This window comes from Triturus cristatus, chromosome 5_1 (genome assembly GCF_964204655.1).
Source record: "Triturus cristatus chromosome 5_1, aTriCri1.1, whole genome shotgun sequence".
Classification (NCBI taxonomy): Eukaryota; Metazoa; Chordata; class Amphibia; order Caudata; family Salamandridae; genus Triturus; species Triturus cristatus.
Window position 1 is genome coordinate 715,896,521 of NC_140587.1, and position 144,179 is coordinate 716,040,699.

Sequence of the window (144,179 nt, forward strand, 5' to 3'; positions counted from 1 at the left end):
TCGTGTAAAATTTGGCTCACATTGTGTTCTTTTTATTAATTGTATTTATTTTATGATTCACAATATTAATTTACTTTCCAAACATGGATATCCCATCTGCCGTATTAGATATAATGTACTTGTAATACGGCGGAGGGAATACCCATCATGTTTGTGACAGAGTAACCTGCCCACTGACCTCTAAACCAGGCCCATAGTCTGATATGCTAATTCCATGGTTGAGTGAGTGGTTGGGCCAGTGTATGTCACTGGGTGTGGATATGTGTGTGTGTGTGTGTGTGTCTGTGTGTGTGAAAAGATTGCTGGACCAGCAGAGGGTTATACAGGCTCAAAAGTCAGACACACTCAGCCAGAGATAATAGGGTGGATGGCTTCTAAAACTGAGAGAGGGCTATTACTTTGGAGATATAGGTGCCGATTCCGATCCTGTAAAACCCGGGTACGAATGGTCGTACGGAGCATTTTCATCGTACGACTAGTACCCGGGAATTCCACCTTACAAACCAGCAAGTACGATTCGTACAGAAATACCATTTCCGTACGAATCGTAAAGAACACTGTACGACTAAAAAATACATACAAATCTGATCCTGAACAGCGCGTACGCGACGTCCGCACGGAGTCAGGCAGCGTTTTACGGACCAGCAAGTACAATTCGTACCTACAGCATTCCGCACGGTTATATTTTTACGGGAGCCAAAAAGTGCCAGAAAAGCTAAGTACGCTGCGATGCACGATGAAAAGGGGGCCCGGTACGCGACGTACACGCCATCACCCACATCGTACATGTCATCATGTACGGTGCGTACCCCAACATTGCATATGTACGGTGCGTACATACGCGCTGTTGGGGTACGCACCGTACATAGGCCAACAGTGCGTATGTACGGTGCGCATGTCCACACCGTACCCCCACACCCCCCGTATGTCCGCACAGTACCCCCCACCCCCGTATGTACGGACCGTACCCCCCACCCCCTCCGTATGTACGGACTGTACCCCCCACCCCCCATATGTACCGACCGTACCCCCGACCCCCGTATGTACCGACCGTACCCCAGGCGTACCCCAATCCTCGCGTACATATGGTCCGTACATACGCGAGGATTGGGGTACGCCTGGGGTACGGTCCGTACATACAGGGGGTGGAGGGTACGGTCCGTACATACGGGGGTGGGGGGTATGGTGCGGACGTACGCGGGAGGGGGGAGGCTGGGGGGGCCGTACGACTCGTACCCCGGGCACAAGTGTACTCGGGGTAGGGGTCGTACAAAGTTCGCTCCGTACGGGGCCTTTTCCATGCGCTTGTGTTTTCGGACGCCCGGTACGGATCGTACTTGCGCGCTCGGACTTCAGTTTTACGATTTGTATGTAAAACTGTCCGGGGACGTCTCGTAGACTTTTCCCGAAGCGATTCGTATGTATTTTTCACCTACGAATCGTACTTTGCCGTTTGTACGGGACTTGTACGATTCGTACGTAAAAAAATACGGGTACGAGTCGTACGGTAATTTTTTTTAATGGATCGGAATCGGCACCTAAGTGGCTGATTTTGATGTCGGATGGACCTGAGTCCATTAGACATCAATTGGGTACTGGGACCGACCAACTTACTATCGGTAGTCCCAAGCCAGCAATTAACAGTCCTATTCTTTACAATGGGAGCATGCATTCCGACCGGAATGCATGCTCTCATTGTAATGAGAAGAGGTGCAGTTCATCCCTGCACCCCGAGGCAGGCACCTAAAGGTGTCTGCCACGGTATGCAGGCATCAACAGTTTGGTACCATATGTGGCCCCTCGTGCCACCATCTGGAGGCCTTGCACACATGGGGGCCCTGCTGGGGGCCCCCAAAGTCGACTTCCAACAGTATTTCTGTGTCTGAAACGGCAGCACAGAAAGGCTGTCGGAACCCAACATTGTAATCCCTCGGGCAGAAAGAGCCATCCTTGGGATTACAGGAGGCTTTTTGAATGGCAGAAGGGCTCTCTGAGCCCATCGGAAGCCATTCAGAAATCTAGTTTGGATTCATTTCCGAGCTACTCCATCCAAATGAGTCATCAGAAATTAATCCAAACTACTGATTCCGATGCCGTAGGAACGGCTCGAACGGAGGGTCGGAGCCGTTTCCTACGGCATTGTAACAGGCCCCAGAGTTGGGAAAGTGTGTTTGTAAAAGATGCACGTTTGTGAAGGAAGGATGCATTGTATCTTTTTCTCTCAATGGTGTGGATGTGTTTCCTGTGTTTGAGTAAGTGTGGCCTATATGAGTGTGCATATTCCTGAGTGAGGGGGATAGATGAGCATATGCAGTGGTATAAGGCAGCATAACAAGAAGGGGAATTTGAGCCTGAAATAGTCTATGTGTGAGACTGTATGTGCGTGTGTGTCTCTGCCTCTGTGTGCATGTGTGTTTGGGGTGTTTGTGTGTGTCTGTGTGTGTATATGAAGTAATCCTTCATCCACAGGCCACTAGGAACAGCAAGTGGCACACCAGAATAATTTGGCTACAATGAAGCATTTATTTTCATGTTAACATCTTGTGTTTCAGTGGACAACTGCTGATTGGTCACAACATAGGTGATGTGCAAAATTCAGCAATAAATAACAAAGTGAAGGTGTTTTCTGGGAGGCTTGGCAGTAGTCTGGGGGACCACTAGCAACTCGCAGAAAACCTTTGAAAAAAGGTTTTAGGCTTTAACATAAAATAATTTATTGAAAATTAATCACAGACTTGGTGGTCTGATGACCCTTGCAGGCCACCATTTCTGTGATCATGCCAATCAGATTGAGTCACAATTTGAGACCTACCTAATGAATATTAATTAGGCAGACTGAATTGCAACTCAATCCAATTTAACATTTTGTAAACCTGCCTATTAGTGCACAAGTCGTTTGCAAAATTTCACACTGTTCTTAAAAATACTGGTTATGACTAATTGTTTTGATCAGTGCAATGACACATCTGACTCCTGCTGCAAATGTATGGTATTAAAGCTGTCCATGTTTTCTTTAGTAGCTTGGTCACTAGAAGGTTGGGGGAAAGTTTGGAGAAGTTTCAAAGGACATTGGAGACATATAGGGGCATAACTACAAGGCAGCGATAGAAAATTATCACCGCTTTTGCAGCCGTTTTCGGCCGTACAGCGGCGATAATTTTATCGCCTAATCAGCAAGATCAAGCTATCGCGTGAAACCTTGCATTAGCGCACAAATTCTAAACGCCCAGCTTTGCATCTCTAATGAGATGCAAAGTGGGCGTTCCTGACCTGACTGGAGAAATGTCGCTAAGCGACATTTCTCCTATCATCAAGCCCCACGCTATGAAGCATAGCGGCAAGAAAAGTAGCGTAACCCCTGTTATCGCTACTTTCCTTACGCCTGCTTCAGGACTGACTAAGCCATGATATCCTATGGAAGGTGGATATCATGGCTAAGTATGTGAGGCCCTATCATCAATCTAACACCAAACTTCGTGAGATTATCACTGGGTTTTCAGCGATAATCTCACGTTTGGCAGTTAGCGCTAGGATTTTTATCGCTTTTGAGATAAGCGTTGCTAATAGCAAGCTATCTGAGCGATAAAAATCCACGCTAGCCGGCGATACTTAACCTAGCGCTAAGTGCTCTTAGCGATAATTATCACCGGTTGTTGCTGATATGCCCCATAGAGAGTTATCTTTTTTTGGCAGTGTGAGATCACTATAACACAGAACTAATAAGGGACAGCTGTATTTGTTCTCTGCCTCTACTTTGCCCCTTTTTAGGTCAAGCATTCGAGACCTCTTGTATATACTTTAGTATATAATTATATACTTTAGTATATACTTATATGTGTATGTACTTTGTGGTCTCTGGAGATCAGTCCTAGGACTTGTCTGCTTCCGCTTAGGGACTTTTTTTCTGTTCAACCGCCTCTATTTAACTCTCTTGATAGAAAACAACCAGCGCAGGTCAGTAAAATACCAGAATCACTATAGCATTCTCTAGATTCCATTCCATAGAAATTGTCTTCCACAAGCACCCATAGACAATAATATTTTTTTCAAATCTTGTATTTTCAGTGATATGACCACCGAAGGCCCTAATTTTATATTAAAAACAGAGCTTTGGACTATACCATTTCCATATGAAAGGCAATATTTCTCTCCATTTGTTCCCACACCTGGCATGTCATGCAGTTTGGTGCTTACTTTCCCTCCATGTTAAAGACCAGTAGATGTTTCAGCACCCATGCTAATGTGCTGTATAGCTAAATACATATAAAGTCCTAAAGGCGAGACCGATTGCATTGCAAATGCTTGTTACAATAGCAATGAGAACGGTGAGGTTGAGGCCCACATGGTGAGATTTTCCATTGGCTAGTCAGGTTTTCTGGTTGTTTGCAGATCCATTGAGGGTAACCACTGCCTCTGAATCTCGAATGCTTTCAGGCTGTGAGGGAGCGTATGCGTCTGAGGAAAAGAGAGGGCTGTGATTGGAAGGAAAAGGAACAAGGAGGAGTAAGGGCTTAATTGTGATTTAGTCAAAAGAGAGAGATTTTCGGATAGGGGCATGTTTCTGCTGGTAGATGTTTTCACGCCTAGCAGGTCAGACTCAAGCCAGTCTATCATAATCTAGTAGATGCTTCATCCAGTGCCTGGGTAGGAGCACGCAAGTTTATCGAATGCTAGAGGTTGCTGCCCTCACAGTATGCTGTCAACATGCTATTTGCTATGCAGCTAAACAGGGTTTGTGGCAACCAGCTAAACATGGCTTGTGGTAACCAGTGAGACAAATTGGCCTTAATGACAGTCTGCAATGATACTTTCTCTGTGCATGTTGTAGGAAGGTAGGATCCTTCTGCATGGTTACCCCCACTTTTTGTCTGGTGCTAAGCTTTTACTGACTAGTCTGACTGGGATCCTGCTAATCAGGACCCCAGTCTATTTGCTTTCTCCCTTAAATATGTATGTTCAGTACTTAGGTACATCCCAGATTGGATACTGGGGTACCCTTATCAGTCCCTAGGATATAGTACTAAGGTACGCAGGGCAGAGGTACCCTAGAGGTCCCCCATGGGCTGAAGCATGCATTATGCCACCCATGGGAGACCATTCAAAATGGAGCTACAGGCCTGCCATTGCAGCTTGTGTACTCTGGTGCTAGCATCACTTACTAAAGATATAGGTTTCCTATATCTAGGGTCACTGCACTTAAAACCTATAAGTCACCCCATAGCAGGCCTTTGCAATCCTGAAGGCAGGGTGCTTGGTTCTAAGTGTGAGGGTGTCCCCACATGAGCAAGATACCCCTACAGCCTATGGAGTCCATTCTCCCGGGTTTTAAATTGAAGCAGACATATACTATATAGAGGGGCACCGCGTAATTATGCGATGACCATCACGAAAACGGCTGCAACAAATCCTAACATGTTTGGTATCAAACATGTTGGAATCATACCCTCACACCGTAAGTGGGGTGGGAGGTATGATTCCAAGCACTGGAAGAGCCCTCTGGTAGGCTCTTAGTGCTCCCGGTACCAGTCTTCTGGAACCGGCCAGCTCAAAATGATTGCTGACGACCAGAGACACAATTCTGTTCTCCTGCTGCTGAGCCAAGCTCCAGCAGGGGAAGGCAGAAAATAGGTATCCTGTCACAGGGAGGTATGGCCACCTCTCAGACAGGATTTAGTGTATTGGGGCCGGGTGGGTGCACTTTCCAGTGCCACTCATTCTGCATGAGGGGCACATTTGGTGTCCCCATGCATAGTCCAGTTCAAACCAGCTCTAGGAGCCGTTGGCTCCCGCTCAGGCATGATACTGGACAAAGGACATGGGAGTAAACTCCCCAAGTCCAGACCCTCCCCTGGGAGGGTCCCCTGCATCGTCCCAACCCTTTCTTAAGGGTACTGATGGCTTACCTGTGGGTGGGTCCCTAGATTCGTCGTGGGACAAGATTTAGATTAGACACCACTTCTTCTTCTACCAGGAGAGACCTCTTTTCAGGGTTACAAGTGTGCACACTTTCAGGACTTGGCACCTTCTACATTGGCACGCAGGCAAAAGCTGCGTCTGATTACCACTAAACTACGAGAAGATAATGTGCGCTACGGCTGGACTTTCCCCTTTGGACTAGCTTTTGAACATAAGAACAAATCTCACCACATCTCGGATTTGACAGAGGGCCTGCGCATTCTGGGTCTCCCGATCCCTGAGGAAGAAATTAACTCAGGCTCCTCGAAAGAAACAGGAGCGACACAGAGAGATGCCTGGTCCTGGCACATCGTCTCGAAAGGCAAGACAAACCCAAAATGAGGACACTAAGGAAGTGACTGATTCGTACATACCTAGGCTCACGGTTAGTCTTTGAGGGAGCACTACACCGGGATGCTAGATATCTGGGCCACAGTACAGCCAAAAGGGCGGGTGCCCACTCTTGGGTAACAACTTGATGCACCAGCCTATTATTGTGATTCATCCTTTCCAAGGGTCCTTTATATGCATAGTAGACAGCAGTCTGGGGGTCCAGGCCTTGTCCATACCGCCCAGAATCATTCTACTCTTCTTTCAGAAGAGCCACGTTGGGAGCCCATTGGATCTTCAGCGCAAAGGTTCGGGGGTGCTGGAGAGCACAGTCGGCTTATGTATATGCAGGGGCATGCAGTCATTTCTTTTGGAACCTCTCAGGTCCGAGGGAACTCGGAGGGGGAGGCTCAAAAGAATGGACATAGATCAGGGTGGGGGATCAGAGGAGACGGGGAGAGGGGTTATTTTTCTCAATGGTTTCCAGAGCTTCATGGAATGTTAAAGGCCTAAACCTGCCACTCAAGTAGCAAAAATTGTGGAAATATTTTAACGATCACCAGTTTAAGGTAGTGGCATTGCAGGAAACGCACCTCAAAAAGACCGAAGAGATGCAGCTCCGCCACAAAAGCTATCCCTTAATCTACAAATTGTCTGCCACTACCAAACAAAAAGGAGTTGCTCTCCTCTTCCGTAGCTCGGCGAAGTTCCAACCCGAAGCCGTAAAGGCTGACCAGGACGGGAGAGTGATTATGGTAAAGAAGATATTAAGGGACAGTCCCTGCACTTTTATCTCTATCTATGCACCCAACTCTGGACAAGCGATATTCATGACCTTCATGTTGGACCTGATTAGCGAGTTAGCAGAAGGCCCCGTGGTTCTTCTAGGAGATTTTAACCTGACCTGGCACACTGAACTAGACAGTTCCCACTCCCACAGGGCGGCTATCAACAACTTCACTAAAGGGATTAAACAGAAAATACACGCTTTAGGCCTACGCGATGCATGGCGAATGCTACATCCTACCACCAAAGATTACAGTCAAGCACTGCTGGGTCCTTTAAAGGTGGCTCGGATACTCCCCAATTTCGGTCTCGGATCATAGCCTAGTGACCATTAACCTAGCATGGGGTAACACAAAGCATGGTACGCTTAGATGGTACTTTCCCACCTCGATCACACGGGACAAAGTCTTCCGAGATGAACTGAGGGCTTCCATCGCTGAATACTTTGAACTAAATCACCCAAAGGCCACCTCCCCTCAGAATAACTGGAACGCAGTTAAAGCAGTCCTACGCGGTGAATGCCTCCAACGTAATGCTGCTTTGAACAAACAGAGGACGAAGGAAAGAGTAGCTCTTGAGGGGAAACTAGAGAAAGTGGAGAAAGCTCATAAGGCAGTGCCAACCCGTGTACTGCAGCAACAGTTTAGCACGCTAAAAAGTAAACTTCAATCTATTTACAATAATAGAGCCGAATATACCCAATTGAAATTACGGCAGATATCATATGCCCAAGGTAACAAAGTGGGGTCCCATCTAGCGAGGCAGTTGTGGGAAAAAAGGGAAAGTGAATACATAGGGGGTATCCAGGATGGGGAGGGTCACATTACTCATTCCGATGAAACCAAAGCCAGTATCTTTAGTAGATTTTATGGGGACCTTTACTCAGGAACACCTCTAGATATAGCCTTGCAACAACATTATTTAGACTCGATGGTGCTCCCATGCATCCCTTCAGCGGAAAATGACCAATTGAATGGGCCAATCACTACCGAGGAAGTCAGACAGGCTATCGCAAAATTTAAACTTCACAAAGCCGCAGGGGCAGATGGCCTGATGGCGCAGTTTTATAAGATTTACGAGTCGGAGCTTATCCCCCCACCTCACCGGGCTGTTCAATGCGATAGCTGAGGAGTCCAATGTATCGCCGTCGATGGCTGAGGCGGTGATCACCATTATCCCTAAACCAGGGAAAAACCCCCAGAGTTGTGCTTCTTAAAAGCCCATTGCATTACTAAATCTAGATGCAAAAATCTACTCTGCAATTTTGTCCGCTAGGATAGACGACCTAATGCCCACACTAATCCACCCTGATCAATCGGGCTTTATAAAGGGAAGGCAAATGCATGATAACATTAGAAGAACTATACACCTGATTGAAAAAGTCTCTAAATTTAAACTCCTGGCAATCCTGGTGGGTCTAGATGCGCTGAAAAAGCCTTCTACAGGGTGGGTTGGCAGTTTCTCTTCCTTACCATGCAGAAATTCAGCTTTGGGGATAAATGTATTAATATGGTCAAAGCTAACTATAAACACCCTTACTCCCCAGTACAGGTCAATGGATACCCATTACTCCCCTTTGCCCTTAGCAGAGGCACGCGACAGGGATGCCCGCTCTCCCCTCTCTAATTTGCTCTTAGTATCGAACCTCTGGCTGTTCAATTTCGAACCGACGCAGAGATTAAGGGAATACGCTTTGGGGGTACAGAGCACAAGGCGTAATTCTTTGCGAATGATATCCTGTTTACGCTCACGGAGCCAAGCTCCTCGCCTCAGGTTGTACGGGTAGAATTGGGAAAATTCAAAGTGGTGGCGGTTTTTCAAGTTAATCTATCGAAATCCTCCATACTAAATCTCACTCTCCCCGAGGGCGAAGCAACGAGACTACGAGGCCAGACCTCTCTACAGTGGGCTAAACGTTCCCTTTTATATTTGGACATCCAACTCACCCCCAGAACTGAAGACCTGTACAAGGCCAATTACCCCTCATTGGTGTCGCAACTTCAACAAGATCTTAAGAGATGGAAGCCCTTGTACATCTCCTGGCTTGGATGGATAAACGCCGTCAAAATGACAGTATTACCAAAATTACTTTACCTATTTCAGGTGCTCCCAGTTAACCTAGACCGTGGTCTCATGTCTAGACAATGCTCTTTCATCACTAAATTTATCTGGCAAGGTGGAAGAGCACACCTTCCCTTTCATGTGCTATGGCGCTCAAAGAAAGAAGGGGGGGTGGCTCTACCAGATTTCGCACTCTATTACCAAGCAGCACAGTTACGGGTGGTTGTAGAATGGTCCATGAGGGAGTCTGATAAACATTGGCTCCACATGGATAGGGCGATAGTGGGCAGAACAATCTGGGATGTAATTTTGAAACAGAAGAAAGACAGACCAGCAAATGCATATCTCAGCACCCCAGCATGAACCACGCTTAAAGTTTCGGACAACATCACAAAAAAAAGAGGGATGGACTTCTTTCCCTTCCCCTTATACACCAATTCATTTTAACCCTGAGTTTCCTCCAGCGCTGCAAGAAGGGCCCTTTGACCGATGGAGAGAAAGGGGCTGCCTGATGATATCAGACATGTTTCGCAATTTTGACGTTCTCACGTTTGTGAGCTGACAATGGGAGATCCAGGTCCCACAAAGTCAACACTACCATTACCTCCAAATCAAACACTGGGTATCCCTGCCACAAATAAGAGATGCCACCACTAGAGAACACAAACCGATAGAGAGGCTGGTACGGAGGGTGCGCTCCATGAAAGGAGTAATCTCCTCACTATACGCCATGCTATTAGAAACAATACACGCCCCACGGGCGTGATACACGCCTTTCTGGGAACAAGTGATAGGAAGAGATATTACTGAAGAGGAGTGGAAACACATACGGGGAGACCTAGCCAGGCGCAACCTCTCAGTGGCCTTGAAGGAGGCCCACTACAAGATACTCCTTGACTGGTATCTCTACCCCACCAAACTCAAAAAGATCTTTCCAGACACCTCAGATCTCTGTTGGCGAGGCTGTGGCCTGCAGGGGGACTTTCGTCATATATGGTGGGACTTTACCGGTATCCGCACTTTTTCGGGAGGAAATCCTTTCACACATCAAAGACATGCTGGGTTACCCCATTCCGACAACTATAGAGGGAACTCTTCTGAGCATCAAGGATACTGATCTTGAACACCAGACAAAAGCAGACAAGGCAATAATGTGGGTATGCTTTAGAGGCAGCAAAACTCACAATAGCAGCAGCCTGGAAGAAGAAAGACACGCCAGCTATCGTTGTGGCACTCCTGACTATGGAGAATTCTCACCATGGAAAGGTTGGCCGATATTTTTAGAGACGAGTACAAGAATTTAGAGTATAAATGGGGCCCATTGGAATCCTTTCTGTCCAGTGGCCTGCCATCGGCGGTATGCCCACCTTCAGTACGAGCCATGTACTTATTTCAGTTCTAATTAGGTTTGGAGGGAGTCGACATGCAGCTCCAGTTGGAACAGTGGGGTCCCATTGAGAAACAGTCAATGAGCTAACACTGCCTTAGCTCTAAGACACATCTGAGAGCTCGACAAGTGATTTCAGAGATACCACCACCACCAGGGAAGGGGAGGAGGGAGGGCTAGGGGGGGTTGTTTACTGTTAGAGTTTAGGGGGTTGCCCCTATTGTTTGATGGAATAAAACAGGCATTCTTTGTAGCATGGGGGGGTGACGGGACTTCACAACATGTGAAACTGGACTCATACTAGCGGCTTGTATATGTATGAGGTCCTGCGCACTCTACCGTATAATCTGTGGTACTTGATTGAAATGCTGAATAAAAAGATCTTTGACAAAAAAATAAAGAACGGAAATGATTTTGTAACTGCTGACAACTGCTACGCCGATTAGATTAGTCTAATATTGCGGTTTGAAGTCTTGCAGTTTCAATGGAGATTTTTCAAATGGATCTGAAATGACACGTCTATGAGCCTTTTTCTGGCCATTGCTGAACATGGGAAGAGGTGTAGTGATTGCATAAACCGGCACCAGAAGGAGAAGTGGGTCAAAGAAGCGTGTACTAATAATGAAGATGAAGGCTGGTTTTCTGTAAATGGGTGTCAAGGTTTGCCTGACTCCATGTTGCCACCAATAGCACACTATTTTTATGGTGCTATACACATAGGCTGAGACACAATGGTTGGTCTCTTTTGTCCATTTTGGTTTAACCCTACGTTTTGTGTAGTTGCAGCAGAGTTATGTCACGGATGTGCCACGTGTCAGCAGATAAATGAGGAAGGTGACCCCTAGTCCAAATGAGTTACAAAGGATTGCAGCTGGTCCCTTTAATTGCTTGCAGTTTACCTTTGTCGATATGCCCACATGTAATGGGCTCCTTCACATATTGGTTGTGTTTCTTCTCTTTTCCTGATGGGTGGAGGCATACCTCCCAGAAGAAACAACAGCCTTAATGTGGCAAAACTGTTGCTAAAGGAGTTCATCCCTCACTTTAGGGTTCCAGTTTCTCTTGAATCAGATTCTGTCAGTCACTTCAATATGAGGTGATGAAACGCTTGTGTGCAGCTCTACAGGTTGATCACAGTTGCTATTGCGGTTATAGACCGAGGCTTTGGGTGTTGTGGAGCAAAACAGAACACTGAAATCCTGTCTTGCTAAAGTGTGTGCATCCACATCTCTAAAGTGGCCTGTTGCCCTTGTATTGGTGTTGATGAGTCTGAGAAGCATTTCAAATCGAAGGACAGATCTGCCCCCCCATGAAATTCTCGTGGGCAGAGCCAGTAGACTTCCTGGTGTGCCTGCGACTGCACTTGTAGATATTACAGATTGCATTGTTCTTGACTCCTGCAAAGACCTGGCTGATGAGGTGGTTCGGTCTTTCACCAGAATAAATTGACTAATCCCCTTTCAAGTCAAGAGCGGTGCCATGATCACAGTCCTGGCAACAGGGTGATGGATGAAAAAGGACACATGAAGAAGATGTGCCTGGATCCTAGATGGGTTGTCTCCTATCAGGTCCTTTTGTTCATGAACACTTCTGTTAAATGTGAAGGCCTTCCAAACTAGATAGTGAGACAAGCTAGAGAAGAAGTGGTGACAGCTACTACTGAAATGGAAAGACCAAACCCAGTACAATCAGAGACCTCAAAGGGAGATGAAAAAGAGTGCGCACAAATGTCTCACAGTCAACAAGAGAAAGGTGCAGGGCCTGCGTTGAACAGGCCACAGGTAGCCACAGTGTCTCAAACTGAAGAAGCTGTTAATGAATACTCTGAGCTGGAAGAAGAGACAAGCAGTGTGACCAGAAAGTGGCCAAGAATGGAAAGGTGGCCAAGGAGTGCTGAGAGAGACAGAGAGTTTATTTGTCATCAACGAGGAGACAGAACCTTGTAAACAAAGTGATAATGACATTGAACAGCTGTAGTGAGAAGTTCAAGAAGAACTTGGGTGCCTGAATGGACATATCTTGCTGAAAGTGATGCTGACTTGAGATTACATGAGACTGATAGCAAACAGACTGTTTTTGAGAAACGTCCATAATCCAAGCTGCCACATTTTGACTTTGGCTGAATTTTGATTTCGACTGAAATAAAGTCAACTGACACTTCTGAATAACTGAACTTTGAATTGACTTTGTGGTGACCTTTATGGCCAAGGCTTCAGTAGAGGAGTAGGGAGTTCAATTTTAGGAGAAATTTGATGTAGGAATAGGGATTGACTTTGAAGCAGCTGAACTTTATATTCAAGTCAACAGTTTACAGACCGTTGCACATATAAGAAGACAGTTGCAGACTGCTTGTTTATGTTATTTTTGAGACTTGCATTTTTCCCTTTTGATTGAAGAGAAATCATGTTGATTCTTTCACAAAAAGAGGGTAGAACAATAGTGGTCATAAAATCAATAATTTCTATTTAATTATATGCCTGTCAATAAGTTTGAATTTCCTTACAGAGCCAGTTACTCTTGAAACTAAATCTACCACTGCCCCCCATAGATCAGCAGCCTACTTTTGATTCAAGTCTTTGTGTAAAGATATGTTTTGAGGAAACTTAATACCAGACCCTAGTTTAAATAACGTTGAAGGGCAGCAAAGGTTTAGTTTAGAGCTTCTTCATGGAAAAGGGTATGAGGGTAATATTTCAAATAATGTTTTCTTCAGGTTGTGGCATGGTTATTCACAACTAACAGATACTAATGGATATTATATGGGTACTAATTTACCAACATCTGTTTCTCTTGGTTTGATCTACCTCCATATTCCCCTAACATACCCACTAACTTGAAGTATTATCACTAGTTTGCTTTATGAACGAGGTAGTTTAGGTTATCAGTTTTGAAATTTTGACAAATCCATACATGGGGCACCTTTGTTTATATGGTGGAATCTGTATCCTGCAGTCAGCGCTATAAAGGAAATGGTATAATGTTTGTGTGGTGATACATCGCTGTCTTATAACAAGGGGAATCTTACTTGTAAGATAAACAGGAATTAAAATAATTATGTAGACAAATTGGCAGCAAGATGGGAACAGATTGCAAAGGATTCAGTGAATAGTATGGTTACTAGCTGGGAAATAGAAAATAGGAATTTAAAAATGCAGGAATACATCCTAGATTGACCTTGGATATGGGAAAGGAATGGACATTATGTTTTGTAAGATCATAATGATTGGTGAGGAATCCACTAGAAGTAGAATGGAGTAAGTGTGTACAAGGAATAGAGGTTAAAATGCATATTTTGGCTGGGAGACACCCTGCAATCCCTGGAGTACATTATATATGTGAGACCAATGCCTATTTCCGGTTGCCTTCTAATTTGGTGGGTAGTTGTCACATGTGGCTATTTTTTCCAAAAGTATATCATATAAGTGATTTAGAAGACAAGAGTAAATCCACTCCTGGGAGATCTGTTCACAGTGCACCACAATTAGTGGGAGATATTTTTGTTGTTTTAATTCCTTCTGTAGATGTGATTTTGAATGATGTGAAAATCAGAAAGTTGTCCACTTTAGTTGGCAGGCTGTCAGCTGATACGGCTGGCACATCAGATGCTATTAATTCATAATTAAAAACAATGAGAGACACTGTTTTTGAAAACATGCTTGCTTTGATATTTGCTCGCAAAAGAGGGTGGAATTGGTAAACTACTTCACATTCAAACAATGAAGCATGTATGTGCCTGACAAGATCGAGGACATCAACAAGTATGTAAAAAATATAAGTCGATCTAAAGGCCTGAAGGAATTGGAAGAGGCAGCTGCTTGAGAAGCAATTGGGAAAGGATTTTCTGCTATTGGTCGTTGGCTTAGTGGAGTGAGTAGTAGGCTTTTAGGTGCTATATATAGGTGTATATTGATAGCAGGAAAGTGGAGTTTTATGTGGTGTGGGGGCTAGTCCTCAACATGTAATACTATTACAATAAACCAAAGATGGTCCTTGGATTCACACTAATAAATCCTTAGCTCAGTCCTGGTAGAGTGGCAATCAGGCTTTACTAGAGGAACATGTGTTAAGCACTTCAGAGTACCAACATAAACAATAAGTAATTGACATGACTCAAGAGAAATCAGACACCGATTTATAAAAATAGAGTGTCTTTTTATTTTAATTTAGACACCAAAATGAACGGAATAGCATACATATAACTAGAGGCATAGATTGTAGAACTAATAGGAAATCATTGCAAAAGAATACAGGGAAAGTTTAACATTGCGGTCAATGAGAAAAACCACTAGTGACAATCAGTCACTTGTAGTTCGAGTTGCGTGGTACCCTGGCAGGGTACAGGTGATGAGGGTCCCAGGACCAAGCCACGAAAGTTTGTTCAATTTTACTTGGGCGTGGAGCCCAGATGCAGATTTGTCCTGGCTGTCCATGGTGCTGAATGGTCACGAGAGAGTTGCTTTTACCACTGAAACAATGCTACCGGGAAAAAGATGCAAAAAGACCTCAACTAAGTGGTTGCTGATGTCAGTCAAAGGTCCTATGGAATTCCTTCTTAATTCAGCGTTGAGTAAAGCCTTGGCAGTGGTAAGTAGTGCGAAAAGTAACTTCAGCATCCGGTGTTTTCTGTGGAAACGCAGTACCTGCCTGTAACTTTGTGGAAGGCAGGACTACATATCTCACAATGCACTAGCCCATCTGGATTTGGACGATTGCACAGAGGGCCTGTTGGGCAGCGGATTTACAAATATGAAGTGGTGTTTTACCTGCAGTTTGCAGGGGACTAGTGCCACTAGTCCAGGGGAATGTGAGGGTGCTCCAGGCTTTGACAGAGGTCCCTCTGTCAAGGACGAGGCTAAATCATGCAGTTCCAAGTATGTTGCCACAGAGACAAAGTATCCTTATCTTACTTTGGGCAACGTTCTGTTGTTGCTAACACAGGTCTCTTCTGGGTTCTTTCATGATGCATGTTGGTCATATCTGAAGTTCTGGTGTCAGGGGGGTCCCTCAAATCCTAGAGTTAGGTAAGTTAGGGGTGTGGGAGCTAGTAGCCAATCGGCAGTTAATCCCTGCAGTTAATCCACCCCTGAGGTGGCGTGGGTCACTTTTATTACCCATAACTTTCTATTCTGCCACTCCTAAAGATTGCAGAAATCTAAGTTTAGTGTACAGACCTGGCTACTCACCCTGGAGGTGTGGCTAGCTTTCTAGGGGTGTACACTTCCTTGACTAACTAATTTCCTTAGTGTCTCCTGGTGCAAATGTGCCTGGGTCAGGGTGAGGGCTGCTTTCTCCACTGGGAGTCAGCCCTGATGCATATCAGAGGTGGTGCAGCCTTTGAAGCTCATCGCCTTGATATGCCACTTCACTAACTTGCTTGGGAAGAGGGAGGTGTGACTTCCTTCCTGTCCAAGCCTTTCTTCCTGACTCCTGGGAGTGGGGGCACTGCCTGAGAGAAGGTCAGAATCCTGTCCTGGTGACAGCAGGTGCAGGAAACGCGTGTGTTTTTGGGGAGGGTGGGATATCTTGTCACTTGTCATCTCCACATTAGGCCCTTAATCCTCAGCACCTAACACCCTTAAGCATATGCATGTTGTTTGCTGCAGAGGAAACTTCTTTTTAACCCATAAACTCTGGTCACAAGTGACTCCCTGAAGTTTTTGTTGGGGTACAGATGGGTTCATATATGCTGTTGACCGTTGGTGGCTAAATGCGGCCATGAGAAAAGCATTTAATGAGACCTTAGGTTTCCCAGGTCAATGCTTGAATAGCTTATCCAGTCCAGGTTTTTCTTTGCGTTATGTAATTTGTAACCGTAATTTTATAATGGAACCGACAGGATTACAAATTTAAGCTTGCAAAACAAAAAAATGGACTAAACAAGCATCTGATGTAAGAAAATGGTGAAAATTAGAGCTCTGCTAGCAGAAGTCAGATATGTAGAACACAGCAAGTGAAAAGATAGGGTCTTATTTAGAGTGTGGCGGATGGGATACTCTGTCAAACATGACAGATATCCCGTCTGCCATATAATAAGTGCCATAGGCTATATTGCACTGTAATATGGAAGAGGGAAAATCCACCACATTTATGCTGGAGTATCCCACCTGCCAAACTCTGAATAAGACCCATAGGGCCTGATTACGAGTTTATGTGTTATTTATTGCACATGATAAATAACAATAACACAGGAAACTTTTTTTATTGTGTGCGATAACACCTAGTTTGTGGGGAATTACTTGCAGATTTTTGTGTTTAATGTGCCAAAATCCAGATGGTAATGTAAACATCGTACAATTTCCCCAGTTAAATGGCAGGTTTGACCTACCAAAATGTAATGACTGCTGAGGTATTTAACGCATCAGATAGTTATTGGATGTGTTAAATCCTGCCATACTCATAATTCCGGATTTACACACGGTTCGAAATTAAATGACCCACTCTTAATCAGGCCCTTAGTCTCTTAGGCCCGTATTTATCACAGTGCTGTGTCCCCCTTGCGCTCTGTAAGGGGGCGCAAGGGTGATGCAACACTAAAGTCAGTTTTATCAAGCTATGCAAGACCACCTTGTGTGGCCCTGCATGGCTTGATAAATCTGGAGTAACGCAAGGCAGCGCAAATTGCTGCCTTGCGTTACTCTGCCCCAAGGAGGCGTTCCACGGGTGGAGCGTGGGTGTGTTCCCATGCATCAACCCATTGATTATTGGGCATTCCAAGATTTACCATTAGTGGTGGACATAAGAATGCGTCAAAAGGCTACGTTTCCCCAGGGAAGCTATAACGAGGAGAAATAACTTAATTTCTCCTTATTTTACCTCATTCGATGTGTGGTGCATTCTACAGCACACACAGAAAGAGGAAAATGCCTCTGAGGATTGTTTTTGTGCAGGATGGCCTTCCTGCACAAAAACAATCCTGCCTTCAATGCAGGCACCCTTGCACAATGATGCAAGGTTGCCTGCGTTGCTGCAAGGCAGCACATTGTGCACCAGCGCAAGAAAAGGATATGGATGCGCTGTATAATGTTAAATACAGTGTATTGCTGCCCTTTCCCTTTCAAGGTGGCTTGCAGCGTTGTACTGCGTGAAAGTATGATAAATCTTGGACTTAGTGACATGGAATGGACAACACACTCGTACATCACATTGGTAGTAGTTCTTTTGCCAAACGTTGTCTAGGCTACTAGACAGAAGTTATGGTTAGCTTGTCAAACATCTCATGGGGGAACTCAAATAATCTTACCTGCAGACAGATCTTCCTTTTTCCGAGTTCCTATATAAAGAAATGTACTAAATAAAAGTGCTGCTTCACACCTGAATACTGTTATTTTCATTCTACTTTTTTTTAAAGTTCTATACAGTGTAACCCCAGCCCAAGAGCATTCTAGAGCTTTACATGAGCACCAGGTACATTATACAAAGCCTGACTCATTTTTTAGGCTTAGGGAGATTAAGGGGCATATTTATCATTGTGTTGTGTTACTCTTGCACCACATAAAGGGGCGCACGGGCAACACAACAACTGAGTCAGATTTTACAAGTCACGCAAGGCCACCTTGCATGGCCCTGCATGGCTTGATTAATCTAGAGTAACGCAACAAAGCACGAATCACGGTATTGCATTACTCTGCCCCAGGGATGCGTTCCATGGGTGGAGTGTTGGTGTTCCCACGCAACCTCCCATGCATTTATGGCGCATTCCCAGATTTACTATTACTGCAAACCAGGGAATGCATCAAAATGTTATGCCTCACCAGGTGAGGTGTAGCGAGGAGAAATATCTCTATTTTTTCCTCTTTCAATATAACACATAGAAAAAAGAAAATGCCTCTGAGGATTAATTTTGTGTGAGGAAGGTGTCCCTTCCTGTACAAAAACAATCCCGCCTGCAACACAGGCGCTCTTGCACAACTGTGCAAAGGTGCCTGCATTGGTGCTAGGCAGCATATTGTGTGCCAGAGCAAGGAAAGGACAGGAATGGCTGAATAATGTTAAACACGGCGCATTCCTGCCCTTTCAAACAGCATGGCTTGCTGCGTTCCGCTGAGAAAAGCTTGATAAATGTGCCCCCAAGTGATTTGCCCAAGATTACAGGATTACAGGATGTTGAACTATCGCATGACACTAGGACCTGGGCCTCATTTTGAAGTCGGCAGCTATTATAGCCACATCGTTTAATTTGTTACTTGTTCTAAGCGCCAGATTACATACAGTTTCGACAAGTTTCCTCCCACTATATTGCAAAACCTCTGCATGAAATAGCATTTACTCTGCTTTATGACAATCAAACTAACTCAGGGCCATATTATCAAGCCAGGCCATAAAATTATCGCCGCTTTAGCGGCAGAAAACTGCCGCTAAAGCGGCGATAATGGGCTTGATAATATGCTCTATGGAATTCCAATTGAAGCCCATGTTAGATGTGAAGAACATCTAACATGGGCTTCAATAGGAATTTTATCGCCTGCCTTGATAATATGCCCCATGGGATTTCGGAACAGGGTTCTACTCACCATAAAGCGTGTCGACTCCCCGGCAGGGGTAATAATGTGTAATACAACCACAATATACTATAGTACAATTTGCTATTCAGACTTTAGTGCTATTCCTGCACGTACATTAGCCTCTGTTTACTTTGTAAGTTTAATGCGTCTGCCTGTCTAGGTGTGTAAGGTTACATGTATTTCACATCAGATGTGATTTTATTTAGGAAGCATGCAATCCAACGTAGACGGCGTACTTTAGTTCCAATTCTTTGTGAACAGTGCCATCTAGGGGCAGTTTGTTAGAAGTCGTCATAGATTCTAAGCTTGTTTTTCAAAATTGTTGTTACATCGTTCAAGTTTAACGTTGACCCCTTAATGTTCATAAAAGAAAACACCAAGACCCACAAAACGTAACGCAAATGCTTATAGTTCATATCATTATGCAACAATTCACTGTTCAGGCTGATGCTCGGTTTTAAAGATGAAAATCGTGCCTTTATTCCAAATGCACTGTTGACATTACAACGCAATCAATGTATACATGAAAATAATAGATGGATGTTACCTTTTTTGATCTTAACATATGCATTGTGATTGGTTATGTTTCAAAGAAGGCCTCGATCCTTCGATCTGTCATATCGATAAGATTAATGGAAAAATGTTTGAAAATATTCGACAGATGGGAACTGGCTTGCTCTTTTCTCCAACTAAAGTGGGTAGGACACTCATGGGGTATATTCACAAGAACGTGAGATAACTACCGCAAGAGTAGCGTAACGCAACTTTCAATATCGCCGCCCATTGCGGGAAAATAACCCCGTGACAACGTGGGATTCACAACAAGACGATAGTTACAACAATGCGATAGTCTGCCAAAACCACGGACAATGTCTGTGATAAAACCACCTCGATGGATATAAAAACACAAACCACAACACCAAAAAACCAGCGATGGGCCAAAGTCCGATGAGGAAATCAGTGATAAACAGCGCCAGACCTGCAACACACACCTGGCAGATGGGAAAAATCTCCATAAAAGCAGAAAAAACACCCACAGACAAACTGACCTATACCCAAGCACCATGGAGGCAGCCGGAGCAGGCGCAGAGGACGAGCGCAACCCCACAAGCACCCCGAATGACCAGCCTGGGACCACGGGGACAGGGAAGGGCAAGGACAAGAAGACAAGGAAGACGAAGTTCAGTCCGCAGACGAACAGGATCATAGTCACGGAGGTGATGGAACACCATCAACAACTCTTCGTCACCTCCAACGGAGACGGCTGAGCAGCTGCAGGTGGGCTTCTGCATCATGGCTGCCAAACTGGATGCCATCCTTGTGTGTCTATGTCCACCCCATGGTCTCCAACGAGCCCTGACTGACATCGCTGGAGTCATGACGCGGAGAGTAGAACAGTTGTCCGCTCAGAGTCGCTCCAGTGATACCAGCCATGAGCTGGCACACATACAGAGGCTCATGGAGGACATGGTGCGGATGGAGGCGGAAAGGATGGCAGCCACCGCTGCACATCATCGAAATGTAACTGGGATCTATCATGCCCTACAGAACTCCACCATGATATTGCCGCCACAAGGCATGGCGTGGATAAATCCTGCTGCCCCCACACCATCCACATCCCCGCCCCCTGGTGTGTCAGTGCCTCCCAGTGCAGCAGCCAGATCCACTCAGGCCCCTGATGTGTCAGTGGCACACAGTGCAGCAGCCGGATCCACTCAGGCCCCTGATGTGTCAGTGGCACACAGTGCTGCAGGCGTATCCACTCAGGCCCCTGATGTGTCAGTGGCACACAATGCGGCAGCCGGTTCTGCAACACCCACAGGTGGGGAAGGGCACACACCCGGGGACGAGGACGTGGATGGGACTGTGGTCAGAAGGACCAGGCACTAGAATTCAATACCGCCACCTGGCCTGTGTCTGCTTGGTCCCGCACATGGCCTCATGACCTTCCACTGACCCACGATACACTCCGCTGCACTCACCTTGGACAGCAACATGGACTGCCTCTTCCGGATTGGTGACCAATGACACGGCGACCAGGCTGCAGGCTGCAGACTGTACCCTTCCCTTCAGCAGAACTAGTCATCCCCGGATGGACTATGGCTGGTCCTCCACGGGCCCATATTGTGTAGTGTGCTGGGCATTGCCCTGAACCGCTCCGCCTGCATAACTCCACTGGTTGTGCAATAAACATCCATTGACACACTGCTGTTTCATGTCCATCATCAGTCATGTATGCATGTGTGGATGAATGTAGGAACTCAATGATGTTCATCCTGTGGGATGCCAGTCAGTGGGTGCTACATTGCATTTTGTGTACCGGGTCCCGTGGACACAACAGAGACACACACATCACTCACTTCCTTGTCTGGACATGGACTGAACCACGCCCAGAGCCCACGTGTCATTGTGGCAAGCCCTGCGCTAGTCCAGCGTACGGCAGGCCAGACCACTCCGTTTACACTCCGAGGGGGGGGCCCCTATTGCTCCCCGTCGCAGGCGAACTTGCTTGTGGTGTGCAGGTCACTGGTCTAGTTGTCAGCATGTCACAGCCACTCCATGAGGGCAGGTTTGCATGCACACCACACCCATCTGGCACAGGCGTTACAGGCCATGTGACTCCGCCAACATAAGGGGCCGAAGTCGTCACATTCTCCTCTGCCCGTGGTGACTGCATGACGGATGTCACGGTTCCCAATCATGAGTTTTGTTGCGCACAGGGTTAGTGGCAACCCAGGCCTGCGTACGGCATGGGCCGACCACCACGTGGCGCTGACTGGGGTTGCACAGGGTTAGTGGCAACCCAGGCCTGCGTACGGCACGGGCTGACCACCACGTGGCGCTGACTGGGGTTGCACACGGTTAGTGGCAACCCAGGCCTGTGTACGGCACGGGCCTACCACCACGTGGCGCTGACTGGGGTTGCACAGGGTTAGTCTCACCCGGCGCATTGCGGCAGGCACAGGCACCCCGTCACAGGACAGTGACTTTGGGTGCACTGAGTCAGTGGCACCTTAAGCTGCTGAGCGGGTGGGCACCCAGCAATGATGCCCCGTCCCGGCAGTCTGGGCAACTCAGGTTTCATGTGCCCTGCTGGACCGCAGTATAGGCCAGAGCCAGCTGGCAGTTCGGGCCTATCGCCACATGGCCTCGTTTTGGGTCACAGACTTAGTGGCACCCATTGGGCTGATAGGGTGTGCAAAAGACACACAATTGATGTACGTAATGCTGAACAAATCAAAACTGAGCGGGTGTGCAGCCTGAGATGTTGCCAGGTGCACTGGTATGTCCTCAGCCATGGAGTATTCCAGACCCAGCAAAACACGTGAGACCTGGTGGCCTGCGGAGCGTGGCTGCATGGTGTGGAGGGTGCTATGTCCCCAGGCCCCGGGCTTGTGGCTTGCAATGGCACGTGGTGGGACATCCAGTCGACACGCCGGTGGCGGAAGGTGAGCAGTGAGGCCTAGGTATGCATGGGCGGGCATGCTCCGTGGGCGGCGGGTGCCTTTGTGATGCGTCTGCCTGGGTGTGCATGGGCGGGCAGGTGCTGTTGTCTTGTGCGAGTGTGTGTACTGTCCCAGTCATTTATCTGGACTCTGTTTCAGATGATGGCTCTGACTCAGATGTGTGACCTAATGGACTGCACTACATGCCGGCAAGTGGTTGGAAACACACAGGTGGTAGCAGGTGAGCAGTGTGGCCTGGGTGCGCAAGGGCGTCTCCCTCTCTTCTTCTCTCTCTCTCTCTCCCCGCTCTTCTTTTCTCTCTCTCTCTCCCCCTCTCTTCTTCTCTCTCTCTCTCTCTCTCTCCCCCTCTCTTCTTCTCTCTCTCTCTCTCTCTCTCTCCCTCCCTCTCTTCTTCTACTCCCTCTCTCTCCCTCTCTTCCTCTCTCTCTCTCCTTGACTCTCTCTCTGTCCTTTGATGTGCGCAGGACACACCTTCTCATCATGTTTTTTGTCTTGCAGGCTGTGACCTACGGACTGTCCCGCGGGGAGCCGCCATGTGTCTTCATTTAATTTCGGTGTTCATTTTAATAAAGTTTTATTTGTTGCTTCAAAAGTGAATGTGTGATGCTCATTTCTGTGATGACACATGCATTTCAACTGTTGTGATTGTGCGACGTCATGCAATATATTTTGTACATGTTTTTGTGAAGCTGATGTGGCATGTCTTTGTGGGGGGTGCCAGGGAGGGGTGGTTCAGGGGGATGTGTGGGTGGGTGTGTGGCTCTCTTGTGTGTCCAGGCCGCAGGATGTGTGGCTCCATGGCATCCGTTGCCCTTCCGATGTGGCCCTGGGCTGGTCTCCCTTTTGTGGTGCTAGCTGCCATCCAACTTAACACGAGGTCAGAGCAGGTGAAGATGTCCTGCTGCTAACGTGCCTTATCGCCGGTTTTATGTTCTTATCGCCGATCTGTCTGGTCGTTGAGAATGGTGAGGAGTGGTGTGGTCGCAGCTTTTGGCACGGGAACGCCCACTCTGCATCTCATTAGCGATAGTTGCGGGGATCCTCTGTGGGGATGTTTTTTGCGGCTGCTATCGCGGGTCAACTGGTGCTGTGGGCTGTTAACACCAGCTTGTGACTGGGGAGGTAAATTCATCATGACTTTGGCTGCGATAAAGTGCCGTTAATTTGGCGATAGCTCCTTGTGAATATGCCCCTCAGATACTTGTGATGCTGCTGTAGCCCCACTTTAACTTATGAACAAATAAAATTGCCCTTTGCAATGTTCTTGTCATGTGACATTTACTTGGGGGAGGACTGAGAAGTAGACTAGGTTGACTGGGAAGAAAGAAAGGCACCAAAACATCCACAGGGAATGCATTCCAAGGTATGAAGGTTGGGAAAAATGTGGATTTAGGACAAATCCATATATTATAGTGTACCTGGGATTCGTTTATAAGACAAGAGGCGGAATTTCAGAACCTCAAAAGCCACTTAAAGGGTGATCCAGGTAACAGCGTATTTCGAGGAGCATTCTGAATGTATTGATTCCATATTTTTGGAGGCCTTTCAGGTTTGCATTCGTATACACCCAGGGGCGCAACTAGAGCCAAAATTTGGGGGGGGGGGGCTAAGAAAAATTTTCGGGGCGGGGGGAGGTTCACTCTTCCAGCAATAGAGCAATAGAGTGGAAATGCAGGGGCTCTGGAAGAGGTGAAAACACAACAAAGCCTCATTAACAAGCGAATGGTGTTTTAAAGACCTATGAAGTACTCGGGTGTGGCCGTGTGTGCCTGGGAAGCTATCTCAGCTCGGGCTGCCACACACAACGGGGGGGGCTGAAGCCCTTTCAGCTCATTGGGCGTTGCGCGCCTGTATACACCAATCTTACACCACCTTTGTAGTTACAATTCATGCAGTCTCAAGAACTCCAACTAAACCAATGGAGCTTCTGTATGGTCATTTTAACCAATAGTACCCGCTAGAAATCTTAATCCGACATAGGCCCGTCTTCCTTGTCCCGTTGGCATGCTCAATCTCATCGACAGACATTTTGCTGATCTTTAAATTGACTTATCCTGTCCCTTTTCCTTGATCTGCTCCAGCGTGACCTCTATTAAAGTTATATATATTAAAGCTATCCCACAAGACCGATTGGAGAATTGACACCACTCCCGGCAGATTGATTCAGGAATGGGCAGATGAAGGCTCACTCAGTTGAATTGAAGACCCACTATAGTTTCCTGGATCCACTTCGAATTGAATTTCTTAACATTAAGATTCAGATGTACTAAGGCAAGTTAATGCTCTGTATTGTGTGAAAGGGGAGCGAGCTGATCTGTGCCATATTTACATAGATATGGCTCTGTTCAGCTCTTTCCCTGAGCTGACGCACTTGTGGCTTCCTAGTGCCATGGTGCATCAGTGCCAGGGTTTTGGGCAGGATTGTTTTTGTGTAGAAAGGGATACCTTTCCCCCACCCAAAATGCATGCCTTTTTCCCTAATGTGTGTAGGATTGTAGTCAGAACTGTGTATTAAATTGTTTTTTTATTAGTTTGTATTTTAATAGCTATGCACTGGTGTTTAGTTCACATGTTACTGGGATTTATTTTAAGTTATTTAAAGTATATTGAATTTCATTTTATTATTTTCTTTTGTGTTTTATTTATTTTGGAGTTATTCTACTTTTTATGTGTTATATTATTAGAAAAATTACATTTCGTTACATATTTTTTTTTAAATGCCACAATGGTTTAATGCATTTAAAATATGTTATTACATTTGTAATGTATTAATAATTATACATATTTATATTATGCTCTATTATATATTATACATTAATAAATGTACATTTAGTTTCAAAATTATTTCTATTTGTGTAAATACATTTTTGTAATTAATATTATACATGTTTATATTAATTTATAAAGTTATTTTAAAGTTAGATGTATTTTTAAGGATATGTTTAAAGTTAATAAATATATAGCATGTTTCTATGTTTTTTGTTCTATATTTATTCTTAAATATATTACATTTAAAAAAACTATAATTAATTTATTTTTGTTTACAATAATGTTAATTACAAATAAATGCATGTAGTTACCACTATAAAGGGGTGACTGTGCTGAAATGTTATGTGGCAACTGACCCTCTGGGTCCTCCTTCTACGCTGGGGACTGCATTTCCCTACTCCCACAGCTCCATCAGGCTCACCTGCAGTGTGTTAAGCTGAGGGGGTCAGGCCTCCTCTACTGCCTGAAAAGGCCTGTGCATTCTTGCTGCGTGGGTGACTGTGCTGAAAAGTTCTGTGGCACCTGACCCTGTCGGACCTCCTTCTATGCAGGGGACTTCATATCCCTCCTCCCACACCACCAGGAAGTTTACCTGCAGTGTGTTGACCTTAAGGGGTGGGGCCTCATGCACCGGCTGAAAAGGCCAGTGCATTTTCATTGAATGGGTGACTGTGCTGAAAAGTTCTCGGCACCCGACCCTGTGAGACCTCCTTCCACTTTGGGGACTTCATTTCCCTCCTCCCACAGCACCAGGAGGCTCACTTGCAGTGTCTTGAGTTGAGGGGACAGGGTCTCCTCCATTGGCTGAAAAGCACCTGTGCAAACCCGCTGCACGGGACGGGCGCAGGCAAAGCCCGAGATAAGGGCAGGCCCGTCCTTCGCTGGTCAGCACCAAGAAGAGGCAGGGTGGGGCCTCCCCACTTGGTTTTGGTTTTCTCTTCAGGCCTGTTGCCAGAACATCAGGGGTCAGACGCCTGACCTCCTAAGGTACATGTTGAAATGTGGTCTGGCTGGTAGGGCTGAATTTTTCCCTGCTAAATGGGGGATGTGAGAACTGGGGGTCTCTAGTTGGCTGAGGTAGGTACCTTAGTCCAAATAGAGACCCTTACTTTTAAGCAGGGAAAGGAAGGACATCTTCTCAGATAGCCCCTGCTCACCCCCTCGGTAGCTTGGCACAAGCAGCCAGGCTTATTTCCAAGGCAAATGTGTAAAGTATTTGCAATCACGCCCTCAGTAACCCAGTGATGACACCACAAATAAATGGACTCCACATGAGTTTCATAAAAAACAATTATATGTTTATAAAAAAAAGATATATGATCAGACCACACAATAAAAATCCAACATATGCGTATTTGTAATATTTCACCTGGACGGTTATTAGGCCAGCAAGTCCTTGTAGGTTCTTGCAGTATTAATGATAAATTCTAGATGATCCAATGCAGTCTTAATGCAATGCTATGCAGTTCCTAATGCAAGAATAAGGCACTTCGTAATGTAAAAACAATGCAGTTCGTTATGCAACAATCAGGCAGTTTGTAATGCCAAAATAATGCAATTCGTAATGCAACAATCGGGCAGTTCGTTATGCAAAAATAATGCAATGCATAATGCAACAATCAGGCAACTCATAATGCAAAAATAATGCAATGCGTAATGCAACAATCAGGCTGCTAGTAATGCAAAAATGATGCAATGTGTAATGCAACAATCAGGCAGTTCGGAATACAGAAATAATGCAATGCGTAATGCAATAATCAGGCAGTTCGTAATGCAGAAATAATGCACTGTGTAATGTAGCAATCAGGCAGTTTGTAATGCAAAAATAATGCACTGCGTAATGCAACTATCAGGCAGTTCGCAATGCCAACAATAATGTACTCCGGCACCAATCACGGCATTTCTCTTGGGGCCCGCACCCCGCCCCACGTGGCGACACACGCACGCTCGCTGAGCGTTACCTGGGGGGTGCGACCTCGCCCTCCTCTCTTCAAGACTTGGGCCTCCGATGCGACTTCGTTGATTTTGGGCAGTGGAACTCGGGCCTCCCCCGACATGGTTGGTTCAAGGTCCTTCCTTGGCAACTGCAGGCTCGGGCTGGCGGCATAGCTCCTCTGGGGATGCCGGTCTGAGCCGATGGCAATGACGAAGGTCTCAGGCTGCAATGGGGCACACTCACACAGCGTCGCTGAGACTCACTTGAGCTCCGGGGGTGCACAGTCACAGGGCAATCCTCACGAAGGTCTCAGGCTGCACGAAGCACACACACACAGCGTTGCTGAGACTCACTTGAGCTCCGGGTGTGCACGGTCACAGGGCAATCCTCACAAAGGTCTCAGGCTGCAAAAAGCACACGCACACATTGTCTCTGTGACTCACGTGGATTCCGGGTGCACACGATCACAGGACAATCCTCATGAAGGACTCAGGCTGCACGAAGCACACGCACACAGCCTCGCTGAGAGTCACTTGGTTTCCGGGTGCACACGATCACAGGACAAGCCTCACGAAGATCTCAGGCTGCAAAAAGCACACGCACACAGCGTCGCTGAGACTCACTTGGATTCCGGGTGCACACGATCACAGGACAATCCTCACAAAGGTCTCAGGCTGCACAAACCACATACACACAGCGTCGCTGAGACTCACTTGTACTCCAGGTGCCCACAATCACAGGGCAATTCTTACGAGGGTCTCAGTCTGCAAAAAGCACACGCACACAGCGTCACTGAGACACACCTGTAAACTTTTGTGTTCCTGAGTTTCCACAAGAGGGAGCCAGCTCTCCTCGGGCCCTTGGGGATAAGTTACTTCAGGACAAAGCACACAGCAAAGTCCTTTCAAGCAGGGGGACACAGCACACAGCAAAGTCCCTTTAGCCTCTCCTTGGTTATATCAGCAAACTGCAGGCCAACCCCAGAATACACAGCAAGGGTCAGTCCTTTCATTCAGTCTCTTCAGCTGTTTCTTCCTTGGCAGAGGATCGTCTTGACCACAAAGTAGTTTCAATCCTTTACAGTCTTGAACAGTTCCATTCCAATGTTTAGGGGTTTCAGCTCTCATAGTTATACCCCTAAATGTCTTTGAAGCCTTTGTGTTCAGGGGGGCACTGACCCCTTTCCAAACCAGTTATGGGTGTCTCCCTGCCAGTGACACCTTCTTCCTTTGAAAGTGGGGGTCTGGGTCCTTAATCACTCAGCAGGAGATGGAGCCATTGTTTTATGGCAGCAGGCCAGGCCTCTTCATTTCCAGGGGCTACTCCTCCCCCCTACACTCCAGATGCAAGTCAGGCTGTTGCTGTCTCACCTGCTCCCCTGGATCAAGACATCCCCAGAGTCTATCACATTCAAATCCAGACAGTCAATCCACAACCAGGCAGAGACACACGGAAATGTTAGAATACAAAAACCCAGCCACTTCTAAAAGAATGGTTTCTAAACACACAATGCAAAAACCACCTTCACAAAAAGATGTGTTATTAAATTGTGAGTTCAGGCACAGTAAACTTCACCTCTCCATCTTAAGCCTATGGGAAGATAGGCTGGAAACATATTACACAGCCTCTCCCATTCTGTCCAATTGGCAAGATGGCCTTTCAACAGTGAAAAACTAATTGGAGTGTATTTCACTGTCAGGACATGGTACACACCACAGTACATGTCGTACCTTCAACATACACTGCATGCTGACCATGGGGGTACCTTGGGCCTTCCATAGGGGTGTCTGATGTGCATAAAAAGGGAAGGGTAAGGCCTGGCAAGTGGGTGCACTTGTCAGGACAACATGGCAGTTTAACAAACTGCTTACAGGCCCTGCAGTGTCAGGCCTGTGTTCTCTCTTTAGGGCTACTTGTGTGGGTGGCACAATTAGTGCTGCAGGCCCACTAGAAGCATTTGCATTACTAGCCCTGGCACACATAGTGCACTTTACTAGGCACTTTACTAGTAAGGCAAACATACCAATCATGGACAACCATTTATCATTACACTTTATACAGGGAGCACGTGCACTTTGACACTGATCAGCAGTGGCAAAGTGCCCAAAGCATCTAAGTTGGCAACACCATGGCAGAAAAAAAGGTCTAGGGGGAAGGCAAAACATTTAGGGAACTTTAGCCAAAAAGGGCCAAGTCCAACAGGGGATAACCTGAGGGCCCTATTGGACTGGCTCCCGGTAGGTGGCACGGGGGGCAGTGACTATATAACTACCTTCACTCCACTCAGGTCAGTTTTGTAGGTACAAGCACCAAAGTTCTGCTAAAATTGTGACTGTTCAGGGTGGACTAGTTTGTATACAAGAACGAGTGGGGGAGTGTAGTGTAGTTCCTATATCCCTGATAGGCTCTGCGCATTGGAATAATATACACTATAGTTTTGACATAGGACTGAGGTCAGTATGTCTCTATTGAGTACATTAAACTTAACTACTTGTGTGTGCCAGCTAACTCAGAGGTCACTAGAAACTTCTCGACTATACAAGAAGGGATTAGTTTCTGACAACTGCATAAACATGACAACTTTGTTTCCCTTAAAGTTGGAACAATCTCAGAACCATGGAAACAATAGATTACAGTTTCACTCTGTCAATCGTGCATGTTTTGTTTCTTTTTTTTTCTTTTTTTTTTTGTCCTCATTTGCCTTACCCTCAGTATGGGAGATTTCAACCACCTTACATGGCCCAAAAGTGTAGAATGTTATAGTGGTGGTGTACATGACCCATTACCGGAGGGACTTTCAACGACTCCATCTAGGTATGTTACAACCTGCAGGACCATTAATGGACCTAGACAAAAACCCGGTCCAAGGAGTGTTCAAGGCATAATCATAGGATACGGGGAAAAAAAGAAAAAAAAAACCCGGGCATCAACGCCAATTGATCAGAAAATTCCAAAAAGCCAAATTGTGTTTGCTACATGTTCTATTAAGATCCGCTTTAAATGTTTCATATAGAGACGAGAGCTACCCAGAGTGTGATGGGGCAGTTTTCTCTGTCCAATGTATACAAATTTGCCTTCTGGCTAATAAGATTGCATAGAAAAGGAAGGACCTTGCTCTGCCAATGATGTTATCTTCCAACCCAAAGATGACAAGTGGTAGGGTTATTGACAAGGATACATTTAAGATAGAATTTAAAGTGTTCTTCACTTCCTCCCAAAATCCAGCAATGACCGGGCACTCTAAGAACATATGAACGTCGCAGGCTTCCATAAAGTTACATTTATTACACTTTTTATCTGGAAGAAATTTGGAAAGTCTCAACGGTGTTATATATGCCCGATGTACTGAGAATAGATGGTTTCGTTTTAGCCATGATGGTTTCACAATTCTATGGAGGAGGCCGAAAGAGTTTAGCCAAAGCTCTTCACAGTGAAGACCAGTCTCCGCCCCCCATAACTGGTCTGGAAGGAGAAGCTCCCCATCAATTTTCTCCAACAGCTGCCAATACCATGTGGCTACTTCTTTCCCGCCCTTTGGTCGTTCCACTAGCCGTTGCTCCAGTATACTAACCTTCCCTATGTGGGGGTCTTTACGTCTTTGGGATCTCGCCCAACTTTCCAATTGAATGTATTTAAATCTAGAAAGCCCAGGGCCAACCTGATCCTGTAACTCATCCCAAGCTATTAGTAATCCTTCTTTAAATAGCTGACCCCATCTTATAATACCAGCTTGTTGTATTATGGAAGACAGACTATCACTCAGACATGGTGGAAGACCAGGCGAGTCCCAGATTGGAGAAAAATTGGAGTAGTAGGACAGCCCCGATCGTTTCCTAATACTAAGCCAAGTTTTAATCCATGACTGCAAAATTGTTTTGAAAAATTTCTGACTCCCAAATTTGAACATGAATCCATCCGCTGTTAAATTCGCCCCCATTAGCATAGCTTTATACATTGATCCTGTAGGGAGATTAGATGGTATTTTTAAAAGCATCCTAGAGTGTGACAACAGGAATGCCCAAGCATAGTATGATAAGTCTGGCAGAGCAAGCCCACCCTTCTCTCTTCTTCTCCTCAACTTTTTCCATGCTATTCTAATAGGTTTGTAATTCCATATGAAGGATTTGATTTCTTGTTGACATTTCTCAATTATTTTATGATCAAGTGCCAAGGGGATTGCGTTAAAAATAAACGTAAACTTAGGGAGAATGGACATTTTTACCAAATTTACCCTACCCGTTACGGAGAGTGGCAGATGAGACCAAGATTTTAAAAGTTTTTTAGTCTCCATATATACTCTGTTCAAATTGGATTGTCCGATGCTGCCCACATCTTGGGTAACTCTTATCCCCAGATAGCGCATGGATGTTGAAATATTTACCCCCAGCTGTATATCTGGAAGGTTCCAAACCATTATCTCGGTCTTACTCGAATTGATATCATAGCCCGAGATATGGCCAAACTCTTCTCCCCATTTAATAACAGCAGGAAATGCCTTTGATGGGTCAGATGTAAAGATCAAAATGTCATCCGCATAAAGTGCTACCCGCCTTTCCCATTCTACAAAGCTAAAAGATGGAATGTTAGCATCCTCTCGCAAAAGCTGGGAAATGGTTCGATATATAAGTTGAAAAGGTTGAGGGGAAAGCGGGCATCCCTGCCTTGTGCCTCTAGTTATATTGAAGGCATCTGTCAGAACTCCATTATTCAGCAATCTAGCCACAGGGGCAGCCTAAAGCTGTTTTATAGTTCTACAGAAACTATCCCCACAATTAAATTTTTTAAGTACATCACTCAGATAGAGCCAATTGACCCTATCGAAAGCCTTAGCTGCATCTAAAGTAAGAGTAGCTAAGGGTATGGAAAAGGCTGTAGCGATGTCTATAGCTCCTATCAATTGATGTGTTAGATCTGAAAGTTGTCGTCCTTTAATGAAGCCTTTTTGGTCTGTATGGACTATGGTACCAATGACACTAGCCAGTCTAGCTGAGAGGATTGCTGTAAAAATTTTGTAATCATTATTTAATAATGATATTGGTCTGTACGACCCACATTCGAGTGGAGATTTCCCTGGCTTCTGAATAAGTACAATTGTGGCCTCCCCCCAGGATTTGGGCGGCAACTCTCCTTCTATTAGAATTCCGTTAAATAGGGTCGTCAGCACAGGGGCGATGACATTTTCCAGAGATCTATAAATCTCCCCCGGCAGACCGTCTGGACCAGCCGCCTTACCTTTTTTTGAATGTCGAATAGCTTTAATCACCTCAGCCTCTGTAATCTCAGACTCTAAAGCCTTACTTTGCGATGTCGAGAGGGTTGGGAGCTTGATGGCTGCCAGCCATCTGTCTCTTGCCTGCTGGTCATTGGGAAGATCCTCCCTGTATATTGCCTCAAAAAATTCAAAGAAGGCTCTACCTATATCTAGGTTAGTGGATCTTGTCACTGCCTCCCCCTCTATCCTGATTTCATTAATAAATTTGAGGGCTTGGTAAGACTTTATCTTCCATGCTAGCACTTTCCCTGCGGCTTCACCAAATTCAAATTGGGAAGTCTTATACACTTCCCATCTCTTGTTTACTCTCTCTTGTAGGATATTATTCAGTTGTAACTTCCGCTCAACCAGTTTTTCTTGTTCCTCTGATGTTCCTGAGGATGAACCAATCCTTGACTCTATAAGTTTCATATCAAGCTCAAGGCTGGCCACCCTATCTCTATATATCTTCCGCCTAAAAGAGGCTCTGTTGGTTATCTGACCTCTTAAAAAGGCCTTAAATGTTTCCCAGACAACAGCCGAGCCTGCAGAGTCCCTATTTATATAAAAAAAATTAGTGACTCAGCTACCAAGAATTTGACCTCATCATCCTCGAGCAAGAGAGTCCGGTCAAAAGACCAAGATGGATAATTAACGGTGTCTCCAAGTCTCAAAGAAAATGCTAGTGCAGAGTGGTCTGACAAGTGCGAAGGTAGATAGTCTATCGTAGTCAGAGTGTCCTTTAAACAATAGCTAAAAAGGGCATAGTCGATTCTAGAGTTATGTTTGAAGTGACTATTCCGAAGGGACACCCCTATCTTATTGCCAGCTCTTTCTCTCCATACATCGGCCAAGCCAAGTTGTGTCATGATTGTAATGAGAGTGTGTCTAGATTTAACGGAGCTACAAGATCTAGATTTTAAAGATTTATCCAGCCTGGGGTTAAGAACGATGTTAAAGTCCCCCATCCAAATCACTGGATCTTGAGCTAATACTAGTTGGTTTCTAACAGCATCCAAATATAGTGGATCGTCAGAGTTAGGGCCGTAATAACCAACTAAAATATAGATCTGAGCATCCAACAAGACTCTCACTAATAGCCATCTCCCTGAGTGATCTTCTTTACAGTCTAGGATTTGTGCTTTTACGGATTTTTTAAAGATGAATATGATCCCCCTAATATTAGCATTATGGTCTGTTGAACAGAATTTGTCGATCCACCTCTGTTTTTTAAGCAGGGTTCTGTTTTAAGAAGATGTGTCTCCTGAAGAACGATGATCTGCGCCTGAGAATCTCTCAAATATTGTAAAATACAATCCCGTCTACCTCTCAAGCGCAGACCATTAACGTTCCAGGACAAAAAATGTATGGATGTCATGCTATGTATAGTATCCCCAACTCCTTCATTGTTTCGCTCCCCAATTGATAGCATCTTGATTTTAAGATATTGAATAGTCTAATTGTGAAAGAAATTACCTGAGAGGGTAGACAAATGCCCTGTAACAACAATGGCCCCCAGGGGCCCAAAACCGGACCTCACCCGTGCGGCACACCGGGGGATTGCCCGGTGCCCGCTACGGCCAGTCTGGCCCTGCCTACCCACTCCAGACGTGTTATGGAGTATCATGAGTAGGGGTCTCTGAGAAAAGCATGACTGAGTTACTTCATTATCTAGCGTTAAATTAGTGCCTTACCAAACCGTTGGGCGCCATGTAGTGTAGTTCCTATATCCCTGATAGGCTCTGCACATTGGAATATTATACACTATACACTATAGTTTTGACATAGGACTGAGGTCAGTATGTCTCTATCAAGTACATTAAACTTAATTACTTGTGTGTGCCTGCTAACTCAGAGGTCACTAGAAAATTCTCAAATAAACAAGAAGGGATTAGTTTCTGTCAACCGCATAAACATGACTACTTTGTTTCCCTTAAAATTGGAACAATCTCAGAACCGTGGAAACAATAGATTAGAGTTTCACTCAGTCAATCGTGCATGCTTTGTTTCTACAGAGTTGCACAGAAATAGATAGACGGGTGTTTCAATAAAAAGGGTTTATTGAACAGTCTTATTTCTCATACAAGAGATATGAACTGCTACAGTCGTAAGACAGGATGCGAAGTACAATATGTACAGGGTTAGCAGTAAGATAAAATAATACTGCAATAGCATGGTTTGTAGCTATGGCATATATTCATAAAATACATACATAAATAACACAGGCTAAAATATGACTACTCATCTGATGCTTCTAATATAGTTCTACCCCAGTGTACCTAACCTAAGTGTAGTACGAGGTAAGAAGTAGGTGCTGTTTTCTAAAGTATAGTTAGCTATAGTTTAGTTTTGCCAAGAGTTGGCAAAAGTTTCTCTAAGTTCTAGTCTGCTCCATACCTTAGAATGTGCGAGGTTGGAATCTCTTTTCTGGGACTCGATATCTAAAACCCCGCAAGGGGAGTCAGAAACACTGGAGCTGGATTCTCTGTGAGGAGGATGACAGCGTTTGGTCAGTGCATCAGGCGGGGACTCGATCTCCTTCCGAACTTGCCGTGGCGAACCGCAAGTAGGCAATCGAACTGGACCGTACCGGAACCGTGGTTTGCCAGGGCAAGTGTAGGTATATTTATACCTTGAAGGTGTTTAGGAATGCCTGTATTGACGTAAAAGTCGGCCATCGGAACGTCATGAATGAACCCCTAAGGAATAGATGTTCATGCATAATAAATGAGCTCTTGGAGAAATCAATATCCAAGCAAGGGAAATTCCTAAAGGCTTAAGAGTCTGGTTTTCCAAGAACTCATTGTGTAGTGGATGGACAGATGTAGGAGACTATGCCTGTATTTGGTTAGCATGGACAATGCCTAAATAAGGGCTGGATTTTCTATGGCTAAATAAGGGCAATATGAAGTGTACCTATTTAAGGGCATAAATCGGGAAACCTATATACGGAATCTAAATCTACACACAACACCCACTCCAGTTTCGTATGAACGACATTGCTAAATCCTAAACATACTAAACATATCAAAAAGAGAGTATCGCATGATTAGCCAAAACATGCTAAAACAAAATGCATTAAAAAACCATTGCTATGCATACGGTGCTGTACATATTAAAAGCAATATTTCATTCTAAGCATATGTGTGCATTGCAAATGCTAAAAAGAATGAACCAGAAATATATACACATGATGAAATGGCTCATGAATACAGAAGAAAAAGGGCAGAAACCATTTCCTATCAGGTTAACACAAATTAATTGTTGATGTGACAAGGTGGCATAATGTCCCTGGAAGATTTTCAAAGAATTCTGTTCTCTATGAATAGTTCTACTATAAGCAGATTACTGTTCCTAAAAATGAAAAAAATACAAATTTGGAAGACAAAAAATAATCATAGGAAAAAAATTCCAAAGTTAGTCCCTTCTCAGAAAAGAATGAAGGCCTAATTCAGAGTCTCCTCAGAACACTGTGTGCCTGAATCAAAAGTCAGTGTGTGGGCTTGGAGAAAACATGAAATCTTCTAATCCTGTAGACAAAAAGTCGTCTACCTTTGTAGGTGAAAGTTGGAATACCTCGTTTAGAAGATTAACTGCACATAGCTGTGAACTATCGCCTTCAGCATTTGTTGCATCAGTAATGTTCGAATCGGATGTTACCTGTGTGCCTGTTTTTTCCTCTCGTACCTCAGCAGTAGCAATTTGCGTCTGTGAGATCTCAATGAATGCCGTCATCAGGATTGGTAGCCGCTGGGGACAACACACAGCATGGGCCGTTACCAGGTCCAGCAGAGTATCGACATCCGTAGGCATGACTGATGGGAGTATTAGACAGATGTCTAGCACACATTCTTCACCGCAAAGCAGGCAGCGTAGAACAGATAAGATGCAATCTTGCCAAATTGGTCTGAATGACAGAAACCATGTGGTGTTTAATTCTCATAGACGAGGTAAACCCAAAATTTGGACGATGCGCTCACGACACTTCATCTCCAATAGAGCTCTCTCCATGGTGAATTGGGTGTCGGTGGTGAGGTGGCTTGCCATATCGTAGCAGTAGGAGCAAAAATAGGATCCCTGCAACGAGTGCTAAAAGGAGCGGCAGTCCGCCAAACACAGAGTGCACGAAGTTTGGAAATATTCCAATACCTAACATTTCTGAGAAATGTACAGGGCAGTTTGTATACAAAAGGGTATGTATCTCGGCAGAAGTCCTTGCGACTTGTAGATCATAGGTTTCTTTTTGCCGAGGTCAGTGGCACTGTTTTCTGTAAAAGAATGGCTTTCATTCTGCTTAGAGTATCGATTCATATAGAAGAGATGATCAATGAAGGCCATAGAGGCGACTCCCTGACTGTCTGTATTTGTGAGAACAAGACTTGCATACAGCAAGTGACCCTGGATGTAACCGTTACTAGATATGGGATACCTGGCAACATGCCACAGCAGCTGTGATGATTCAACATAATGTAACTCCCATTAGAAAGTTGGCCAAAAATTGGATTAATCACTGCAGCCGGTGAACCTTGCAGGTGACAGGATATGTTTGTAGTGGAACCATCACAGGCTCGTGTAAGTTAATACCCTGACAAAGGAGAGAACCGCTTAGTATGTGTTCACAGTTTTCACCGCTAAGAAACACCTCACGTTCCCCACTCCAACATCTATGTGTGCAAGGTAAATCCCAGGATGTCTTGATGTATCCTTTACCCAATCTTTCATATTTGCTTGCTGGTATATGTTTTAGGCAGTACTGAAAATGGAAAGTTGTAACAGGCAGAGTAATTTTACTATGTATGAGCCATTCAGTAGCTGTTTTTTCTGCCACTGTAAATGGTAATTTTTCCAGTTTTTCAATGCTCAGCACAGTGTAGTCTGCTCCCCTTTGTGCCAGTTTGATCTGTTTATCAGTGAGATTGAATTCTGAAAACAGTGACGTAGTGTTGATTAAACGCCAAGGCACATAGCCTGCACGCAAGTTTTGTAGCGTTCAGTCTAATAGCATGATAGAACGTATCATTGCAACATGACCAAGTCTTGTTCCATGATGTCTATGACAGAAGACACAATGCTGTCCAACGAATATATTCTGGACGACAGAGTTGTTAACCCATTGTCTACTACAGAGAGAGATTTCTCTAAATTAATACGATCAATTTCTCGTATTCGTTCTGCAGTCTCTGCTTGGGTAACCTTCCATGCTTCATTATAAGCAGCGTAGAAACCGGCATATAGGAAACGTTTTTGACGCAGCTTTCTTGGACCTAGCAAGAATTCCCTATGGTCTGCGCCTTCTTGAAGTAAAGTTAAGTGTTGTTTTACATCCTTCAGTGTAGCTTTCTGTAGCCAATCAAGGCAAAGTTTCCCTACACTGTATGTTGTTACTACCCCTGGTTGCTGTCTTTGAACATAGCGTGGGTCTGGCCTATTCATAGTGAAACCCTGTGTTTTGTTCAGGAATCGATCTTGAAGGTTGTTTTTTCCATTCTGGATCTGATCTGTTGTGATGCTAAATATTATGTACGTCGCCCTCCCGCCGTGTAGTGCTATTACTTGCAGGCATAGGTATGGTCGATTTGTTCATGTCTTTGATCTTGGCTAATCCAAGCCAAGACGTTTGTTGGACAGTGTCATTCAAAAACATAATTTGCTCAGGGATCATTCAGGCTCTAAACAAAGCTGCTACCCCCTGTACTTGCCAATCTTTCGTACCCCAGACCGATTTTGTCTCAATGTTGCCTATTCAAAAGTCGAAACCCTGTCTAGACAGTTGGGCAATAAAGGCTGCAGAATAAATCTGTTTCGTATTTGTTAACATATTTTTCATTCCTGTCTTGTTCACATTCTTAAAATAAAATGTTTCTGGATTTGAAAAGTTGAACCCCGAAAAATATGGAAAATTCATTGCAAAAGTTTTTGAGCTACCCTTTGGAGGTGTAGGACAATGTTCCCATTGATTATATCTAAATACATTTCTAGGTGTTGCAGTTTTATGCAAGAAATGATGACCATAGTGGTTATAACAATACATTTGTTCATAGTCTGATGAACCCTCTAAATATTCATGATTTGTGAATGCTGCGGACCTTTCTAGATCAGACATCATGTTATTAACAGTCTCCAATCATTAGAAAAGGTACTACAGGTAATAAAGTCACTTAATGAAATCATAAATAAGTGTGGAATCTTTAAATGTTCCGACGGGCCAAAAATGTCATATTCAGTTCTGTCCCAAACTATACCATCATGTATAGGAACGGCTGTGATGTTCACTGCTGACAAGTCTCTTGCTTCACGATGGGATGATTTGGAAGTTCACTCTTTTACTTGCTGTGTCCATTTGAATGTATCTTCCATTTATCAGCATACCCAGAGTTATTACCAAAGCTAACCAAAGTAGAAAGAAGAATATTCCCAAAACAATCCATAGTTCAACCCATGGTGAAACCAGATAAGTCTTTTTCAGGAGATGAAAAAAGTCTGTTGCTTGTTCTTTGAAAGTTCTTTGTGCTGGGGTCGTTTCAAGTTTGCTGGGTTCCTCAGAAAACATATCAAAGTTAATGAAATAGCCAGAGGCAGTTCTGTCAATGGTTGGAATTGCATCAGGATTTGTTGAATTCGCTGGAACCAGTTGATCACTTGTTACTTCGTTGTAGACATTTGTATCTGGATGAACTGTTATTTGGATCTCAAGAGGTATAGGTTCCAGAGTTGTGTTGCTAAGTCCTTTATTTCTCGCTGTAGAATCTTCAAAGGTGATGAGTCTCTCAGTTTGAACCTCTTGGATTGTAGCTAGCGGAGTGCGCCTGTTACATCGATAGAGTCCACTTGGCCTACTGCTTAGTATCGGCCACATAGTGTGGTTTGATCAGGTTGATGGACACAAATCCTTTCTCCTTTTTACCAGCAAGGGGCGGCAAAAGCACTGTTCTTGATCCGTGGATTGCTAGGACAGGTACTGGTTGTCTGTAAGAAGGCCCAAATTCCTTCTTGTCCGCGATCTTTTCTCTGACTAGATCCCCAAGCTTTGGGATCCAGACAGGCCTTGCTGGGACAGCCAGTTTTTCCCCAGTGATGGTTGGCTTCAGGAGCACGTTGTTCTGTTTCGTTCTTAGTTCATTTAAGTCCTGTAAAACAGCCAAACGATCTTTGATATCAAATTTCTTATTTTCCATCACTGTGCCTTGCATATCAAGGTCCGGTACCAACATTCTAGTCCCAAATATGACCTCATATTGAGTGACACCCCCTAGAGAACTTTTTGGCAAATTGTTTAATGAGCGTTGGACCCCATATAGATGTTTGACCCACCCATCACCCGAACCTAATACCCTAGCTGTTATAGACTGCTTTATGTCCCGTTTTTTTCTTTCCACAACAGAATTTCCCTCAGGATGGAATGGAGAAGAATACCGCAGTGCCACGCCCAAACTGGCCATGGCTTCTTTGTAAGTTCGAGAGCTAAACGAAGGACCCTGGTCAGAATGTAGTGTACCAATTGCGTATGTGCCGATAAAGACTCGCAAATCTTTTATAACAGTTTGAGTGTCAGCCGAGCACTGAGGCCGCATCCATAGGAACCTAGAACACAAATCCACTGCGACCATGATATATTTATAGTTACCATCCCTTTGTAAGGGACCGCAGTGGTCCAGATAAACGCATGCTAATGGTTTATCTGAAATTAACAGGGACGTCTGTGCAGGACGTTTCACAGTAGAGACTTTCATCTTCTGGCATATTTCACATTCCAAAACATAATCCCTGGTCTGTTTCCTAATTCCTGACCCCCAGTATCTCTGTTTTAATAACGATACTGTGGCGCAAACACCTGCATGGGCAGAGGCGATCCCCTCATGTGCTGCTAGGATTAGTCCTAATCTATGTTCCATGTTTGGTATTACCCTATCCCCCACTCCAGGGATTCGAGCAAACGGAACATTGTTCGCATCAATTATATATTAGTATTTGAGTGGAAACTTTTTAGGTAACGCTGCAGCGCTGCCTTTGCATTGACAGCCAGCATTATTTCACTGTCTATTTTTGTTTTTGAACGAGTGATTGCAGCTATGGAAGCCGTTTGCACAGCCCCTTTCGCGGCTTCATCAGCCAATGAATTCCCTTCAATGTGAACGCCATCACGTTGATGACTCAGCGTGTGTATCACGTTAGTGTTTTGTAGTCCATTTCGCAACTGAATTACTTGTTCCCAAAGCATTTTATGCTTGATTGTGCCACCTTTTGCATCTTTGAAACCATTTTGACGCCAATTCTGTAAATATTAATTGTAAGATTGAACACAGTAAAAGGAATCGCACACTATGAGTGTGGGGAATTCGCGATCCGTATTTTCAAGTGCCATCTTGAATGCTTGTAGTTCAGCTCCCCTAGAGATTGCGTTTTTGTGACCATTGGTCTAAATTTGCCATCGAGCATACGACCTTTAATGATCGCGCATGCTGCACTATAAGCTTGTTTACTCTTCGTAACGGGTTGTGCAAATCCGTCAGTATAAATTAGAAATTCGTACTGATCAAGAGGAAGAATTTCGGTAGGCAGAGGACAGTCGTGTTTGTATTGCAGGAATGCTTGTGTTTTCAAATAAGGATCAAAAACATATTCAACATCAGTTGCAGCAAGAGAATTAACCCATTTTACCCATCTTGGATGTAAAGCTTTTGCATTCGGAATGCTAGCTTTAGTAACTGCCTCTAAGGCTGGTACAGGAGTCACAACCATAATGCGTTTACCCTGTGCTAGGGCTCTTTCTTTTGCTACAGTGGTTTGAACTGCTGTCAGAATCTTTTCTGTAGAAGGGAATTTCATTTCTGCTTGTGTATACAAGTGTGATTTGTATGCAATTGTTACTTTTTCACCTTCGTTGAAAGTTAAGTAGGTGAATCCGCATTGACCCGAAATGATTCAGATCACTAAGTTGCGTACGTGAACGCAGAATTTCTGTGTGTTCTTGTGACCAAGTTTGTGGCTTTGAAATCAGGTTTGATTAATTCGTAGAGAGGTTTAACCCTCTCTGCGTAATTTAAAATGTATGTTCTTCCGAAATTTAGGAAACCTAGAATCGACTGTAAGTTTTTTGAAGGTTGGAACAGTGCACACTTTTCTAAAAAGTTGGCTGCCAGGCTTTTACCTTCACTTGAAAGTTCATATCCTAGGAAAAGGACATTGAGATGGGCAATTCTGGACTTTTTAAAGTTGAATTTGTAGCCCTCAGGGGCGAAGCCCAATATAATGGTGTTCACCCTGTTCAAGTGCCTGTCCAGGTCATCGTCTGTCAGATATATATCATCGACATATGACAATGCCTCGTCATCATAAATTTGTAGTAACTCTGTTACTCTTGCTGAGAATAACCCCTGGCTGTTTTTGAACCCCCGTGGGAGTCGACAAAATTGACGCTGGGTCCCGATTATTGAGAAAGCGGTCAAATATCTACTTTCAGGTGCAATATTTTGACAAAAGAAACCATTTGAAATGTCTAATGTGGTTTTGTACTTTTTACGCACAATGTTATTCTTTAATGCTGTACTGTGTGCATTTTGCACTGCAAATGTTTTATAACAAGAGTTTAGGTGTCTGTAATCCAAAACTAGACGATATGTATTGTCTGGTTTGGAGACAGGTAACAAAGGATTGTTTATTGATGAGGTGTATGTTTCAATCACCCCCTGGTATTCAAGTTGATCTAAAATCTCCCTGACTTGTTTTTTAGCTCCTTCCTTAATTGGATACTGCCTTTGTGCAGTTGGTTGATTTTTTAACTGGATCTTATGGTGCGGTGAGTCCTCATCCCATCCTACATGATATTTGTATAATGCTGGGGCCTGGGCCACTGCCCATTTCCTGGCATAAGTATATTTTAAATGTACTGGAACATGGTTAGAGAAGGCTGGCATAATGATGTCTTCGCCATGTGGGCACTCTCTGACAAATTCTGGTGGCCAGTCTTGTTCTGCTAGAAGTATATCATAACCCTTTGAAAGTCGCTCCCAAAAGAGTGCTTTCACTTTTCTTGGTATGTCTCCATCCATCCGGAGTATTATTTCATATAACCAATGCGGAGAACTAACCCTGGTGTCTGCAGTTTCAACTTGAATGTCCTCATTCAAGTCCACTGTCTCCAGAAGCCCCTTCAGGTTCTGGCGAGCTACTGTAACTTCTGCTGCACTGTCCAACATTGTCTAAGCCCATTCTCCGTTCTTGAGTTGTGTTCTCAGAATCCTCGGCATGTCTGATCTTCAGACCCGCTACCTTCTTTTTGGAGAATTTAGGTTTTGGTTGGTTTTTCTGAACGTGCTGATCGTCTTTGGACTTCACGCGTTCTTCATTTTGATCTGACCACCCTCTTCTTTCGGATGTCTGTGACGATGTCTGAAAGGTACGAGAGGAACGTGTATCAGTATCTTGGTACCTGTCAGGTTTTCTCAAAATATCCCTATTCCTGAGGTTATACCTCCTTTCAGAGGGCTCCTTTTGGGGAGACCTGCCTCGGGAATGAGAACGCTTCTCTTTGGAATGCTGTTTGGTATTTTCCCACTTCTTTTTAGAAGAGGTAGGAGTGTTTTTAGGAAATACCTTATCAGGGCTTTCAGACAGTTGTATGATTAAGCAATTCTATGTCTGACATTGCTTCAATGTCAGGATGAGGTGTGTAGCCGGCTAAAATCGGCCATGTTGCTCCTGATCTACCTAGTGGACCGAGCCTGGTAATGTGATTGTAATGTTTTAGGGAGCCTTTAAACCAGAGATCATGCTCCTGGTATGTGAGTGGAATTTCAAGATCCTTGAAAGGAATATATTCCTCAGGTGGTTCATCTTCTTTGTAGAAGTGAAACGTTTTAGTTACTGGATTTGATTCTGGGAATACTATCTATGAATAGAATACCTCTGTCTGGTGAGATTCATGTGCCTCTATCACAAAAACTGCCCTACCACCTCTTGGTGTTAGGCCATGTTTTATAAGTTTTAGAGTGATGGCTCTCCTTAAATTTGGAGCGATGATTTTCGCATTTTCATCGGTTTCATCAAAACATGTATGATCAAAAGCTGCTGCGATTTCGTCAGTTACAGCTCCACCAGTTTCGGTGTTTGTGCCGTTTTCGGTCATTGTTTAATGAAAGTTGCAGAGCAAGTTTCAAGGGAACAAAGATAAGGTGCACAATATTTTGGAACACTGTATCCTTCAACGTTGAACAAACCAAACAGCTAATACATAGGATTTTTGTCCTACTCAGCTATGGCAAATATTATCCCTACCCACAGGGCCGGACTGGGATCCAAAACCAGCCCTGACAAAGTGCTCGGCCGCCCTCCCACCCCGCGGGGGGTTGGGGGTGCCGCCGAGCTCTTTGCCAGGGCCGGTTTTCGGCTGATTTTGTTACAGGGACGATTTTGCAGCTGTGCTGCAAAAACGGCCCTATATCAACAATGGCCCCGAGGAGCCCAAAACCGGACCTCACCGGTGCGGCACACCGGGGGATTGCCCGGTGCCCGCTCCGGCCAATCCGACCCTGCCTACCCACTCCAGACTTGTTATGGAGTATCATGAGTAGGGGTCTCTGAGAAAAGTACGACTGAGTTACTTCATTATCTAGCGTTAAATTAGTGCCTTACCAAACCGTTGGGCGCCATGTAGTGTAGTTCCTATATCCCTGATAGGCTCTGCACATTGGAATAATATACACTATAGTTTTTGACATAGGACTGAGGTCAGTATGTCTCTATCGAGTACATTAAACTTAATTACTTGTGTGTGCCAGCTAACTCAGAGGTCACTAGAAAATTCTCAAATAAACAAGAAGGGATTAGTTTCTGTCAACCGCATAAACATGACTACTTTGTTTCCCTGAAAGTTGGAACAATCTCAGAACCGTGGAAACAATAGATTACAGTTTCACTCAGTCAATCGTGCATGCTTCGTTTCTACAGAGTTGCACAGAAATAGATAGACGGGAGTTTCAATAAAAAGGGTTTATTGAACAGTCTTATTTCTCATGCAAGAGATATGAACTGCTACAATCGTAAGACAGGATGCGAAGTACAATATGTACAGGGTTAGCAGTAAGATAAAATAATACTGCAATAGCATGGTTTGTAGCTATGGCGTATATTCATAAAATACATACATAAATAACACGTTGTTTTCTAAAATATAGCTAGCTATAGTTTAGTTTTGCCAAGAATTGCCAAAAGTTTCTCTAAGTTCTAGTCTGCTCCATTCCTTAGAATGTGCGAGGTTGGAATCTCTTTTCCGGGACGCGATATCTAACACTCCGCAAGGGGAGTCAGAAACACTGGAGCTGGGTTCTCTGCGAGGAGGATGACAGCGTCTGGTCAGTGCATGAGGCGGGGACTCGATCTCCTTCCGAACTTGCCATGGTGAACTGCAAGTAGGCAGTTGAACTGGACCGTACCGGAACTGTGGTTTGCCAGGGCAAGTGCAGGTATATTTATACCTTGAAGGTGTTTATGAATGCCTGTATTGACGTAAAAGTCGGGCATCGGAACGTCATGAATGAACCCCTAAGGGATAGATGTTCATGCATAATAAATGAGTTCTTGGAGAAATCAATATCCAAGCAAGGGAAATTCCTAAAGGCTTAAGAGTCTGGTTTTCCAAGAACTCTTTGTGACGTGGATGGACGGATGTAGGAGACCATGCCTGTATTTGGTTAGCATGGACAATGCCTAAATAAGGGTTGGATATTCTATGCCTACATAAGGGCAATATGAAATGTACCTATATAAGGGCATATATCGGGAAACCTATATACAGAATCTAAATCTACACACAACAGGAGGAGGATTGTATTACCGCCGGTTTTGATCCATTTTGGTCTATCTAGCACAGGGATTGGGGGGTCCTATGTTGTTTTTAGGGCTGTAATGAGGATGGGCTGTGCTGTCTTAACAGCTAACTCATAGGGAACAGGAACGCTCCTGTGGTTAAGGCATCATCACCAACCCCCACACATGTGCTGCTACCATTGAAGGTTTTATAACTCAGGCAGTATCAGTGGTGTCGAAACAAATTGAGTTAGCAGAAAGGAGATTATCGCTATCTAGGGGCAGCCTGCCTTAGTCACCACCTGGGCACCCTTTACCCACAGAGGTTCCCTTGAGTGTGGAAGGGATGGGTGCTACAGGGGTCTGCGGATTTGAGAGGGAGTTGGAGAGGGTTCAGGGTGCCCCTGGAAGCCAGAATGTTGTCATCTGGGGGGGGGGCTTAGGGGCATCAGCCTCTGACTCAATGTCACCACATCTGAACAGTCCAAGCTGCAAACAAAGGAAACGGGGGGGCACTTGCAGAGTCACGGAGCCCGATGTCCCATGTAGCCTCCCTGTCTAACTCTAATTTACTTCGACCTGGAGGGGTGGACCAACTTAGTAACCACCTAACCTCTGAGCTTAAAGCAGTCTTAAACACTAAATTTGAACCAATAATGTCTAGTTGAATGCCAAAGTGGCCAACATTTTGGCTCAACCTAATCTTTGGGGGGACAAGCAGACAAGGCAGCCTATTCCCCTGGGGTAATTTGTTTTGATGGTCAATGCTGTGGTGGGCAATACTGCCACTACTCATGGTGGATATGGCAAAACAGCTGGTTCCACCAGGCCAAGGACGGATCCCAAGGACATCACCAGGCCCTCCCCAACCCAGACCGCCTCTAGAATGGATAGCCCCCACAGAGACATAGCCTCATCTTGCTTATTGAGCACTGAGAATATACTTAATTTACCCCCTGAGGTGACCCTTTCTGTTGTGGCCTTGGGTAACCTCTCACCTCAATCAAAACCAGTCCCTGAGTCCTTCCAGGAGTTAAAAAATAAGGTGGTGCATTGACTCCCCCTTCACACCAACATTTGGGTAGGGATCGGTGACACGATTATCATGGTTCGCAGAGTTAGCAGAGTGGGTACAGATTGTAAATGTTGGGCAGGGGATTGCATGGTGGTAAACGTCAATAAACCCTCAATTTTGGCTCATGTTTTGGCTACGTTATCCTCTTCTAGGCCTCCTCTTCTAGGCCTCCTGACCTACATGGCATTGGAGAAAGTTTGTTGCATGTATGGGCATCACGGCTGGCATACACAGGGTCATTATGATAATACTGGCCAGCATATTAGGCAGCCTCTGCAGCGGAACCTTTCCAACCGATTTGCACCCTTGAGGAGCCCTGAGATGTGCGATTGACTGGGAGTTATTGACCCATCTTCCTTACCCCCTCGGTGTGTTAACCTATTAGAAGTTGCCCTCCAGCCCGTCAAGCCACCTCCTTCACCCTTTAAGTCTGTCATCTCACCTCTGGTTACCCCAGCTGTTAACACAAAGGGCTCAAAGCTTTTGTCCTAGAACATTGCGGGCTTTCAAGCAAGTTCACAGACGCAAATTGGGTGAAATTTGATAAATCCTTTCAGATTATTTGCTTGTAGGAAACGTGAGAGGTGAAGAATGGCTTTTTTTGGAAGGCTACAAGACATATTTCACTCCAGCAGGGCCCTTAGTAGCAGGGAGGGCAAGCGGGTGTTTGATCATCTTTGTGGCAGTGGAGTTGAGCTGGCATGCTGTCGATCTATTGTAGGTCATGACGATGTTACAGGGGATAATGTTATCTGTACAGGGATCGTCTCCCATTCTGCTGGTGAATTTGTGCAATGCCAGATGTGGGTTTGATGGTGTATCTAGCAGTCAAAGTTCAAGCCTCTCCTTGATCTCTCGGTTGAAACACTTTGTGGGGGTGAAACAAGAGCTAATAATTCTGGTGGGGGATTTTAACTCAACACAAGACTCTTTCAAACGAAGGAGGGTCCAAGGGATATGTTTAAAGACCATCAACAGTATAAAATCCCCAAATCAACATCTAATATACATAAATACTGTAGGTCTATTATTCAATGTGACTCCAAAAACAGATGCAACAGAAAAAGTGAAGAAAACCAAAGTAAATGTGTATCACCTCAGAGGAAGATACTTCCAAAAGAGGTTAAGTTCCCATCACCCACCAAAGGTGGCTTGTTTCATCATCTGGGAACCATGGACAGAGCCATGAGTACCAACCACTGTGGTGATTGTGGTGGTTACACAGTTGTCCCAGGTGTGAGTATGAGTATCCTTACAGTCTCTGGTAAAGGTATAGGTAAGGTGATGGTAAGGTGATGGTTGCAGTGCAGAAAGTGATAAATGAAAAGTGCTATTAAAAATGCCTAACAAGGCACTAATAATTTTATTCTGGCGCTACCTTGGTGCCACTTTAAAACCAGCTTACACAAATAACTGTCAGATTTTTGGTCTACATGTTTCGGCTTGTGGACATAGAAATCCTAGCTCTCATCAGGACCATGTTGATGCTACATGCAAAAAGTGTATAAAATCAAACAATTATTAGGTTGGTACCCAATACAACCTGGTTAGTCCTTTGTATCCCGATGGGACTGTTACAGACAGTGGCTTGTAAAAGGGATCTAGACAAAATCAAACAAAAACAATGGTAATAAATCTAAACTTAAGCTTATGAAACATCAGTGTTGATCACAGAACCACAGTGTATAAAGTTTACAATGTGATACTAAAGTTGTATCTACCACTCATTGATGTGTTACATGGCGATAGTCAATTTGACACTCAACAAATGCACTTACCCGGCTTGTTGCGGGTACGCACCTCGCCTCACCTGGCATCCGCTCAGGAAATGAGGCACCGCTCTAAGGAAATGGAAATTGCAAAAACAATATTACCCCTATGGCCAAGACCAAACTACATCTGTTAGGGATAACGATTGCCAAATTAAAACCAGCAAATTTAGACATGGCTCCGCGCTATAATGCCATGTCCTGTAAGGGCAGGCAGTAAAACCCCCCAGGAAGGAACATAGTGCATATATCCACTTGCTTCTATAGATGACCACGGAATCTCATCATTTAAACCCTGCTGATCGCTCTGTAATTTGAACACCCACTTCTGTTCTTTGACGAACAAGAATTTTTTAATGTCCGTCACATGTGTGGGAATAAAAGGTTGTTCCAAGACCAACCATCTCAGATCTTCCGGTTTGTGTTTAAGCGTCAAGAAATGATTGGTGAGTTTGGTAGCCTGCTTATTCCGTCTGATAGTACTCTTGTGTTCATTAATGCGTATCTTGATCTTGCGTGTGGTCATGCCTACATACCGCAATGAACAAGGACAGGTAATCAGGTAAATAACTCTCTCTGTGTTGCAATTGGTATGCTTTTTTAAAATCCAAGGTTTACCTGTGCCTATGTCAACTGTTTTAATCGACTGAGTATGTGGACATGCTGAGCACTGGCCGCATGGAAAATGGCCTTGTACCGGCGGTAAATCCCATAAAGTATTCGTTATGGTGACAGATTTTGTTCTGGGTCTGGTATGTATTAGACTGTCTCGGAGGTTTGTTCCTCTTTTGAAAGAGAATAGAGGTGGTGGAATATCCACATTTCCTACGTTCAAAATCCGCCAGTGTTTGCGCACAGTTTTTTGTATTTGGTTGGACCACGTGCTGAACGTATTTACAAAAGTCATTCTGGACAAGGGAGGCTTCGGCACAGGGGATTCTAAGAGAGCTCCCCGGTTGTTATTAGAGGCTCTTTTCCAAGCCTGTCTTACCAAACGTTTCGGATATTGTCTATCTCTCAATTGATTAGACAGATCCTCTGCATGATGGTTAAAGGTAATCACGTCGGAACAGTTTCTGCGAATACGCAGGAACTGTCCAACGGGTAAGTTCTCCCGAAGAGATTTAGGATGATGACTATTGAAACTGAGGAGGGAGTTCTTTGATTGAGGTTTCCTGTACAGTTCACTGCCAAGTCTGCCCTGGTTGGGGCATATCACAATGTCCAAGAAAGGAATTCGTTTTTTTTCATAGACAACTGTGAAACGCAGGAATTTGTTCTTGGTATTCAACCATGCATGAAAATCCAGCAGAGAAGCAACAGTCCCCTGCCAGACGACCAGAATGTCGTCAATGTATCTCTTCCAAATTTTAATCTGGTCTCTGAAAGGATTAGAATGAGTGAGTACATTGTTCTGCTCGAAAAGATGGACATACAGGTTGGCCAGACTGGGCGCAAAAATGCTGCCCATCGATGTACCCGAGATTTGTAAATATATTGTTTCTTCAAACTTAAAAAAGTTCCCCATCATGGCCAACCTGGCACATTCCATTATAAAGTGGACCGGTGTTATCGTGTCCAACTCTCTAGCATCTAGAAGACTCTCAACGGCTTCTAAAGTTTCCGCTTGTGGAATACAAGTGTATAAAGATTCCACATCAAAGCTAACCAGAAGGTCTGTCTCTGTATCATAGCTGGTATCTGGAAGTAATCTGAGGACATCCTTGGTGTCTTGCAGATAGCTGGGCATTTCCTTTACTAGTGGTCTAAGAAAGAAATCCACAAAGGTGGATAGAGGTTCCAACAAAGAACCTATGCCTGATATAATAGGTCGTCCCAGAGGTGGCCTTTGACTTTTATGTATTTTCGGGAGGACATAAAAATATGGCATCACAGGATGTTTGGTTGTTAGAAAGTCTGATTCTTGCTCTGTAATCCAGCCTGCAGCTTTGGCATCATCTACAAGAATTTGTATCTCTCTAGTTAGTCTGGGAGTCGGATCTTCAATGAGTGGTTTGTATGCTGTAAGATCATTCAGTTGTCTCAGGCACTCAGTGCGGTAAGCCTCGGTATCCAGAATGACGATTGCTCCGCCTTTATCGGCGTGTTTGATTGTTATTGTCTCATCATTAGATAGAACCTTTAGAGCTTGTTTTTCACTCTGGGATACATTTTGGTAAATTTTGTCTTTTTTGGTACTGATAGTAGTGATGTCATGGATCACTGCTTGCTCAAACACTTTTACTCGATCAGGTATCAGATGGACTGGAGGATTAAAAGTAAACGGTGTTTTAAGACCCGTGTTCTTATCAGAATCATCTTCAGTAGAGGCTGTCAATTCTTTATTTTTAAAAAAGAAATGTAGGCGTATTTTTCTGAAACATTTTGCCATTTCACATCGTAGTTGGAATAAGTCTCCAACATTAGTTGGGACAAAACCTAAACCTTTGTTGAGGACCATTTGCTCATTAGATGTAAGAGCTCTTGTGCTCAAATTAACAACTAACTCATTGTGTCGGAGCTCGTCCCTGGTTGTTGTTGCCCTTTCTTGCTGCGGGTGTTTGGTAGTTGTTGATCTGTCTGCCAGTGTACCTGCGGCTGCCCTCTCCTTCTGCCTCTGTTGCGTCTTTTGGAAGTATCTTCCTCTGAGGTGATACACATTTACTTTGGTTTTCTTCACTTTTTCTGTTGCATCAGTGTTTGGAGTCACATTGAATAATAGACCTACAGTATTTATGTATATTAGTGGGTGATTTTAACTGCCATTTATCTGATTGCCTTTTATTGAGTGATAGTCGAAAGACCAGGTGTATGTATGGTTGTAGAGGGACTCCACTTTACTCACTCTAAGAAAGGTATGGAGCTTGGCACAATTTTAAAATCCCACAACCTTGTGCTTGCCCCCAGCAAGTTGGTTAAGTTGCCCAACTCTATTGTGGCTCTAACTCCTGATCTGGTACCTTATTTTAATGCATCACCAACTTTAACATCATTCACAGCCCATTTAGTGATCATAATCCTCTGCTCATAGAACTGGAGGGCTCCATGGGCCCCATTCAGTCACAGGTGGGGGTTCTTAGAGGTCTTTCTCTCTAGTTGACAAAGGAAGGCGACTAAAATGGTCCCAAGTGGAACTGGCCCATATTGAAGCCTCTCTATTAACCAAAGTAGCCCAAGAGATATCCATCTGTCTAGATGTACACACTCCTGAGATAGATGTCTTGTAAGCATTTGGGGGGATCGCCGGTAAAGTTAAGGAAACATTGTCCGTGCCCTCAACTAACACAGGGGCAAAGACCAACATGGTTTGATAGGGCCTGCTCCAAGTGCCCCCGGTAGTTGAAGTCAGCCCTGAAGCAGGCCCCTCGAGATAGGAGCCTTGTGGTATCCCAGAGGCAGGCCTTCAAGTAGGTAATAATTAACCGTAAACACACCTTGCTAGAAGTAGCCTGGGGGAGCTAACCTAGGCTAATGAAACAAGAGCTAGCGCTCTTTTTTGGAGGGTAGTGAATAGGCCCTGTTTTGCAGATGGTACAGCCACTGTCATATGCACCCACATCTCTGAGCAACAGTGGGTTAACCATTTCGCAGGGGTCTACAACTATGGGGAGATGGCCGAGAGCGAGGTCATGGTAGCAAGACAGTGGGGGCAGGTTCCTGTGGTTTTTAACTTAGAGGAATTAGCCAATGACCTAAATACGCTAACCAGGAACAAGGCTCAGGGCCATGATGGGATCCCACTGGACCTGTGGAGGATGGATGACAAGCTTTGGGGCCCCCTCTTGAGCAGGTCTTGAATGCAGCAGTACGCAGCTGGATGTCGGCCTCTTGGTCAATGGCTGTCATCGCGCCTGTGTTTCGAGAAGGATGACAAGGTTAACCCCAATGCTACCGCTCCATCTCATTGATTGATGCAGTAGTGAAGGTCCTTGGGAGGGTTATACTTAATAGGCTGATGGCTTGGTTGGATGCTAATGATATTCTAATGGACATCCAATATGGCTTTCGGCCAGGGAAGTCAACTACTGACCAATGCCTGAACCTCTACCTAATTGTAAATAAGTATACTGAAGCTCACTCTGAATCCCTCCACTTGCCCTTTACGGACCTTATGTCGGCATTTGACAGGGTACATTGTGCTAAATCGTGAGCCCTGTTGCTAGAGTTATGGTTTGAGGTTAAAAAAATGGCTTTGTTGGCAGATTTGCTCTCTGACACCTCAGCTTCCGTCCACTTTTCGCACAGTGCCCTTTTCAACTAGTAGGGGGGTGCGGCAGGGTTGCATCTTTGTTCCATTTTTCTTCACCTTATATTTGAATGGGCTTGAGCAAGCCCTTCTTTCTGCTCAGTCTGACTGTCCCAGGGTAGGTTTGAGGTTGGTTACGGTGTTGTTATTTGCTGATGATGCGGCCCTGATGGCCCGTACCACTCAGGCCTGCACCTTTTCCTTTAGAAATCTGTTTCCTTTGTAGGCAGCCTGGATCTGGCTGTAAACTTCACTAAATCATATGTCGTGGTAATGGGTACACCCTCTACTAGCTCCAAGACCTTCAAGGGGGGCACCATACACTGGGCAAAGTCTCAGCCTTTCCCTATTAAGGGGTACTATTTGATGCCAATTGGCAGCCTCTGTTAGAGAGGAAGAGAGCTGAGCTCATTAAAACTACTGGGGCAGTAGCTTGCCTTGCTCGCAGGTTAGGTTCTTGGTCACCACAACTCCTGCTTAAGATTTACAATGCTAAGTGTGTGTCCCTGACCCAGTATGGTAGTGAGGTGTGGGGGTATGTGAAGACCAACATAGTTCAAATGGATAAAAACACATTTTTAAGGTGACTAGTCCAGGTTCTGCAATGTACTCCTGCCTCCTCAGTGCAAGCTAAACTTGGAATTCGGTTCTTTGCCAACACAGTCCCTTTCTCTGCAGGATAAAGGTTTGGGCCAGGGACGGGCTTAAGCTCAACAGATTGATCCTCTTGGGCTGGTTGTCCCTGGATGGTGCACTCAGAATCCCCTGGTTAGTACATGTTAAGGCTGCATTTGCCACACGTGGGAGGTTGGATGCCTTCTTTACTCCCCACTCTTTGGTGACCAGGACCTGCTTTCCATAAAAGAGCTGTAATTTGAGCAGACATCATCCCTTAGAGAAGGGGCTGAATTGATGAAACCCTTGGTGAGGGGACACTGGCTCCTTAAGTCTGTCCAGGGTATGGAGCCCCTCACTATAATGTCGATATTTTGAGCCACAAAATGTTGGCAGTTGATAGTTTCAGACTTTAAATTATATTTTTTAAACTCAATATGCTGTTTTTTTAACGATTATATTTTAGTGCTCTGATATTTTTATGGTTGATATTCTGATAACCCTTTAGTGATCTACTGAGAGAGGAGACCACAGGCTGGAGTCCCTCGTTTTCCAATCCGAAGCTGAGCAGAACTTTACCTTACTGTTTTATGAAGTATCATCTAGAGAGAGAACAGTTTTGGGGGGGAAAATTAGGAAAAACGATTGGAGGATGTTATATTGGTGATTAAACTAGGACCCAGTTTAAGGACCAATCTATTAGGAAACAAAAAATGTTTAGATATCTCCCTCGGGTCTTTGGCTATCATTATTGCTGTCAAGAAACAGGACCTTCAAGAACAGATAGATACATCATAATCTGATTTTAAAGAATCAGCAGTGCAGCCTACAAAGCTTGAAGGCCAAGCAGCAGTTCCAAAGGAGTAACTATTGATTAAAAAGACCATGAAAGAAGTCCTAAATAGCATTTATTAATTGCATTAATGAATAAATCTCACGTTTCTGTCTGAAAAAAAGCTTTGTTGAGCGAGGGGACTCTGCTGACCCAATTCAGATTGTGTTGGCTGCAATTAGCAAGAAAGGGTTGGGTTCCTAAAAAAGTGAATCTAGAGACACGAGTTTCCCAAACTTTCCTTTAATATTGTTTTGCTACCGTACTGAAGGAAGCAGAAAAGTTGAGAGTATCAAAGCTGGTTTCTCATCTTTGCCACTAGAAATGATGTGCTCTTCTTTAATATTGTTTATGGCATATTCAGTGCCCCTCGTGGACTGGAACCCATACTGATGCTTATGTAGCATACATGTAGGACTTCATGTGCTTGAATGTGTGGTAATGTCCTCCATTTCCATTATTATGCTGAGATAAAGTGGGTTGTGAATTGTCCAGTAGTGAACTAATATCTAATGGTCTGGAGATATTGTTTTTCAGGAGGCCGTGATGATTGTGTTCTTCAGAGTGCCCAGATGACTCCGTTTAGTAGAGTGGTATTTATCATGTTTGTTTTATCCACCGTAAAAGGAGGTGACAGTCATGCATGGCTCTTCCCCCTAACATCCAGTTACCACTACCACTTACTAGACAAAGAACAATGATAAGCATAATGGACCAAGGAGAAGCAATTTTGGAACAATCAATAAAAAGCTATTAATATATAAAATTGCAAAAGAGATAGTGTACTGCCCCTCTGGTAAAGCAAAGGAGATCTCCCGTTTAATGATAATTGGGCTCTCTGTAAACACTTTTTAAAGTGCCACATGCTAAACATACGTGGGTAGTTTTGTATATGGATCCCAAACTTTTGTTGATAAGTCAGTTCTTGGCAAGCTGACAAGTAAGTTCTTACTCAATATCCTAGAGTGTTTTGTGTACTGAGAGCAGTGGCTTCACTGCAAGGGATTTTCCCTTCAGTGCCCTGCCCATTTATTTACCTGACAGGGGGTTTCATTTGTTCTTTGTTTCTTTTTCATTCATCTCGTATAATGATAGAATTTTTTGTTAACGTTTTTTTTGAGTTTTTGGTTATCTATTGTATTGATATGTCTGAAATAGAGACCTTAGATTTTTCTGAAGAATATATTCAAAAGATAGTGAGTGGTCCCTAACTACTTGAATGGAAGAGTAGACGTGAGGTTCACCAGAATTAGAATAATATGGGAAGAATATGGGAAATTATATATGAAGCTAGTTCAAACAAAACTGCATGCAAAATGTCTAATGGATTGTCTCCAATGCATCATTATCCCTGTAGGCTTACAAGTTAAGTACATGCTGATAATCTTTACAGATGATCCAAAGCTCACAGGTGATTTTTGTTGTATTTCTACAAAGTGCAGTAGAAAGTGGATGGTGTTAATTATTGAAACAGCTCTGGCCCATATGAAAAATTTGAGGACAAAATAAGATGAATTGGAAAAGAAGATTCTATCATTAAAACCTTTAACTGACACTGAATCACTGTTGGACAGAGTGAATAGAACAATGAAAGAATTGCAGAAAATCAATATACAAAAGAAAACAGAAAAATTACAGCATGATATTCGCTATCATGATAAAAAAAAAGGTTTAGCCCTATCGACAAAACATTTTTTATAGACTTCATTTGAATTCTGTATATAAAAAAGTAGTGCCTTTTTTGTAGTCCTCAGTGATTTGGACCCTGTCCACCCCTAGCACAAGAAGGTTTTATGAAGATCAGTATCTATGTCAACCTTTTTTATATCAAAACCCCCAATGGGGCTGACAGAGGAAGGAGGGGCTGGAGGGGTCAGTGCAATGGTAACAAAAATGGCAAAGTCCTGAATGAAGGAATATGATTTGAGCCACCCTACACAATAACCCATTCCAGACACGTCTTGAACTCTATAGATTATTTACGACAATTAGACTAAAAGATTTTTTTTTTTAATTGAACCGTTAACTATTTTTGATACAACTGGTTTACATTTGACATCTACAGTTTTATCCCCTAAACCATCAAGTAGACATGGAAGTCATTTCATTTGAGAATGTGGTCCCTACGGAAACAGAACAAATGTTTACTAGAGAAATATATATAAAATGTATAATTTATTGAGAAATTAATCACAAGCGATTAACCAATTCTTCTCAAATCTGGAGAATTTGTAATAAAACAGACTGATACGGGTGGTGCAATTGTCCACTAACATAGGGATAAATACCTGAATGAAATTGAATGTTAGTTGGCTGATAAACCTTATTTTAAAAGACTGCATTCAGAGCCTACTAATGGGATCCAGACAGAATTAAGACATTGACTGATCATGCAAATGAACAAGAATTGACAAGGCAAAAAGAATATGCCTTTTTAAACGATCCAGATGTACAGATTCCAACTCTGTACATGCTTCTGAAGATCCATAAAGATGCAGCATCACCCGATTGAAGCAGTTTGCAAGTCGATTTTAGAGCCACTATCTAGATATGTGGACTTCTCTCTGAAACCTTTTGGTCAGTCTACATGATCGTATGTAAGAGACAGTATGATGGCGATTCTTGAAATGAAAGATTCTTATTACAACAGAGAGAGAGATCTCTTGGTGTCTCTGGATATAATTAGTCCCTATACAAATATACCTCAACTGAAGTCTTTGAAAGTTATAGATGGTTTGTTAGAAGAGAGGCCGAGTCCCCATCAAACCCCCTATCCAATTTATTGTAGAATGTGCTGAAATTGCATTTACCAAGATGTATTTCTTAGTAGAGAACGGGTTCTCCCAACATGTGAAGGGGATCACCATGAGAGTAAGTGTTCACTGGGTACACCAATTATCTATTTTGAGACTTTGAAGAACGCTTCATTAATGATATCATTAACCTCTATAGTCAGTGCATTCACAACTGTTTGAGATACAGTGACAAAATGTTTATGATATCTAGGGGCAACAAGGAATCTTTGGATTCTTTTTTTAGTTGGATCAATACACAATGCAATTTACTATAACGTCCAAGGAGAACACAATCAATATACTTTATTGTTAACCAGAGCAGAAAATGATAAACTGTATTCCAATCTTTTTAATAAAAAGACAGATGAGAAAACGCTTCTCAACTATACCAGTGCACATCCTAGAGATCTCAAGAATAATCTCCCCATTTGGGCAGCTCCTCCGTGTTCGGAAGAATTGCCCAAAAACAGTTGATTACTTCATGGAAGCTGAGAATCTATCCATCACCTCAAGCGCAAGTCGTTGTAACGACTTGCGTTGTAATAAGCGCGATGTAACGTACCGTGATCTAAACGATCGCATTGTAACATCATACATTCTAAACTTACATATTAAGCCTGTGAAAGCATTTTTGGAATTACCAAGATCAAAGGATAAGTCTGAAAAGTCTGGGTTTGGAAAAAGTGCAAGGCCACATAAAATGTGGGCACCTTTCGGTATGTGAGACAACCGGCAATATTAAAAGATTTTGGTTTAACAATAAGATTTGGACACTGGTGGGTTTTTCTACTTGTCAAACAAGCAATGGCATCTACTGTACAGAATGTCCATGTGGTCTCTACTACATTGGAAAAACTGGCCAATAGGTGAAAACTAGGGGCCTGATTCACAAAGGTAAACTGACACATTTGTGGAAGTCTACTTTTTTCTGTACACAAAAAACTGCGAATTAATAGTAACTTTACAAATGCATAGACTCTGCAGTGGGAGCGAGGATTCTGCTCATAAAAAGATAGGACAGGCTTACCTTTTGATGTGCAGAGTTCTTCGCCCAAACTGTGGAGCGCTGCAGTCGTAAAGTTACTATTCTATTGCAGTTTTGTGAAAACAGAAAAAGAGTAAACTTACATAAATGTGTAAGTTTACCTTTGGGAATCAGACCCAATCATTCTACATCATTGATCCAGAATCAGGTGTAAGGTTTTGTTGGCACCAATTATGAAAACTTTTCTGGAGAAGAGTCATAAGATTTCAGAAATGTTTTAGATTATGATTGAAACCATCAAGGTCTACAAACCAGGATCAAATACTGAGAAATTGCTGGCTTTCAAAGAAGCCCACTTGAATTAAAGACTGGATGCAGTAAAATTATCAATCTTTTAGAGAATGTCATCATCTAGCTACCCTGTAACGACAAAAATAGACTGTTGTCTGCCAGATAAGAGTGTGGATTAGTGGAGATATGGTTTTCCATTGAAAGTGTTGTCCCAGTTTTTATTTTTTCACTCGATTTGTTCTGGGTTGTAGTTATGAACTTGGTTTTATTATTTTTTGTACCACACTTGTTTTTTTAGTTTGTGGATGCCTCATCAGATATATTCGGGTTAACCCCAGGTTTCATCTCATTGACTTCATATGATGCCTGCACACCAAGTTAAGACCCTGTGAAGGCTATCATTTTATGAAGTATTTGTGAAGTTGGTCAAAAATATGTTTGCCTCTATGTACCACTTCTGTCTAAACCAAATAGTGCGCGATGCAGTACTTGTTTGTGAACATTGTCTGTGCACATTTAGGGACATTTGCTTGTTTTATCCAGCTGGAGCGTGCCAGGAAAATGTCAATAGAAGGGAATTTTTTATTATTAATGTACCAATATGGTTTCATTACATTGATTCTTTACAATGTTTGCATATCATGTTTAAGCCTTTGTGAAAGGATATTGATTTTGAAAGTCCATGTGGAGGTTGGTATTCAGAAAAAATATCGAAATTGAATATCATCATACCAAAATATTGTTTTCAGAATATCATGATATGGAAATATCGTCTGCAAGAATATCGTTGTTAAGAATATCGATTTTAAGCTAAGCAATATCGATTTTTTAAATATCGAAGTAGTTAATATGATGTACAAAAATATAGTTTCTTTATAACATCGGGGCTTAAATATTGGTATGTACTTTAGTATATTTTTTAAATTAATATGATGTGAATTTTTTGTTTAATGTTAATGTTTTTTGTTTTTTAATATAGTTGCTAACATTTTTGGAGTTATGAAATGTAATTTAATTATTTTTGGTGATTTTTAGTACGTACCATATTGGATTGTGGGTTTATAGGGATACAGGGTGGGAAGTAATTTTTTTTAAATAAATGAACAATTTAGTTTTTAATTAATATTCAAAGTCAAAAGTTTGCTTTATTCGGTTAAAATTTAAAACCATCAAAGCACAATCCAATAATTCATGATACAGATAGATACAAAGAATTCACAAAAAGTATAATACAATACATTGGCATATAAACACAATAAAAGTATGTCAGTATAAAAGTGCTAATCAATTACTCATCCATAAAACCATTACTATTCTATGCTTCACTGCTTAAAAGATTAAATACATAGTGGCTGGGGGATTACTGATGATAATATTAAACCTTATTTCTGCGCCTAATCGCCCCAGTGATGAAACTTGCCACCCCAAAGCATACCAATGGCGTCTCAAGCATTTTCAGGTAGACCAGTGCAGGCCTCACTTGCACAAAATTATGCGGTTTGACAATAGGCACAATATATTTTCTCCGAAGCAAAGAATAAAATTTACAAAAGAAAACCATGTGCAACATATCTTGTTCGGAAGTGTTATCGCATGGGCATGGACCCAGGGTTCCCTCTTTGAAGAATCCCTTGGGGTAAGCCAGGAGCCAAGGCAGCATGCCGTGTTTAAACCTTATCAACAAAAACAAATGAAATGGTTTGTTTATAAGGGTCAGGTAAAACTGAATCCTGCTGCCTGTGCTTAACATGACAAACCTCCTGACTGCCGGTTTATTCAATTCTACTTCTTCCCTCAGTGACATGGCTTTACTCAGAAATTGATTTTTAAAGGCCTTTATATTTGTTTTACTTAAAGCACAAGGTCTATCAAACATTTCAGAACAGCCAAGTGACTTCAGGTTATTCTTAATATAACGAAGCCATGGGATAGACAAAGCTTCGTCAAGGGATAAGCAGTCCTGTGCAATAATCTGCCTCAGGTTCGGAGGTTGCTGAGCCCACAGTCTAAGCCAGCCCAATAAAGGCGCCACAGTAATTTCGTCAATAAGGTAACCTGCCCCCAGATCTTCATGCATATTAAAAGTTGGAGCAGATGGGGGAAGAGACAGCAGTTTGCGAAAAAAGGTATTTTCCACCGTTTGGATTTCTAACGAGTCCTTATAACCCCAAACCTCACTGCCATAAAGAGCCATAGGTATACATTTAGCTCTATAAATTTTCATAAGTGCAGGTAGAGGTTTACTCCCCAGACGTTTTGCAAAACCTAACAGAGCTCCTGTGGCTCTGGCAAGAATGTTCGTTTTCTGGGCACGTTGCAAAACCCAAGAACGTCTGTCGTCAAATAAAATCCCCAAATATGGGAAGGACTGTACTTTTGTGAGTTCCTGTTCATTACAGTAGAATTTGACCCGTTTCGCTCTCCCAGCCCCTATTGACATGGAATGTGATTTTTTAAAATTTATTAATAAATCTAAGGAAGTCATAAAATCATTAAAACCGTTTAAGAGTGCTTGCAAGCCTCTCGCGGTTCTTGCCAATAACACAGTGTCGTCGGCATATAGTAAAGCGGGAATCAATTTTGAGCCGGCTCTGGGGAGATCATTAGAGATCGAACTTAAAACCTCTCCCAGGTTGTTGATGTAAAGCGAGAAAAGCAGGGGAGCTAAGATGCAACCCTGTCTTACCCCGCGCTTTACCTGCCAAGGATCAGATAAACTCCCGTCTTCACTATAGCGGACGACTGCAGTGGTATCCTCATGAATAATGGCCAGGAAGGATATCAACACTGGGTCAAGCCCAAGAGCAGCTAATGAAGCCCATAATTTTTGGCGGTTAACAAGGTCGAAAGCGGTGGACAGATCCATAAATGCTAAATGAATGTCCCCCCGCTTCGCGACCGTGTACTTCCCGATAATGAGATGCAAGTTTAGGCATTGACCCACTGTGCCCTTTCCCTGTCTGAACCCATATTGTAGGTCACAACCAAGTTGTTAATCGTGTTAAAACAACTTTGCCCATTACTTTCATGGCAGAATCCAAAAGAGAAATGGGCCGGTAGCAAGCCGGATCTTCTCTAGACCCTTTTTTAAATAAAGGGACAATAACAGCTTTGCCCCAAGATTTAGGGGCTCCAGCCTTGGAGGCAGCATTAAAAACGGCCGTTAAAAGTTTTGCCCAAAGCCCTGGGTCAGCCTTATAAAGGTCCGCGGGAACACCATCCGGCCCAGGGGCTTTACCTTTTGCCATTGTATTGATGGCTTTTAAAACTTCTTCCTCATTAAAAAGAATTTGTGAGGCTAAGTTGCTATCCGCATAGTTCACTGGATTAGGGTCATAAATTTCAGAATAAAGACCACTGAAATGGCCCACCCATCTCTCTGGAGGGATAAAACACTCACTATTGGTGTTCTCCAGCTCATTAAAAAGTGGACTATTAATTACCCTCCAGAACTGGGTACTATTTGACAAAACGCTAACATCTGTCAATTCATCCCAGGCCAGATTTCTCAGCTGAATTTTCCTGTCCTTAGTTGCTTTTTTGTACGCCCTTCTTGCCTCTGCAATCTTATTTGGATCTTTGTCTCTTTCTTTTAGTGCCAACATAAGAACAGAGTGAGCACTTGAACAAGCATTATCAAACCAGCTTTTAAATCTCTTGGGCCTTGGTCTCCCGTGTGTTGTGAGAAAGCCCAAAACTTGTTTAGTGATCCTGTCAAAGGAGCTGAGAACTTCCATAGGAAGCGCCTCTGACGACAAACATAAGCTAAAATCCACAGTATTATTTCTATATAAGTTCTCCAAAAAATCAGCTGGAGAAATGACATCCCATCGTAGGCGTCTGCCCTGATTAGTAGAGACTAAATTTGTATTAGAAATCACAGGCAATGCGGAATCGTTTGCTAAGGCATTCATTTTAATTTCCATCATAAGCGGATTATGATCGCTTAGAGGATTGTGGGTAACACTAAAGGAACCTATTAAGTCCCTCAAAGGACAGGATATAAAAATATAATCAATAGTACTGTTATGACCTTGACCAGTGAACGTAGGGACACAACACAAAGAATTTTGAACTGGGGAATATAAATGAAGTGCAGAAACAATGCTCTCCAGATATTTCCCACCCTTAGAGTGTTCGAAATGTAAATCCTCTTTCTCACAGTAACCATGCTTATCAGAACCATAACAATTAAGATGACATACGTGAATGTTAAAATCGCCAAAAAGTAAAAGAAAATAAGGAGTGCCATTCTTAGCATCATAATCGTCCAGGAATGTGAACAGTGCTTTCAAATGTTCCAATTCATCGGACCTAGCAAATGAATTGTAGAAATTTACAACTAAAAGCGATGGCAGATTAGGACCTTCAAGTTTCACTGCCAAAAAATGTAGAGAATTGGTGACTAGCAATTCAGTGTTATAGGATAACTTCAAACTAATTAATAACAAGAGACCTCCTCGATCTCTCCCCATAGCAGAAGGGACAGCATATTTAATAAAAGACTGAAACCCATCCAGGTAATACGGCTCGTTCGCCTCCCAAGTCTCTTGAAGTGCGATAATGTGGTGGGTGGAAAGGTAATCCCTCCAGCTTTTGTCCTCTCTTTTGGTACGTAGTCCCGCTATGTTCCATGAGAGTGTAATAATTTTGTTCATAACTGGAGTATCCCCCACACAACCTGGCTCTTGAGTAAGGTTATTTTCTACGTTAGGAGGACAAGAATAAAGTGCAGCCTCCACACTATGCCCGAATGCTGCGTTGCTCATTTTCCCCGTTATAGTGTTAGGAATAGTAAAGCTCCCCACCAACGGAGCAACATCGGGGTTCTCTTGAATGATTCCTAACTCGTTAACTGCCTGAAGAGTTATATCCATCGCATCACTACAATTGACCATATAGTCAATAAAAGGTTCTCTCAAGAGTAAAGGGGCAGGGTGATTAGCTGAAACAACACAAGTTACATAGTTAGAAGTGTGAATACTAACCGGGGTAAGTCAGTCATTAACGTCTAAGGAACTAAGGGCCTCAAATCTATTTCGTAAAGACAATGGTTTACTGGCAGGGATAAACTGGGTGAAACAATCGCCAGAACTAGCGGGCCCTTGGGCATGAGGAGGGTAGAAGAAGCCCAATGGGAGAACATTAATATGGTCGTGGTGTAATCTATTCGTCCCTGCCTGCCTTAAAATAAGGTCTACTATGTCTGGGGAACTAAAATTCACTACAACACAGTCACCATTTAACGATTTGTTAGACTTCCCCACCCAAGAAACCCTTCTGACCATTTTAAAACAGTCAAAAAGACGGCTACCCAAAACAGTTTTACCCGACAAAAAATGAAGGGCTTTATTTTTTAATGAGGACCAATGCTCTGCCCTGCCGTCAGGTGTTTTCGGGACATTCGCTAAAATTACAGTATATGGACAGGCTTCCGGTGGCAAATGCAAAGGATAATCCTTCTGTCTGCACTCCAGCTGAACCCTAGCATTTTCAGTCTGCCCCCTTGACCCTGCATTCATACCATGATTTGCTCCCAAAGCCGGTGGTAATGGATTTAAGTTACCCACAACCGGAGCCGTAATAGACTCAACCAACTCCGAGACTCTGGAAGTAGCAGCGTTCAAAGAGTGCAAATCGGGTGTATTTTTCCTAAGTGACAGTACATTCTGGTCCGCTAAGTGACGTTCAATCAATACAAGTCTGTCATTTATCTTATTAAGACTATCCATAACTGGTGAAATTAACACTCTCAATTGCTCTTCCATAAGTTTAATCAAGTCGACAGGCTTTACCCCCTTTGTAGCAGCTTGCCCTTGATCAAAAAACTCATGACATCCATTCTCATTATTCAGTATATGCTTTCCCACAACGTTATTTCCCTGACAGTCCAACCCAGATACAGGGTCTTTAAGTCTCGCTGACTTGGCTTGTTGACAGCTTCCTTTGGGTGCATTGTTGGCTTTTCTCTTTCCTTTGGAAGAAATAGTATTAATTACCGGGGGAATTTTTGACTGCCTGGTACGGGTAACTGGGGGAGAAAATGCAGGAGTAGATACAATAGAGGGAAGGGGGAGTGCGACAGGGCTGGGTTGAGGGGCACAGCCCGGTGAGGGAGGATGGACAGTTTGCCCAGCACCTGTACTTAAAGTATGATCGCCGGGTTGTAGTTCCAAAGAAAGCTGGGTAAAGGGTTCTAAGGACAACCTCCTTTCCACCATTTGTATTTCCTTCGAGATGGCATTTTCGGCTATTTTTAAATAGGCATCTAATGTCCCAGGTCCTCCAATAGCCAACCCCTTACTGTTATGTTTTGCCATAATACACACAAGACAATAACCGGAAGTCACTTCTTGTAACGATAGGCAATATTCCAAAAGTAAGCAGAAACTGTACCTCAATACTCGAAGGTAAACATCACACCATGGGACGCGTTACTATCGCCGATGTAAGGGAGGTGGCCCTGCCCGGCCTCTTCCGGCCCCGGACGGCCACAGACGGTCCCGCCCTTGTCCCGGGCTTCTCCCGGCGCTGCCCGCACGCGGAGACCGCGATGCAGAGGTCGGGGGTTATTTTTAAAGCGCCGTCAGGCGCGAAATGCTGCTTCCGGTGTCAGAGGCTCAGGGCAAAGGAGCCTGGGGGATGTAGTCGCGCTGTAGCCCTCTCGCTGGAATCGCCGCACACACCAGCACCGTGGCGAGGGGGAGAAGAGTCACTCCACAGCAAGGACCCGCAAGCCCTCACAGCCAGCCAACAGGTAAGAACTGCGCCACCAGTAATAGCCTGCGATGGACAGAGAACCCGCTTCTGCCAAGGTCGGGGGTTATTTTTAAAGCGCCGTAGGGCGCGAAATGCTGCTTCCGGTGTCAGAGGCTCAGGGCAAAGGAGCCTGGGGGATGTAGTCGCGCTGTAGCCCTCTCGCTGGAATCGCCGCACACACCAGCACCGTGGCGAGGGGGAGAAGAGTCACTCCACAGCAAGGACCCGCAAGCCCTCACAGCCAGCCAACAGGTAAGAACTGCGCCACCAGTAATAGCCTGCGATGGACAGAGAACCCGCTTCTGCCAAGGTCGGGGGTTATTTTTAAAGCGCCGTCGGGCGCGAAATGCTGCTTCCGGTGTCAGAGGCTCAGGGCAAAGGAGTCTGGGGGATGTAGTCGCGCTGTAGCCCTCTCGCTGGAATCGCCGCACACACCAGCACCGTGGCGAGGGGGAGAAGAGTCACTCCACAGCAAGGACCCGCAAGCCCTCACAGCCAGCCAACAGGTAAGAACTGCGCCACCAGTAATAGCCTGCGATGGACAGAGAACCCGCTTCTGCCAAGGTCGGGGGTTATTTTTAAAGCGCCGTCGGGCGCGAAATGCTGCTTCCGGTGTCAGAGGCTCAGGGCAAAGGAGCCTGGGGGATGTAGTCGCGCTGTAGCCCTCTCGCTGGAATCGCCGCACACACCAGCACCGTGGCGAGGGGGAGAAGAGTCACTCCACAGCAAGGACCCGCAAGCCCTCACAGCCAGCCAACAGGCAAGAACTGCGCCACCAGTAATAGCCTGCGATGGACAGAGAACCCGCTTCTGCCAAGGTCGGGGGTTATTTTTAAAGCGCCGTCGGGCGCGAAATGCTGCTTCCGGTGTCAGAGGCACAGGGCAAAGGAGCCTGGGGGATGTAGTCGCGCTGTAGCCCTCTCGCTGGAATCGTCGCACACACCAGCACCGTGGCGAGGGGGAGAAGAGTCACTCCACAGCAAGGACCCGCAAGCCCTCACAGCCAGCCAACAGGTAAGAACTGCGCCACCAGTAATAGCCTGCGATGGACAGAGAACCCGCTTCTGCCAAGGTCGGGGGTTATTTTTAAATTGCCGTCAGGCGCGAAATGCTGCTGCCGGTGTCAGAGGCTCAGGGCAAAGGAGCCTGGGGGATGTAGTCGCGCTGTAGCCCTCTCGCTGGAATCGCCGCACACACCAGCACCGTGGCGAGGGGGAGAAGAGTCACTCCACAGCAAGGACCCGCAAGCCCTCACAGCCAGCCAACAGGTAAGAACTGCGCCACCAGTAATAGCCTGCGATGGACAGAGAACCCGCTTCTGCCAAGGTCGGGGGTTATTTTTAAAGCGCCGTCGGGCGCGAAATGCTGCTTCCGGTGTCAGAGGCTCACGGCAAAGGAGCCTGGGGGATGTAGTCGCGCTGTAGCCCTCTCGCTGGAATCGCCGCACACACCAGCACCGTGGCGAGGGGGAGAAGAGTCACTCCACAGCAAGGACCCGCAAGCCCTCACAGCCAGCCAACAGGTAAGAACTGCGCCACCAGTAATAGCCTGCGATGGACAGAGAACCCGCTTCTGCCAAGGTCGGGGGTTATTTTTTAAGCGCCGTCGGGCGCGAAATGCTGCTTCCGGTGTCAGAGGCTCAGGGCAAAGGAGCCTGGGGGATGTAGTCGCGCTGTAGCCCTCTCGCTGGAATCGCCGCACACACCAGCACCGTGGCGAGGGGGAGAAGAGTCACTCCACAGCAAGGACCCGCAAGCCCTCACAGCCAGCCAACAGGTAAGAACTGCGCCACAAGTAATAGCCTGCGATGGACAGAGAACCCGCTTCTGCCAAGGTCGGAGGTTATTTTTAAAGCGCCGTCGGGCGCGAAATGCTGCTTCCGGTGTCAGAGGCTCAGGGCAAAGGAGCCTGGGGGATGTAGTCGCGCTGTAGCCCTCTCGCTGGAATCGCCGCACACACCAGCACCATGGCGAGGGGGAGAAGAGTCACTCCACAGCAAGGACCCGCAAGCCCTCACAGCCAGCCAACAGGTAAGAACTGCGCCACCAGTAATAGCCTGCGATGGACAGAGAACCCGCTTCTGCCAAGGTCGGGGGTTATTTTTAAAGCGCCGTCGGGCGCGAAATGCTGCTTCCGGTGTCAGAGGCTCAGGGCAAAGGAGCCTGGGGGATGTAGTCGTGCTGTAGCCCTCTCGCTGGAATCGCCGCACACACCAGCACCGTGGCGAGGGGGAGAAGAGTCACTCCACAGCAAGGACCCGCAAGCCCTCACAGCCAGCCAACAGGTAAGAACTGCGCCACCAGTAATAGCCTGCGATGGACAGAGAACCCGCTTCTGCCAAGGACGGGGGTTATTTTTAAAGCGCCGTCGGGCGCGAAATGCTGCTTCCGGTGTCAGAGGCTCAGGGCAAAGGAGCCTGGGGGATGTAGTCGCGCTGTAGCCCTCTCGCTGGAATCGCCGCACACACCAGCACCGTGGCGAGGGGGAGAAGAGTCACTCCACAGCAAGGACCCGCAAGCCCTCACAGCCAGCCAACCGGTAAGAACTGCGCCACCAGTAATAGCCTGCGATGGACAGAGAACCCGCTTCTGCCAAGGTCGGGGGTTATTTTTAAAGCGCCGTCGGGCGCGAAATGCTGCTTCCGGTGTCAGAGGCTCATGGCAAAGGAGCCTGGGGGATGTAGTCGCGCTGTAGCCCTCTCGCTGGAATCGCTGCACACACCAGCACCGTGGCGAGGGGGAGAAGAGTCACTCCACAGCAAGGACCCGCAAGCCCTCACAGCCAGCCAACAGGTAAGAACTGCGCCACCAGTAATAGCCTGCGATGGACAGAGAACTTTTTTAATTTAATTGGTAACTAATTATGTTAATTGTGCAAAAAAAAATATATTTAGATTTTAGGTGCAGGCTGTGGGGTTTATAGGGGTACAGGTTGGGAAGTTGTTAGAAATTGGATTTCTGGTTGGCTAAGGCTTGCGCTAAAGCCAGGCAGAAACCACCACTCTAGTCAGGGCAAGGGAGTTACACACTGATGATAACCCCTGCTCACCCCCATGGGAGCTTGGCACGAGCAGTCAGGCTTATCTCAGAGGCAATGTGTAAAGCGTTTGCGCAACACACACACACAGCAGCAACACACGAGGCACATTACAGAAGGAACTCCACACAAGGTTATATAACAAATAGCCTTTGAATTATCATAAACACATTAGAAAAATAATCACACATTTACACTGTGCCAACTGGCACTAGGCAATATTCACAGGGGATTATATACAGGGCCAGGCCAATCGGGCCACGGTAAGAACCATCAGAACAGGTAAGTAAATGCAAAACACAACCAGTAACTACTGGTACCATAATGACCTAAGTTTTATCACATTAGCATTAGACACCACACTAAAATATCATAGCATGACATTAGGCATATCCACATTTAGGCCCAAACCTCATTAGTATAAACACATTACGCACTAGGCCTCACCAGTATAAACACATTATGCATAAACATCCTAAACATAAAAACACACTATGTCATAGGCATCACAAGCATAAATCACATTATGCAATCACATTAGGCCTAAACCATATTATTCCTAAATCACATTAGGCATCTCATTAGGCAGAACATATCTTAGGCATAAAAGCAGCAGTGCACCATAGTAGCACTGGCAAGGGGCCTTGCGCCCTAACAACACCTTAAAATGTCCCCAGGCCAACTAGCCTTCCCCTGGGCCCTAAACACCCTTTGTCCAGAATGTCAGGGCTTGGCTGAGGATGCAGCAAACTCCAAAGTGCGCAAAGCACTGAGGCAGGTCAGGAGTGTATCTTACTCCATCTCAAAAATGTCCCCAAAGGAAAAGAATGGTGCTGGCACTACTGTGCCTCCTGGGTCCCCCACTGGGACTCTTCAACAAATTGCCCAATGTGGCAGCTGCCCACTCTTGTGCCGTGCAGCTGGGATCAAGATGCGTGGCGCCACTGTGCTTGAGGAGCCCCCACTGGGACTCTGATGGAACACTCGACCCCCACGTTGCTGCTGCCCACTGTCCAGTGGGGCAGCTGCGGCCAAATGAGCCTGGCACCAATATGCTGCCTGATTCCCACTCCGCGACTCTTAAAAACAAATGTGCCCATTTTGTGAAGCCAAATCAAACAGGCCCAAACGTTGCAGCTGCCCCCTCTCTCGTGGGGCAGCTGGAAGCATCAGCAGACACTGGCACCAATGTGCCACTCCGGGACTCTCCTACCTGCAGGGGGGGAAAGGCACCGGCTCTGTGTGTAAACTCCTCCGGTCTCCTTCTCTGGCTCTGCACCAGCCCTCAGCCAGGACTTCTCTTGCGGGATGTCTCTGCACTGGGGGCCCTCGAGGCCCCATCCTTCGTCTGTACACGTCCCAGCACAGGGTGGGCTCCCGCCTGGGTCTTCTTGTTCGGCGCTTCACTGGCACAAGTCTGCCTGTCTCCTGGCCGGCGCTTCTCTTCCGGCCCGCTTCTCTTCGGCTTTGAAGAGTGAGGAAAGGTGAGGAAAGTGACAGTATCCCTGCCCTCTTCTCCCCCACTGATATATGTTCCTACCTCTGCCACTTTTGAAAACTAACGACTTTCCCCACAGAATCACTCATCACAGAAGACTACCTGCAGTCACTTACTAACTCTAATTGCAATGGACTGCGAACCTTTTGCTTCAGGGTGGATTCCCCAGATCAATAGTCGTGGTGACTACTAGTTTCCCTGGTTATTACTTTAGGTCTGAAGTTGGGCTACCTGCCCATGTGCTCAACTCATATATAACTGGCCTACATATCCAGGATGCCTCAAATGTGAGATGCAGACGACATCCACATGCTCCTGATATTCTTAGGCCATACAGTGCTAACATGAGAAGAAAGACTGGTATAATCTTTGAGCATTATAATATTGTTACTAATTTAACCCAATTTGGTGTACTGGATGGCAATGAAGCAATGACCAAACCCCCCCCCCAAAAAAAAATATTGTTATTTTATCTTGTTCAATTATCGCACATTCATATTTTCTCTGCCATATATGAGGGCAAAATTAATTTCTCCTCAGTGTGAATGTCTGCCTATACAGTACTCCTTATCTCTTTGTCCAAGCTGGCTGAATTCCAACCCAGATCTACATCCTCACAGGCAGTTGAAAACAACACTGACTAAACACACAATAGCAAAGTACCACACCTCAACAGGAAAGCAAACGGGAACTTCCATGCTATCACATCTGCCTGGAGGGCCCTGCTTTACATGTTTCTGTGTTTAACAGCTGATTGAGGACTTAGGAATAGGCAAGCACTGATCGCTCCATGCGTAGTAATATCTGGAGCAGGTCCCCCATCAGTAACAAAAGGCATAGTGGTATAGTCCCATTTTAATTGTGCTGAGAGGCTTTGATCAGAATCTGAGTGTATAGTGTCCCGATTTTTCTTTATCCCCCCCTTTCTTACTCCGACGCCGCTTCTGGGTACTAGGATTAGATAGGGAGCTGCTTGAATCTGACTCCTCCATCAAAGATACCTCACCGCCGCTAGCGCATACACTAACATTTGAGGTCTCCGAGTCTTCATTAACGGAAAAAATGTATCGCCACAATCAGGGGTTCCTGCAGGTAACTGTAGTAACACAGGTGGTTTGGAATTAACAGATATTCCCTCCTTAGGAACTTGCTTCGATTCCAGCCCCCCTTGTCCTCCCTTTAGACCATTTGCCTCCGTGTGTTGACCTTTTACCGGGATAATAGCCCCATAATGTACATTCGTGAGCAGAGAGGGTATTAATCCAGTACTTACAATTTTTGAAGCAGTGGGATCCTCACAGTTTACAGCCAAAATTTGTGGGGCCTCTGAAATAACATTAATGCTGATCTCAAAGGGATTATTCACAGTGCTTCCCTCAGCTCCAGCTCCAGCACACTATTCACCCCTCGCCAGAATCTTTCCTCTTCCTGCAAACATTCCTGGAATCACCATGGGGTTTGCTTGTTCCAGCGCCCTCCTCCGCGCTTGAACTCTGATCACCAGCTTTGCCTTTCGAGGATGGTGCCTCCACGCTCCCAGCAGCAACGGGAGTAGCGTCTCCCGTCTTTCTTCCTCCAAGTGCCCCTCGCGTTACTGGGGGGCAGTCTGGCTTGTGACCATTCCGCTCCATCCCCAGCAGCTCCGATGTCCCAACAACCACGTTGGGGTTTGGAAACCCTAGGCGGCATGATGCCACGTCGCGGAAGAAAGCCTTGAACGACCGCCGCCATAAGTGTCCTTGCTGCAGTCTGGATTTTCAGGTACACCGCAATGCTCATTTGAACATGAGGCCCCCCCCCCAAAGCTCGCCTATGCCTTGAAATAGATATGCTTTGCTTGATACAAGAGTCTGACTATCGCTCTCCCTCACTACTACTGCTAACACATCTAGCAAAATTATTCAGGGGTGTTGATATCATGAATGCAGCAGGTGTAGTGGACAACAGGGTCAAGGGATTTGATGGGCTGTGTGCACACCACTTATGGATGTATTTTCACAATCTCAATTGCGAGTAGATGGCACATTTTGCCTTCTTGTATTAGGCCCCATGGCATAATTATCAGCGTACTGATGTTGAGATCCTTTTGTGAAGTATCTTACAACAGGCTGCCTTGCTTTAGCAAATACTGGATGATCTTCTGTTGTTTCAAATATGTGTTATTGTAATTTACCCTTAATTGTTTTTATGGTCCTATTGCTAATCCCCACTCCCTTTCGCAGGCCATGCATATACTCACACCCACATGGTTCAGTCGTAAGGTAAGAGGTTTCATTGATATCCTACAACAGTGGACAACAGCACAATGGAGACTGTGGTCATTGTGTGGGATGGTAACCCATCAAGCAGGGGGCTCATAGTTATGCCAATGTCATCTAGATAGCTGGAAAATGCTCACACTCAAAGTCTACTTTTCTAGTTTAGGTCCCCTTACTGTGGCTGATCATATCTCACCAGTATACAATAGGATCTGCTCTACTGTTCCTGTTGCGCAGACCAGCTCCTGCCTTCCTGCCCTTGACTGTTTAGGATATTAGACCTTGTGAATGATCACGCTCTACTGCTGTCTTTTTCTCCTTCCTCCATTAGGAGATTTATTTTTAATCGTGCACCTCCCTACTTTGTACCCACCTCCATCCAGCCTTGTTCTGTTTTGAGCCATCTAATCCTGAACCAATGGTACCCATTGTAGTCAGTTTCCTCCGACTGAATTCGCTCATGTAGTCTTGGATCTACTTCCTACCAATCAAAAGAGGAATTAGTCATAATATATTAGAAGTTGCTGCTGAGAATAGATTATCACCACCATTTCATTCTGTACCGTGGAGTTAACTTGAGAGATCTGGTGAAGGGAAAGATGAATTATCTAGCACATAGACAACCAATGTATCTTAAAGGATATATATAGTCATGGTATGCAATTTCCGCCCCCCCCCCCCCGGGTACATGGTCAGCATTGCCTTGAACAGAATGAATTCCATTGTTGGGAACAGGGTATACTTGGTCTCAGCCATCACCCAATTACCTCCTGACAAAGCAACCCTACTGCCACCACCACAGATCCAGCCTCTTCTACCAGATCCTCTTACACAATGTTTCCCCTCGTAATTGACCGGTACTCTTAATTCTGACATGAACCTATTTCTGAATCATCCTTGTTCTTTTTTATCAAGCTAAAGGATGGGCTGCCCCGAGAGAAAGGCCATGTCAACAAGGAGCTGTTTTCGACTGGGTATGTTTACATCTGTATAAATATTCTGTCAGAAACTGTGTTAAACATTTGGCAAGACTGACTGAAGCTTGGATAGACCAAGCCCACCACAATAGGCAATGTGTTTACATTCTCATTTGTTTAATTGTGTTAAGCTCCGAATCTTCCAGTAGGGCATGACGTGAAGTTGAAACTTTTTACCTTTAGACTTTGACACTTTATTGGCTCTCAAAATCCGCCATCTGGGCAAAACTGAAAGTTGTTCTTGGAAAACGCTTTTCAAGTCCAGATGCCTTCACTGCAAGGTCTCACATTGAAGCCATTTCTTTTTTTTTTTTTTTTTTTTAAATATCTTTATTGACATTTTGTTATTTTTCCATTTTTTAATAAACAGCATATTCAGTAGCGAGCAAATGAATAAGTACATGGTATGGTACAACAGCATGGTTAACTAGTATGGCAGACCGTACAGGGCTTACATCAAATATTGCCGGAAGTGAGTGCAACAGGTATACCCAACGATTGACCAAGTGTTCATTTCCAAATATGCCCGCGATTTACCATGCAATGGTGATGTTAAGGAATTGATGACAGATCACCTCTTATGACATAGTCCACCATGTTCAGCTTGGCCACATGGGATGCCACCGCCCACGCAGCACCCACCGCCTCGCACATGAGGGGAGTTTAAACATCAATGATTAGCATAGAGGACTAAACCCCAGTGGTGGGTAACATTGGTGGATGCTGGTAGTGAGTTGTACTAATCTCGCCATGAAACTATATGCCTATACCATATAGGGTGCCAATAAAGAATCCAAAACACAAACGAAATAAAATAAAATAAAAACGGCAACCGCCACAGAAAGAAAAAGAAGCAAGGAATAAAACAACGGCAACGCAAAATTAGCCTTCAAATCCTCAGCCCCTGGGCCTCCCGGCAAGTTATTGCTGACTTCCAAGTAACCACCCCTTCCCCTCCCCAACAAGAACCATAGGGTATAATGAACCCAAAATGCACCAAACAGTACCCTCAGTCACACGGCATGTTCTACAGGCCAACAAAGGAAGAGCAGGTAATGATCGCCAAGGACAATATCCTTGCATTACATACAATTGTTATCTATGTGTCAAGCTGCTAACGCACAAAGCTTAAGGGCTCGCATTGGTGGAGGACGTGTGCGGGGGTTGACCATCAGTACTGCTGTGTTGTGTGAAGCTATGCAGCAACGTATCCCAAGGCTGGGCTGCTGGGAACTTGCGGAGACCTGCAGTCTCCTCTCTGTGTAATGCCACACTCTCTGCTCGTGCCCAGTTAAGAAATGACTTCTCCCAGCTAATTGCGACAGGGGCTTCTCCTTTTTTCCAGTTCTTAGTGATCAGGCGCTTCGCACATTGAAGCCATTTCTTGATTGCAAAAAGCTGCTAAGTGAACAGACCTATGTGTCATGCAATTGGAAGGGTCACCCTCCCTCTGTAAGACTTGGTGCCTTGTCCCGATCTACTACAGGCAAAAGAATGAATAAGCCCCAGTCAGGTCTTAGTGATGGAAACACCCTCTTGGTAACTTCCACTGATCCCAGGTCCTCAGCGCATATTTTTGGGCATCAGCTTTTTCTCCAGTCATTTCTCTTGCAGGGTCAAGTCCACAGTTGTCATCTAGGCCTTATTAGATCCATATTTTCCTCAGTTTTTATGCACCCGTAGATGGTAATAGGAGGCCACCATGACCCTTGGAGAGCAGTTCCAGTCCCTATGTGTCCTCATGAGTCCTTGAAGTTTCTTTCTTCCATTAGCCAGTAACAGACGTTTCCCTCAGGATGTTTCTCTCTAAGTCTAGGAATGTTCTGAGGAGGTGATGGTGAGTTGCCAGTCATATCCTGTCCACTAGCTAGTGATTTTAGAATTCCCTATCCTGGCCTTATTATCTCATAAATTCCTATTCTTCTGTTCCTCCTCTTGGAGCAATCGCTTTCTCATTTTCCTGCAAATCTTTCCAGAGCCCCTCAAACATAACTGCCCTAGCCGTCATCTAGATGTGGAATTGTATTTCCTCCTTCTAGCCACTCCCCTGTGAACTGCCTTCCCTCTATTAGTGCTAGAATTGTTTTTCCTGTTTTGGAGACACAAAGAGAAAGACTGAGGTGGCTCAGTTAATCAATTGTTGCAGTTCCTGACGACCTCATTTGGGGTTTCTACTTCAAAGGAAGAGAGGTGAATGTTGCCCAGTGTGTTGCCAGATGTTCCTGTTCCAATTTCAGCTGACTAATCACTGCAGAGCGACGACTCTTAACACTACTCCTGCCTTTCCACTGCCAGAGACCAAGTTATTAATCTACAAGTAGGAGAGTCACTGACAGTGTATGGCGCAAGATTGTGAGGCAAACAGTTCTAAAACAGTTTATAGTCAGGTGGCAAAAGTACACTTTTATAGAGTTAACTTACCACTAAATTTATGAATCAGCTCTAACCATTGACTTAGATTTCTTCAACTGAGTGAAATGGAACTTAGTTTTAATAACTACTCTAGCAACATATGAAAAAGTGCATCTATTCTTAATTAGACCTTTCCTGGGAAATGCAGATTTACCTACACAGTTAAAACAGATTATTAGAATTGTTTACTATGGGACATATTTTTCCCAATTGCTAGTATACCCAAATTTTATATATTAATCCCTCAGCCCGGTGAACTTACAAGACACGCTTTAGGTGAGACTTAGCAAATATATAAAAGTAGCTTCTCCAACATGGCAAACACAATTTTCCTCACAAACTATTAATGCAGTTCTTTTAAATGCAGGCCACGCAGAGCTGTGTGCTCCCTGGAGTCATAAATGTATGTTCTGTTTAGGGGTGGTGCAGCCCAAATATGGCAATTTACTTCCATGTATCTGGTGCAATTTCTACGTCAACTTACAATGCCCATTCTAGAAAGTTGAATACACCAATTGAGAGAAACCATTTTTCCTGTACGGTTCTAGTGACATGTTGGAATGAGACTGTCCACTGCATGGGGTATATTTGTGGTTCTCTGCCATTGATGCTTGACCGTGTGTTTCTGATATCCTGTGTTTTTTTAGTTTTAGCCTTAGCCTCACACTAATCCAGCATGTGTGAAGAGGCCTATGCCTGTCCCTTGACCCAATTGAGAACCTGAGCCTATCCTGTGACCTGGAGGGACTCACATAGCATACTTCATTGCACTGACAGTGAAGGACCATCCATGTCATGGGTTTCGTACATAGAACAGTGGTTGCAGCGTATTCTGTTTTGTGAATCCATAGTTGTGGCCACACCTTTTTACCTGCCACTGGAGTGAAGAAATACGGGCCTGCTGGTTTAAAGTTCCACCTCTGTGTGCTAACCCAAATCCTAGGACTAAAATTCTATGGGAATGTTGTGTGTGTTTGGGTATGCGTCTGTTGTGGTTTATGCATTGTGTGTAAGCAAGAGTAATGAAGGCCTAAGGGTTCTATTTTGGATTTCCCTGGCCTGTGCACAATATGGAGAAGAGGTTGTTTCCCAGATAGGAGAAGTGTAACGCTGACATTCCTGATGCTGGTGGAAAGAGACCCAGACATTGGAGTGGAAAGATGGGGCTCACTTTAGAAATTTGAGGAGTTCCTTTTGCTGCAAGTGCTGATTAGTTTTCCTGATCACTGCCATTTGGTAGCTGGTGAGACATGAAGGGTGGTGCAGCAGTCCACATTGTTCAGATTGTGAGGGGTCATTTAGGAGAGGCCAGCCTTTTGTTTCTATTCCTCATCACTGTTCAGAGTGTCTGTTGATTTTCAGATGCAGAGCACTCACACCTAAATGCGCCTCTGTTTTGATTGCTCCAAACTGCTGCTGACCCTGATGTGAGAAGCATTATTCTACAGAAAAGCTGGAGAGCAGCCTGGAAAGGATACTTCAAAATAAAACCCTCCTAAACCGGTACTGAAATTGCAGACAGTGAATTCCACATCTCCTGTCTGCTTTGACCGGATAAAAGTAGGATTCACTGACCCACTTGTTGGAATTCTAAGTTCTCAATGACCAAGAAGGAAGTGCTCTGCGCAGTAATCAGAGGCTTTCTATACATCAAGAGCTGTCATCCAACTGACAGCCAAATACCAGATGTGAGGGTACTTCACCTAAGCCTTGCCTAGCTGAAAAAAGCTGTTCATCTGTTCAGAAGTGCCTAAAAGCCAACCTGCTTGTTGAGCAAGGGAAGGAGCCTATAAACCCCGGAGGAGGAGTAATTGTTCAAGTAGAGTCTTTTCTATGAGAACCCGGTGGTGGTGAGGACTGCCAGAGGAAGAAGGATGGGGGAGAGTGACCCGGGTCCCTAAGGTGTTGGTGTGTGGCGGACTATGCTATTTGTGGTCTCAGTGATCCTGTGATAAGGATTGTGAGCTGGATCATCCTGTGCTGCTGTGACCGTTGCCGATCCTGAACCACTGTGACTCAAAGAACTGTTGCAGCTGCCATGCACCACTACACCTCATTCACAAGCATGCCCATATGCTGTTAGACCAAAAGAGAGCTAGGCCCGGTCTCAAGCCAATTTAGCTGATGCATAAGTGCCCTGAAGCATGGTCTGTGTGAAGCTTAGCACCCAGAAGCTGGTCGGAGAATGGCTATGACAAGATCCTTACACATGGGGTCAACAAGACTCCAGGCTACCCGTTTTGCTTGCTTCTCACCGCAGCTGGAGGAGGTTGCATCTGAACCGCAGAGTGCACACCCTCCCTACTGCTGGCTTGTTGACTCCCAACAGCAGAACGTCTTGAGGGCATATCATGGTGAGAAAAGGACTGCCTGAACCATGAAGGACTGAGCACATGGGCAGTTCGCGAGGGGGTAATCTGCACCCGAGCCTAAAGTCATGCTATTAAAACTATTTCTGAAACAAGGGAATCGCCTGGACCAGAAGGGGTGGGAACCCAGAAGTGAGGAGTAGGATAGCTGATTGAGGCACAGCTGGAACCAGTGCACAGTTCACTAAAATGTATTCAATCATTATTTCAAATGCAATATTTAGTTGCAAAATGTATTAAAGTATTTAGATTAAAGCACTGTGTTGGACAGTCAGTGTCTGCATTGCTGAGTGTTTTAAGCGCCCTCACACTACCTTCCTGAGAAGCCTGTGACTGCTTGCCATCGCTACACTGAGAGTCCTGTGCTGAAGAGTTGTAATAAGCCTTGTCTGCAGAGTCATAGTAGGATGGACACTGGGCCATCAGAAGCAAATATTCCTTCTTGTTGAGGGCCAGTAGCCCCCACTCGAACTTACAAGACAGAATGCACAAAGTGTGGGATTGAAGTCTAAGCTTGGTATAATTCTCACATCACCTTGGGCAAACTTTCTGAGGAGACCAAAGGATGGGCTTCATCAGGGTTTGATGGTGCTTCAATTTGGCCGGTCTCCCATTCTGCCAACCCCCCAATTCCCTGGCCACATTTAGATGTGGAGGAAATGCTGATTGTGCGCAGGTGTAGCCTCCCCCAGACCAATCTTTTGCGCCGGTCTGTCATCCACAGGGCGTCCTCCATTACTGCATCCGCAGGTCTGCCTTAATCAGGGCAGATGTCATGACGCAGATTTTTCAACGCTGGTCAGATGTGGTGGAAGCAAACAGACAAAATAAACAGTGGCCATTACATGCAGGGATAAAACTCCCTGCATGTCAGGACCATGTGGGGGTTATGCTAATTAAATATGCATTCACTTCTGGCAAAAAAGCTCTTGAGGAACAACTTTCATTGGAAATAAACTGCCAATGAGAGCACTCAATCCTAAATAGTGTGGTTGGTCTGCCCTAGGGCAGACAGAGCAAGACCTCGACTGCCTTGGTAGGATCAGCAGACCACCCTCCATGGTCTAATTGACCCCCAAGTCGTCAACTCTATATAGTGCATGAAAGCAATCCCCTGATCATACCTATTACCTAATGTCTTTTACAGTTTCAGTTTTCTTGGTGGAAGTTTAGCTCCCTTTCAATAAAACAGTATATCTGTTTCAGCACCCCCCCCCCCTTTACAGGTTGTTCTACATCTCGTGAAAATTACAGATGGAAGCTTGAGGGTTCGGTTCTCTTGATATCCATATCCCAAAGCATCATAGTTTTAGCTCGAGATTCGTAATCCTTCTCTCTGAGTGTCCTCATTATCAGTTCTTACAGACATTTCTTCAAAAGCCTAACAATTGCTGCAGTTGATTACAAAGTCAAACAGAAGGCCGTATTTTTCTCATTCCTACTTCAACTCATTAAAGGAGGTTAAGGTCAGTCAAATGCATGGGGGCGTCATCAGCAAAGGGTACCAAGCAGGGCGGCATCCCTCGCGCCTGATTCTCGTTGTGATCTCATTTGGTGTAATACAGTGGGCAAGAGAGTTCATTCCCATTGTGAACAGCAGGATCAAACAAGCATTGGCATAGCCAATAGGTCTCGCCTTTGGGACCTTATAAGTAGCCATACAACAGTTGCATAATTACTTATAAGGTCCCAAAAGCGAGACCTATTGGCTATGCCAAGCAGCCACACGGCCGCGAAAGTGATCACGATCGCGATCAAACATCAAAGCGGCCGAGCGGCCGCGAAAGTGAAAGTAATCGCAGTGCGCGCGCCCGCGCACATGCACTGTAGCTCTAGGCTGGCCTGGTAGCACTTTTTGGAGGCCTCTCAAAAAGTCTCGCCAGACCAGCGCATGCGCTGGGTCAGGCGAGACCTAAAAAGCGCACACCTTGCATAACTAATATGTGTGAACAGCCCATCCTTTAATGCTACACCTGCTCTGTTTGATATATAAGACTCATTCACCCAGGCAACCTGTGAAACACTTGGAAACAAGCTTTCGCCTTTTTTGGGTGCCTTTTTAGAACTGAGCATCGAAAGTTTGTCCTCTGCATCTCTATGTGCTCATAGCATGAGGATATTGGTCATCATGACTCTGCCTGTGCCTTCATTATTTTCAATAAAGCTTGTTTTATCCTGTGCCCCAGTTTTTAGGTCTCGCCTGACCCAGCGCATGCACTGGTCTGGCGAGACTTATTGAGAGGGCTCCAAAAAGTGCTACCAGGCCAGCCTAGAGCTACAGTGCATGTGCGCGCAACGCACTTTAACGCGATTACTTTCACTTTCGCGGCCGCACGGCCGCTTTGATGTTTGATTGTGATCGCGATTGCGATCACTTTCACTTTCGCGGCCGCACAGCCGCTTGGCATAGCCAATATGTCTCGCTTTTGGGACCTTATAAGTATTTAGTTATGCAACTGTTGCATGGCTACACACTTATAAGGTCCCAAAGGCGAGACCTATTGGCTATGCCAATGCTTGTTGATTAATGTTTCAACTTGCTTACTAGAGCTCTAACAAGAAATACGTCATCAATGTTAAGTGGACGTACTTGTCCGCTTAACCTACACACAGTGGCATCCTTTCAGTTCAGAGGAATGAGAAACATGTGTTCCTCATCCATAGCTGGAAGTAGACGCTTCTTGACTAGTCAGCAGGTGATAATTGTTCTATTGCTTATAAATGCACCCTGTCAATGCAGTACTGCTCAGAGATTTTCCCATTGTCCTGTGATTTATAGATTTGGTGACCTCTACAGAGGTAATCGGTAGGTCAAACGGCTCTCCCCCCTCTGTCAGCTTAGCAGTATAGGGGTTTTCACAGTGATGCATGCATTCCCTCACCATTTAATTTCTACACAGCCCTCACCCCTCCCGTATTTAATGTGTTACAAGCTGTGGAAACTGGTTGGAGAGACCAGAAGATAACCTGGTGCTCCAAGATTTCTGGCATGAAGACAATGGGGATTGTGGCCCCCATGGGGCAATAGCATATGTCCAGAGAGGATGGTTGTCTTTGGTCGCGCTCAATGAGCCTTTACTTTGGCAAGAGCCAATAAAGAACAAATAATAACCGCTTCCTGTAGTAAAGAAGCACCGGACGTTGGACGCGAGCAAAACTTGGGCACTACAGGCAAAGATGCGAAAAGAGCTCTCACCACAGTTGCAAAACAAACGTCTCCTAACATAAACCGAATTTGTTCTTTCTTCTATTTTGAAATGATGTTGTAGCACACGCGGTGATCCTTACTGTTGTTGTCCTGCTCTCATGAAGAACTGTGAGTTTTTTGCATTAAAAGACAGGGAGCTTTCCCATTCTTCTGCATGAGAAGTACCTAATCAAGGACAACCTATCTGTCTCAGACCATATTGCATACGGTGTTTTAACTCACGTCACCCAAAGAAAGTCTGAGAACGTCTTTTAAGCGGCTTACTTTTCCTCTGTTTAGGGAAACCCCATTTTCCATTCTAAGAAGATGAATCTATTTTCTATTGAACTTTACTGTGTTCTTTGCACTTACAATTTGTATGCCTTGATGCTGACTTTATTGATGGTCTATCTTATGTACTGTGCTTTAATAATTCTTTATATAAACCTTTAAAAATTTGGCCCATGTCTGTCATTATTATTTTGAATGCTACAGACTTATTTCTAAGTGTGGGCTTACTGGTACTAAAAACAGGTCCAATTAGGGAGCACCAAAGTCTGTGAGGGACTACACCGCTTCTGGGCTAAGCCATTGGGGTGCTCTAGGTCAGATAAAGTTGAAGAAGGATTTGACGGATCTGGTAGAAGAGCTGATGGTTCTGACTGGATCCGGTCAGCATTAAATGAACCCATTTGGCTATAGAACTGATTACTGTACCTTCATGGTTCAGGTGATTTTGCCCCGATATTCAAATTGACCCTGCCGCAAACCAATCCTGATCCCTGAAGATGAGGTAGCAGTAACCCGAGAAGGATGACATGAGTATCAACAGCCTTAAGGCGGTGCATGTTGGGATTTGTAGAAGGTGCATTATGGTGGAATGTAGTGGATGGGCTTTAAATTTAATTATTATGTGGCACTCATTTTTGGACTTGTGGGGACAGCAGTTATAGTATTCTTGTTTAGTAAACAACAAGGGGGACAATGAGGGCTTGATAAAGGTCCACCGTACTTGCCCTGGGTAGAACTAGAAGACAAAAGAGGTACGGTGTTCCTGGGTGGCAAGTTGGCCACCTGGTGAGTACTCAGAGTGGTGGGGAGGTGGGAAATACCTCCTTTCGGAACTAGGACCCTCACACACCCAGCAAGCTAGGTGTCATGCTTCATCATATGGGTCTGCTCCTCGTCGAGACGGCGCTGCAATGCTCGACGGGCACCCATAAAGGGGCTCTTATCGGAGATCTTTTGTTCCTTGTCGTATAGGTGCCGTGGGTGTGAGGGGCCTGGTAAGATGTAGATGTGGTGTGTGGGTTAAAACAGGTAAGGAATCCTCTACAAATATTTTTATTCTGGAGAGGTCACAACCTGATTAAAAAGTGAAAAGAAGAAGGAGGGCGACTATTTTGTTTTAATCTGACAAAAATTACGCTCTACCCCTTAGTGGTCAACATGTTTCTCGCCTATAAAATGTCTCTAATAGATCAGTTGGCGATTCCTCAGGACCTAGTGACTAAATGAAAACTATCTACAGTGTGTGGTGTGGTTCTACATACCACTTCTTCTCTCTGTAGGATTTTCCCCTGGAGAAAAGCATCCAACCTCTTAAGGATTCAAGTGCGGCTTCATCAGACCGCAGCGGAGTATATGGACACTCAACTTAGTGTCGCTGCTCCCGCTCAGAGCAGTCCGGCTCACCTACCCGCTCCGCTGCATCAGGAAGGAGCGGATAGGTGAGCTGGACTGCTCTGAGCGGGAGCAACGACACTACGTTGAGTGTTCATATACTCCGCTGCGTTCTGATGAAGCCGCACTTGAATCCTTAAGAGGTTGGCTGATTTTCTCCGGGGGAACATCTTACCGAGAGAAGAAGTGGTATGTAGAACCACACCACACACTGTAGATAGTTTTCATTTAATCACTAGGTCCTGAGGAATCGCCAACTGATCTATTAGAGACATTTTATAGGCGAGAAACATGTGGACCACTAAGGGGTAGAGCGTCATTTTTGTCAGATTAAAACAAAATAGTCGCCCTCCTTCTTCTTTTTACTTTTTAATCAGGTTGTGACCTCTCCAGAATAAAAATAATTATAGAGGATTCCTTACCTATTTTAACCCACACACCACATCTACATCTTACCAGGCCCCTCACACCCATGGCACCCATAAGGCAAGGAACAAAAGATCTCCGATAAAGAGCCCCTTTATGGGTGCCCATTGAGCATTGCTGCGCCGGCTCGACGAGGAGCAGACCCATATGATGAAGCATGACACCTAGCTTGCCTGGTGTGTGAGGGTCCTAGTTCCGAAAGGAGGTATTTCCCACCTCCCCACCACACTGAGTACTCACGAGGTGGCCAACTTGCCACCCAGGAACACCGTACCTCTTTTGTCTTATAGTATTCTTGTTAACATTTTTGATTTTTGAATTATTACATGTACAGCATAAATTTGAACACAGGTACCTCTTAGAAATGTGTCAAGTTGCTGAATTGACTGCTCAGGTGAGGTGTACTGTGAGGTGCTATCAGTTACACCAAGGGGGGGGGGCATAACCTTTCCATTGTGTGAGTGCATTTATCTAGTTCGTACATTTGTTGGTGCACGGGCGTGAGCATGCTCAGCACAGTGACTCCCACAGTTCAAGAGTCTACTGTTGTATGGAAATATGTAGTCTTCTTCATACTGTGGAGATTTCTAATTAACAGAAACAGACAAAACTTTAACTGTGCAGAAAAATAGTTCAGGAGATTCTGGCCGTATATGGACACTTACATCATTAGGTGCCACACAGAAATTGGCTGGCAGATGCTGGAGCCCTGGTGCGAGTGAGTGACCTTTGACCGAGACTTGCTGGTTTTGGTAGGTAGATCATGAACGCAATAGTGTGGAGAGTGCATGAGATTGGGATAAGAAGTGACTGAAAGCACTGTCAGAATGGGAAATCCTTTTTCAGAAAGAGACAAAGATGTGAATAAGGAAGATAAATTCCTACCAGAAGGTACTCCAGCTTGGGAGATGGCGGTAAATAAACGGTTACACATGTGCATGTGGCTTAGCCAATGGCACAAATATACACCCAAAATTGGGCACATGTGGTACTCACTAAGTTAGACTTTTCATAGTCCCAGAGTAGAAAGTTTTAGAATGAGAATTTACGATTTGAGACATCAGCCTAGACCCACTCAGTTTGAGGCCCTGAATCTTTGTGAACAAGTTGCAAATAATAAGAAAACAACGTTCCCATAACAAATTCACAACAAGGCAGGTTTGTGCATAAGCACATAGGACTGTTATAAATGGGGGTCTCTAGTTGGCAGATTATTACCCTGTCCAATTAGGGACCCTTCTACTTGTCTGGATAAGGGAGTTACGCTCCTAAAATAACCCCTGCTCACCCCCTTGGTAGCTTGGAATGAGCAGTCAGGCTTAGCTCAGAGGCAGTGTTTAAAGCATTTGCACATAACCAACAGTTATACAGTGAAAATACTACAAAAGGACACCACACCAGTTTTAGAAAAATGTCCAATATTTTATCCGTGCAAAACAAGACCAAAAACGAAAAATACAGTTCCTTGAAGTCAAGAGCTCCATCTGGGGCTATCATGGCGTCGTGAACAATAAATCCAAACAGTTCTAGCTGACCGCTTGCATCGCAGGCCAGCTACGGTGTCATAAAGACCCGCACAACAGTACCGTTTAGAAATGCAGGGCGTCGGGAGCCTCTCGTTGAGCTCCGAAGGGCAGGCGTCGGGAAGAGTTAGTTGCGAAGATCGATTTAGGAGTCATCGGGCCCTTGAAGTCACATGCGTTGCAGAATGAACTCGCGGTTGAAGTCGGGAGCGCCAGCGTCGGCAGGTGTCGGTGCTGCGGTGCGAAGTGAGGCATGCGGTATCCTCAGGTTGTGTTGCAAGCAGGGGCTTGGTGACGGTCGTCCAGCAGAGTCGGTGAGACCAGATCTGAAGTGCGAAGTGATGCGGTGCTCGTCACAGTGCTGGCAGGTCACAGTGCAAGCAGCGGCATTTTCAGTGTCGAGGCGCTGTCGTCAGCTGACGAACTGGAGTCTATTACATCGATAGGCCAAGGCTGCAATGTGGGATGAGGGCGGTGCGTCGTGCAATTTACGGGCGGTGCCCTCGAACCATGGTGCAAGCAGCAGCATCAAGGTCGGCGTGAAATGGCGTAGTCAGGGATACCATGGCGGCGGCGTGAAGCAAGGAGGTGCAAACTGCAGTGCCCACAGGTCGCGGTGCAAGCAGCGGCTTGGTGGTTGCCCCGCACAACCTTGCTTTAAAAAGAGTGTCTGTTGGCGATGATGTTCTAGCATGGGACACAAGACGATATTTTTACACAAGGGACATAAATTGTATGAATCCAAAAAAATAGCATACAAGCTGGAATTTCCTGCCAGGTGATACATCTCCCTCCCAGCAGAAAATGGCCCAGCTCGCTGAAATCTTTTGCATTCCAAAACGTTAAATGGCTGGGCTGGATATGTAGACTTATGACTTTACATTCCTTTAACTGCAAATATATTCATAGCCAGCCACCTTAGCGTTAATAGAAAATAATGACTGGAGTCTTGTGAGAAGATCTTGCCAAGTAAACAAAAACTTTATTGACATTACTTTCTCGTCTATAGTTTGCTGTTTTCTCATACCCGTGCTCCCCACCATCAACACCCTCCTCCAGCTTGCCCCCACCCCTAGAAGAAGGGGAATAGCCTACAATTCTCCTCACAACCCTCGCTAGGAGGGCGCCTCAATTGACGTCCCTGTTGGGTGCCATGTTAGAGCAGCCTGAGTGAGCAAGCCACCCCCTCCTCTCTTCATTAATCATAATATTATATCTCTCCCCATTTTAAACTCTCTGAGTAGAAATTGATTTAAACATTTCTTGTGCTTTTTCTATGTTTGTAAACATGTGGAATGTACCCTTCACTTTAACCCAGAGTTTAGACTGTTGCGCTATTGCTGACTGTGTGCCCTGGGCCTTAAATAGATAAAGGAGCTTCTCAAACTCCTTTTGACGCCGTGCTGCGGGCATATCTGTGAAGATTCGACAACAGGGTACTTCATTGATGGAAAACTGTTTTCTTTGTATTACTCTAGAAACTATCTGTTCTTTGATATGATAGTCTGCAAAGTTGACCAAAATTGTCCTTGGAGAATTTGAATTTGGAAATGGATGAGCCGGTACTCTGTGAGCTCTCGTAATTGTTGGATCTCCTGAAATTTCCAGTCCAACATTTTTCTTGATGAATGGCTTGACCCATTGCAAGGTTTGTGCCCCTTCACAGCTTCTGGCACTCCTACCAGCCGTAGGTTGGAGCGTCTCAAATGGTTTTCCAGTTCATCAATCTTATTTTCCAGCAACGATATATCTTTCCTCACTAAATTCGTTTGCTTCTGCAGTATAGTTATCTGATTCTCAGGTTGCAATATCCTAGACTCTTCTTCCTGCATCCTAACCGGAAAGCTTGCGACTGCTTCCTCTATTTTTGTCAGGCGATGATGTCAGCATCCAGCGAATAGGAACACCTCAGAACCAGGAGCGATGCTTAAAATGGTCCACCTCCTGACATCTCCAACTCTATTACTATCGATATATACATAGAGTAGTGAAGTGGTCAAGCGAGGGATAGGGGTTAGGGAAGTGAACTTCAGGGAATAGGAAGCTGTGAAAGAAAAGAACACATTAATACGCATACAAGTTCAGTTGGCTACACTCAATAATCTCGCTGGGTAATGAAACAACATATACCTTTAAAAGTGCAACTGCATTTCCCTGTGGACAACATCCATTTGAACCGCAAACCTTCCTGAATGTTTCTGCACACTCAGGAAATGGATGCCTATGTACCACAAGGTCCTATAGAGGGTTATATGAATGTACAGTGTCCCGAACACTTGACCTTAACTCCAGATCAAAGGGCACTCTTTGCGTTAACTTGAACGCTAATCCACAAGAAAGCATGAATCGTCAACGTGTCTACAAACAAATGATAAATCAGCCTTCCCTTCCGGTTACGTCACTAGGAAGGGTTTTTCCAGTGTTATGACCCACCGCAAACAGCAGGGAATTCCACCGGGGGAAAACTGAGAGAACCCGCCTCCCGATTACCTCCTTTGAGATTCCTCGAGGATAATCGTGGCGGACAATGACTTGGGAAGACTCCTGTCTTCACGCAGTGCGGGCGAGCTGAGTCCTGCTCACCCGCGGTTTAGATGAACTGCTACGATACCTGGGTGGGAACTTGGAATCATCCAACACGAATCCCAGCGCGTCCGTAGCAGCCGAGTCGAGTGCTGACACGGAAATCGGAAGTAATTATGCACGCCGATCGCGTGCACTTCCCCACAGAAATACCCTTGCGCCCAGCCGAGCACCATGGGAATTGTAGTTTGGAGTTGTTTGTGATGATGAGGCAGGCGCCTACGCCCGCCGCGCCTGACAGATGATGCAGGGATGCAATCTCAGTTGCTTGTGATGCTCTTCGATCTCCTATTTCTTCAAATGTATGGTTTAGTATAGTTATCAGATACCATTGCACAGACTGCTCATCGCCCTGCACCTGATATGGGAGATGGATCTTGTAGTTTCTTTCTGCAGCAGCCTGAGATTGCTAATGTGGGGTCACCCTCCCTGCATCTATTATAGAAGGCTGGGACAACATCTGCTAGACCGTGAGGGTATTCTGTTGAGAAAGGGCTGACTGAGTACTACTTTCTTTTAAGAGGGCAGCATGTTCTGTGGTGGGCGCGGTGAACCTCAAGTTTAAAGATTGTCCATACTGCCTTTTGGTGGAAGGTCCCTGACACATAGCTGATGTCCCTTTTGGTTTAGAAAAAAGTGAATATTCTTTCACCTTTTCTTCAGTTGAGGCCATGGAATCTTCAATTAGTGCTTCAGAAGAAGAGCTACCTTCTCTTCTTCCCTCTTTCGTGACTGCATCATTGAGGGCCATCTCTTTTTCTTCACCTGCCCTCCTACAACTATTGGATGAATTGGATAGTTCTTCTTGTGTAGGGTCCTGTGAGATACTCAGCATAGCTGACCTGGCACTCCAAGTCTCCAGTCTCTGATCCTACAAATCTTCCTCTGAGCTTAAGGGACTAGCTACTGCTGCTGACCCACGGCGTGATTTTTGACTACGCTCTGCCCTTGCTGCTGCCAATGCTGTCTTCATTTGAGCGGTACGTGACTTACTTTTAAAGTTGGCGGTAGTGTCTGCATTCATCATGATACTTTAAGATTTAAGATTCTTTCCCATTATAGTAGACAGAGGAGTTGTTTTATTCCTTAGGGCAGGCTGAATGGATTTTGAAGGGGAGGGAACAACCCAGCTACTCACTACCAGGGCGCCCTTCTAATTATTACACCCTTGGGCGGCTACCCCTGGTGTGAAACCTAGTAGCCCCTCAATGCTGCCCTGCAGATCCTTGGTGGCAAGCCCGAAAATAAAGAAAGAACACCGTCAAGGTGCTTACCACTGTCCTTATAGGAATGGCCCCACAATCCAGAATGGAGACTGGACAGCAGACTTCCTCAACCAATCTGTCTCACCAAGACAGATGGGGCAATAGGTCCCTGGTGATTCTTTACCTCACGGAGACTAGCAGTGAGGCAGGACCGAGAACTCTGCAGCAGAGACACGCTGGGGGCCGTTGCCAAAGCGAACAAAATGGCAGCCAAAATCAAAATTGGCAGTGACACCTCGCCAACTCCCGGGAGCATCCTGGCCGTCTTCCGCACTCTAATCGCCGAGAGCCAAGAGCCGCCATCCCCCTTGGAACTCCAGCAGTGGCGTCATGCCAGGGTTCGCACACCCGGAAGAGACAAGGCTGCAGGGAGTTGTGGGACGGGGGTGTTGAGCAGCTCACTTAGCAGCAGAGCATGTCTGTGGGTTTGCTTGCCACCTCGTACCTGTCTTTGAGACTGTCACAGCCTCGGAGCACCAAAATCCCTATAGCGACTCCATGGCTGCTGGTCCACTCTAGCTTGGATAAAATTGAAGATGGGATTTGCACGCTTACACCACCATGCAGGGAAGTGGCCTCTGCGCTAAACAGTACCTGCACGGCTTAAGCTGCTATTAAATGTATGCTTTTCAGTAGATACAAAATAATGGTGGCTTGTTAGCAATCCTACTCAGGTTTTATTGTAAAACAGTGACTGCTCAGCAGGCGTGAGTAGAAAATTTGAGCTTCACTAAGCATTTTTCCCTCGAAGCACGCTGATCCTCATGAAGTGCCTGGTCATGAGAAAGAGGAGGTAGATTTGAGTCTTATTGAAGAAGGTGGTGCTAATTTAATACGATCTTTCCTGGAAAATAAGCTGTTCAAGTGTATTCTTCACATATATATTAAACTACTTGCGTGAGAATGGAGGAAGAGTAGTGATCTTTTTTGTAGCAAATGTGATCTCCAATCTCAAAACGTATATCACTTTAATTTTAGAAACTGACCCCGTGCACACCTAAAACAATTTTTGGGTGCATACATTATTAATACTTCAGTCTAATAGAAATGCCGAATGCTTCGATGTTAAAACGATTTACGATGATGTGCTTTCTAAACTTCAGGTGACATAGTGGGGAAAACCATGGGGCATATTATCAAGCACGGCGTTAAAATTATCGCCGCTTCAGCGGCAGAAAGCTGCCGCTAAAGCGGCGATAATGGGCTTGATAATATGCCGCAAAGAATTCCAATAGAAGCCCATGTTGACACCAGAACATGGGCTTCTATGGGAATTCTCAAGGGCATATTATCAAGCCCATTATCGCCGCTTTAGTGGCAGCTTTCTGCCGCTAAAGCGGCGATAATTTTAATGCCGTTTCTTGATAATATGCCCCTATGTGTTTCCCTCTATCTCAAAGGGACTCATTTGGAGAAACAGATTTGTTTCCACCCATCACAAACAAAACATTATGGGGCATATCAGCAAGCTGGCGATGAAAAATTATCGCCGCTTTAGCGTCCGTTTTCGGACGAGAAAGCGACGATAATTTTATCGCTTAATCAGCAAGGTCACGCTAATGCGTGATTCCTTGCTTTAGCTCCCTTTCCCATAACGCCCACCTTTGCATCTCTAATGAGATGCAAAGTGGGCGTTCCGTCCCAAAATAACTGGAGAAATGTCGGTTAGCGACATTTCTCCAATTATCAGGGGAATCGCTAACAGGCATAGCGTGATTCCTTGCTTTAGCTCCCTTTCCCATAACGCCCACCTTTGCATCTCTAATGAGATGCAAAGTGGGCGTTCCGTCCCAAAATAACTGGAGAAATGTCGCTAACCGACATTTCTCCAATTATCAAGGGAATCGCTAACAGGCATAGCGATAAGAAAAGTAGCGCTAACCACAGTTAACGCTACTTTCCTTACGCCTGCTTTCACCCTGACTTAGCCATTATATCCAATGTAAGGTGGATATAATGGCTAAGTATGCCCTGCCTTATCAGCAAACTAGCGCCAAAATGTGTGAGATTAACGCTGGATTTCCAGCGATAATCTCACTTTTGGCTAGTAGCGCGAGGAATTTTATCGCTTTTGAGATAAGCGTTGCTGATAGCACGCTAACTCAGCGATAAAATTCCACGATAGCCGGCGATAATTATCCTAGCGCTAAGTGCACTTAGCGATAATTATCGCCGGCCCTTGCTGATATGTCCCTATGTTTGCCTCTTGTCACATAGGCATTATTATGTATTTATGGTGGTAATAAAGAGCGAAATCTGCAATATTAATCAATATAGTAAACAAGTCATTAATAATAAGTTCCCACAAGAGAAAGTGAGGCCTGTCACCCAGTATATCTTTTGGGTTCATTGCCTCCCTGTCTATAGGGCTCTATCAGTTTCCTTTTAAAAACTGATCGATGCTCCCCCGGAATATATGTGTGTGTGCGTGAGCACGCGTGCATGTGTGCATGCGTGCCTGTGTTAAAAAACACCCAGAAATGCATGATATTAACAAAGGTTGTCCATGTGGGCTCTGGAGCTCCGCCCCTTTACTTTTCCCCAATATAGCGTTTTACACGTTTACATTCTTCAAAAAAATGTTCTCTTCCAAACACTTTTTAAAACATAAAGATATGGGGCAGCGCTTTTTTCCATTCTGGACTTTGATTGATGCTGCACAGGTGCGCTGTCAGCAGGCACTTACCATCAATCACATGTGCCGGTGTGAGGACCTCACAGCCCTAAAGCGAATGAGGTCATCAGCCCGGTTGAGTTATTGCCGGGTCAGCTAAACTCCACTCCTTGACGTCCGTCGTGGGTGCACGGATAGCTCCTGGGTGCTTCAGATGTAACCTTTGTGTAGCGCCAGAGGTTTGACGTCAGTCGGGGACTGGAACCAGGCCATCCCACACTTTCGCTCCTCGTCACAGGGGGTGGCGAGTTGTGACAGGGTAGAATGGGAGGAGGCGGGTGGCAAGCTGGGCATTGCAGTCTGCACGGTATATCACCACAAGTTTTGATGGAGCGGTGTGTGCTCCAGGGTCCTGCTTCCCATGGCCGCACTTGGAGGAGGTCACTGCGCTTGAGAGGGGGCACCTGAGCTTTCCATCCGAGTTTTTGCCACTAGTGGACATCGAGGCAGCCCAGAGCAAGAGAATCATAAAGGGGCAATCAAGATCTATATTTCACTAGTGAAGTGAGCCTACAAACCAGGTGGGGTGGCAGGCTTTTCTTGTGTACTTCAACGAATCTATGGGATTGCCTCGGCTGAAATGAGAGAGAGAGAGAGAGAGCGTGCGTGCGTGCGTGTGTGTGTCCGTTTTTCTTCCAAGGATATGATTTATGGGTATTAAACCTCTTCTTTCTGCAAAGCCAAAGCAAGAAACTTGATAAAACATGTTACCGGAACTGCAAGATGAAGTGCCCTTTTAATGTGATTTTTAAGCAAAACGAGGCAGCTTGTAGTACACGTTTTTAATCCCATTCATAAGAGGCATATTTAGCACGATCCGTTTTGTTGGCTTCTTCTGTTCTGTTTATGAAAACTAATGATTTTAGTCTATACTAATATTACCAGTTAAGGCATGTCCAGCCAAAAAATTGCAAGGCCTAGTTTCTCTTTTATCAAAGGCTGTATTCCGCACATGCTCGCTTTGAAATTCCATATGATCCTTGACAGGCTTTCAGTTGGTCATACAACGTGTTACCACAAGGTGGCAGTCATGGACAAAGCAAGCAACATGCAAAATCTTCACAAGTCTTAACACAGCACTCAGGGCCCGATTCACAGAACTATCTTAAGACAAAATCTTAAACTTACTACCATTTTGGTATTCACAGAAGGCACTTACTCATTTTGGTATTCACAGAAGGCACTTACTCATTTCGGTATTCACAGAAGTTAGGACTCCTAACTTTAGGACTCCTAAATGCCTTCTGTGAATACAGAAAGTCTTAAAGTTAGGATTTTTCTCAGTTTAGGAGTAGTAAAGTTAGGACTCCTAACTTTAGGACTCCTAAATGCCTTCTGTGAAAACCGAAAGTCTTAAAGTTAGGATTTTTCTCAGTTTAGAAGTAGTAAAGTTAGGACTCCTAACTTTAGGACTCCTAAATGCCTTCTGTGAATACCGAAAGTCTTAAAGTTAGGATTTTTCTCAGTTTAGGAGTAGTAAAGTTAGGTCTCCTAACTTTACTACTCCTAAACAGAGAAAAATCCTAACTATAAGACTTTTGGTATTCATAGAAGGCCTTTAGGAGTCCTAAAGTTAGGACTCCTGCGCATTTCGCTCAGCGCTCAGGAACCAGCGCCAGCAACTTCCTGGCTGCCCCTTCGCCTGCTTTCACGACCCAGACAGCCAGACCGCCTCCGCTGATCGCCCCCTCCTTGCCTCGCGTGGGGAGTGGGACGGGCGGCCAGTACACCTTGGGCGGGTCTGGGCTGGGCGTGCACTACTTTGGCTCCTCCCCCCCTGGCTAACGGCTCAAAAGGCTGACAGTGGGCTACCTGCAGTGATTGCAGATCTCCCGAGGCTACGCCGGGAGCAACGGTGTTTCTTTTACTTCCCTGACGTCTTGTTTTAATTGACTTGTGCCTACCTGCGCATTTCGCTCAGCGCTCAGGAACCAGCGCCAGCAACTTCCTGGCTGCCCCTTCGCCTGCTTTCACGACCCAGACAGCCAGACCGCCTCCGCTGATCGCCCCCTCCTTGCCTCGCGTGGGGAGTGGGACGGGCGGCCAGTACACCTTGGGCGGGTCTGGGCTGGGCGTGCACTACTCTGGCTCCTCCACCCCCTGCCACGCCCCACTCAAAACTCCCCCCACATGTGTCCCTATATAATCACTTCCCCTCACCGACGGCGCAGCGGGCGGGCGCAGCGGGCGCGACGAAGGCGCGCCGAAGTTGCGCCTAAGTTAAGCCCGTCTGTGCCCGCCCGCGGCCGACCGGGGCCAGGGGCACAATACCCTGCCCAAATCATTTCTTACACTCCTTCCCAGCTTCACAGGCTACAGGGCCCGTGGGTTCTATCTGCCTCCACACACTCACGGATATCCCAGCTAGATTTATCCCCTCCTTCTCACTGTTCCTGTTCATTCACTTCTCCTATCCCGGTCCCCCCTTCCACAGAAGCCGTCAATACTGCCCCAGTTAAGACCCTTAAGGCGTATTATCTGAATACCAGATCGGCGGTGGCTCATTCACATGAACTATCAGTGTTGTTAGATCATCATGCACCAGATCTTCTCCTTTTAACCGAGACATGGTTCTGTGATGACTCCCTACCCACCTTGCTAGCTACATTGCCCGCCCCCTACTATGCACTTCGGGCCGATCGTTCATCCGGCAGAACGGGGGGTGGCGTTGCGGTCATTGCCCGTTCTGATCTTCCATTTCAACTGCTCTCTCTCCCCGATATTGCCACCACAGAGTATCTTGCTATTCGAACCACGTCCACATCCCCCCCTCTCACCTGTCTTCTCATCTATCGACCTCCCCAGTCGCCTCTACGATTTCTCCCTGATTTCCAGGAGGTGTTAGCCACCCTCTCTGTCAATAACTCTTCAGTGTTATTACTGGGTGATTTTAATTTCTGGCCCTCCGACCCAGCAGAGTGCTCATCTTCTAGAGAGTTTTCAGACACACTTTTATCTCTTAATTTTGTTTCTCACGTATCTTCCCCAACTCACGTCAAGGGGCATATCTTGGACCAGATTTGGTCCTTGAACTGCCCTGTCGACTCCCTTCTTATCTCTCCTTGCACTTGGTCTGATCATCACCTGATTTCTTTTGTTCTTCCTATCAGTTCTCCAGTTAGGGCCCCCCTTCCTAATAATGTCTGGGTCCGCTCGTGGAGTAGAGTTGACCCGGCGAACTTATCAGCTCTTTTAAGTGCTTCCTATCCCGTCTTACACGGGCTTTCCACTTCAGCTCAGGTTAATAGCATTGAACAATGGCTCTCCTCAGCCAGTAAGTCCATTGCCCCCTTGAAACGTCTGACTTCCAAGCGAGAGAAAGATGCCAACCTGTGGTTTACCGATGACTTGAAAACCATCAAATTATCGGTACGCCATGCTGAGAGGGCCTGGAGGACAAACTATTGTCCCATCTTAAGAGCTGATTTTACCATCCTTTTAGCTCAATATAAGAATGCCATCTTGGCCGCTAAAACGGCCTATTTCTCCTCCAAGATCCTCACAGCCGAGAACCAATCTAGGGAAATTTTCTCGATTGTTCAGAACCTAGCCTTTTCAGATCGTACCTCTCTTAAGCCCTCTCCTTCCCTTGCCCTTTGTCACTCTCTGAACAGCTTTTTCATTGATAAAATTGCTGCCATTAAAGCTAATATCCCTGCACCTTCCCCGTCTTTTGTTGATCCTCAGTGCCCTCCTTCCCAAGGACAATTAAACTCTCTCCCTCTTCTGACCAAGGAATCCTTCACATCCTTAATCCCCCTTGTAAAATCTGGCTCTCCCCATGACACCTGTCCCGCTCAAATACTTCGTCATATTTACATTTCTTGCCCTGATCCTCCCCTTCACTTACTAAACAGTTCACTCTCTCAGGGGGTTGTTCCCAACCCCTTGAAATCAGCTATCATTTTACCCATTTTAAAAAAACCTGGCGCAGACCCCTCGATCCCAGCCAACTTTCGCCCCATTTCTCTCCTACCATTTTTGGCTAAGGTGCTCGAGCGCCATGTCACCAGGTCTCTGAGCACCTTTGTGGAAGAAAATGGGGTATTGGCTGCCCGCCAGGCTGGTTTTCGCCCCGCACACTCTACGGAGTCCGTAGTTCTTTCGGTCCTTGACAACCTCAGGGAGGGGAGGGACACCAATCAATTCCAGGCACTGGTCCTCCTCGATCTCTCTGCCGCCTTCGACACGGTGGATCATACCATCTTACTTTCCCGTGTCGCGGCGGCGGGGATCGGGGGTACGGCCCTGGTTTGGTTGTCCTCCTTCCTGAGGGACCGCACCCAGGCAGTTCGCCTGGGTGACTTCACTGCGGACTTTCGGAAAGTTCTGGGCGGGGTCCCCCAAGGCTCCTCCCTTTCACCTCTTCTGTTTAATCTTTACATTTCTCCCCTCATTTTTTCTTTACAACAAATGGAGGTCTCCGTATACAACTATGCGGATGACCTCCAACTTGTCTTTAATCTGTCCTCTTCTTCTGCCTCTATCTCTAATTTCCAGTCCACTATGATTTTCATCAGGGACTGGATGGATTTCAACCACCTGAAACTCAACCATGATAAGACCGAGTTGGTGTTGACGGGTGGTTGTTCCAGTCCCTGGTCTTCACTCTTTTGGCCCCCTTCCCTTGGTCCCTCTCCGGTCCCCTCTACTTCGGTCAAAACCCTTGGTATTAAACTCAACTCTCACCTTACCCTTCACTCCCAGGTTAGTTTTGTGGTATCTTCCTCTTTTCTGTCTCTTCGCACCATCCGCAGGGTCTCTCGATTTTTCACCTTTGAGGCCTTGAAGTTGATCGTCCTTGCGATGGTCATCTCCCGCCTGGATTATGGCAACGCCCTATATGCAGGTATACCTGCATATAGTCTCAGGCGGTTGCAGATGATCCAAAACCAGGCGGCTCGGCTGGTCTTTAACCTTCCTAAACCCTCACATGTCACCCCCCTTCTGAAACTTTTACATTGGCTTCCGGTTCGGGAACGTATCCAATTCAAGCTTGCATCTATCACTTACCAGGCTCGATTGGGTACGGCCCCTGCATTCATTTCTTCGGAGATTATCCCCTACTTGCCAACTAGGGAGCTCCGATCTTCTTCCCAATCCCTTCTGATAGTTCCCCGGTTTCGCCGGAAAAAGTGGGGGGGCTCAAAATTTGCGACCCTTGCCCCAACCCTTTGGAACTCATTACCCCTTGATCTCAGATCCCTAACCCCATATTCCCAGTTTCGAAAGAAACTTAAAGCCTACTTCTTCAGCAAAATTTTCATTTAATCCTCTGTTACCCGACCTCCCTTCCTTGCCTATTGAGGAGATCTGCCAGTTACAGCGCCATGAAACCGCTGGTGTAAGAGCGCTATATAAGAATTTTTAAACTCAAACTTTTTTTAAACTCAAACTCAAACTCCTAACTTCTGTGAATACCGAAATGAGTAAGTGCCTTCTGCGAATACCAAAATGAGTAAGTGCCTTCTGTGAATACCAAAATGGTAGTAAGTTTAGGATTTTGTCTTAAGTTAGTTCTGTGAATCGGACCCTCACTTTTTAGGCACCGTTATAGCTGTCAGAGTCAAGTAATGTGCCTCCTATGTAGCAGCTTCAAAGCATGCCATTATGAAGATTTTCGACCAGCAGAACCTTTTTCAAGTCAAACCAACTTCAACATAATTTTCTTTATTTTTCATGGGACATTTTCTGTTTTATCTATCTATCTATCTATCTATCTATCTATCTATCTATCTATCTATCTATCTATCTATCTATCTATCTATCTATCTATCTATCTATCTATCTATCTATCTATCTATCTATCTATCTATCTATCTATCTATCTATCTATCTATCTGTCTGTCTGTCTGTCTGTTGCACCCCGCCATGAACTGCTTATGACCTCACATATTAGATCACTCATTTCAAATGACATCACTAATTGGGGTAAAAGGTACTCTTTGGTCCTAATTACGACAAGTTCAAATTTGCAAACTCAATGCAATCACAAATTAGTGCATGTGCGATTGCCCCCCAATGTTTGTGGCCCAATCATTCTCAACCTAAGCCTTTATCTAATTCTTCAGTAATCAGTTTTTGATCCATCTTTTGCTTATTAGATAATTCTTCTACTTGTTGTTTCAGTTAACCTATTTCATTGCCTATTGCTTTCAAACCTGCAGTTGTCAGAAAAATCAAATCCAGGCTGGATTTATTAGGTATTTTAAACAATGACTCCGCAGTCAGGGCAAAGAACTCTGCATATTAAAAGCTAGGCCTGTCCTATCTTTTTATGTGCCAATTTCTCTGCCCTAACTCCGAAGTGCCCAAAGTCATAAAGTTATTATTAAATAGCAGGTTTGAGAATACCCAAAAAGAATAAAGGTACACAAATGTGTAAGTTTACCTTTGTGAATCAGGCCCATACTACCGCCTTCTGACCAAGGTACTTTCTTACTTTTACACTTTAATGCCTACTGCCTATGTTTATAAAATCCTCTCCGCCTCCCACCCAGCTTAATTTTTATTTTATTCCCCCAACTTTGTTTCCCCCACCACTTTTCTGTTACTCACCCCCCCCCCTCCCCCCCGCCTCCCCTTTCTGACCTATCACTTTTTAAAAATTGATTGTGTGTCTTGAAGGCCCAACAGCTGCCTATTGCTGCCGGGGCACCCGTGGTACAGAAAGGGTTTTTTTACTTGAACAATTTCATTTTTTTTGTTTTCTAATTCAAGTGGTATCCGCTATCTTCGATCAATAAATGAAAAAAAATCAACATCAAAAAATCATCCTCGCCACATGCATGAGCAGGCATACATCATTACGCGTCTGCATGCCAGTTGAGTTACAGTGGTCGCATCCTCTATTTGTTTTTCCTTTTGCTTTTTAGGTCTGGCCTACGCAGTGCGCATGCGCTGCTTAGGAAAGAGACCTTTAGTCATCGGCACAGCTTTCCCTGCAAAAACATGCATGCGTTGCATTGCTTCCAATGGCAACACGTGCACGTCTGGAGATTTACTTGCGGGAGCGAGCAGCTGGCGCCATATGGTATCAATTATCGCGCCTTGCCGCTCACTCCCGCAAGGGATTCGCACAGGCCCCCTCCTCTCTCCCCTCCCCCTGCTGCCGCGCGAGGCACACGCGCTTGTGCTTGTTCTATACCCTGATATGGCCCAGTGACGTTTCAGAAGACTTACCAGATCACATGAGAGAATGGTTTACTCCTAGTGCGTGCAGTTATGGACGGGTCGGAAATACTTCACAAGCACCACATATGTCAAATGAAGATAATAACAATCAAAGTGACTGATAATATGCTTTCAGTGTTAAACCAACTTGCAACATGTTTTCTTTGTGGTGCATGCAAACAAATGCTGTCCTTTGTGGGTGTTTTTTCGTGACCGGGTACAGCTCCCTGCCAGCCTTGAAATCCTGTTCATGATGGCTTTGTTTAACCACAAACAGTACTAGCATTGAATCTGACCGGATTACAGATTTAGGAAAGCAGGAGTCGGGGTAAAAAGCTTTTTGGTCTGTCTGTAGAGGGAGTCTCTCCTGTGATTGCTAGGAATAAATATGTTGACATACAAAAGAGTCTTCACTAAACAAAGTACAGATATTGAAATGTTAACAAAGACGAGCAAGCAAGCCTGAGTGGTCCACCTGTTAATTAGCTCTGGTGCCTTTTTGTGTATTTTCAGTTTACACAATATATTTTGGTGTCACGAACCCTAAATCTAACTTTACTGATTATCTGAAAGTTTAATTTGTATTCTCTCTGTGTTTGTGGTGTATCTTTTGATATGGCTCATCATTGTGTTTACATTATTTACAGCAGAATAACTTTTGGGATCTGAGCACTTTCAGTTTGTATATATAGTTGCTACGACCTAGCCGTATAGAGCCAGTGCTGTACTTGATGTATTGGTTAGGCGCATATATTTACATTTATTATGGGTAGATTTCACGCATCTTGCAGATTCCCCTGCATTCTCTTCTCGCTAGATCAATAGATGGTCTTTAAAGATGCAGTACTTTTTTAGGCTGTCGGTGTTGTGCAAGTGACAAATGCAGAGCGGTTTTCCCAGCCAGGTCTCTGGGGCGCCTTGTGAGAATGAGCAGGTTCTGCACCGCTGAAGAGCCCAGTGCCCTGCAAAATACGTCCGCCGGGAATCCCGCAAATTGGCAGCTCCATGCAGCGCGCTCAGATTGCATTTTCATTGCACTTTTGACATCTTGGTTCTCAAAATAGCAGTCCGTAATATGTAACAGTTGGGCTGCCCACCTTGGGTTTAAGAATCTGCTAACGCATTGGGAAGGCACTTGTATTGAATTTTGCAAAAAGAAGAGGTTTTAAACAAAAACAGGTATCTGCCTTGTGGTGCATGGCGACTCTTTTGTTTTGGAAAGCAAGCTTGATGACGACAATCGATATCCGCAGCAGTAGTAATATTTTCGGTTTTGGGCGCGTGCAGTGTTGTAAGTACAATCTGCGGGGCACGCTCCCGTGTTGTCAGTCTGGCACGTGCGCTTGCTGACTCGAGCCATGTGTTGCTCCCTCCCAGACGGTTTGCCCTGCGCTTTTGTCATAGTGTATATTTGTGAAAGTGGCCATTAGCCGTCTCGGTGGTTGCTTTGACTCACTTTCCCTGGAGCCATTTTCTCCTGCTTTACTGTGACTTTGCACCTGGCTGCCTTTGTCCTGATGCCCTTGTACGACTCCACCAATCTCCACTGATACTGTATCTATCCAGTGGACTGTGGAGGTATCACCACTCTTTTCTTCTGGAAACCGGTTTCCTTCTTCTCCAATGAAATCCACGATTGTGCAAGCCATTGCTTGGAACTCATAGCCCTGTTTTACAGTCGTGCAATTTTTTAAATGCAACCCGTTTTCCTTAAAGTAGAATGGAATGAGCTAAAAAACAAAATGAAAATTGTAAAAAAATAAATTAGGAGTAGTGAGTGGTCCATTGAACCACTGCCTAATTTAAAAAAAAATATTTTTTAAATTCTCAAAGGGGAACAGGTCCGATGGGTACCGCTGCCTGTTTGCGAATGGTTTACCATTACATTTGTGTGGTTGGTAAAACGTTAATGTTTCGCAACCGGATTTTAGTCACAAAACAATAATATGTCCCATTATGAATCAGAATTTAGAAGGGACCCCCTAAACACGCCCCTTACAAATACCGATTCGGTATTTAGTTGTAAACCCAAATTGCGATTCAGTAACATGTTACTGAATAGCAATTTGGGTTTATTACATTTCAAAAGGCCTTTATGTGGTGGCAAACAGCCCAATTCTGCGAGTGACACCTTTTACGCTCGTTATTCAACTGTACAGCAACACAGTGGCGTCACTAGAGGGGTATGTTCACTCAGTCAACATTTCATTTTGTTCATGGAATGTCCATGGCTTTAAAGACATGGGGCAGGACAACGAAACACTAACTTTTTTTACCCAACAAGACATCATCCTGCTTCAGGAAACCTGGAACATGTCACTAATTTCCCTTCCAGGATTTATAGATTTCCACATTCTGGCCGAAAGACACTCAAGTTTTGGGCACCCAAGAGGGGGCCTCTCAGCCTTTGTAAACCAAAAATTGGATTGGTCATCGGAAGAACTGGACATGGGGATTGCATGAGTCCAAGTGACCAAACTAAGTAGTAGACACTCGCCCGAAGAACATACGTGGCAATTATTTGCAATTAATGTCTATATCCACCCGGAAAGGAAAGAGCAGAATGAAAAATATATTAACCCTAATAAAAACACTGCAGAAAAGTCATCAGTACTGCCAAATTATCATCTCGGGCGATTTCAATTGTAATCTAACAACTAGTACCTTGCATGAAAGCAAAAGGCAAGACAAACAGGGAGCTAAAATGCTAATAAAACAACTTCAATCTCTTGGCCTGATAATCCTGAATGGAAAAACTTCAGGTGATATTCCAGCGGCAGTCACATTTCTGAGTTGAAATATTGCTTCAACAATTGATTTTGTCATTCTAAGTAATAACCTGCTCTCGCAAGTTGATACTCTCAAAGTTTTGCCTCGAGTCGAGAGGGATCACCTTCCTCTTATTGTAAAAATTAACATCAAAGCTAAGCTTGCCCAAAAAATAAAATCTATAGTGCTTTACCCGGAAAAATTTTACCTTCGAAAACTTAATGGGTTGGGAGAATGTCCACAACTTATTCCAGAGACAGCTAGGGAATTTTTGGACAATGAGGTTACTCATCCAGCAGCCGGCTACGTTAATCCCTGGGAACAGCTGGTTGAGTTATTAGTACAAAGATTCCCAGCTATGAGGGGTTGCAACTCAAGGATAGTCATCAAAAGAGAGCCCTGGTTCAATTACGAGCTAAGAAAACAAAAAAGAGGGTTTGGACGAGAGGTGCGATCTCAATTACGTGCAGTAAAAGCAGGCAGGAAATCAGAAAAATGGAAGCTGTGCCAACTGATGAGCAAATACAGGAAGAACCTGAAAAGCGCAAAGTTAGCGCATAAGAGGGGCATTTGGTTACATCTATTGACCTCTAGTAAAAAGTCCAACAGCAGCGACTTCTGGAGCACTATAAACAAATTGTCATCGGGCCCAAATTTACAGCAAGAAGCTGGAATCAGTCAAGAAACATGGGTTCACCACGTTAAATCCATGTATAGCAACACAGAAACAGGCTCCACAGAAGAGCAAAGTGGGCAGCTTTCTGAACAGGAGGCAAAACAATTAGCTCCTGACCTGGACAATTCGGAAGAAATTGCAGTAAGCTCAGAAGCATTTATCTACGAGCTAGCCACTGAAAAGGAGCTAAGAACTTTTATATTAAAACTTAATCCCAAGGGAGCGGCAGGTTCCAATGGACTTCCAAATGCTATTTTCAAGAGCGACCCAGCCTTTTGGTCAGTTCGTCTTACTCCTGTCTTCAATGAGATCTATACACGATCTAATGCTCCGGCCTCCTGGAAAGGGAATATTATTCACCCAATATTTAAAAAGGGTGACCACCGCAATCCAGGTAATTATAGACTGATCTCTCAAACAAATAGAGGGATAGAGGGCTTATAAATAATAATCTTTATTATTATTCATATAGGTCCAGCATACGTGCCCAACAAGCAGTGAAAACAAAGGGGTATGCAGTTCCTAAGAGTGACGCAGGGTGTGGTGATATAAATAAAGGGTACCAAGGTGACAATGTGAGGGTGTTAAGGTACGCAGGAGAGAAGATAACTCCTTCTGGAAAAGAAGACCCTCACACACCCAACAAGCGGGTGTCTTGCTTCATCACCGGGTCTTGCTCCTTATCGGGCCGGCGGTGCAATGCCCGATCAGGCACCCAAATGGGGCCTTCCTAACAGAGATCTTTATTTCCAATGCCGATGAGTGAGGTGTGTAAGGGGTTACTTCTACTAGCTAGTGTAGGTGCATGTGAAGTGTGAAGTGAGTGAACTAAAACAGGGATAGGTGATCCACTTCAAACTATTTTAATAAAGCATGGTCACCATCCTGATTAAAACCAAAGTGAAACGCACATATCTCACCTTTAGGTGTGTGAGTCAATGTGCTAAAAGGGTCAACATGTTTCTTGCCTGGTAATTTATTAATTGGCAATTCTTCAGGACCAAAAATGATAAGGCTACCTACACTTTTTTGGTGGTGTTCCGCAAACCTAAAGCCTCACCATCCACCGAGGTATGGTACCATACCTCGGTGGATGGTGAGGCTTTAGGTTTGCGGAACATTCCCCATTACGGAACCGACACTATAAATTTAGTGCTCTCCCACCCTGGCCTCGATTTCATCACAGTGTATGAGGGTTGTGTTATTGAACTTTTGGTACCACACATTTTTAGGGTGCTGTACGTGTGGCCACCATTGATACCTCCTAGAGGTTGTGACCACCACCAAAAAAGTGTAGGTACCTTATCATTTTTGGTCCTGAAGAAATGCCAATTAATAAATTACCAGGCAAGAAACATGTTGACCCTTTTAGCACATTGACTCACACACCTAAAGGTGAGATATGTGTGTTTCACTTTGGTTTTAATCAGGATGGTGACCATGCTTTATTAAAATAGTTTGAAGTGGATCACCTATCCCTGTTTTAGTTCACTCACTTCACACTTCACATGCACCTACACTAGCTAGTAGAAGTAACCCCTTACACACCTCACTCATCGGCATTGGAAATAAAGATCTCCGTTAGGAAGGCCCCATTTGTGTGCCTGATCGGGCATTGCACCGCCGGCCTATAAGGAGCAAGACCCTGTGATGAAGCAAGACACCCGCTTGTTGGGTGTGTGAGGGTCTTCTTTTCCAGAAGGAGTTATCTTCTCTCCTGCGTACCTTAACACCCTCACATTGTCACCTTGGTACCCTTTAGTTATATCACCACACCCTGCGTCACTCTTAGGAACTGCATACCCCTTTGTTTTCACTCAATTATAGACTGATCTCATTGATAGACGTGGAGGCTAAACTCTATGCTTCTTGTCTTCTGGTCCAGCTTCAAGACTGGATGGAAGAGAAGAATAAAATCCCAAAGTTCCAGTCGGGCTTCAGGCAAGGGATGGGCACTCTAACCAACTTGTCAATTCTAGCCCTTTTAATTGAAAAAGCGCAAAGAAAGAAATCACGATTATTTGCTTGCTTTGTGGATATCAAATCCGCTTTTGATCGAGTTAATAGGGGCCAACTTTGGAAGGAACTCAAGGCTTGGGGATTGCCGAGCACAACGCTTAACGCCATAACCACCTTATACTCGGATACTTGGGCCAGAGTAAAGTTGGGCGACGGATATAGTACAACTCCTAGGATTCATACGCAGCAAGGCTTGAAACAAGGATGCGTTCTAGCTCCCAGCCTTTTTAATTTGTTTCTTTCAGATATTGCACCGCACCTTGAAAAAGCCGATTGTCATCCTCCCAAAATGGCTAACGAGTCAGTCGCCATTTTACAATACGCAGATGACATCGTATTGATGAGCCAAACCCCAATTGGTTTACAGAGATCCATAAACAATTTAGTAATCTACCCGGAGCAGGAACAGCTCGAACTAAACAAAGAAAAAACAAAAATCATTCAACTAGTGGATCATAAAAAAGCGTAATTTAAATGGTCGGCTAACGGGGCAACAGTGGAAGTACAGCATTCCTATAAATATCTTGGCGTAACAATAGGGCAAAATGCCTCTTACAAAGATAATAAATTGGCCCTCAAAGCTAAAGCCCAATCATTAATCTACTCGTATAAGCTTCAACGCAAAAAAATCGACTGCCCGAATTACACGTATTTGCTAAAAATAATGGCCGCACAAATCCTGCCGAGCCTATCGTATGGTTTAGCCACCTGGTGTGGTAAGGAAGCTAACATGCTAAATGAGCTACTGTCAAGGATTTATAAGGCCGTCTTTGCATTGCCAAAATCTGCATCTCCCGCTCAGGTCCGTCTGGAATTTGGCCTTCAGCACCAAAAATTCAGAGGAATGAGCGGTTTTGTCAAATTGTGTCACAAATTTCGCTCCTCTGCACCTGACTCTATGAACAGATTATGTTGGGATGAAATTAGGGATCAGATGAACTTCGAAACACCGATGTCATGGGGCAGCTTCCTGAAAACATCTTTGGACGAGCTGGAATTACAAACTGCATGGGAAAATGGGGTTTATAAAGAAAGTTTCAGCAAAGCTGCAAACGCATCAGCAAAAAGGAAATCTCTGCTGGCAGACAAAAAAGAACTCAGCAAGCGCCGGCATGGGTGGACAGTCATTAACTAGTACAAAACCTTAAGGCCTCAAGCTTATTTATCTGCTCACTTCAGCCAACAGTTAAAAAAGAGTTTCACAAATTTTAGAATGGGCGTGCAGGATTCAAAAGACATGTATCCAACTTGGAAAAAGCCCTTTTTATCAGAGAACTGCCAACTATGTGGTTATAAACTAGAATCGTTAATTCACTTATTATGTGCCTGTCCAGCTGTTTTGCCCGAAAGGAGACAGTGCTTAAAACTTATTTTTAATTCCTTGGAAATTCGCTCGAGCAGGCCTGCCGGGGCGTCAAATATATGACAATGGTCAGAAAACGTTTATATCTCGCTGACGGCGAGCAATCTGGATTGTAGCCATCTTCTCATAGTCAATCCACCATAATAATTAAGTGGACAGTAAGCCATGCCCCTTTGCCAGCTGAAATAGACAGTAAAGTCAATTAAAGTCATTAACATTAGGGCACCAGAGTGTAATATAGCCGCTATATAGGCACCAACTATAATGTTTTTGCGAATAGGAAATTACTGTAAATGTATTTAACGTAACGCAATTGTACTTTTTAATACTTTTTAGTAATTTTTATCATGCTTTTTATGTAAATAAGGATGGGGATTTGTAATGATTTTAACTAATCAAACAATAAATCAGATTCAATATATTCACTCACTGTCAAGTGAGCCTGGAAACAGGAATGATCTGGACACTCTGGGTGACTTCTGTGTGACACATTTAGATTTGTAATATCAACCAAACTTGAGGATACTTCTCTTCATTTTGAACTTTATACATGTGTCATTTTATCAAGATAACTCCCAGCAGGGCCTTTCCTTCATGAATAAATGCTTGTATTTCTGACGATCTCCATATACTTATAAGAAAAAACTAAAAGGAGTGTTTGAATTAATCTGTCATTAGCAATTACCCAGGGCCACATAGCGTCCCATCGTCTTTTTAGTTCTGCTTCCTACATTGTTGAACTTTAGATCATACTTTATGGATAGTTTATCTCACGTGTAATATGAGACACATGATAACCTTTTCTACCTGTCTGCTCGTAATCCAATCCCTCCCCCTTAGTGAAGGAGGTGTCAGTTATTCTCAGTGCTTAATTTGTAAATAAAAAAATAAGTGTTGGGGCCCTCCTCAGGAGGCCACTGGCCACTGCAGCTTGCAGCTTGCCAGCACAGTACCTACACAGCTGTTAATCCTCATACTGCTACAAGTGTGACAATTCAGACTGCTCCAGGCCTCCAACATTACAATGACTTGGGCAGCAGGTGTTAGTTGGATTTAATGTAAATTTAATTATTTAAAAATCGGTTGTTCTTCTTATCTCTCAATCACACAAACAGCTCCACCATGTGGCAGCTGTCATAAGTGCAGAGTTGACAATTAAGTGTGGGTGCGGAGCATCGTTTGTGGTGTCATGGGCCCTAAGCCCACATGCTGCTAAAATCACGACACAGACACTCGATGTGTACTTAGGTAACTGGCCTCCAGCACGTGCACCCGGCCCTTTTATTAGCAGGGTCATGTCACTCGTGACGCCTGTGATGGATGGGTGTGTGGTGCATGTGTGCCCATTCCCACGAGGGAGTGGCTGCCTGACCAAGTGCCTGTTGAGGCACTAGAACGTGTCCAGCATGACAATACACTGTTAACCACCTGCTCAAATTAAGCACTGCATTTACTATAGTCCTCTTCCACCTCACAGTGTGACTTTGAGAACACTGCTGTGCAACCTTGACCTGCGCTGCATCTTGTATTATATTATTGTCGTATTTTGATATCAAACTCCACTGTGCTGGACACGGATACTAAACACAGTTGTGAATAAATGATATAATTTGATCCTCAAAATACAAGCATACAATCTTTGATATGAAAATGATATCGCAGAAAAATACACACTCTTAATATCGTGCAAAAGGCCGGTGTAAGCAGCATTTTCTTTTGAAGTGACAGCTCTGTGGAAGCATAGGAACAAATCATGCATAAAGCACTTGAACTGCAAATAGTCTGCAGGTCTAAAAAGGTTATTAAAAGAACAGTCCTGTCGAACCACGTCACCACAAGCACTAGTAAAGAGACACCAATCTATCTCTCTACGCAGAATATCCGCTGTGCAACTCTTTTCTTTGAATTCTCATAAAAAATGTGTTTAACCAAGTGAATGGTTGCCTGACCAGATTTACTAGAATTCTTTCTTTCAGCTTTGTCCTTCTCTGTTTCCATTGCAGGGCTTTTCCCTGACACTCCCTTGTTTAGAATAAAGAATCATTCACTTCCTCATGCACACGCTGACAACACAGAACACTCAGCAAATGTTTATGAAAGTCAATAGCGATTTCAATTATGTGAATATTTGCTTATCATTTATTTACAGAGTTTATAAAGCGGGTGAATTCTAGGAGGAGTCCTGTAGCTGTCAGATCTGAAGTCGAAGAATTTTGGACTAAATGGAGTGACTGAACTAGTCTGTGGCGGTAAAGAGGCCCATCAAAACTAGAGCCGAGGATAGACTGAAGAATGCGGAAGTGTGTGTTCAGGAAGAAAAGGGAGACATTTCTCCCAAAAAATCAAATAGAGTTGCATGTCGCAGAAAAATATTTTTGCCACTTGAGGCTTTGGATAAAAGTTTGTAGTGAAAGTGGACCACGAGCTTTTTTACCGTTTGGGAAGGTGTCAGACATTTCCCGAACACGTCCGGCTGCCACGAATATGGCCAGACTAATGGCCAGACTGAGGGGGAGACTCCCAACCAACACCACCAGGACTGGCTTTAGAAATCGTGGCGTCCGGTGCAGCAATCAATATTGGCGCCCCCCACCCCAACCCCCCAAACCCCATGACTGCCTCCTCGGAAACTCTCACTACCACCAGGCAAAAGTGCCCCTCATCTCTCTAATCATAAAATATTACTAAATACAGCGCCCCTCCAGAGGTCGGCGCCCGCTTCCACAGGCCAGGGCTCAGGGGGCATCAAGTTTACAAGTTTATTTTGCTTTTGAAAGCACCTGCTGCCGTATTCCTTGCCTCACTCAATTTCCAGGTAACAATACAAATGTCAAGATACCTTCTGTGATAAATGTTCTTGCTTGAGAGAGCTCGGAGTTTTGTCCAGTTGAGGTTATGACTGATCATAAAGTAGCACAGAGCATGTGCCTGCTGTAATCAACGTGCACCATGCAGATCACAAGTGCATATAATATGAATAGGTCAGTGGGTTACTGCTTTTCTAAGAAACATCCTTTTGTTACTTGCAGTTTCTAAATTAAAATCCTAGTATAGAACAGTGAATTATTAATTGTCATCAAAGAACTGCATGCACACTGCAAAGTATAGATTAGAGCATAGAAATGGATTCTTATTATTAAAGAAAACCCCTAAATTATGGTGTTCCGTTTTCAATTCTGAGTTTGTTCTTCTCCAGACAAAGCACTCTTAAACTCTATTACCTACAAGTACGGATGACATGTCACCCCTACACCTTTTCTTCCTCTGGCTTATGTAACATTTCCTATTTATTGATTCAGACTCATATGATTGATGGTCTCTGTGTAATGTGTGTGTGATGCAAAGTGCTCTGACACCCTGTACTTGTATGAGTAATACTATATAAATAATTAAATGGATCTGAATTGCAGTGGATATGGAAACTTGAAAGGCACTGTTAAATACATGGCAACATTTTGGAAGAGGAAAGTGTGAGTTTTTAAAAAAAATAAATCGGGAGAATGCATTTCTCCCATTTACTTCCATTGCGGCCTGCAACAGGTCGATCAGCATGTATGGGACTTTCAAGTGTGCTGGTGCAGGATCACACATCAAAAATTAAAATATAATTTTTTTCCAAACCTGTCAGGAGCACAGACAAATCGCTATTTCAGGCAGAGAGACTGTGATGAAAATTTTGTGCACTTGCAAGCAGGAGCAGATTACTGTCAGCGCATAATCCGAGTCACACAAGAACAGCCCCTGCCATCAGAAGCCTGCAGAGGAACCAGGTTTTTGCATGCAAGAACAGGGAGGCGGGGGATTAGCCTTGAAATCGGTAGTCTCCCGCCTGAATTGGGAGGGTTGGCATGTATGCTGTTAAAAGGTAGTAGTGAGGGAGTCTGTGGTGGAGGTGGTCCACCACTGCCACCATGGATGGGGGGGCACCTACAAACATTGTCACACCGGGCGTCATCAGCGCTAAAGCCGGCCTGGGAAAATTATCCAGAATTTGAAATGTGTTGTCTCAAGATTTCCATATAATCCCAAAATAAATTGGGTCTTGTCAGCCTAGTACAGATTAAAGGAGCGTATGAGTATGGCTAATAGAGCCACACACAGATCAAAAAGAGTTTGGCCGTGAGAGAAGCCCTCGGTGACATTCACAAGTACATTTTGTCACAGGGAAACATAAAGGTTGCCTTGTGGCCTCATAGGTCTGATCTGTCAAATATGAAGATATACAGCCCAGGACTCGCCCCCTGATCCAGACAGAATGTAGCATCTCTGCCAGGATCGCATGAGACGTGATCAAAAGTCCCAGAGAGAGATCAAGGAGGATTCAGCTCATTCAGTTCAAAGCCCTGTGCAGCATGCACAGGGCTAGATCTGGCTCTGCCCCGTGGTTCATTCAGGATGTGGTGGCACCCTGTCAGCCCCACACGCATGCTTTGGTCATCTTCCCAGTTCATGTGCAAAGTGCCAAGAATTCGCCAAGCATTCATCGGGGGTCACTCATTCTCGTATCTGAAGCTTTGGAACGAACTCCCAGGAGCCTTGCGAAATATGGCATTTCATAGGGGTCTGAAGACCTGGCTGTTTTAGTTTAGGAACTCTCTACTTGGGTCTAGCGCCGGACAACCCTTTGGAGTAGCTGAGCGCTTTATAAGATGCAATCATATAAAATAAGGAGGATGAGTGCCACAATGGTCGAACGTCACGCAGAGTTTATTCTGAACAGCTACCAAACAACCTCAATTTCATAGAACATACAAAATCCAACTGAGATGGCATAAAGCAAGAAGTTGGCAAAGAAGAATGAAAATGTTTGAGTGTTAACTTCTTTTCAGCTAGGGTAACAAAAATCTCGGACAATAGCAACTTAGTATGGCTGGATCCCAGGTGGGTGTTATTTTATTAGAGAGATCACAATTTTTTTTTCCAATCAAGAAGGACTGAGATTGGCAAGAAAGATGTATTTACTAGGTGTAGGAAGCTGTGTTTCTGTTGCAGTAACCCCCCACTTTGTGCCAGACTACTGATGCATTTTGACTTAATGTGCCCTGGGTCCCTGCCAATCAAGTTCCCAGGGTCTGTGTTCTTTCCCAAAACTGTACCTTGTACCTCCAATTGGCACCTCTCTGGCCACATATCAGTCCCTTGTAAAAGGTACCTTGGGCTCCAGGGGGACTGTGGCCAGGGAAGGCCTATAAGGGCTGCAGCACTTATTGCACCACCCTTAGAGGTACTGTACCTTTGCACACACACTCTGCCATTCCAGGTTGGGTTTTTTGGTGCAGAACAAAATGACGAGTCGACATGGCACATGTGTGCCATGCCTACAACCCACAGCCCTGGCATAGGTCAGCCACCCCTCTAGCTGGGTGCACTATACTAGTGGTGAGGGTACAGGTGCATGAGCCCTGTACCCCCACAGTTTTTAGACCAATTCTTAGACATTGTAAGTGCAGTGATGCCATTAGGAGTATATTGTGCTAGGAGTTTGTCATTAGGAACTCCACAGCACCATAATGGCTTTACTGAAAACTGGGAAGTTTGGTATCAAACTTCTCAGCACATTAGACCCACACTGATACCAGTGTGGGATTTAATGAAAAATGCACTCAGAGGGCATCTTAGAGATGCCTGCCTGAAAAACGACCAACCTCTGGTGGGTTCTCTCACTGGTACACACAAGCCTGCCACCAGGAGACATGTTTCTGGACCCCTGGGGTGGGAGCCTTTGCTCCCTGAGCCCAGAAACAAAGCCTTTCCTGGGCGAAGGTGGTCACACCACCCCAGGTCAGGAAGAGTCATCTGTGGCAGGGGAGCTTCAAAGGCCTTGCCGCCTTTGTAATGCGACCCCAGCCTCTCCCGCTATCACGGAGAAGCCCCCCTTCTTGTCTCCCCTCCTTTTCGGCAGCAAAAATTAGCACAGCCCAGAAGGTATGCCCACCTCTGCCAACTTCACCCCTCAGGTGGGGGAGGCGATGTGAAGCCCACTTCTCAGTGCTCGCCATCTTGCAGATGGCAGGTACTCTCCAATCAGGATTAGGGATTGTGCCCACTCCCCCACGTTGAGTGAGCACACCAAGGGTGTAGTCACCCTAAGGTCAGTAGCCCATTGGCTACTGACCGTGAGCCCCTAAAACACCCCCTAAATACAGTATTTAGGGGGCAGCCCTGAACCAGGAAGACAGATTCTCACAACCTGTGAAGAAGAAGGATGAAAGAAGATGCCCAGCAGAGGAGAATGCAGCGAAGAACTGACTTAGCCCTAGCCCTATCTGTCCGTCTGCAGCTTCCGGAGACCCTGCACCAAAAGTCGCCTTGTCCTGCATTGAGCGACCTCAGAACCCCTGGGAGGACTGCATGCCTTCAACAAAGAACGGATCTCTGGTGAATAGCAGCCCTGTTCAAAACAAACTCCCAAGACAGACTCGGAGTCTGCTGAGGACAAAGAAACCCGACACCTGGAAGCACCCAAGGTCTATGGCCCGAACCCGGGTATCCCACCAGTCCCAGCGAGGTCCCCCAGTACTCCAGAGTCCGAGCCCACCATGGGTCGACCCCTCCAGGACTCCCTGATGTCGCCTGCAGCCTCTGCACGGAGAACCCCAAAAGGCCTGTGGCCTGGTAAGGTGAAATCTGACCTCAAAATACACCCCTGCATCCAGCCACCCTGCGCTCTGGAGAGGAGAACCCGAGGTGCACCTACGTCCCCGAGCCCTTCAACTTACCTACCCAGCTGTTGGTTTCTCCCAGAAGTTTTCCTGGATGGAGCCTACAGTAAAAATCCAAAAACAGCAACTCCCATTGAAAACAACGGGCAACCGACGCCAAAACAGCACCCTGCACCCGGCCCCCCTTGTGCCGCTGTGGGTGCACCTTGTGTGTTAAACTGTGTCCCCCTTTGCCCTGAGCTTAAGTCCACGAGCTTTGCTCCCACAACCTTGTGGCCTGCTCGTGAGCAGCCACCAACCGGAGGCCCCCTATCCCCTATTGGATAACAATGGGCCTCAGAACCCTGCACCCTGCCACCCTAGTGCCGCTAAGGGTGTTTCAGGAGTGCATCCTTGACCCTGGGGGAACCTTGGTTCTAGCCCCAGAATACCAACTCCCACAAATAACTACTTGCTTATAAGCCAATAACTCAATTTCCTTCCATAGGATTGCATTGACTGCTTTTCTTGAAAATTGTTCTAAGTGTGGAGTTGGTTTGTATGGAACATTGACAAACCTGCAAATGTACTAAAAGTGATTTACTTACCTTTTGTTTAGGAAATGTCTCAGTGTGGCATCTAGGCATATCACACTGATTGGCAAAAGTAATCTTAAAAGTAATCCAATAAGTAACGTACAAAGTAATCTGAAAAGTAACTGAACACTTATTTCCAAATATTGACTTACCTGTAATTCAATCAATTGCATTTGAACTGCATTCAATTGTAAAAAATTGCATGAGATTTTGCAAAGCATTTATTTCACTTACCGGAACCAGGCTTGGCTTGGCTCTAGAAATAAAATAACCTAATAATAGTTTTTGATACAAACAAATTGGTCTGAGTTCAGTCTTTGAGTGTGTGACATCATTTGCTACCTGAGTGTGTACAACAAATGCTTAACACTACCCTCTGATAAAGCCTTACTGCTCACCCACACTACCACAAATACAGAGTAAGGTGCTATCTACTTTTACCTCTGCCTACCTTTGGGGTTCCACTGGACTCTGTGCGCACTATATACCACATTTTGATATAGTATATACAGAGCCAGCTCCTTACACTAGTGAGCAAAGCACTGGTGCCACAGTAGTAACCTCCAAGTGAGGTATACTAGCATGGCAAAAGGGTCTTCTGCAGAAGTAGATTTAACTGCCTTTTTCAGTGGTCAAAACAAAGTTGATTGAAGTCAGGTAGCACATTTGTACATTCAACAGGTGTTTCCAAATAATTAACTCATCTGTCAGCTATGCAAATAAATTATATATATTTATATATATATATCATACAACCAAGGTTTCCCCCTGGTGATTTGCACTCATCATTGGTCTCTTTCACCAAGAAAGCGATCTAATGGGTTCTTCGACACAGCCATTTCAAGCCTGACGCGTTTCGGGCCTCCGCCCTCATCAGAGGCATCCTGTGGTATAGTTGACAAATGCACTAATGGACACATGTCCCTCTTTTATTTCAATAATCCTCAAATGAGTGATTACGGCCAACGCCATGAATTGTGGGATCCGTAGTGCAACATATAACACCCAAATGGGCTGTCAAAAGTCACAGCAAACCAAATTCTTTGGCTGAAGAATTCCATCAAAGTAACTTTCTTTCACACTGGAGTCCTGTCGTGCTGCATAGCGCCTGCCTCCATAAGCAGACAGCAGCCCCGCTGAGATATCGGGGTGGTGCAATTCGCGACCGGGCTGGCCGCTAATTTCATACAAACAAGGTTGCCCCCTGGTGAATTGCACTCATCGTCGGTCTCCTTCACCAAGAAAGCGATATAATGGATTCTTCGACAAAGCCATTTCATGCCTGATGCGTTTCGGGCCTCCGCCCTCATCAGAGGGGCTGCTTTCTGGTTAGTGAGGCAGGCGCTATGCGGCACGTCAGGACTCCAGTGTGAAAGAAAGATACTTTGATGGAGTTGTTCAGCCAAAGAATTTGGTTTGCTTTGACTGTTGACAGCCCATTTGGATGTTATATGCTGCACTACGGATCCCACAATTCATGGCGTTGGCCATAATTACTCATTTGAGGATTATTGAAATAAAAAAGGGACATGTGTCCATTAGTGCATTTGTCAACTGTACCACAGGATGCCTCTGATGAGGGCGGAGGCCTGAATCACGTCAGGCATGAAATGGCTGTGTCGAAGAAACTATTAGATCGCTTTCTTGGTGATGGAGACCGACGATGAGTGTAAATCACCAGGGGACAACCTTGTTTGTATGAAATTAGCGGCCGGCCCGGTCGCGAATTGCACCACCGCGAAATCTCGGCGGGGCTGCTGTCTGCTTATTTAGGAAGGCACTATGCGGCACGACAGGACTCCAGTGTGAAAGAAAGTTACTGTGATGGAATTCTTCAGCCAAAGAATTTGGTTTGCTATGACTGTTGACAGCCCATTTGGGTGTTATATGTTGCACTACGGATGCCACAATTCATGGCGTTGGCCGTAATTACTCATTTGAGGATTATTGAAATAAAAGAGTCACTTGTGTCCGTTAGTGCATTTGTCAACTGTACCACAGGATGCCTCTGATGAGGGCGGAGGCCCGAAATGCGTCAGGCATGAAATGGCTGTGTCGAAGAACCCATTTGATCGCTTTCTCGGTGAAGGAGACCGACGATGAGTGCAATTCACCAGGGGGCAACCTTGTTTGTATATATATACATATATATATATATATATATATATATATATATATATATATATATATATATATATATATATATATATATATATATATATATATATATATTATCTACTGGCGGTTGCCAGTAGATAGTTATAGTTAGGACCGTGTTTCCATAGGAAATCCGCAACATTCTATTTGGAATAACTTTTGTGTCGATTGACGAATCCTCGCGAAATTTTCAAAATAGGTGGGGCGCTCCGCTCCGCTCCTTCCCTGAAAGTCTCGGGGGGATTCGTCAAGCGGGGGCTGAGAAAAAGGGGGGGGCCCAAAACACATTTTCCCCATGCATTTTCCCATAGGACCTTTAGTCCGCGCTACAGCCCGAACGGCTGAACAGAAAACCTTGAAATTTGGCAGAGAGGTAGTCCTCAGGTCAGGGATGTGCCTTTTGCAGGTCTGGTGTAAATCTGTTCAGTATTTTCTGAGAAAATAGCATTTAAAAGCATATATATATCTATAAGCGCACCCTGCCGTGCACGAGCGCAATTCTGATTGGTTGTTAGATCTTAGTAAACATTCGAATCGGTCGAAACCAGGAAGTGTCGGCCGCCATTTTGTCTCTCCCAGTCTGAGGGAGGTGAAAAATAAAGGTGGAGAACATGAAAAGGGGGCAGGGTGGACAGTTCCTGACCCCCTAGCCATTGTCAGGGGGTCCCCAAAGGACCCCCAAGGGCCATAAATGTTTTTAATATTTTTACGAAAAATCGCGGAGTGCGCTTACCGTGCGCGCACGGTAGAAACGTGAAAATTACGCGAACGGCGTAAAGTGGGCGCGCAGTGTGCGACGCGCGCCGCGCGCCCACAGAGCGCGCACGGTGCGCAAAGCGCACCGTGCACGCACGGTACGCGCACTGGGAATAAACCTTAAAAAATAATAATAAATAATAAATACATGACTTAGCATTTAAAAAATCGTACAAATTCACTGAAAAAACCATAGGTTTCACACACGTTATAGTTAGGAATTAGCATTTAAAAAACCTTGCAAATTCACTTAAAAAACCATAGGTTTCACACATGTTATAGTTAGCTGGACATTTCCCTCGTAAAAAACCAATGAAATTCCCCCGTTATAGTTAGTAAAGGGAACTATTACTCACGCGACCGCAATCCACTGCTGATGACGTCAGATATTACATCACTGATGACATATGTGTCTGTCTGTAAAATAAATATTTATTAAATATGTATAGCTAAAGGTTAAAGGAAAGAAAAATGGGTAAATAAGTGAATAAATACAGTGATGTAATATCTGACGTCATCAGCAGTGGATTGCGGTCGCGTGAGTTATAGTTCCCTTTACTAACTATAACAGGGGAATTTCATTGGTTTTTTACGAGGTAAATGTCCAGCTAACTATAACATGTGTGAAACCTATGGTTTTTTAAGTGAATATATATATATATATATATATATATATATATATATATATATATATATATATATTCACTGAAAAAACCATAGGTTTCACACATGTTATAGTTAGCGGAAATTTTACTGATAAAAAACCAATGAAATTCCCCCGTTATAGTTAGTGCAGGCAACTATAACTCACGCGACCGTAATCCTCTGCTGATGCTAATACTGTATTTAGACACTTATTTGCCCATGTCTTCTTCCATACATTTTTAGCTATACATATATTACAAATATTTTTTTTTCATAAAGACACATATGTCATCAGCAGAAGATTGCGGTCGCGTGAGTTATAGTTGCCTGCACTAACTATAACGGGGGAATTTCATTGGTTTTTTATCAGTAAAATTTCCGCTAACTATAACATGTGTGAAACCTATGGTTTTTTCAGTGAATTTGCAAGGTTTTTTAAATGCTAATTCCTAACTATAACGTGTGTGAAACCTATGGTTTTTTCAGTGAATTTGTACGGTTTTTTAAATGCTAAGTTACTTTACGCCATTCGTGGCGTGCGCGCCCACTTAACGCAGTTCGTTCCGTGCGCGCACGGTGCGCTTCGCGCACCGTGCGCGCACAGTGAGCACGCGGTGCGCTTCGCGCACCGCGCGCCCACTTTACGCAGTTAGTGCCGTGCACGCACGGTGGGCACGCGGTGCGATGACAAAGCAAGAAAGCACATCAACAAATCTGTTTCTGCTTTCCTCCGTGACTATGGTATGGGTGCCATTTACCACAACAACTTGCGTTATGACATGCAAGACATTTATAGAGGAGATGGTGTGCACTTCAATGATGAAGGGAACAGAGTCTTCCTCTTGAACCTTAGACTCTGCATCGGTACTTACTTGTAGGTACCACTAAAAAAATGACTTCATAAACACAACAGCTCTTTTTAGAGCTCCCTAATATCTAAACTCTTAAATCTGCTTTTCATTTATTTATTTTTATTTTTTTTTACCGTACGCTTACCGTAAGCTTACCGTACGCGTACCCCGTGATTTTTTTTAAAATCAATAAATGTTTTTTTTGTACTTTTCTGTCCTTCTTTGACCCCCTTACAAATGTTAGGGGGTCTGTAACTCTCCTCATTGCCCCCTTTCCTTGTTTTCACTCTTTTTTTTCAGAGTGAAATACACAAAATGGCGGCCGCCGCTTCCTGGTTTCGACCGATTCGAATGTTTACTAAGATCTAAGAGCCAATCAGAATCGCGCTCGCGCACGCCACCGTACGCTTACCGTAAGCGTACGGTAAGCGTACCGTAAGCGGGCTCAGATATATATATTGATTTAAAGGCTATTTTCTCAGAATCTACTGAACAGATTTACACCAAACCTACAAAAGGCACTTCCTTGACCTAGGGACTACCTCTCTGCCAAATTTTGAGTAATTCTGTTCAGCCGTTCGGGCTGTAGCTCGTTCTAAAGGTCCTATGGAAAAATGCATGGGAAAAACGTGTTTTGGGACCCCCCTTTTATCTCAGCCCCCGCTTGACGGATCCCCCCGAGACTTTCAGGGTAGGAGCGGAGCGTAGCGCCCCACCTATTTTGAGAAATTCGCGAGGATTCGTCAACCGGCGCCAAAGTTATTCAAAATAGAATGTTGAGGTTTTCCTATGGAAACGTGGTCCTAACTATAACTACCTACTGGCGACCGCCAGTAGGTAATATATATATATATATATATATATATATATATATATATATATATATATATATATATATATATATATATATATATATATATTCAGTGAAAAAACCATAGGTTTCACACATGTTATAGTTAGCTGGACATTTTACTGATAAAAAACCAATGAAATCCCCCCGTTATAGTTAGTGCAGGCAACTATAACTCACGCAACCGCAATCCTCTGCTGATGCTAATACTGTATTTAGACACTTATTTGCCCATGTCTTCTTTCATTAAATTTTAGCTATACATATATTACAAATATTTTTTTTTCATAAAGACACATATGTCATCAGCAGAGGATTGCGGTCACGTGAGTTATAGTTGCCTGCACTAACTATAACGGGGGAATTTCATTGGTTTTTTATCACTAAAATGTCCAGCTAACTATAACATGTGTGAAACCTATGGTTTTTTCACTGAATTTGCAAGGTTTTTTAAATGCTAATTCCTAACTATAACGTGTGTGAAACCTATGGTTTTTCAGTGAATTTGTACGTTTTTTTAAATGCTAAGTTACTTTACGCCATTCGTGGCGTGCGCGCCCACTTAACGCAGTTCGTTCCGTGCGCGCACGGTGCACTTCGCGCACCGTGCACGCACAGTGAGCACGCGGTGCGCTTCGCGCACCGCGCGCCCACTTTACGCAGTTAGTGCCGTGGATGGGCCATGTACGCACGATGCGCTTCGCGCACAGTGCGCACATGGAGGACATAATATGCGCTTCGTTGTGAAAGGTAAGCTTTTACATTTTCTATTCAAGATAATGCCATGCTCTAATGGTGCCCTTCGGGCACCATTTGCACACGGGGTGTGGAGAGTGTGGATAATTTGTTTTTTTTTTATTTTTTTTACCGTACGCGTACGGTAAGCGTAATCGGCGATTTTTCTTAAAAAAATAAAAATGAATTTTTGGCCTTGGGGGATCTTTGGGGACACATTAATCAAGGCTAGGTGGTTGGGAGCGGTCTAAACAGTCCCTTTACATGTTTTTTGCCTTTGTTTTTCCTCCCCCCCTCGGAGTGCGAGAGAGAAAATGGCGGCCGCCGCTTCCTGGTTTCGAACGATTCGAATGTTTACTAAGATCTAACAGCCAATCAGAATCGCGCTCGCGCACGGCACCGTACGCGTACGGTAAGCTTACCGTAAGCGCACGGTAAGCGCACCGTAAGCTGGCTCAGATATATATATTGATTTAAATGCTATTTTCTCAGGAACTACTGAACAGATTTACACCAGACCTACAAAAGGCACTTCTTTGACCTGAGGACTACCTCTCTGCCAAATTTCAAGTAACTCTGTTCAGCCGTTCGGGCTGTAGCTGTGTCTAAAGGTCCTATGGAAAAATGCATGGGAAAAACGCGTTTTGGGACCCCCCTTTTATCTCAGCCCCCGCTTGACGAATCCCCCCGAGACTTTCAGGATAGGAGCGGAGCGTAGCGCCCCACCTATTTTGAAAATTTCGCGAGGATTCGTCGACCGGCGCCAAAGTTATTCCAAATAGAATGTTGCGGATTTCCTATGGAAACAGGGTCCTAACTATAACTATCTACTGGCGGTCGCCAGTAGATAGTTATAGTTAGGACCCTGTTTCCATATATAATATATATATAAAAAAATAAATATAAAAATATATATATAAATCAAACCGCCCGATAAAGGAGGAAACATTGTGGTGCTGGATAAACAACACTACATAGAAGAAGCGATGCGCCAACATAATGAAGTAAAAAACTATAAAATTCTGTCCAAAAACCCCATCAACGAATTAATGTCAGATCTGAACAAGAAATTAAGCACATGGCAAGAAAAGGGATTAATAACAGAGGATGAGAAGAACTTCTTGATGGTGGAGAGTCCAATCATGCCAACAATTTACTTTCTTCCGAAAGTGCATAAGGCACTAAACAAACCACCAGGGTGCCCAATTATTTCGAGCTGCGGTAGCCTGTATGAGAATGTGTCAACCTATGTGGACTATTTTTTAGCACCAATTGTTACAACGCTTAGCTCCTATATAAAAGATACTGGGGACTTTCTGCGCATATTGATGGATACCCAATGGCAACCGACCTACCTTCTGGTGACGATCGATGTGGTGTCATTATACACCTCAATCGACCATGATAGAGGATTGAATGCCATTCAATATTTTTTGAAGCAGAGGCCAATTAATGAACTCGAGCATTCTAAAATGCTGATTGACATGATAACGATGTGCCTATATAATAATGTCTTCTTATTCAATAAGATGATGTACGCACAATGCTGTGGTACTGTGATGGGAGTTTCCTTCTCTCCAAGCTATGCAAATCTCATGATGGGGTGGTAGGAGAGAAACATAGCTTGGAGAGAAGAAAACGATCATCACATGATAAACGTAGCCCTTTGGCTGCGTTTCATAGATGATCTGTTTCTACTCTGGAAGGGAACTGAATCAGAATTTCAGGCTTTCTTTACAGAGCTGAATGATAATGATGTGGGCCTGAAATTCACATACAATCTAAGTTCTAAAGAGATTGAATTTCTTGAAACCAAGGTTTATATCAAAGACAATCAGATGCACACAACAGTGCATAGAAAAAAGACAGCCACAAATAGTCTGCTTCATGGACTAAGCTTTCACCCTCAATCATTAAAGAAAAGCATACCGTATGGAGAACTATTATGGATGAAAAGAAACTGCTCGAAAGATCAGGAAATGGAAAAGAAATTTGAAGAAACTAAAACACGCTTCTTACAACGTGGATACAAATATACAGACATCAAACGAGGTGAAATCAAAGCGAGACAGAAAACTAGAGAAGATACATTGGTGAATAAAAAAGAAAAAGAAAGAGAAAATGAAAACGATAAAGAAGGAAAGAATACAAATCATAACACAGGAAACAGTAATATAACAACGCAATCTAATGACAGCCAGCCACGACTGATACTTACCTATAGCAAAGAGAGTTACAAAATTCAAAAAACAGTAACCAAATATTGGAATGTATCAAAAAAAGATCTGGATATAGGCAACACTATAGGAGATCGGCCTTTGATATCCTTTAGAAGAGCACCGAATCTTTCAGATCATCTGGTTAGGAGTCATTTCGAAGCCAAAAAAACAGAGTTATGGCTACAGTCAAGATCCAAAGGTTTCTCAAAATGCACAACATGCAAGGCCTGTAAAATTGGTAAAAACTTGAAGAACTTAACAGATCCTACCGGAAAAGTATTTGAAATAAAGGAACCATAACATGTGATTCGACATTTGTGGTATATATACTCCAATGTTTCTGTGGAAAACAATATATAGGAAGCACGATCTGCCCCCTTAAAAAGAGCATACTGGAACATACACGTGCAATTCAAAATATGGACAATACATACGCCATCGCGAAACATATGACCACCCATAGAGGAAAAACTTGGTTGGACATCAAATACTCAGGGTTGGTAACAGTCCCTCCAAACAAACGAGGAGGAAACCGAATACAGAAATTACGAAGACTGGAATCTCGGATGATAATGAGATTCAAAACCAAGCATCCCTTGGGACTGAATGGAGACGAGGAGATGTACGTTCACTTATAATATTGAAAGAACAACCTGAATGTACAAGCCAAGGATGAAATTACAACTGATAAACAACTGGCCCAACCAGATGCAGTTCAACTACTTGATGTTGTTGGTCATATAAACTCTTTATAACAAAAAACGATATGTTTGAACAATCATAAAATCGTTATGTTCGATAAAATTTTATGCTTATAAAGAGTTAATATCAAAGCGATGTACGAGAGATATTGAATTGCATTAAAATTTGTAATATATCAAGCCCATTAATCAACAACAATTGAACAAATGTGGTTTGTTCTAGCTGTCCTGTGGATAGAGATGCCATAGCAAAGGTAGTGGGCACTTAGCCCGTAATTGGACATAGGACACTCAGTCCAACTTTACATTCCATGAAAGATCAACTGTTTAAATATGCAGTGATGGTCACTGAATTCGAGGCTTAGCCATGAATCAAATGCGCTTCTATCCTTACATAAGGACAAGTGCATTATGGGTGTAACATTCAATATACCCTATGCAACATGACATCTCAGCCACTGGCCATGCTGGGATCAATTCAGTCAACTGCTGGATAAAGTTTGTTGAATATGGTAAAAGACAAACTACCAAACCCATAATGCACTAGGAAAGTAAGTAATGTGCATAAGCATATAAAGTAACAAGCATTGGCATAGACAATAGGTCTCGCCTTTGGGACCTTTTAAGTGTTTAGCCATGCAACAGTTGCATAACTAAATACTTATAAGGTCCCAAAAGCAAGACCTATTGGCTATGCAAAGCGGCCGTGCGGCAGCGAAAGTGAAAGTGATCGCGAAAGCGATCACGATCAAACATCAAACGAAAGTGAAAGTAATAGCGGTAAAGCCCTCTCAATAAGTCTCGCCAGATCAGCGCATGCGCTGGGTCAGGCGAGACCTAAAACTTGTAAAAGGACTAATGTAATACACTACCGTGATCAGGAACTCCAGTTTGAAATGTGTAGGAGAAAGACACGACTTGAATAAATAACATCTCACCATCAAGAGGAGTGCCGCGCCATTATTTTTGTGGAAAATGAACATTGCGAGACCTTGTCCTGGTCTCGACGTGGGCACCGACTGAAAAGTGCTCCCACTGTTAACAGGACATTTGAGGAAAGATATATATATATATATATACATATATATACTAACTACTGGCGGTCACCAGTAGGTAGTTATAGTTAGGACCTATTATCCATAGGAAATTCGTAACATTCTTTTCCCAATAACTTTGGCGCCGGATGACGAATCTTCGCGAAATTTTTAAAACTGGCGGGGCGCTCAGGTCAGCTCCTATCCTGAAAGTTTGGGGGTGATTCGTCAAGCGGGGGCCGAGAAAAAGGGGGTCCCAAAACATGTTTTCTCCATGTTATTTCCCATAGGAAATTTTGGAACAGGCTACAGCCCGAACTGCTGAACGGAATTACACCAAATTTTGCAAAAAGGTAGCCCTTGGCTCAGAAAGAGACCTTTATTTAAATGGTTTAAATCCGTTCAGTAGTTCCTGAGAAAATAAAAAAATAGAGGTCAAAAATCTATTCCCCATAGTAAAGTTTAGACACAGTTATAGTAAAAACTGCTGAACGGAATTACACGACATTTGGCAAAAAGGTACTGCTTGGCTCAGAAAGCCTTCTTTTTAAAAATGGTGTAAATCCGTTCAGTAGTTTTTGAGAAATTAAGAAATAAAGATAGTGATATCTATGGCCACGGTGGATCCATGCACCCTCCTGATCACGAGCTTCATGCTAATTGGCTGTAAACACTTCAAACGAGGAAGTGTTGGCAGCCATCTTGTGCCTCGGTAGAACCGAGGCACAAGAAAACAGAAAAAGAAACGCGAAAAACAAGAAAAGGGGGCCTGCTCAGGGGGTCCCACAAGGACCCCCAGGGCCAAAAAAAGCATTTTATTTAAGAAAAATAAAAACTGTGAGATTGCCGCACCCACCGCAAATTTCAGCCGAAAAAAAAAAAAACAAGCGAGGACTCCCCCGCTTCGTTTAATTAAGTCCTCCGGGTGGGCCAGGTCCCAGGGGAAGTTAAAAAATGTGTGGGGGGGCCCAGTCCCCCCCATACTGCCCCAGGGACCACCACCTCCCCGGGGCTTGATCAAAGAGGTGCAGGGGGCATGCAGCCTCCCCCAGCCCCGGGGACCGCCATCCCCAGGGCACATTTTTGAATGTGTGGGGGGGCCTCTAGGCCCCGGGGACCACCACCCCCGGGGCTTTGCATTAAGTGGGAGGGGGGCCACGTGGCCCCCCTCATAGAGCCAGTGATGGCCCTGGGGACCGCCACCCCCCAGGGCTGGCTCCTGCAGTGTCCCGGGGTGCCCACCCCCGTGACACTGCTGTTTGCAATGACAGGGCGAGAGCCTCGCGGCTCCCTTCCTGTCATTGCAAACTGCTTTGTTTCATTGAAGCGAGAGCAGGGAAACCCGCTCTCACTTCAATGAAGCAAAGCAGATTGCTTTTCCACATGGGGAGCTGCATGTTAACAGCTCCGCATGTGGAAAAGCAATGCCGGCTCCCGCAAGAGGACCGTGGGTCTCCCCCCACGGTCCCCAAAGGAGAGGGCCAGCCCTGGGGGATGGGGTCCCCGGGGCTAGGAGTGGCCTGGGAGGGGGGCCACGCGGCCCCCCTCCCCTGTGAATTGTAAAAAAAAAAAAAAACGCTGAGGCCAGGCCCCAGGGGATGGGGTCCCCAGGGCCAGAAGTGGCCCGGCCCAAAGAAAAATAAATAAATGCCGGCCCCGGGGTATGGGGTCCTTGGGGCCAATAGAGGCCTTAGGAAGGTGGCCACGGGGCGCGTTTGCACAGTGGTGAAGGGAGGGGACGGGGCCTGAGTTGACATGTGTGCAAACACGCCCTGTGGCACGTTTGAAGTTGGGGAATTAATTCCTCTTCAAACCTGAGGGTCCCTGGGGGCCAACTAGCCCACCATGTACCTCCAGTAAGTGCCACAAAGCTGCGTTGCAGAGAGGTGTAAAGAGGGGCATGGCCTCTGAACACCTCTCTGCAACGCAGCTCCCTGGCGCATACTGGAGATAACTGGTGGGCTAGTTGGCCCCCAGGGACCCCCAGGATTCAAGGGGACTTAATCCCCCAACTTAAAACGCGCCACGGGGCGCGTTTGCACAGTGGTGAAGGGAGGGAGCGGGGCCTGAGGTGACAAGTGTGCAAACGCGCCCTGAGGCGCGTTTAAGTTGGGTAATTAAGTCCCCTTGAATCCTGAGGGTACCTGGGGGCCAACTAACCCACCAGGTACGTCCAGTAAGTGCCACAGAGTGGCATTGCAGAGAGGTGTAAAATGGGGCATGGCCTTGGACCACCTCTCGGCAATGCAGCTTTGTGGTGCTTACTGGAGGTACGTGGTGGGCTAGTTGGACCCTGGGACTCTCAGGATTCAAGGGGACTTAATCCCCCAACTTAAAACGTGCCACAGGGCGCCTTTGCACAGTGGTAAAGGGAGGGGCGGGGCCAGAGGTGACATGTTCAAACACACCCTGTGGCGTGTTTTAAGTTGGGAAATTAAGTCCCCTTCAATCCTGAGGGCCCCTGGGGGTCAACTAGGCCACCAGGTACCTCCAGTAAGCGCCACAGGCCTGCGTTGCAGAGAGGTGGTCCAGGCCATGCCCCTTTTTACACCTCTGTGCAACACAGCTCTGTGGCGCTTACTGGAGGTACTTAGTGGGCTAGTTGGACCCCAGGAACCCTCAGGATTCAAAGGGACTTATTCGCCCAACTTAAAACGGCCACACGGGCATGTTTGCACACATGTCACCTCAGGCCCCCCCTCCCTTCACCACTGTGCCAACACGCCCCGTGGCGCGTTTTAAGAGGTAGTTTTAATCCCCCTGCCCTATTATGTACTAGGGACTTACAGAGGAGGTCATGCTAATCACAGGGGTACCCCAATGCATAGTGTTCCCTAGTGCATGTAGGTGTTTTCACTGTATTCTAAGTGTCTTATAGCATAGCACTGGCTCTAGGCCTGGTTAGTCTGAGTCAGTTACCACCAGTACCCGTCTGAAAAAGTTGTGGGCACAGGATGATTTTGCAACAAGGCCTCTTTCTGCTCCTCTGTTGGTTCTTTCTGCACATGTCTTGCTTCTTCCTGCATTTTTCTTCTTCTATGTGGACTTCTGTTGTTTCTTTCTACATTTCTTTTGTTTCTTTCTGTGCGTTTTTTCTTCTTTCTTCACATGTCATACTTCTGTAGGCATTGTTAGAAACTAGCATTACAAAACCTTCGAAATTCACTAAAAAAAACATAGGTTTCAGGCACGTTATAGTTAGAAATTAGCATTTAAAAAACCTTTGAAATTCACTGAAAAACCATAGATTTCAAGCACGTTATAGTTAGAAATTAGCATTTAAAAAACCTTAGAAATTCACTGAAAAATCCATAGGTTTCAGGGGCGTCATAGTTAGTTGAACATTTCACTCGTACAAAACCTGTGAAATTCCCCCGTTATAGTTAGTTCAGCTAACTATAACTCGCGCCCCCGCAATGCACCGCTGATGACGTCACATATTACATCACTCATGACATCACTGATGATATCACTGATGACATCTCAAATGACATCACTGATGACATCATTCATGTGATAATTTCATGCATCTTATCACGCCCTAATATAACTTTTGATACACCCACTCTAAATTACAAACTGCCATTCTCAAAACCAAAGACACTCCGACATCAATAACTACATACCTGCTCACTGATTCTTAGGTCTACACACACATCCACTCACTCACCTGCACAGTCACTCATACTTACGGTCACTCAGTACAGAACTATCATATGCACTCATACACCTATATAGACACTCACACACCGCCACTCATCAATAGAGGTACTCACACACCTAGTCACTCATGCAAATAAATAATCACACTCCCATTTACTCACCTATACAGTTATACACACACCAGCTCACTTATTCATACAAATACTAGCACATTCTAACACTCTTATACAATCACTGATACCAGCACACACTCATCCATACAACCACTCTCACAATCACACATTCTCACTTATAGCCATTTAAATACTCTAACACACATATATACTACCTTTCACATATGTAGTTACTCACACATGTACCACTGAGATATACATTCACCTCTGACCCTGTTTCCCAGGCAGGTCGCTCCCCTCACCGCCACGCTGCCCCCAGTGTGACCTGCATTCTCACTACCGCTCGCACCAGCACTCTGCTTGGTAATTGTACTGCCGTTTCTGTGCCTCTCCCCGCCCCTCTCTCCTCCGTGCCCTGACTGCCTGTGCCTTTTTTCCTTTTGTATCCTGAGTGCCTGTGTCCTCTTTTTGCTTCTGTACCCCGAGTGCCTGTGTCCTCCATTGCATTTTTGTGCCCTGAATTGTGCCCCCCTCTTACTTCTGTACCCTTGTTCGCGCCCCGGTACTCTCCTCGCCACTCGTTCCCGCCGCCGCGTCCCAGTTGCCCCCCCCTTGCATCCCATCAGCCGCCCCGCTCCCACCTCCCAGCTGCTCCTCCCTCCCTCTCCCCCTCATATGGAGGCCGCGCAGCGGTAGAGAGAGCGACCTCTGACCCTGTTTCCCAGGCAGGTCGCTCCCCTCACCGCCACGCTGCCCCAGTGTGACCTGCATTCTTGCTACCGCTCGCACCAGCCCTCTGCTTGGTAATTGTACTGCCGTTTCTGTGCCTCTCCCCGCCCCTCTCTCCTCTGTGCCCTGACTGCCTGTGCCTTTTTTCCTTTTGTATCCTGAGTGCCTGTGTCCTCTTTTTGCTTCTCTACCCCGAGTGCCTGTGTCCTCCATTGCATTTTTGTGCCCTGAATTGTGCCCCCCTCTTACTTCTGTACCCTTGTTCGCGCCCCGGTACTCTCCTCGCCACTCGTTCCCGCCGCCGCGTCCCGGTTGCCCTGCCCCCTTGCATCCCATCAGCCACCCCGCTCCCACCTCCCAGCTGCTCCTCCCTCCCTCTCCCCCTCTCGCCCTCATATGGAGGCCGCGCAGCGGTAGAGAGAGCGACCTCTGACCCTGTTTCCCAGGCAGGTCGCTCCCCTCACTGCCACGCTGCCCCCAGTGTGACCTGCTTTCTTGCTACCACTCGCACCAGCCCTCTGCTTGGTAATTGTACTGCCGTTTCTGTGCCTCTCCCCGCCCCTCTATCCTCCGTGCCCTGACTGCCTGTGCCTTTTTTCCTTTTGTATCCTGAGTGCCTGTGTCCTCTTTTTGCTTCTGTACCCCGAGTTCCTGTGTCCTCCATTGCATTTTTGTGCCCTGAATTGTGCCCCCCTCTTACTTCTATACCCTTGTTCGCGCCCCGGTACTCTCCTCGCAACTCGTTCCCGCCGCCGCATCCCGGTTACCCCGCCCCCTTGCATCCCATTGGCCGCCCTGCTCCCACCTCCCAGCTACTCCTCCCTCCCTCTCCCCCTCATATGGAGGCCGTGCAGCGGTAGAGAGAGCGACCTCTGACCCTGTTTCCCAGGCAGGTCGCTCCCCTCACCACCACGCTGCCCCCAGTGTGACCTGCATTCTCGCTACCGCTCGCACCAGCCCTCTGCTTGGTAATTGTACTGCCGTTTCTGTGCCTCTCCCCGCCCCTCTCTCCTCCGTGCCCTGACTGCCTGTGCCTTTTTTCCTTTTGTATCCTGAGTGCCTGTGTCCTCTTTTTGCTTCTGTACCCCGAGTGCTTGTGTCCTCCATTGCATTTTTGTGCCCTGAATTGTGCCCCCCTCTTACTTCTGTACCCTTGTTTGCGCCCCGGTACTCTCCTCGCCACTCGTTCCCGCCGCTGCGTCCTGGTTGCCCCGCCCCCTTGCATCCCATTGGCCGCCCCCCTCCCACCTCCCAGCTGCTCCTCCCTCCCTCTCCCCCTCATATGGAGGCCGCGCAGCGGTAGAGAGAGCGACCTCTGACCCTGTTTCCCAGGCAGGTCGCTCCCCTCACCGCCACGCTGCCCCCAGTGTGACCTGCATTCTCGCTACCGCTCGCACCAGCCCTCTGCTTGGTAATTGTACTGCCGTTTCTGTGCCTCTCCCCGCCCCTCTCTCCTCCGTGCCCTGACTGCCTGTGCCTTTTTTCCTTTTGTATCCTGAGTGCCTGTGTCCTCTTTTTGCTTCTGTACCCCGAGTGCCTGTGTCCTCCATTGCATTTTTGTGCCCTGAATTGTGCCCCCCTCTTACTTCTGTACCCTTGTTTGTGCCCCGGTACTCTCCTCGCCACTCGTTCCCGCCGCCGCGTCCCGGTTGCCCTGCCCCCTTGCATCCCATTGGCCGCCCCGCTCCCACCTCCCAGCTGCTCCTCCCTCCCTCTCCCCCTCATATGGAGGCAGCGGACGCGCGCCGCTGGTGCGCCGAAGGCACGCCAAAGGCAAGCCCATCTGCGCCCGTCCGTGCCTGGATCGCGCCCAGCGCCAGACACCCTGGCCCCCGCAGACGCCAGCCCACCCGCAGGACCTACGACACCGCCACCCTCATCGCACTCAACACAGGCCGGACCCCCGGCTGCTACCGAGTCACCCCAAGACGCACCCATGGACCATTCACCTGCCATTCCTGCAAGTTCTCCTGCATCCGGACCTGTACCGCGCCCGCCAAGCCGAGCACCAGCGGCATCCACCTGAAGTGCATCCTGCTCAACACCCGCTCTGTCCACAGACACGCCGTGGAACTCTGGAACCTGCTCGACACCACATCTCCAGACGTCGCCTTCCTCACGGAAACATGGATGAACGCCTCCTCAGCACCCGACATCGCCATCGCCATCCCGGATGGATACAAGATCACCCGGAGCGACCGCGTCAACCAGACAGGAGGAGGCATCGCCATCGTCCACAAGAACACCATCCGCATCACGACCAACTCCGACGACACCCTCACAGCCGCCGACCATCTTCACTTCCAGATACACACCGACCCCAAGACCACACTCAGAGGCATCCTCATCTACAGACCCCCAGGACCCCGCACTCAATTCAGCGAAGACATCGCAGACTTCATCAGCCCACACGCCCTCCCCTCCGCTGACTACATCCTCCTAGGGGACCTCAACTTCCACCTGGAGAACAATGACAACAACACCACCACCCTGCTGGACAACCTCGCCAACCTCGGACTCAAGCAACTGGTGAACTCCCCCACCCACTACGCCGGACACACGCTTGATCCAGTCTTCTCCTCCAGCAGGTACATCTCCTTCAGCCACGCCACCGGACTCCACTGGACTGACCACAGCTGCGTCCACTTCAGCTTCAGAAGAACCACGACTCACCACCACCCGCAACAGGCTCCCCGCAGGAGCTGGAACAAGATCACCACCGACCAGCTCACCACATCACTGAGCCAGAACCCTCCCGCCAGCTCAACGGACCCCAACCAAGCAGCCAACAACCTCACACAGTGGATCACCAACTGCGCTGATGACCTCGCACCTCTGAAAAACCATCCCAGCAGGCCCGGCAGCAATAAAGCCTCCTGGTTCAACGACGACCTCAAAAGCTCCAAGAAGAACTGTCGTACCTTCGAGAAAGCCTGGCGAAAAAACCCGACTACAGACAACATGACCGCCCTCAAGCACGCCTCCCACAAACACCACCAGCTGATCCACACCACCAAGAGGACAGCGTTCAAGGAACGACTAGACAACAACGCACACAACAGCAAGGAACTCTTCAGCATCGCCAAAGAGCTCTCCAACCCCAGCGCCGGAAACAACGACATCACTCCCTCACAAGACCTCTGCGACTCACTCGCCTCGTTCTTTCACCGCAAGATCGCCGAGATACACAACAGCTTCGGCGCGCAGACCACGCACCCAACCACCGAACCGACGACCCCCACCACCACTCTCCGTGCCTGGACCCCGGTCAGCACCGAAGACACCATCCACACGATGAACACCATCCACTCCGGATCACCAACCGACCCATGCCCCCACCAAGTCTTCAACAAGGCCAACTCCGTCATCGCACCCTTCAACACCGCCACCTTCCCGGAGAGCTGGAAGCACGCCGAACTCAGCGCCCTCCTGAAGAAGCCATCAGCAGACCCCTCCAACCTCAAGAACTACCACCCCATCTCGCTCCTCCCTTTTCCTGCCAAGGTCATCGAGAAAACCGTCAACAGACAGCTAGCCGCCTTCCTCGAGACAAACGGATCCCTCGACCACTCGCAGTCCGGCTTTCGAGCCAACCACAGCACCGAGACCGCCCTCATCGCAGCCACTGATGACATCCGAGCCCTGCTCGACAACGGGGAAACAGCGGCCCTCATCCTCCTGGACCTCTCCGCAGCGTTCGATACTGTCTGCCACCGCACCCTAGTACAGCGCCTCAGCAACATCGGAATCCAAGAGTAGGCACTGGATTGGATCATCTCGTTCCTCGCCGGAGGAACCCAGAGAGTCCGCCTCCCCCCGTTCAGATCCGAGGCCACCGAAGTCATCTGCGGCGTTCCGCAGGGATCATCACTCAGCCCCACCCTCTTCAACGTCTACATGAGCCCCCTCGCAGCCATCGCACGCCAACACAATCTCAACATCATTTCCTACGCCGACGACACTCAGCTGATCCTCTCCTTCACCAACAACCCGGCCACTGCCAGAACCAACCTACACGAAGGAATGAAAGACGTAGCCGAGTGGATGATGAACAGCTCCCTGAAACTGAACTCAGACAAAACGGAAGTCCTCATCCTGGGATCATTACCTTCCGCCTGGGACGACTCCTGGTGGCCCCCCGCCCTGGACAGCGCACCCAAACCTACGGACCACGCACGCAACCTGGGCTTCATCCTGGACTCCTCCCTCTCGATGACCAGACAAGTCAACGCCGTCTCATCGTCGTGTTTCAACATCCTGCACATGCTCCGAAAGATCTTCCGATGGATGCCCACCGAAACCAGAAAGACGGTCACCCAGGCTCTCGTCACCAGCCGACTGGACTACGGAAACACCCTCTACACCGGAACCACAGCCAAACTACAGAAAAGACTCCAACGCATCCAGAACGCCTCCGCACGACTCATCCTTGACATCCCCCGACACAGCCACATCTCCGGACACCTGAGAGACCTGCACTGGCTCCCCGTCAGCAAGTGAATCAAGTTCCAACTCCTCACCCACGCACACAAGGCCCTCCACGACCTGGGCCCCAGGTACCTCAACAACCGCCTGACCTTCTACACTCTCACCCGCCAGCTATGATCGACCAGCCACGCCCTCGCCGCCGTTCCACGCATCCGAAGAGCCACCATGGGAGGAAGATCCTTCTCCTACCTGGCAGCCAAGACCTGGAACTCCCTCCCCATCCACCTCTTCCTGACCCAAGACCACCTCTCCTTCAGGAAACAACTCAAGACCTGGCTGTTCGAGCAGTAGCGGACCCCCCTCCCCCTAGCGCCTTGAGAACCTCCGGGTGAGTAGCGCGCTTTACAAATGTCTTGATTGATTGATTGACTCACTAACACACCCATATACACACTAACCCACCCATACAGTCCATCACAGATGCAGTCTTGAAACCATGCACCCAGTGAATCACCCACTCACACATCTATGCACAGAGTCACACACACCCCACCCACACAAACACTCAGGCACCCATACAAATACTCAGACAACAAATCAATAACTCATATATACACTCATGTAGTTATTCACAAACCGATGCAGCCGCTTACACACCAACAGACAGATGGATACAGACATTCACACAGTTTAGTCACTAACCCATGCATTCAGTAAGATACATTTAATCACTCACTTATAGAGTCACTCACAAACCTACTAAATCATCCATTCAGACACTTATACACCCAGTCATTCTTCAATATGCCTTTCCCTATATATATTAAACATATTTAAACTAGAAACACATAGTCACTGTATGATGTCATCAGTGATGTCATCAGTGATGTCGTTTGAGATGTCATCAGTGATGTCATCAGTGATGTCACTGACCATGTCATGAGTGATGTAATATGTGACGTCATCAGCAGTGCATTGCGGGGGCGCGAGTTATAGTTAGCTAAACTAACTATAACGGGGTAATTTCTATGGTTTTGTACGAGTGAAATGTCCAACTAACTATAACACCCCTGAAACCTATGGTTTTTTCAGTGAATATATATATACATATATATATATTCACTGAAAAAACCAAAGGTTTCAGGGGCGTTATAGTTAGGAATTGGCATTTAAAAAACCTTAGAAATTCACTAAAAAAAACATAGGTTTCAGGGGCGTTATAGTTAGCTGGACATTTCCCTCGTACAAAACCCTAGAAATTCTCCCGTTATAGTTAGTTCAGCTAACTATAACCCGCGCCCCCGCAATGCACTGCTGATGACGTCACATATTACATCACTCATGACATGGTCAGTGACATCACTGATGACATCACTGATGACATCACTGATGACATCTCAAATGACATCACTGATGACATCACTGATGACGTCATCCAGTGAGTCTGTGTTTCTGTAAAGTTTTAATATGTTTAATATATATAGGGAAAGGCCTGTTAAAGAATGAGTGGGTGTACAAGTGTGTAAATGGATGATTTTCTAGGTGCGTAACAGGCTCTATAAGTGAGTCATTAAATGTATCTTACTGCAGACTAGTGACTAAACTGTGTGAATGTCTGTATGTGTCTGTGTGTTGGTGTATATGTGGCTGCATGGTTTTCTAAATAGCTATATGAGTGTCTATATGGGTTATTGATTGGTTGTCTGAGTATCTGTATGGGTGCCTGAGTGTTTGTGTGGGTAGGGTGTGTGGGACTCTGTGCATAGATGTGTGAGTGGGTGTTTCTATGGGTGCATGGTTTTAAGAGTGCGACTGTATGGTTGGGTGAGTGTATGTATGGGTGTGTTAGTGATTGAATGTATATCTCAGTTGTACATGTGTCAGTAACTGCATATGTGAAATGCAGTGTATATGTGTGAAAGAGTATATAACTATCTATATGTGAGAGTGTGTGATTGCGGGAGTGGTTGTATGGATGAGTGTGTGCTTGTATCAGTAATTGCATAAGAGCGTCAGAATTTGTTAGTATTTTTTTGACTAAGTGAACTTGAGTGTGTTTAACTGTATAGGTGAGTAAATTGGACTGTGATTAATTATTTGCATGACTGACTAGGTGTGTCAGTACCTCAATGGATGATTGGCGGTGTGTGAGTGTCTATATAGGTGTATAAATGCATATGATAGTCCTGTACGGAGTGACTGTAAGTATGAGTGACTGTACAGGTGAGTGAGTGGAGATATATGTAGACCTAAGAATCAATGAGTGGGTATGTAGTTATTGGTATTGGAGTATCTATGGTTTTCAAAATGGCCGTCTGAAATTTTCGGTGTATCAAAGGTTTTATTAGGGTGTGAGAAGATGCACTAATTTATCACATGGATGACGTCATCAGTGATGTCATCAGTGATGTCATTTGAGATGTCATCAGTGATGTCATCAGTGATGTCACTGACCATGTCATGAGTGATGTAATATGTGATGTCATCAGCAGTGCATTGCGGGGGCGCGAGTTATAGTTAGCTGAACTAACTGTAACGGGGGAATTTCTAGGGTTTTGTACGAGGGAAATGTCCAGCTAACTATAACGCCCCTGAAACCTATGGTTTTTTTAGTGGATTTCTAAGGTTTTTTAAATGCCAATTCCTAACTATAACGCCCCTGAAACATTTGTTTTTTTCAGTGATTTTCAAAGGTTTTTTAAATGCTAATTCCAATCTATAACTTATCTCTGAAGATATCATGTTTAATGATTTTGATTGGATTTCTATATTTTTCAAATTCAGTGTGTCAATTTCATTAATTATCTTTTTTTTTAAATACTTTTTTATCACCCCTTTTTAAACTTATTTTTTCAATTAATTCTTTTAAAAATTTAAAAATATTATTTGAACTTAATGAGTTTTTCAAACATAATTTTTTATATTTTTCAAAATATTTTTTTAACTATATGTTCAAAACTTTATTTTATATATATTTTTTCAATGTTTTTGGATCCGCACACCCTATGCGCACCATTCTCGATCCCTACGCGATAGCATCTGCGCATGGTAAGCGTTGGGTATGTGTTTAGTGCGCGATCGCAATGCGACCGGTACGCGACTTCCAGCCTATACGCGACATGTTCGATGTACGTAACGCGACGTTTACGCGCTTCCGCGATGCGTCATCTGCGTCTATGACGCGGTAGGTGCGCGGATCCCGCGAAGTATTTAACATTTAAAAAAACATATGTATGTATTTCATGTGAATATTAATTGAAGACAAACTCTAAACTAGTCTTAAAACTAAATTTTTTTTACATCTAACCCTATCATTTTTTTTAATTCAATTTCGCGGATGCGCGCTGGGTGCGTGCTGCGTACCCGCAGGGTGCGCGGATCCCATGTGACCTGCAAAAAAAGAGATTTGATTGGTTCATTACACTTCCTCTTCTAACTATTGAAAGACCCCACCCATTTCAATCATTCTTCTTTGACCTTCTTTAGAGCACCATCTCTTTGGAGAGAAGAAGATTTTTTAGACTAAGTTTACACTTAGCTCTAACTTTTTTTAACCAAAAATGGCTTCAGGGCAGCAGGCATCACCTGCATCACCTCATACTTCTGAGGATGAATTTTTGCCGGAGGCACCACCCAAAAAACGTTTTTCTTCAGTGGTGTGGAAATGTTTTACTTTTCCCGAGGGGCAGAATAAGACCAATGCCACCCTGGTCACGTGCAAGATTTGCAAAAGAGTCCTGTCTAGAGGGGATCCTAACAAGAAATACTCTTGCGGCACGGCAAGTATGATGAAGCACATGAGGACCCTTCATCCGAACAATCTTGCACAAGAAGAGTGCCGACGGATGAGAAACACTCCTGCTCCTGCGCCATCCACCTCATCGCAGCCGAGCACATCAAGAGTGCATCCACCAGTTCAAACCTTGGACATCCGTCCTCAATTTCAATTTTTAAAAGTGCTCTGCACTAATTGCAATAAGACTTTGTGCTATGGTGAGCAGTCAATCGATCTGATCTGCCGCCGGCAAGAAAGTCACATTTGCTAGTTTTTAAAAAAATTCTTTTATTGTTCCCTGAAGTTTATTGTTTGGTTTCGCCTGTTTTGTTTTTTGGTTTTTTTTTTTGCAGAAAAACCCCAAAAATTTAAAAATTGTTCAGAAAACCCCCAAAAAATTATAAAAGAAGAAAGAAGAAAAAAAAAGTTCTTGTAAGAACTAACTTTCCTGGTTTAAAAAAAGAGCTAAATTTCTTTTGTTAGTGTTACTTTAGATGAATGTATGTGTAGTATGTAATTAACTGAATGAATGCATTAGTAGCGTATGGTGAATGTATAAGTGCAGAACTATGAGGAAGTGCTGCAGCATCACACAGTAACCTCTTTAACTGCAGTGTGCTGTAGTACTTCCGAAGCACAGGGCTGCAACATATGCATATAAATATGTTGCAAATCTATGCTTCTCTCTGCACGGCTGCTTAAACTGCAGCCATGTGGTGACACAGACACCCTTGCACCATAGTGCAAGGATATCTGTGTCATGTGCTGTTTGTTTTTCTACAGGAAGACACACCTTCCTGCACAAAAACAATGAGAAAATGCATTTTTCTTCTTCAATGTATGCTGAACATTTCAGCATGCATTGAAGATATAAAAATGTGGAGAAATTAAAACAATTCTCCTTGTTGTGCTTTCCTACACCAATTTTAGAATGGTGCAGCATTCACACACATATCGAGATTTATGATTTCTGATAAATCTAGACATGTGTCTTGTTCTATGAGTAATAAGTGCAATCATGCAAAACAACACTTAAAGAACACCCTTTCAACACAAAGTGGTGTGCATGATGAGGTTATATTTACATGGAGTATAAAAAGTGCACAGAGTGCCTTTTCCTCTCTTTGTAAATATGAAAGAGTATCTTGCACAATAACTATGTTACAAAAAGTGACATATTTCCGTTTTTAAATTTCCTTGCGAATGATCGAAGGTAAGCACAGAGTTTTGTCTGCAAAGATGTTCAAAGAAGAATGATGGAAATGATTGCGGTCCTTCAACAGCTAAAATGAGAAATATTATGAACCCCTCAAATCTCTCTTTTTTTGCAGGTCACATGATATCTGATTATGGTCAGATTTCAAAACTACATAAACAGAGTGTTTTTAGAAACATGTTTCCATTTTGTAGCTTCTTGCAGGCCTCTTCATTCTGCATATTGAGACTTAGTTAAACTTTCCTTCACAGTAATAGGAATAAAAAATTATATACATTTTTTTCTGTTTTTCATTCAAATATAAATTCATATAAATTGCTTATTTTAAAATGTGGATCTGTGAAAGAAAAGGAAAAAAATATATAACATGTCACAATACATTTTTTACAACACAGCATAATTTCCACAAAGTAATTTTTTTTCCTTTTTTGCTGTTCTCAGAATATATTAAATTTCACTAAAAATAGTGATTTCAATCATACTCATCACTTAACAGCAGGCAAAAAAAACACGATCTCAAAGATTGTTAAAAAAAAACCAACATGCCATTCTCAAAATACAAATCACAGATATATAAAATGCATACAGCTAACAAAATTTTTTAACTTTAACTTACAAAAACTGTAAATGATGTCGCTATAAAATATTCACCAAATCTAAAGATGAATTTTTGGAGGATGCACCACGCCTACAACGTTTTTCTTCAGTGATGTGGAAATTTTCTACTCTTCTCGAGGGGCAAACAAAGACCAATACCACCTTTCTCATGCACAAAAGAGTTCTGTTACGAGGGGATCCTAACAAAAAATACTCATGCGGCACAGCAAGTATGATGAAACACCTAAGGACCCTTCATCCAAACAATCTTGCATAAGAAGAGTGCAAACAGATGATAAACACTCCTGTTCTGTATCTGTAAAAAAGAATCATAAATAAATGTATATTAATAACTTTCAAAATTATACTATTCCAATACAGTACAAACACATTTTATATAAATACTGAATAAGTAACTATAGCCCTGAACCACCAGTGTGATAATGGTTAAAACACTTCATGCATAGTGCATACTACTTTGAAGCAGTTCATGCCCTAAATCGTACCTCACTAAAACTCTACATGCTAACTGACTAAATGATTACAGTACTATAAGGAGACACACTGGGTGAGTGACAGGGTGTTTGCTAGAAGAGTATGAATACTAACTAGGGAATTGAAGGTGTGAAACACAACTGTGTATGTGATTAGAGGACTGCATCCATACTGCATAGGCATTTAAACCAGTCCATGTGCTAAGGCCTGGCTCACTGAATGACTACTTGGGTACTGACTGAATGATTAGAGTACAGCAAGGAGAGTGCCTAGGTGAACTTATAAGTGCTAGGCTTTTCGCACAGGGAATGGATTAGTACTTGGTACTGAATGGGTCACTAGAGGAGTGCAAAGGCAGTGACAAGATGTTTGCTGGACTGTATTGATACTGACTAGGAAATTGAAAGTGTGAAAGACAAGTGTCTAGGTGGTTAGAAGACTGCATACATAGTGGATAGGGGTTTGAAGCAGTCCATGTGCTAAGGCCTGGCTCAGTGCATGAATACTTAGGCACTGACTGAATGATTAGAGTACTGCAAAGATAGTATCTTGGTGAATTTATAAGTGTTTGAGTTTTCGCACAGTGAATGGATTAGTATATGATGCTGAATGGGTCACTAGAGGACTGCAAAGGGAGTGACATGGTGTTTCCTGGAAGTGTATGGATACTGACTAGGGAATTGAAGGTGTGAAAGAAAATTGTATAGGTGGTTAGAGGACTGCATGCATAGTGGATAGGGGTTTGAAGCAGTCCATATGCTAAGGCCTGGGTCACTGGATGAGTACTTGGGTACTGACTGAATGATTAGAGTACTGCAAGGAGAGTGCCTGGGTGAATTTATTAGGGTTTGGGTTTTGGTGCAGTGAATGGCTTAGTACATGATGCTTAATAAGGTCACTAGAGGAGTGCAAGGGGAGTGACAGGGTGTTTGCTAGAAGTGTATTGATACTGACTGGGGAATTGAAGGTGTGAAAGACAAGTGTGTAGGTGGTTAGAGGACTGCATGCATAGTGGATAGGGGTTTGAAGAAGTCCATGTGCTAAGGCCTGGCTCAGTGCATGAATACTTAGGCAGTGACTGAATCATTAGAGTACTGGAAAGAGAGTGTCTTGGTGAATTTATACGTGTTTGGGGTTTTGGCACAGTGAATGGATTAGTACATGGTGTTGAATGGGTCACTAGAGGACTGCAAGGGAGTGACAGGGTGTTTCCTGGAAGTGTATGGACACTGACTAGGGAATTGAAGGTGTAAAAGACAAGTGTATAGTATGTTAGAACACTAACATGCATACTGCATAGACATTTGAAGCAGTCTATTTGGTACTTAGAAACTGACTAAATAATCAGACTACTTCTAGGACAGTGCTTGGGTAAAACTTTTAAATTTTCAGTTCTGCCACAGTAAAGAGAATAGTACATGGTACTGCACCTCAGTGTCAAACCCTGACTCATTTTATCAATGCATAAGCAAAGACTAGCTTCTAATGCTACTAAAACTTGACAACATGACAGGTTTTAAAAGAGTTATCTGCTAAAAAATACACGATGTTACCAAATGTTTCTCTCACAGTGGTTCCCAAATGCACACAGACTCACAGTGTGATTCTAGACAACAACCACTATACCTAGGAGTTTACCAAAAATCATTCACTACTGTGGGAGTGGTAAGGGAACTGCACACAATCTTCATATTTCAGGACTGCACTTTTGTGTCAAAGCCTGACTCATTTAATCAAAGCATAAGCAAAGACTGGCTTCTAATGCTACTAAAACTTGACAACATGACCGGTTTTAAAACAGTTATCTGTCAGCAAATACACGATCTTACCAAATGCTTCTCTCACAATCCTTACCCAAATGCACACAGACTCACAGTGTGATTTTAGACAAGCAACACTATCCTTAGAGTTTACCAAAACTCATTCACTAGTCTAGAAGAGTTAATGGTACTGCACACAATCTACATATTTAAGTACAGCACATCAGTGTCAAAGCATGACTCATTTAATCAACGCATAAGCAAAGACTGGATTCTAATGCTACTAAAACTTCACAACATGACAGGTTTCAAAAAAGTTATCTGTCAGCAAATACATGATGTCACCAAATGCTTCTCTCACAGTGATCCCAAATACACACTAACTCAGAGTGTGATTCTAGACAAGCACCACTAACCCTAGGAGTTTACCAAAACTCATTCACTACAGTGCAAGTGGTAAGGGAACTGCACACAATCTACATATTTCAGGACTGCACTTTTCTGTCAAAGCCTGACTCATGTAATCAAAGCATAAGCCATAACTGTCTTCTAATGCTACTAAAACTTCACAACATGACAGGTTAAAACAGTTATCTGTCAGCAAATACACGATGTTACCAAATGCTTCTCTCACAGTGGTTCCCAAATGCACACATACGCACTGTGTGATTCTAGACAAACAACACTATCCCTTGCACTATACCAAAACACATTTCTTCATCTAGAAGAAGTACTACATTTTAGTATAGAAACATAACATAACTCATTTCACAAATTCATAAACAATGACTGGTTTCTAATTCTACCAAAATATAAAAACAGCACAGTTATCTGTCTGCAAACACATGAAAAACACAAATGCTTATCACAGAATGGTTTCTACATGCACACACACTGTCAATAAGATTGTAGAGAAAAAAAGTACTCCCTACACTTTAGCAGGAGAAATACATTAGTCTGATTAAAGTCAAAACAGTCTACATACATCCCCTCACAATTAAATAACTCATCTTTCAAGTTCTTTTGTAGATTAACAAGTATATCAGTCACTCACCATATTTTCTTTTACAGAATCTCTGCACTGTGCACCTGCTGGAGCAGGGTTTTCAATATAAAACGAAATACCTGTTTCATTTTCGTGTGTCTTTATTAAAATACTACTGATTAATTAGTAATTACTAAAGAATTGTCGAGTCTTGATTAACCAACCTTATTAACAGAAGAATTACACGTGGGAATGCAATTGCATGGCTAAAATAATAAGTGAACTAAATTGGTGAGCGAATTAATAATTTAAATGTTGCTTATGTGAAATTATTATGTTTTGCGCTTATAATAATTATGCATTAATGGCTTTTGATGTCGCAAATGGCTAGATAAATACATACACATAAGGGTATTAGTAGGGGAATAACACTGTTTAATCATTATTATGCAGTAATTATGATTTTGTGTTTCTTTCGCTTAAGTTGACCATTGTGGCCTGCTGAAATATGGCCACCACCCGCAGCCTGTATTCGAGTAGATGAAATATAAAAAAAGGCTTTGCGCTGACTACGACCCTGTCCTCCAAATGACCTGAAAAGCCATGAACATGATGACAAATCTGGGAGAGATGCCAGATGCCCCTGAAAATGAAGAAAAGTTGCAACTGTATAATCTGACCTGATGAACTTATAATGGTCCCATGGATGAGATACGTTTTATCCTGAAGAGACATCCGTAGAAGTAGCGAATTAGTTATGGACTTCTAATTTTTATTCAGAATTTGAAACTATCAATACATGAGAAATTTTAGTAATGTAGCTTAATGTACCAAGATGACATATTTTTCCGTCAATCGGATGTTTGAACATTATATTTGCGACATTTGGAATGTAAATTTTAGTATAAATATTAGTAGACCAGAGAGGTCATTGTCGCACTTCTTCTTGAACCAATGATCAGAGGTCCTGATGCTGACGGAGAGGACGGTGACTCTACATGATGGCTAGAAACTTTAACTTTTGCCGAGGACCAGTTCTGACTTAGGAAACGACTTTTAGCCAGAATAGGTAAATATGGAGGAAAATGATTTTGCATTTAATTAGCTTTTCTTATAAAACTAATTTAGATAAACTATATTCTGTTTGAATTACTGTGTCGGGTGGTTATTTATTGTCATGTTCATTGAATATTTAGAATGTTTAATTGTATCACCAAATCTATAGCAACTAGTTGATCTCATTGACCTCAGGGTACATGCAGATTGATCGGGTATAGAAAAGTGTTTCCCTTGTACATGGCACGGATAGAGTGGTAGGATGAATGTTGGTGTAATGGGCCCCACCAGCGTGTGATGTGTATATGTGTGTGTGACTGTGAAATCACTCCGTCCGTGGAAGTAGAAGGGTTTTGGAAGCTCTAACCTGCACCAGTTTCTTGGTAGCAGAATGATGGTTAACTATTGTCTTGATCTGGTGAATTTGCGTGTATATAAGTTTATTGATTATTGATTGATATTGGTATATGTACTAACATTATATGTTGAAGTCATATTGAGTTTTATGTAGTGTGTACGGCTTCTGGGACGTAGGAGGTCGGTGACAGTTCCGTAGTAGGGCAGAGGAAAGTGCTGCTCTCGGGAAAGGCGGAATTGTTGGCCCTGTATGCATGCAGGGGAAACGTGTAACAATTGAAGTTGTGGGTCGCATTGTCTGGGTTCGATTTGGTGACATCGCCGAGAGTTGCTATTAGAGACGTATTTCCTGTGTGAAAGAAGTGTATATGATAGTGAAGGTTACCTGTGAAGTTCTGGTCTTAGGTATCAGGGATCCTTATGGCATTCCGATAACGCTTATCACTAGAAAGGTAATAGGTATTCTCTGAGCTTGTTAGAAGGACAGGGCAGAGGTAAGCGCTGCTTTGTTAACGTGTGACATAATTCTGTAGTAGGACAGACTGTTCGCTGTTCTCAGGAAAGACAGGATTCTGTGTGAATGTACTACATTTTCTGGTGTGAAAATGTGTGAATGTAAAGGCATTTTGGTTAATTGTGAAACTCTTAGGAGCATTCCGGAGAAAACAGTTAATTGGTACTTGCTAGAAGGGTAGAGTAGAGGGATGTGCTACTTTATCAACGGAAGTAACGATTCTGTAGTGGGGCAGAGGTAAGCGCTGCTCCCGGGAAAGGCGGGATTCTCGTGAGAAAGGTCTTTTGCTATTCTGTGGTTAGCGGAGCAGACAATGGAGATGTTTGTATGTTGTAACTAACAGACTCGTAGAAGTTGAAACAAAGTCTACCGAGTAGTTTTGTAAAGGAGGGGTAGACGAGAAACAGGAGACAGGAGCAAGAGCTGCTGCAGCGACTGCTGACGTCAGGAGGACCGCGCTGTGATTGGACAGTGGGTTAGAACGGAGGAAGCACAGTGATTGGTGTGCTAGTGTATGCTGTGCAAGGATTGGGAGATATACAGGGTGACGTAGACGCTCCAGGATTGGTGCGTTAGTGTGAGTCGCGCTGAGATTTGTGGATTGAGTCAGTGACGTAAACGCTCTGGATTGGTGCGTTAGTGTGAGTCGCGCTGCAAGTGGACAGGAGGTCGTACAGTTGTAGAAAACACTAAAGGGTTGCGGAAAACAAGAAAATGTATTACCACACTGAGGAAAAGAAAAATAAATCCTTGTTTAGTAAAGTTAAGACCTGGTTTGACAAGGATAAGGACATTGTGACTAGGGAAGGACAGTTACTTCCTCCAACGAAAACCCCTGCATCCTTCATGGTTGCAAAATATGGGTATCATACCTGTATTTGGTTAGACAACTGGGTAAAGTACACCAAACAGGATGGAGTTTTAGCTTTCCCAGAACATGGCTCATTTAATCTGGCCATATTAAGGAATTTACGGGAGAGGATGATGAGTCTAGAGCCTCGGCCTAGGCTGACGCAGTTCGAGGCATTGGTGGAATGGGAAGATGAAACGCATGAGCGAGAAAAGCAGAGAAGTGGAGGAAACTACCGGTATATGTTTGGGCGAAAGAATGATCGTGAAACTCATCATGATCGGATGAGAAGATGGCGAGATGCCAGTATGACTGAGGGATTATATCCTGTAAGGACTACAGGGGAAACAGAAGGGAAAAAGTGTACAGAGAAAGAACATAATGTAGAAACAAGGAGGTATGGGGCGAATGAGTCTGATGATGATGTCTTAGATGACATGTTCTACAAAAGACCACCTCTATATAGACGAGAACCAGAGGTAGGAACACCAGTGACCCCAATGAAAGAGACCCTGCGGATTATAAAGACAGAAGTTATGACCCCTGAATTGAAAAGCGGTAGTTCTCTTGCAGAGAGAGAGAGAGAGAGAGAAAGGGAGAATGAAATTGAGGATGAAAAGACAAGGGAACTAGCGAGAACCACATTTGAATTGACAGAGAAAATCAGAGAACTGACTAGAAATCTTGAAGCAGTTACGGTGCCTGTAACAATAGGTCCGGTATGCCTATTTTTGAAAAGCAAAGGACGGGTGAAGGTGGTTTAACAGTTCCATATGTAGGTAACAGACTGGTTGTTCCTCCAGAACAGACAGAAATGAGATCAGGAGAAAATCAGTGGAGACATACCATATGTGGAGGAGAATTGAATGTGCAGACAGACTCCGGCTGTGTGGAAGAGAACAGGATGACTGGAGGTTTAATCTTAGAACCACAAAGAGTGACAGAACCAGCGGGTACAGAAAAATCTGTGGGAATACCTGCTGAAGATTTGAATGATGGCTGAAAGTTTTGCAGAGGAAAGAAAAGGATTCCCAGACAATTGATGTAGCTAGACTACATATAGAATTGGAGGAGCTAATAGTAGGTACAATTCCTACAGAAACGCTGAAAAATCACCAGGATGGGGAATTACTATTTATGTGCAAAAGTATCACATGGAGAGCAAGAAACACACATGACAGGTTAAAAGGAATAGTTAGTGAATTGGGAATTGACATGGACAAGGTAAAAGCTTTACAAAGGCCTTACCGAGTGGATTTTACAGATAAGGACATTGAGAATCTGAATAATGCAGGCCGAACAGGGCAGATTAAGGAGATGATTGCTTTGCTGCGGAAATGGGGAGATGTGGAGAAATGGAAAGATAGATGGTATAAAAAACGAGAAGATGCACTAGATAGAACCTACTCAACATTCCCTATAAGAGAAAAAGAGAACACAGTGGCAGCTTATCCCATGGACCAGACAAGATATTTTGTCATTTACAAATGATTTCCCTCGACTAAGAGAGAAGCCCGTTGAGTGGTACAGACAGGTTGACAGATTTGTGAAATTGTCAAAGGTGCTGTGGATTGACCTGAATAGTCTGTTTGATATAATTGTACCAGCAGACTTGTGGGCAGAAGGTAAGATAGTCATATATTGGCCCACTAAAGAATACCCGAGGGATCCCAAAACAGGAGCTCCAGACCCGGAAGTAATGAAAAAGTATGAACAGGTTATGGTTTTCCTGAAAAATAAGGTACCTCCCAAAGAAACAGACTGGGTTAAGATAGATCGAACACATCAAGAAGTGAAAGAATCAGTCCATGCCTACTATGAAAGACTAATATTGGCTTTCAAACAGTTCAGTGGAGATGAACATTTGGGTGACAAGGATCTGAGTCCTTTTGTATGTAGATTTGTGTATGGCTTGCGACCTGAAATCAGTGAAATGATAAGGGAGCATACC